This window comes from Dermacentor variabilis, chromosome 7, assembly GCF_050947875.1.
Source record: "Dermacentor variabilis isolate Ectoservices chromosome 7, ASM5094787v1, whole genome shotgun sequence".
Lineage (NCBI taxonomy): Eukaryota > Metazoa > Arthropoda > Arachnida > Ixodida > Ixodidae > Dermacentor > Dermacentor variabilis.
In genome coordinates, this window is record NC_134574.1 from 65,863,877 (window position 1) to 66,008,055 (window position 144,179).

The 144,179-nt window shown below is 45.5% G+C and overlaps 1 protein-coding gene and 1 non-coding gene across 2 annotated transcripts; one reads left to right on the plus strand and one right to left on the minus strand.

Annotated features, from left to right (window-relative positions):
* Positions 1-10,405: 10,405 nt before the first annotated feature.
* LOC142586821 (uncharacterized) lies at positions 10,406-55,687 on the minus strand. Its single transcript, XM_075697686.1, has 6 exons — positions 55,600-55,687; positions 50,216-50,459; positions 47,047-47,198; positions 24,814-24,887; positions 19,036-19,122; positions 10,406-10,633 (listed from the first exon to the last, which is right to left on the minus strand). The coding sequence occupies exons 2-6, from the start codon at positions 50,345-50,347 to the stop codon at positions 10,518-10,520; spliced, it is 561 nt and encodes a 186-aa protein (XP_075553801.1). The 5' UTR covers positions 50,348-50,459; positions 55,600-55,687; the 3' UTR covers positions 10,406-10,517.
* A 39,446-nt stretch (positions 55,688-95,133) lies between these two features.
* On the plus strand, positions 95,134-95,324 carry LOC142589094 (U2 spliceosomal RNA). The gene has a single exon (XR_012829820.1). It is a non-coding gene; the product is annotated as a U2 spliceosomal RNA (small nuclear RNA).
* The last annotated feature ends 48,855 nt before the right edge of the window (positions 95,325-144,179 follow it).

Consider the following 144,179-nt stretch of genomic DNA (forward strand, 5'->3'; position numbering starts at 1 on the left):
CGTTACACGACTGAAGCAGTATCACCCCCCCAGTGATGAAATTTAGACGCTCCGGGACGTCGCTTCTGCCGCCGGGGATTATGCTACACGCATGTGATATTTGCTTGTTTGAACGAAGCGCGTGGGCGCCATCACTCGAGAAAAGAGGACGAAGAACAAAGTGGGCTCCCGCTGTGAATCTAACCGGTCAGCGCTGCAACCGCTGTTGTAAATACAACCTGTAAACAGTTGCTCGTCGTAATGAGTCGTCCTTCGCTTAACAATCTTTACCATAATAATCTGGAATAGAATAAGGGCAACACTGCACTTTAGTCAACCAAGGGAACAGGCTAGCTTCAAGGAGGTATACTCTACAATGGATCACATCCATGTCATTAAGCAGGTTATCGAGAAATCCACAAAGTAGAATAAGCCTCTCTATATGGCTTTCATAGATTACGCAAAGGCATTTGATTCAGTAGAGACACCAGCAGTCATAGAGGCATTACGTAATCAAGGAGTACAGAACGCTTACGTAAATACCTTGGAAAATATCTACAGAGGTTCTACAGCTACCTTAATTCTACACAAGAAAAGTAGGAAGATACCTATAAATAAAGGGGTCAGACAGGGAGACAAATCTCTTCAATTCTATTCATGGCGTAATTGGAAGCAGACAGACAGACAAAGAACCTCACTAATGGACCTGAAGAAGCGCCCTAGGGTACCTTCCTTTTCAAGGAGTCACCGTAGATGTCGCGGACCGCACCCACGTTGGGGTCGGAAGATCGTGGTCCTCCGCCCTGTCGCAGGTCCTCTGGACGGCCCGTAGTTGCTCTGAGAGGTCGCCGCTCTTAAGGGTTGCCTCCCAGTCTGTTAGAGTGGTAAGCGATGAGCTGCGTAACGCAGGGCATTGCCAGATCATATGAGATAAGGAGCAGTACGCCTCCGCGCAGTCTACATTAGGCGCGAAGTGACTGAATCGGCTCATGGAGGGGAATGACCCCGTTTGAAGCATGCGAAAGACCGACAATTGTGGTGTAGTAAGTTTACGATGTGGTAGCGGAAAGGCCCGCAGAGCAAGTTGATAATGTGCCAAGATTTCATGGAAGGTGCGAAGCGAATACCTGTACAGTCCTAAGGCGCCGCCCGTGAGTCCACCGGAACAGCCGCGGTGTGTAAAACCTCGAGCACAGTCATGGGCTTACTCATTGGCGTTAACAACCTCAGAGTGCACATTGATTCTCATATGGGCCGGGAACGATTTGATGATATGAAAACCAGCAGCCCTCTCGCTGCCGAGGATGGCCGCCGCCTCCTTTGAGATCGAACCGGAGGCGAATGCTCGGGCTGCACACCTGGAGTCTGTAAAAATATTGGGACGTAGAGGGTCCTTCAGTGCTATAGCTATAGCAACCTGCTCGGCTACTGTTGCTGAAATCTTCCGCATGGATGCTGAGTTAATGAGAGTGTCATTGGACTCAACCGAAACTACAGCATAGTGGTGAAAGCGCCCATACTAGGCGGCGTCAACGAAACAGGAGTATTCAAACAATAAACTGGGAAGGCTTAGGAGTAAGGCTCGACAGCGAATATCTCAGCAATCTTCGGTTTCCCGATGACATTGTTCTATTCAGCAATAATGCAGACGAGTTACAACAAATGATTGAGGACCTTAACAGAGAGAGTGTCAGAGTGGGGTGGGAGATTAATATGCCGAAGGCAAAGATAAGGCTGAATAGCCGGGTAAAGGAACAAGAGCTCAGCATTGCCAGTCAGCCTCTAGAGTCTGTGAAGGAGTAGGCTTACCTAGGTGAATAATTCACAGGGAACCCCGATTATGAGAAGAAATTCATAGAAGAATAAAACTGGGTTGGATTGCATACGCCAGAAATTGTGAGCTCCTGACTGGAGGCTACCATTTTCATTGAAAAAGAAAGTGCAGAATCAGTGTATTTTATCAGTGCTGACATATGGGGCAGAGACTTGGAGACTGACAAAGAAGCTTGAGAACAAGTACCGCGCAAAGAGCGATGGAACGAAGGTTGCTAGGTATAACGTTAAGAGACAGAAACATAGCAGTTTGGATCAGAGACAAACGGGTATAGACGATATTCTAATTGACATGAAGAGAAAAAATAGAGCTGGGCAAGTCATGTAATGCGCCGGTTAGATAGCTCTTTGACCATTACGGTTACAGAATGGGTACTGAAAGAAAAACGAACGTCGAAAACGGCAGAAGACTAGGTGGAGCGATGAAATTAGGAAATTCGCGTGTGCTAGTCAGAATCGGTTGGCGCCGGACAGGGGCAATTGGAGATCGCAGGGAGAGGCCTTCGTCCTGCAGTGTCCAAAACAGGCTGATGATGATGATCATGATGATGATGACGATCATGATGAAGTTCCGCAAGACATCTAGCAGCCGTACTAAAAGTTTCTTTAATTGTTCAAGATGCTTTTCAAACATAAACTTCTCACTTACATTCAGTTATTGAGCTAACATACCCGTATGCTTCCTTAAAAACGACTCCTTAAGCACCCCAGCTTGGCATATTCAGGACATTTTGACGCTCCATACGTACAGTGGCGGCACAATGTCTCATTACAGTTCTAGCATTATGGAACCGCGCAACGTGAGACAACGTAATTTTCTTCTTAGCGCTATATTGTGTCACAGGTGCTTTCATGCACCTTCTACTTTTAGTTTTCTTTTATGTTATATTTATGAGTACTAATCTTCCACACATGCACTTTTTTATTAAAATTGACTTGCGAGTGAAGGGCTTGTCCTATGACTTTATGGATTTTCTCGCAGTTCAAGCTACATTCAGCACAATAAAGATATTTTTACCGCTTGCTTAGGAAACGCCTATGGTAGCTGGCGTCCCTCTATAAATATACTTCTTTTATGGCAACAGCTGCTCACTACGGTCAGTTCCTGGGACGACAAACATCGGCGCAAACGTTTTCCAACGCTAAGTAAGGGCTGAAGAAGAAATAGCGATCTAAACAAAGGCTGCTCACCTGTTTAAAGCCTCGTAGAAGCTTTTAGAAGCATGATCTAGTGCCACGATATTCTTCTGGAATTTTTCACTACGCCTAATTTACCATGATTTAATACGGACGACGTCAATCAATACAAGAGCCGCAGGTGCAAGGAAATACTTTTCCGAACAAAATAATGATTTTCAATCTCATCTACAAAATTAAATACCTTAGATGTTATTTTGCTACCATTTAACAGCCGATGAACGCTTAGAGAATGTAGTATTATCTGCCCATTCTTAGTTATTTAGGAAACTAAAAATAAATTTGTTTTTTATAACACTAACATGCATTGTGTGTCAAAGAAAGTTTATATAAAGCGACCTAGATATTTTTGCTGCATACGTCCGCGCAGTTATCCTACTTATTCCAGGAATTATCGTTGCCATAATCTAGGTACTCAACAGGATATGTCATGTGGTATTTTCGAAGGAAATCCTCGAAGATGGTTTGCACGACTTCTTCCGTGAACCATAAATGCTAACTGAAAGTATGAATAAAGGTTAAATACATATGTAAATTCAACACTCTTCTTCGGGTTCAAGTGAAGCTATAGTTTAGCTAAGCGAGTAAATAAATACAGCATATTTAATGACGATGGATATATCTGTGTTTATTTTCATCCCTAGGCACCATGTACCCACATTCAATATTTATCTATCCACCACGAAAATCACAGATACGTCCTATCTAATTTTTACGGCACAGCATGACATGGCTAAACACTATGGCCGAATGCACACCAAGTAAACAAGCCGTGTCTCAGCGCTTGCGTAAATCCTGACGATTCATGTTTCTGTGAACGTCTTTATGCCAAGTGCGCTCCTTGACCACAATCATGGATCACCAACTACCTTGTCAGTACTTGTTTAGTAAACAAGGCACATGCACAGTTATGTCACGTGCACATAGGCGATGTATGATGCGTGCAGAGGAAAGAATACCGATGACAGCCATATTCACAGTGCAGGACGACACGTATCCAGCTACATTAGGGGATTCTGTACCTCATGTGTCACATGCCAATTTCGCAGGATTGGCCAAGAACAGACAAAGCCTCACTGCACCATTCTGAATGACTCGATGAAAGGAAATTAGGTAAATCGAAAAATAATTTCAAGAAACAGCACAATACGAATAAAAGGTTCGTCTGTTTTAACTAATCTATCAGCCGACCGTATGTCTACAGGATTCATGCTCGAATTTATGCTTCTTTACGCAGAACACTGTTTCTCCTACTGGTACTACTTTGTCGGTTAGCATCAAGTTGATAAGTAAGCTCGTTTGCTGGTAGTCTCATTCGACCACATACACACATTCGTATTTACATTCAGAAATATATCCGCCGACATACCGAGCAGCCTAAAAGCGAACAGTCGCAACAGCAGTCATGCCAAACCTGGTATGATAGGCAAAGAACGGCTCAGTTTGAAACTTTCACCTGATATACGTTATCGATTCTTGACTCCGCAGCAAGTTAGTGCAGGTAAAGTCCAGTGCGCACAATTCCAGCGACCTCGTGGCCAGCAACACAACACCTTGCTTGTTGAGTCACCAGCACAGGTAGGAGTACACAGTATAACACATGGCAGAGTGAATTGTGAGTATCTATCCCTTATAGTGTGTTGCAATAGACGTGGCCCCTATGGCAGAGTAGATCTTCCAGATCCGCCCATAAAGCCGTGAGCGGTGGCGCGGGCTAAACTCCCGACGTTGGTTCTAACAGATGAACATAAATGCCCCAGAAAGTAGATACTAAAATTGGGCTGCGGAAGCCTAATAGGTAAGAGCATAGCACGCATAATGTGAATACGTAGGTTCGTATCTAAGCTGCAGCTAGTTGTTTTTCATTCACTTTAATTGCCATTCATTTATGATTTCTTTATTCAGAATAACTACAAAAAATTTGTTATATGCTGTCCTTGGTATCCCGTTTGTTATCAGTACTTGCTCCGAAGATAATGTTTGCAGCCTGCGGCTATCTCGATAGTCCATGGAGACATTGACGATGTACTCACGGCTTGGGCTTGCACGGCGCTTTCGTTGCGCAACAAATCACCTACAGGAGATGTAACGTCACAATGACGGTGAAGAATATAGTAGCAAGCACTGTATTACCGCAACTGTATTGGCAAAACTTTAATTTGCAAAACTTTAATTGGCAAAACATTAATTGGCAAAAACATTAATTGGCAAATACATTAATTGGCAAAAACATTAATTCGCAAAACTTTATTTGGCAAAACTTTAATTGGAAAAACTTTAATTGGAAAAACTTTAATCGGAAAAACTTTAATCGGAAAACTTTAATCGGAAAACTTTAATCGGAAGAACTTTATTGGCAAAACTCCATTGACAGAACTCCATTGACAGAACTCCATTGACAGAACTCCATTGACAGAACTCTATCGATAGAACTCTATTGACAGAACTCCATTGACAGCACTCCATTGACAGAACTCTATTGACAGAACTCTATTGACAGAACTCTATTGACAGAACGTTATTGACAGAACTTTATTGACAGAACTTTATTGACAGAACTTGTGCCCGTAATAGCAAGTGAGATCCAACGCACAACGATAGTGGCGAGCAATTTGGTGATCGTGGAAAATCAAGTAATAGACTCCAGTGCGTCGGCTTTTATAAATAACTCATTGAAGCTTACCGCGTACTCGCTGGTGCCCGCGTGCCTTCCAGAAAGAACTACACAATCCTCGTCGTGCACAGAATCAGATTATGCAATGTTCCATGACAACAGACAACGTCTAGAACTAACGGTGACATTCGAGAAACGTCCAATATGTACAGCCGTGCCCTGCGCCAAGCGAGGAAGTTTAATATTTTTTGGTTGTTGACAAGCGGTCGCCGGTAAAAGATAAACAAGGACACGTGTCCATGCCTCCCTCTTGAAGAACAATGTCCCGATGCTGCGAACAAACACAAGAGTGAAAAACGTACTCGTAGTAAAGAAATCACCAAAACAATGAAGAAACAAGAGTCCCGAAGTTCGTCAGCGGGCGCTATAAGGCTTAAGACGAACCACATGGACAACTTCAGGTCATGCGCGAAGCCACTGTGAATTCACATCACAGTGCACCAATACATCGCATGTTCATGTAGGGCCGGCAAATGGGGCAACAGGAAATTCTAAGTACTCGTCGGCGCGTGGGAATCCATACCTACACAAAGCAACCAGGCTGGTACTCCACGTAGCCTAGTCGAAGATTTTAATGCTGACTGTCCGTGCTCTCCTTGCTCTTGACGCTCTGGCGAGCGGACTGTCGGGCTTTTTCGACGCGCTGGAGATAGGTGGCGATGTCGAGGTTGTCTTGCTCGAGTGTCGCCGTTGGGTTCCTTCCTTAAACCAGCTTGAACGGCATGATCTGCGTTGTTTCTTAAACCTCCGTGTCGTAAGCGAAGGTTACGTAGGGAACGAACATATCTCAGACCATGTGTTCGACGTCGATCTACATAGGTGACTTGTCATCCAAGGTCTGATTCAGTAGGGCCGCTCAGTAAGGCAGCAAGGTGGTTGAGCTGCGGAGACTTGTCAGGCTGTATTGCACGATGGTTGAGCAAGCTCCCCCGTAAAAGCAGTTCCTCTGTCATTAATCAACTCTTATGGGTCACCATGTTGTGACAGAATGTCATCGACGAAGAATTTCACCACTTCGGCCGCGACCTCGATACCTTCGGCCGCGGTACTTTGGTTTCTGCATAATCGGTAACGTAGTCGCTAGCCACGACGATCCGCTTATTCACACATGTTGAGGTTGGAAATCGCCCAAGTCCACGCCGATCGACTACGATGGTCGGCAAGGTGGCGCGACTGGCTGCAGCAATCCCGCTGGTCCTATTTGTGGTGTGTTCCGTCACTGGCGGTCTCGGCCCGTCCTGACGTATAGTGTGACGTCGGCGCTTAGTCGGGACCAGTAGTACCTATCTTGTATCCGCGATAGCGTGCAGGAATATCAGAAAAACGCAGCAGTAGGGTCGTCATGTAGGGTGGGCAGGACCTCTGGATGAAGGGCCGAGGGTACCACAAGAAAATAGGTGGTGCAAAGTGGTGAGAAGTTTTTTTTTTACGGAAACGTTGTTTTGCAACGAAAATGAAGACAATGCTCGCATAAATACCCTAGGGACAAGGTCGGTGTTGCCTTCCAAGTGCTTGACTAGCCTCTTTAGCTCCGGGTATGCTCGTTCCTGTTCAGCGAAGTATTCAACGCCTATCGTTTCCAGGAAGGTGTCGCGATCCTCGTCGTCTTGCGGCGGCCGGTCAATAGGGGCACGTGATAGTCAGTAGGAATCAGAGTTCTTCCGTCCGAGCATGCAGATGGCGGTTATGTCAAATTCATGTGGTCTGACACTCCATCGTGTGAGGCGTTCTGAAGGGTCTTTTGAACTGGCCAGCCAACACAAGTTATGCTTTTGGCTTACGACTTTGAAGGGCCTGTCTTATAGGTAAAGGCAGAATTTTGTGGTAGCCCAAATGACGACAAGGCATACTTTTTTGCCGGAGAAGAATTGGCCTTCACTTTCGACAGGAACCGTCAAGTGTAAGCAATGACGCTTTCAAATCCGTATTTCCTTTGGACTAGGACGGCACCGAAGCCTAGGCTACTTGCGTCGGTGTGGAGTTTAGTGTCGGCGACTGCTGGTGGCGACTGCAGGCGTCGTTTAAGCTCCTCGAATGCTTCGCCTTGCGGCGTTTTCCACTTGAACTCGAGGACTGATTTTGTAAGTTTCTATTATAATAAAATATTAAGTATTAGAGTATTAGAAAAATAAAGTATTATAATAAAATAGACGCCATATGTCAAACAAGGAATACGTAAATCGTGCACCTTTCCTTTTTTAACGCTGTGCGCCCGGTATATCGCAGTTACGAATCGCATGCACATTCTCAGTGTGACATAGTGTGCTTGACAGAAAAGTAGCAAGCGCTTTGCTAAAGAAAAGAATAAAAACGCAAGCAAGGCCAATTACGATCAATGTGGCGCGACCAGCGATAGGCCCGAGGGGTCTAACATTGTTTTTCCGAGTCTAGCCAGGTGCATCCCGTACGCGCGATCATGAAAACATTTTGTTAAGTGTAAGCGTGATGTGTGGTCTTGATAGCCATTTCACGTGTAAATGTCAAAGATTTTCCTAAATATGCGACGTGGTAACTTAGTCCCAGCGGTGTCGGCCGCCATTCCATGGGAGCAAAATACAAAGCTATTCACGCACTTAGGTTTAGGTGTAGATTAAAAACCCTAAGGGTTAAAATAATCGACAGCCTCACACTACAATGTACCCAGCAATTAGTTGCTGCTTTTGGCACGTATACGGCTCAAATTACTTTCATAGAAAGAAATGCGCGCTAGTAGGTGGTCGACATTTGAATGGATAATGCAACGGCGCAATCGATACCCGACGAAGAAGGAAACACATTGAACACGCGCGGACCGTCAACTAGAACGATTGGTAGGGGTGGCAAACTGGCTGACCATTGTCGCCACTGTCGTAATTGCGTGCCTAGGTGGCGCCACACAAAAGTCTTGAAAATATTGGCGTCACAACTGAGCCGAGAAATATATCAAGTATAGTGCGTAAAATGCAATCTGGCAGCTGCGTAAGCAGCTCTTCAGTGTCAGTGAGGGAAAAAGAGCCAGATTATTTACATAGAAATTTGTGCCACTCACGCCCGCATGCCAATGTCGAGAGATGGTTGGTACAGAGTTGCCCAATTCTGCTCTATAGCGTGGTTGTCCGATGGTTATAAAGTGTGATTATTATACATGTGTAAATGTATAGCTTTCCGGGATTAAATCTGAGTTGAAGTGGAGTTGAAGTTTCGCGCTTGTCCAGTTTCATTCGTCCGTTGTCGTTTGCGTGGTTACATAATGCATTCAAAGACTTGTCTAGCGTCAGTTTATGTTACTTTAAATGAACGAGGCAACCGACAAAGCGTGATAAAAGTTTTAGTGCCAAATCATTTTTTCATATATGTGCATTGCGCACCGCTTAACTGCTCCAGGGACATACCCGGAGGGACATATCGAATGTTCGTGGCTTCTTCACGGTGGACGTAAAATTAGTTGCCGAGTCGCAGACAATTTAAAGCATACTTATCGAAGCACTGCTGTAAGCTATGAAATCTGTACCAACTGACGAAAACGACAATAAAATTTTTACGAATAAAAAAAGTACTGTTTGAAAATGGTAGGAACATACATGACAAAAAAAAATGGACTGGCTTGGTTTCTTATGGAAGTACTTCACTGAATGCTTGTGGGATATAGGCACCCTGATAAAAAGTAAGCATAAAGTTATTCATTGAAAAGAATGCAATGGGATCTAGGAGATGAATATATCTTGTTAACCAAGAGGCTCCTTGTGCGGTTATCTGATAACAGCATTTGGCAACAAATATTAAGCACACGTTGTTTAATATAGGGTGCTAAAGTTCAGACCATACATGGAATAACTGGTTTTAGCGCACCCATTGAAGAATGTTTTACAAAAATGGCTGTCTCAAGCTGGTTATCCAACAGCCAGGTCCGTTAGTAGCTGCGTAAGTTAACATCTCTCTTCAATATGAAGGGGCGATAGACGCACACCGTAGACTGAACGCCGATGAGGGTCCAACTCCAAGCGATACATTTTATTGACAGATATAATCCATGCAAGATATATCGAAGTAATATTTCGCGGCGACTTTAAACCGACGCTTTCGTTCTTGCAATAATTTGCTTCACAGTATAGCAATAGGGACGTCGGTTTTGTTTTGATGTATATCAATTGCTATTGATAGAATAAGATGAAAATACCTCAGCTGCCCAATTCTGCTCTATAGCGTGGTTGTTCCATAAGAAAATCGATTTCATCAAGACAAAGTCACATGCCTAACGCAACTCCTTGACGCGGGAATGGTTTTATTACAACTAATAAGATCAAAGAGCGCGATACTTTGTTAGCTGTCTGTCTGCCCCGTTATGCCGTGGTAAACGTCACTTATGTAACCACGGTCCTCACCTTCACTACCGTCTAACAAATTGGTTTATAACAAATGCTGGATGAAAATTTCGCTCCACCCACCGTCGCCGCTGTGTATCATACGCATGTCATTGTGGAATCGAAGTATCTCAAGATACAGGTAGCATGTATTGTACCCAAGACAGTTAATTAGTTGGTATCTTCTACTTGTATCGTAATTATCGAAGTATCTTTGTCCAGCCTTGATTGAGTAATTGAGAGGGTGTCTGTTGTCTCACGGTATGTGTTCCATGGCAGAACAATTGCGGAAGTGAACCGATTTTTTTCCACAACCCATATAACGTTAAATCCTGTTAATTTCGCAAGCTTGCTCGGTACACGTAAAAATAATCACAAAATAAAAATTTAATATGGTGGTATTACAATTTCGTTGTATGCAGGGATGTACAAAGCTCGTACATGGAGAGCACATGCATTTGTAGCATTACTTCACCGCCGCCACCCTGGTCGCTCTAGCAGATATCGCTGTCGTAGGCCCTGTATTCAACGGGGCATGTCGCTTGATACTCGGTGAGGCAATCATGCGGTATGTTGTCCACTACTTCTTCCGTGACCCATAATATGCAAACTGAAACAAAAGATGTGTGAAAAATCAGCCTTCGTAACGCACGTCACTGTTAATCGCTCTAGCCAGTTCTCAGCTAAATACAAAACTAAATTCCTCGGTTTCAGTTGCAAAAACGGCTGCAGTATTATGGATCGCGCCGAAGTGGAACACACCTAATTACGTTTTTCCTACTGGGGTTCTTTAGCGAGCAGCTCAACGAAAGTACACGACCAGTTAGGAACTTCTCGTCCATTTAAATGCCGTGGTCGCTGTTAGGATCAAAGCCGCGGTCTCAAGCGCCATGCGTCGGCGATACTAAGGCTTCGGGAGCACATAGCCGGTGGATGACAGACATTTAATGTATCCAACCATTTCCACATAATTCACTTGACAATATCATGAACCATTGAAAGAGATTCATTACGGCGCATTATGCTGTGGCCCTGTTTTAAGAATGAGAATCAGTAAGCTCTTCACGCAAACCATATTAATAAAGGCCTTATACACAGCCTATTCAAGATCTGTGGAAGAAGGACCTCAGCCCTGACAAAAAAACTACATTTTTCACTAAACAACGCTATGTATAAGTACGCGGGTGAACTACTTCAATAGACCAGAAGCGGTGTAAAAATAACAATTGATTCATTGGGTTGAATCCACCATAGATACAATACGTTTATTATTCCATAGTAACTGACTAAGAAATTCTTCTGCATGTACATGTAGATCGCTAAGCAATATCTTTCCAGTGCTACTCACGGAAATGTATTTCAGGGTGGAGCGCAATACGTGCGCCCCCCCCCCAATACAAAATAAAGACGATTGCAGTGCTGTGCGAGAGGCGCGTACACAAAAAAGCTTTCATTGCAAAAGCAATGCCATGGTTTCAAGATGGTTTATGAGCCGATCGCCAAACAACGTGTTCAACACATCGCAATGCACACGATCGCCTTCCACGAATCGGCACACCCTAGTGGAGTACCTCAGTAACGCAGGTTAGTAGCGCAGTAACGCAGGTTAGGTTGCTCCCTAAACGGTCCCTGTGGCTCAACTTTAACATTAATGCCCAGCATTCAAATAGCGCTGATGGCTTCCACCACAGGTAGCGGCTGTAGATATAGGTCGTGTATTATTGGATTTCAGGAAGTATAACCCGCGAACTTCCTAGTGCCACACAGCCATGGGCACTGAGCTACCGTGAATGAGCAATAAAATAACTGTGACGTTTTTTTTTCGCTTGTTCAAGGTGGCACTTCGAATTGTTTACGGTTACCCACGGCCGATTACAGCGTGAAGATGCAACGTAGATGCTACCTCGAAAGAGCCTTAGCAAATAACAACAGTTTGTAGAGGTTCGCATCTCCATTTTGTCTATACATACTTGGTATTCCACTTTTAAAGAACGCTCCATCAAAGAACGATGTGGCATTGTTGAATATTTTGTTGGCCATTGGCAAAAAAAATTCTTGTTGAAAGTAATAATTGTGGCGAGACTGGGGGTATAAATGAAATAGTCAGAATCATATTGTGTCATAAACTCACACACACTACTATTTCTTAAACACAAGCTGCAACTCCTCAGCTGCTCCATAAGGTACAAACACCAGTCTTCCAAAAAAAGAAGTTATGGACAGGAAAAATAGAGACCAACTCTGAAAATATTTCTTCTAGAATATCCTTTGCGAACACTTACATTCTTCTTTGGAAGCCTATTTGACTCAACGTCAAAGTTATTATGCAAATTGCAAAATATGCACGGGCACGCTTCGGTCACCTAAATCTCGCGGTCTTCATGACAGCAACATATAGCAGCACCTGTTGCATATTCTAACAATTTATTGGCATTTGGTAAGCAGCACGGACATGACGGAATCATCGTACAAATTTTTAAAATGAAGCTTTTTTTGCCTACGCTCACCGGTGTCGCGTGCTAGTGGGTTGGTCACTGTATCGGCGGATAAATAAATATATATATATATATCGTAAATGCACTTAGTAGTCACCAGTACTTAGGCCAACCGTCAGAGCAGGGCACGCACTCTCAGCACGAGCGGCGCCCTGCTGGCACAAGCGATGGAGAGGATGGCCCACTAAGCGTTCCTCTTCGTGGCTACAATATATATATATATATTTATATATATATATATATATATATATATATATATGTATTGTTACGGGGTTAAAAAGACTCAGACGTATATTTACAGGATATTCACAAACAATTGTAGGGGCTGACAAGATGGTAGACAGCGCGCGAAGTCCACAGCGCCGTCTTCTTCCGACCAAGATGAAAACATCTTCGTCGGCGTGTCACATGACCCCCGGCGGCTGAAGTGCCGACTCGGTGCTGGTTAAAAGGCGGGCGAATGGTACAACTTAAGACGCGCGACGTAGACCACGTCGGGCGATGCTGAGCCACGATTGGCTCAAGAGGGGCGATTTCGTACGTGACGTCAGTTACTTGAGGCAAGTCACGGTAAGGGCCAGAGTAGCGTGAAAGTAACTTCTCCGAGAGGCCAACGCGTCGGGCCGGCGACCAAAGGATAACCAGGGCGCCCGGCGTGTAATGGACGTCACGATGGTGGGCGTCATATTAGCGCCGCTGATTGTCCTGCGACTCCACAAGTCGACGTCGGGCAATATTGCGTGCGTCGTGTGCTTCCAGAGTGGCTTCACGGGCGTTCTCAGATGTGGAATTCAGACTAGCAGGCAGGATGGTGTTGAAAGATAGCGCAGGATCGCGGCCAAATACGAGGAAGAATGTAGAGAAGCCTGTGGTATCATGACGAGATGAATTATAGGCGAAAAGAACGAACGGCAGCGCAACGTCCCAGTTGCGATGGTCATCGGAGACATACATGGACAGCATGTCAGTAAGGGTGCGGTTAAGACGCTCGGTTAGGCCGTTCGTTTGTGGATGGTAAGCAGTAGCAAGTTTGTGTTTAGTCGCGCACGAGTGTAGAATGTCAATGACAACTTTAGAAAGAAAGCAGCGGCCTCCGTCGGTGAGGACCTGTCCAAGGGCGCCGTTGTGAAGGATGAAGTTCTCTAGGAGGAAGTCAGCGACATAGGTGGCACATCTTGTCGGAAGAGCTCGCGTGATTGCATATCGGGTGGCGCAGTCTGTTGCTACAGCAATCCGCTTGTTTCCCGAATCAGACGTAGGAAAAGGTCCTAAAAGATCAACACCTACACGGGAGAATGGTTCTGATGGTACGTCAAGCGGATGAAGGTGACCAGCAGGGAGTGTGGTGGGCTTTGTGCGTCGTTCACAGAGGTCAAATGTAGCGACATAACGGCAGACGTCACGGTATAGACCAGGCCAAAAGAAGCGCCGACGAACGCGGTCATAAGTCCGTGACACGCTAAGGTGACCGGTAGCCGGTGGATCATGAAGCTGGGCGACAACAGTCTGACGCAGATGCTCAGGCACAACGAAAAGTCGGGAAGGGCCGTCCGGGAGCATGTTAGAGCGGTACAATATGCCATCTTGAAGTTCAAGCATGCGATGGGAAGGATCGGGCGTCGTTGAATAAGGTCTTGTAAAGAGGCGTCCCGACATTGTTCGGCTCCAATATCGCGAAAAGCAGTCAGAGAGAGAACGGTGACGGGTATGCGGGCCGCATAAACGTCAGGAGGGTCGACAGGCTGGCGCGACAAGCAGTCCGCATCTTGATGTAACTGGCCAGTCTTGTATACAACTGAATAGTTGTATTCACGAAGGCGCAGAGCCCAGCGGCCAAGGCGCCCTGAAGGATCTTTGAGGGACGAAAGCGAACACAAAGCGTGACCATCAGTGATGACTGAATTGGCGGCAGTACGAATAGGGGCGGAATTTACCCACTGTCCAAACGAGAGCCAGGCACTCGCGCTCGGTGATAGAATAATTGCGCTCAACAGAAGAAAGAAGTCGGTTGGCGTAGGCAATAACACGTTCTCACCCTTGCTGTTTCTGTGCCAAGATCGCTCCAATACCATGGCCACTGGCATCGGTACGGACTTCTGTTGGAGCTGACGCATCAAAGTGAGCAAGAATGGCTGGGGACGTAAGCAGCTCAATCAGCTCGCTGAAAGCACCAGCTTGCTCAGGTCCCCAAATGAATGCAGCGGCTTTCTTGAGGAGCTGATTGAGAGGGCGCGCAAACTTCGCAAAATTTCGGACATACCGACGGAAGTAGGAGCAAAGGCACAAGAAGCTGCGAACATCCTTGGCACATGTTGGTAAGGGAAAGTCTTTCACTGCCCGTATTTTATCGTGATGAGGGCGTACACCAGAAGAATCGATGAGATGCCCGAGCACAGAAATTTCACGACGACCGAAGTGGCACTTGGACGAATTTAGTAGTTGTAGCCCCACCTGACAGAAAACAGATAGGATCGTCGATAGGCGTTCGAGGTGTGTCGCGAAATGCGGAGAAAGAATGACCACGTCGTCCAGGTAACAGAGGCAGATGGACACTTTGAACGAATGATGGACGCCCTCCTACATGGTTTCAAATGTGGCAGGGGCATTACATAAACCGAAAGGCATCACTTTGAACTCATACAGGCGATCGGGAGTAATGAAAGCTGTCTTCTCACGGCCCATGTCATCGACGGCAATGTGCCAGTAGCCGGAACGAAGGTCGATGGACGAAAAATATTCTGCTCCATGCAGGCGATCCAGCGCATCGTCAATGCGTGGTAGCGGATAGACGTCCCTCTTTGTTACCTTGTTGAAGTGTCAATAACCCACGCAAAATCGCCAACTGTTGTCCTTATTAACTAGTACAACAGGGGATGCCCATGGGCTGCAAGAAGGTTCGATGATGTCTCGGGAAAGCAAATTGTCAACTTCATGTTGGATGATGTTTCGCTCAGTAGGCGAGACGCGGTAGGGTCGTCAATGGATCGGGCTCGCGTCACCGGTGTTTATTCGATGTTTAACGACAGATGTTTGTCCTAAAGGGCGCTCTCCAAGATAGAATATGTCCCAGTATGAGGCAAAGCGACAACGTAGTTCATGAGCACGCTTGGGCAGAAGGTCCGGAGCAATCATTTTGGTTAGGGCATTCAAGTCTGAAGGGACACGCGGCGGAGGAAGAGTTGAACACGAGGAGCTGTTGCAAGTTAAAGCCGATATGTGGTAGTCTCTGGTCGGCGTTATTTGCGCCAGGGATATTCCGCGTGGGAGCACTTGTGTACAAAGTCCAAAGTTCACAAGTGGAAGGCAGGGCTTCTTGTCCGAAATGGTAATGATGGTGTGAGGAAAAGCGGCGCTTTGCGAGAACAGGACACCCGTATTAGTGGATACGATGTATTCACCGTCTGATACAGGTGGAACGGGGGAGACACCTATGAATGTAACGGCACGGTGAGGGAGTGGAATATGCTCTGTGGAACATAGCCGTATCGGAGCACAACCGGGAGGGTCAATGGCAGCAGGTAGAGCGAGTTGCACAACACCAGCCCAACATCCTATCAAAGCGGAATGTATAGAAAGAAAGGCAAGGCCCAGGATGAGGTTGTGAGGGCGAGTACCCTAGAACATAAAATAAAACAGAAGTATGATGTCCGGCGACACTCAAGCGAGTCGGACGCTTGGGCAGAAGGTCCGGAACAATCATTTTGGTTAGGGCATTCAAGTCTGAAGGGACACGGGGCGGAGGAAGAGTTGAACACGAGGAGCTTTTGCAAGTTAAAGCCGAAATGTGGTAGTCTCTGGTCGACTTTATTTGCGCCAGGGATATTCCGCGTGGGAGTACTTGTGTACAAAGTCCAAAGTTCACAAGTGGAAGGCAGGGCGTGTTGTCCGAAATGGTAATGACGGTGTGAGGAAAAGCGACGTTTTGCGAGAACAGGACTCCCGGATTAGGGGATACGATGTAGTCTCCGTCTGATACAGGTAGAACGGGGGAGGCACCTATGTATGTAACGGCACGGTGAGGGAGTGGAATATGCTCTGTGGAACATAGCCGTAACGGAGCACTACCGGCTGGTGTTCCGCCATCGGTGACTTCGACCACAGGTGACGGGGCAGGAGTGAGTACCTGCTTTAGACGAATCCGAAGCTGAGCATTCATCACAGATACGTGCGCGTCAGTGTCAATCAGAGCCGTAACAAGTACACCATCCACGTTCACTTTAATGAGGTTCCGATGGGTGGGCAAAGTCAGAAGAGGATTTTTGCGTCTGGTCGGTTTGGCAGAATGACCTCCAGGTGCTGCACCCTTTAGTTTTCGAGAAGGGTGCGCCTAGAGGAGCTAAGGGACGGTGATCGAAGAGATGGGGGCGATCGGAAGAAGCGGCGACGTGGCAAAGAAGAGCGGCTAAGCGGGTAGGCAGAGAACTGTCGCCAGAATTTACTGGCTGCGTTCGCGGGGGGAACCGAAGAGCAGCATGAGGACCGTGGAATGGGAGGTAGAGCCAAGTGGTCGAATTCCACGAAGGCCGGCAGTGACGTGAAACAAGGTGTATATGGCCACATGTGAAGCATATAGGATTGTCATCTGGAGTGCGCCATTCGGTCGGGTTGGGATACCGCGTTGGGGCATTCAGGCTACGGGTGCGTATGACAGTGCTGGATGGAGTGTAGTCAGGTCGAGTAACTGAGCAGGCGTTGGTCCATCCAAAGTTGGCCAATTCTTGGCGCACGACAGACTGCATCAATGAGACCGTCGCCTGGCAATTGTCGGGGCCTTGGGTTGGGGTTGTGATAGGAGATGCGTCTTCTAATTCACGTCTAATGATATGTAGGATGCCATCAGAGCGATTGGCCGTGGGCAGACTGTGGAGGTGTTCGCAGGAGGACGTAGCAGCCGTGTTGGGAAGCGGGGGGAATGGCTGGGCGATGCGGCGACTCTTAACTTCATCAAACCGCCGGCATTCGGTAATAATGGCTTGCACAGTGGAAGAATTCTTGGAAACAAGGAGTGCACGTCTGGACACGCGAAGGTAGGTCTTTTTGGGCTGCGAGCTGACGTCCAAAAAGCTTGCCAAACAGATTCTTGAGCTCCTGTTTACAAATGTCCTAGCTGGTAAGTTCCTCCTCATGGGTCTGAAACCACACGCGTGCCGTGCCTACGAGGTAAAATATCAAATTAGCGAGCATGATGGTCTGGTCCCAAAGTTTGCTGGCGCTCACCCGCTCATATAATTGAAGCCAGTCTTCAGCATCAGTGTCATCGGTGCCAGGAAAGGTTCCTAGGTGGCGGGGTTGTGATAGAATCACGGTGGGCATGGGTGCCGACGGGCCCGAAGCATCCTCGCCTTGAGCTGGCATTGTAGATGCAGCCAAGGAGCGCCCGCTGCGTACATCCGTCTTGGTAATGATCCCGCAAGCTCTACCAAAAATGTTACGGGGTTGAAAACAGTGAGACGTATATTTACAAGATATTTACAAAACATGTAGCAGCTGACAAGATGGTAGACAGCGCGCGAAGTCCAGAGCGTCGTCTTCTTCCGACCAAGCTGAAAAAATCTTCGTCAGCATGTCACACTATATATGAAGGTTACATGTGCGCTAAATAAGAGGACCCGCGCACCCACCAATTAGCACTAAAGTAGTGCAAGTGAGCACAACTCTGTTCTGCGTACCAAAAAAAAAATAATCCCTACATAAATACTGCACAAATGTCGGTTCTTCGGTATAGCTAAAGAACGTCGAGCTGTTACTGGGATAGTGTACTTTATTTACCGGAATTTTTCAATTAGTTTGTTTCCTACGATTTAGCCATTCACTACAGGTGACGAAGTGTGTGCTCCCGTTCTTGGCCACTCCCCGAAAATAGACATGCGCCACTGCAGCACAAGTTGCGTAGGATCCATGATTGTGGATAGATTGGAGTCGTATTATAAAGTGCACATGCCAGCCCGCTGGTATGATGGTCCCAGTCATTCTCCTGGCAACAAGCATCTAAACTGGCGTCGCAAACACACTGTGCATCCACCTGATTTGCAGTATGTATTTTGATATAGCTGATGAAGGCTGCAGTGCATAAAATTAAAATGGCATGACAATATGGTTCTGGTCTTTGTGGCGGATAAACAACTTGTGAATTATATTGCACTTTCCATATGATAAAAGTACACAAAATTCTAAGCGTAGCCATTACCCCTGAAGAATTTAAATTACAACTTCTGAAGCTTCGCTTCACGTAGCTCTCCCCTTCGCAGTATGAGCTGCTTTTCTTTAAAAATTTTTTTTCGCCCTTCAAGCTTTCTGCGCTAGCGCTCTTCACATTGCACATAACTAATAAACATCTGTCTGTTGCGGTGTAACATAGTAGTGGGACGTAACCACATTCTTCTACTTCGAACCAACATTTTCATATGGTATTGCTGCATGTTTTCTTTTCTCCTAGTCAGCACAACAGAATAGCTCTCAGTTACTACCGAAAGCACAACAGATAGAAAGAGGTATGACTTACAAAATTATTACTTACGGCCGTCGTTGTTGTAAGGTATTTTCGAAACCAGACAGTTTTCGTAGTTCGTGTATGTGTATTGTGCAGTGTACACCTGGTTACCTCCTGAAAGAAATACAAAAACAGTTTGTTTATTTAAAGGGGACACAGTTAGCAAAACTGCAGTTTCCTACCTGACTAGTGCCAATGGGAAGTCCTCAAAATAAGTAAGTAGGTCATTTGCCTCGCCAGGGAGAGTAAGTATAAGACGAAGGGGAGTCATCAAAATCAACATGACAGCAGCCGAGATGGCGGTAAATTGCATGTTAGGCATTCCAACAAGATTTGCGAACTTTTAGAAGGATAGCAAGCAGTCAGCAAAGAAAATCTGTAGGATGACGCAAAGGGCAGTACCCTGTTATTTCATTTTTTTAAAGTACAACGAAAAGGCGACAGGGCGATGAAAGATGGGACAATGCGCTTACTCGCAAATGAGGCATTCATTGAGAAAACGCCGCGTATATACGAATGAAAGTGACCACGCAGGTGGAGCAAAGCAGGGGTAAAAAATAAAAATATCAATACCTAACCGCAAACAAAAACCAAAGTTAAAGCCAGAAGTGTTCATGCACTAACAATCGAGAAAATCAAGTTTCTTTCAGTGTGGAAAGACAGAAGGATGGCTGACGCGAGCGTCTACTTTAGCTTTAATATAGAAGACTTTTGTTGTTTAAATATGTATAACAGGTGCTGCCAATTCTCGCGCGGTCTTGTTATTGCTTTTGAAAACTACTACTGTTTCATTAAACCCGGAATAGCACGCGCATTTTCCGCACGGGACGGCCTGATTCAACGGCCCAGATGATTTTCGCGACGCTTGATGCTTCCTCACACGTGTGTAGATAGAATGTCCTGTATTACCGTTATACACTTTGCAACTGTTACATGACATCACATATTCAATGCCTGAAATATATTCCACGAAGCCTTGTGTCAAATGGTACACTCAGAGAACTTTCTATCAACAAGGGAGTGAATACGTTTCATTATTTCTTTATGAAAACATGAAATTAGGTTTATATCGTGTAGCTTCGTGCTTTAAGCTCATGAGCGGTCCGGCGTAGGCACAGAATAACGGTACATATGTTCTCAAGATATTCTCTATGACAGTGCATTCACTCGATGGCTTTAATTATTCATTTAAATATAACAAGAACCGAGGAAATAACAGTTATTAGATGTCAAGCCTCTTACAACTTCATCTGACCTTGGAAATTTGGATCGATTAGGCTCTCACACGATTTTCTCAAACCATAGCCCAAACTAGCTTTAACAATTCTACTTGCCACTCCTGATTGCCCCCGACCTGTAACATTACTTTGGTTTGTGCTGTTGACCCTTAGCATAAATTGATTCGAGATCCACTTCTACATCAAAACTTCTGCAGTAATTTAGAAGAACTTGCTGGGCTAGTTGGTGAAGTTTTTTGTCGCAAAGATTCCCAGAGTATCGTCACGCAAAATTTCCTACTACCTGGCTCTTGTTTAAGTTTCTCAATCTGCGGAGACAGCCATGCATACCAAGGTAAGATACTGTGATTGATTTCAGAGAAGGACGCACTCTGAGCACAAAATTCGTGCCTCACCCTGAGGGAAGAGGACACATATCGGGAAATTAAGAGTAGAATGACCCATCGTGTTTGCTTAGCGGCTACGGTGCTAGGCGGCCAGGCACGTGGAAGTGGGATCCAACCTCGTCCGTGACAACCAAATTTCGATGAAGGCAAAACGCAGAAACGCCCGTGTTCAGTGTGTTGGGTGCACCCTAATGAACATCAGCTGGTTAAAATTATTCCGGAGTACCGCACTACAGAGGACCTAATATTGAGGTCGTGCTTTTGGCATGGCAAACCGAAGAATTATATTTAATTTAAGAGGAGATTAAGAAACTAGCCGGATAATTTTTATGCGCAACAAGCACATTAGGATGTGTATACAGAATCTCACTGCGACAGACACTTCGGCGGTGGTTTTAAAGAATACAAATGAAAACAGTTATTTTAAGAAACGTCACTGACACCTCTGAAAGTTCCCAAAGCCAAATAATTCTCGGCGCCTCCACGATACAGAATAATGCCACTTCTGTATACTGTCGCGAAGACGCCTACGCGGACCTACTGAGCTTCACATCCCATTAAGCACCATCCCTCACATATTGCCCGCGTCGACATCCTACCACCTTCCACTCTTTCCCAAAGGCTCCACACCACCATCTCAAAGCTTCAAAAATTTGCCGGCGCATGCAACCAGGCAACTAAATTATTTTAACTCCTATGCCTCCGGTGGCCTGCGCGCTCACCACCTTAACGGACCATTCTTTTTAAAATACAAACACAGGCTGCCTATGAATCTACGGTTTCTGTCCAGTTCTCTGAAGGCTTCCCAACATTTCCGGGCCGCAACACCCCGGCGCACCCTCTTCCTTTTTATTTTCACCTGTCGCCTCACCTCGCCCTCCCCCCCCCCCCCGCTCTCTTAACCTTGTCTACAAACTCTGGCCTTCCCCCAACGATGCCTAGAAACGGCAAATACCAGCGCTTATTTTTAGCCTCTTTCCTTACAGCCAGCCACCGCTGGCAACCACCGCATATGCCATCACCCTACGAATTCCTTAAAACTATATTGCCGATGAAGACGCGACTGCCTGTGACATAAATAGGTGTCCCTATCGAAACTTTGGCCAGCATTTCTCAGGCACTTTATCCCTGTTATAGAACTTCTATACCGCGTTATTCATGTTATAGGCACTCGAGGCTGTTATATTGATGACCGAGTATTTCAGTTGACCCACGAATATTTTACGAGGCGGTTCCTTTGTACAGTCAATGGTGACACCAGTGGCTAATAACCGCTCGAAGACACCCACGAGGGCGACGTATTTAGCCCCACTTAGTCCTGCGTTGATTGGCCTTGCTGAACGATGTAGATCGTATATAATATCGGGTCCCCCCTTTTTTTTTTACTACACATACTTTATTAAAAACCCATGAGCGTAACGACCGTTGCATTTTTGCAAAGTCTTTAGGCGAGGCGGACACACTTTGATGTGAATAACGTGCCATCTAGCAGGCTGAATAACAATTTTTCAATTACGTTTCTTTACTGGAGTCTTGAGGACACTTGTTTACACGACGGCATTGGGGCAGTCACATAATGCTGCACTCCACTTTTAGAGACGTTGAAAAGGGCATCTAATTCGAAATATTCGTCATCGATCTTGCCCGCTCCATTCAGGCAATATCCAAATTGGGAGCGCTCCTCTGCTACCTCCGACAGAAATGCTCCGTAACTAATTGTAAGAAGCATTATTATTGACATGTCGCTGAAGAGAGCCAGTAGGACACGTCACGGCAGGTGCTTGCCAGACAACACGTTCCATATCAGTAGCTGCAGAGATATCATTTTGACACATCGCGCTCTTCGTCACAGCGTGCTTCCGTCCGACATGAAAGCGGGGCTGCCATTCCTGCGCTTCCGCCGCTTTCGGCATTGCCTGAATTGAACGTGAAAATTTGTTGATTATTTCGAATGAACACTGATTTTCAAAAGTTTTATCATGTACGGGTGTAAACAAATGCGACTTCCTCGGAGTTTACAATAGAAACAACGGCCTTGAAATTCAAATTAAAAAGAACATTGACCGCCCCTCCACTACTGTGATGAAAGATGCAAGCGAAGCTCGGTATACATGGCTCTTCGTTGTCATAACGCCTCGGCTTCGCGCTCCCTCACGGGGAGGTCGGCATGTCGACGACGAGCCCTTTCTCGAGCGAGTTACCAGCGGGGTTCATGAAACGCCGCCTGTTCCTAGGCCGAACGCATGACGTGCGGCCCGCTCCGGCTGCCATTCTTTCAGCGCAGCCTGCTCTTCGACAGAACGAACCAAACACACGGTAACAACTTTTATGCTGCACGATTCTCCCATAAAGGAACCTGGGAAGTCTTCACGACTCTGTAAAGAATAAACGCCGCGAGAGTTCCTTGCTTGCTCACACCCGTTCGCAAAGTGGTTTGAACATTCCGACATTTGGCGCCTTTATTTGGCACCTTCTTTGTAATCTTGCATAACCAACTCGCCCACCAGCACGTGCCCTAAATACTCGCATCCAAGATTTGGCGTTACGTTGAAGCAACAGTTGTAATTGCATCATCCCCTCTGCCGTTCAACTTCAGAGTGACATCTAAGGCTTTTACAAGAGCCTACTTTTACCTCAGTAATCACAGACGCAGCTATGTGTGACTTCTGCAGATGAGAAGAAAAACTTGGAAGATGCTTAAGCTTTGCCTTCAAGAGTGGAACGCGATAGCATTATCGCCCCCCGTTCGCTCCGCCCAATCATTCGCTCGGCATGCTCTTCAGTCACACAAAGACTAAACGTGCGCCTGAGCAAGCGGAACGAACCAAAGAACTCGGTGTCCCGGAGGGAGATACGATCTATGCCAGCCAAACGTCGTGATCGGCACGGACAGCCGGGCCGCGACGCGCCATGAAGGCGGACGCCATCATAAGGCTGACACCTCGATGGGATCGTCCTCTATCTCGCTTGGGAGCACCACGCTCACGCATGACTCCTCGCCGGCAGCATGGCACGCATGGCAGGGTACGCTTTCCCACCAGACGCGCTATGGCGCAGCGATCACGTCAGAGGCGTCCCGCATCGGACGCTGCACCTAGGAATCGCGCTGTGACCGGAAAGAGGAGCCGCGTCGCCTGAACATGAGGGTTCGAGTGATGCACGCTGGAAGTTGGAAGGGGAGAGAGCGAGAAAATGTATTAAAGGCAAGGGTATTGGGGCATCCTCGCACCGGTCCCCGCACGTCCCCAAGGCGCTCAAACGAGACAAAGGGGAGAAGCGGGCGAGTGGCGCGCCACCTGTCGGTGCAGCACCGTACGTTGCGAGGACGGCGTCTTCTGTGTTTGCCGCAAGATGGCTCTGCGTGTGCGCCCAGCGCAGAAGAAATGTAGCGGAAACGTACTTCGCTACGCGTTTAACTATGACTTCTGTAATTTACATGCTCATAATTACCGATATAAACCGGAGCATAACTTTCAACAGCACGTTTCTAAGGCAACACCGCACTCAATAGAGGCTGTTTTGTCCAACTTTGGACCATCGAACGCATGGCTGAGTGGTAGCGCCTCCGTCTCACACTTCGGAGACCCTGGTTTGATTCCCACCCAACCCATCTTACAAGTTGTTTTTATTTGTGAATGGCCTTCCGCCATTTTTCGCCACGGCCGACGCTGCCGACGCCGACGCCGCCTCGGAATGACTGATAGTAGCGGCAGCGAAGAGAGAGTCGAACATATCCTCTGTCATTGTCCTCCCTTCAGCTCCCAGAGACAGTCGCTCGTGACAGCGTTTGAACACCTCGGTGACCGGCCGTTTTATGAGCAGAGAATGCTGCAGTGCTGGCTGATTGGACCTTCACACCATGAGGCTGTGAAGGCGCTACTGAGGTTCCTCTGGTCAAGCGACGTTCTTGAACGACTGACCCTCCTGCGTTCCTTTGTGTATGTGCGCTTCTAATTTTTTTCTTTGCCGTCTCCCAGTCTTCTCATGTGTGTGCATTTCTTAAAGATCTTTCTGTCTCCCCTTATCCCTTCTCCTGTCCAAGATACCAAACTGGATATCTATCTTCCGGTTAACCACCTTGCCTGTCTTTTGCACTTGCGTACGTGTTTGCTCGCCTGCATTTAACATTATTACCCCCCCCCCCGTTTGATCAACATTGTGGATCCAAATGTGGTACTCACCTCCTTCGACAGTGAAATTAAGCAGGTCCGGAGCGCTTCCCGGTGTGACGTTAAAGTTGACCACCTTTACGACACTGCAAAGGAGCGAAACACGCACACAGACACAATTACTGCTCTCCAAGGAGTGTACAGAAGTACAGGAGAACCCATAAATATTTGCAGGAGTAAATGCTGCGTAAATGATTCATGCCTTAAATGGCTGTTAAATCACGCTGCATGTGAATACTTTCTTTATTGTTTGTTATATCTTGATATGACCTGCTAACACATGTCTGCTAATATTACGACTGAACCAGTGATGCCTCTCTATAACTAACGCTTGCCGACTGCTAAGCCCATGGGCGCGGAATGGAATTTTGGCGGCGCCAGCCCTATTTCGATGGTGGTGAAGCGCAAACACGTCCGGGTACCCTTGTGCGCATTCTGTCCACAGTAAGGAACTCCTGGTGGTTAAAATCAATTTGGAGTCCCACACTATGGCGTGCCTCGTAACCATATTGTGGTTTTGACACGTAAAACCCCCGAATGCTTCACCGCTTCGCGACTGTTTTTGCTATGACATCTGCTCATTGTTTCCATAGGCTTACTGATTCATGTGTGTCTCCAGCATGCCTAATTGGTACTTCATGATTTGACCAGTCAAGAGAACCTGTCGCACTTTCTTCCACAGCAAAATTTTTTGTGCCTTCAACTTTTTGATATTGCTTTCGCTGACAACACGGGGCGATTGCAGACATGTGCCTAAGTAGCACTTACCGAGCGCGTTTCGGGATGGTTCGCGATAGATAGTGACCGTCGGGCGTGGGTAATGCGAAGTACACTTACGTTTCCGCACACCCGTAAATATGCGGCTACCACAGGCAGGAGTACAGCACAGAAAATTGGGCTTTGGACCAAGGCTCCGTATTCATAATTCCACGCCCGAAACTTCCCGTGGTTTTGTAGCTTCATCATTAGGCAAGCGCGCGAATATGAATGCAGCATGAATATGGTTCCTTTATTTAAAGAAACAGCTCATTGACTGTAATACCGGCCACAACAATGTATGCCCGAACCAAAAGCTTATCAGTGTAGCCAACACAACATGTAGGAAAACAAACCAAGATTTCTCATCAGGAACTGTTTCATTTGTGAGGTGACACACATGAAAATCGTGGGCAAGTAGGCCTGTTGTTAAGTGAGAACACACAAACGTAGACAAGAGGAAAAGCGACCAAGAAAGAAAATGCTGCATAAATTCACAGAATCGTCTAGTTTTGCTCAATCATTTTTAGGCTGAGCTGCTACTACGCTTTAGCTTACTTATTTAGCTAGCTTAAGCATGTCTACCCATCGCTACCAATAATCTCATATTACACTATTATAACGATTACCTTGGTTAACATGGCCAATTATGCATGTATATTGCATCAGAAGCCGGAGCGCCGTCACAACCGCGTTTATTTCTGCAGCGGTACAGTTATTTTTTCTTATTTTGCCTTTTTTGTTACAACCTTGACGAGGCGAAGAGACGTTACCAGTTTTTGTTTCTAACGCTACCAATCATTTAGTACTAAACTACTATAACAAATAATGCGTGATATTCTTGATTTTCATTTTTCTCATAATATTGACGCGGCGATAGCGAAGTAACCAATTTTTTTCTAACATTGGCTATCATCTATTTCTCTGTTAAAACGACTACGTATGTTAACTTCTTAAATTTTCTTTTTTTTTTGCTACTTTGACGCGGCGACACGACGCAACCATTTTTTGCGAGTGCCTCGCACAGACATCTCCCTACCACGCTGTGGTGCATGGTTCGAATCTGGATCAGAGGCTTTCTTTTTCTAACGCTACCAATCATATACTATTTCACTTAAAACAATTACAGGTGTTAACTTGACAAATTGGGTGTTTTACAGATATCAGGAGCCACGGGACAAGCAGATTTTGCTGGGGTACTCGTGAAGGAATTTCTATGCGTTAAAAACTTTTTTTTTCTTTAATGTTGGTGCTTCACTAGTGCACGTCGGTCTGAGCTGTAGACAACACCAGAATAATAAACGTACACCAACTATCACGATTCATTGCTCAGTCGCATGTTTGACAGGCGAGTCTGTAGCCTAACAGAAGCTGGCACGTGTGCGTGTGCTCGCTCCCCCGTGCTACGTGACGAGCCGCGCTTTCCGGACGTCTGACGGCTTGCTCGAGTTCGAGTATTCGTAATAATAATAATAATAATATTTGGGGCTTTACGTGCCAAAACCACTTTTTGATTATGAGGCACGTCGTGGTGGAGGACTCCGGAAATTTTGACCACCTGGGGTTCTTTAACGTGCACCTAGATCTAAGCACACGGGTGTTTTCGCATTTCGCCCCCATCGAAATGCGGCCGCCGTGGCCGGGATTCGATCCCGCGACCTCGTGCTCAGCAGCCCAACACCATAGCCACTGAGCAACCACGGCGGGTGGAGTATTCGTGTGATCGTGGCCTAGTATTGAGCTATACTACTGAAGAAACACCCGCGATCCCCACAACTCCACTATCTAATAACACCATGTGAGAAAACGTGTATTATGCCTAAGCATTATTTGGCAAGTAGCCCAGCATGTCACGCGAAAAGGCAATGCCTCCTATCTGCAGAAAAAATACGTAATTAGGAATATTTAGACACTGAATTGTTATATTAGTGTAAATGTGGATGGTTAGCAGCTTTATAGCGATGAGGAATGATTTATATTGCCAAAAAGCAGGTCAGAGAGAGAGCGAGCAAAGAGAGGAAAGGCAGGGAGGTGAACCAGACGAGCATCGGGTTTGCTACTTTCACTGGGGGAAGGAAAAGGAGAACAGAAAGAGGAAAGCGGGATAGAGGGAACACTATGTGTGCATGTAGTAAAGCGCCTGGAAATCAGTCAATCCTAGCAAGTGCTCCACCGATACGTTAGGCTGCCGTCATTCTGCTGTCTGAAGCTAATTCTGGTGATTTCCCATAGCTCGTGATGCACGTTGAAGTCACCAGTGAAGACCAAGTAGCAGGTGGGCGTTAGTACGTTGCAGTGCGTGGCAGTATATTGGTAAGATAAACACCAGGCTTTTTGACTTCAGTGCGAATAGAATGCTGCAGGTGAGATATGATGCTTACTCAAGGGTTCCAAGTACTGAATTGAGAGCATCCAGAACTTATATTTCACTTCGCGCTAACGGAGTATGCAGGTTATTCAAGAGCATTCGAATAGTATTCGTCAGAGACCGGAGCATCATAACCACTTGCCGCTCTTTTTCGGGCAATTTGTGAGGAACCCCGCGCTGTGCACTCTACAGCCGTGCGTAGCTGCATCACTTGACATGGCTGAGGCTGTGGCATCAGCTGTGGCATCGGCTGTGGCATCGGCTGTGGCATCGGCTGTGGCATCGGCTGTTGTTTCAGTAGTGCCGACCAAGTTGTATTTTTTTTCCGCATGACCTTGTCAGATTTAGATTGAATTGCGCAAGGCCTAGGGGGCAGAGGAGGAAATATTGCCGGATGGGGCACACTCTTCACGGAGGCATCAACGTTACTTGAAGTTCTACGGCGTCGAGAACGTCGCTTTCTAACGGCCGCAACAGCTTCCCGACGAGACGAATCGTCTCTCGGTATCTGCTTCAACATAGCCTTTTCCTTCTTCATTTGGGGCAGTCCTTCGAAGAAGCATCATGGGACTCAAGGCAATCGGTGCATTGGAGAACCGTGGCTGCACAATAGTTTCCAGCGTGGGGCTCGCTGCAGCATGAGTGAACTCGTGTTCTAGCACACGGCGCTAACGTGTCCCAGCCTCATACAATTGTGGCATTGCAGTGGCCTTGGGATGAACGGTCGCACAGGGTGTCTAAAGTAGGCTAACTTTGACGTGCAAAGGGAGAGTCTCTCCTTGAAAATAATGTGTTTGAAACACATGTGGTATGGTAACATCATCAACGGTAGGCTTCACTAGAATCGGCAAGGCAGCGCTGGAGATGAAGACGTCCACGTCGTAGATCACATCAGTACTGGAACCACTGTTCAGGGGGATGCACGAGTGGAGATTAACGCCACCTAGCTTTTTAACTTTAGTCAAATTTCACAGCACACTCTCATGTGTGACATCGATTGCAAACACATTTTTTCGTGCATTGACTCCATCGTTTGTTACCTCATTTGGCACCACCGCTTGAAGTTTCACCGAGGCAGACTGTCTGTTGAGTCACCTCAGTTTGTCGGTAGCGGTATTCTGAGTTGGTCCTACCGTTGGCGTGCTCGAAGACGTGGATGTCCTGGTGGTGTGTCTTCGTTTCGCCTTGTGGCGACGCACAAGCTTAAAGGCATCATCGGAGAAGTCTTCACTGCTGAGCGAGTAGACGCTGGTGTCATCGCCATCGGTGTCTCCCTGGAGGCGGGTCCGCTTCCTAGACGCAACCGCCGCTGAAGTCGACATTCCCGGCAGAGGCACGGGGGCGTCAGCATGCATCCGCGCCATAAACCATGCCGGCTCTTCAAAGATGTATGCAGAAGTAACGAGAAAACAGCTGAGCTAGAGGAATAGCGTCGTGGCTCGCAGACACCTTACAGAATGCATAGGGCTCCACAGAAAATGCATGGAGAAGCGTATATATATATATATATATATATATATATATATATATATATATATATATATATATATATATATATATATATATATATATATATATATATATAATAGGGGTGGGCCAATTTAGCTTAGGGCATGGACCCGTTTCAAAGTTGGGGGTGAATCAACTTTACTTTAGGGATCGGTCAACTTGATATGTGGGCTTGGGCCAAGTTGTAATTTGGGAATATGCTTATGCAAACTTGGACAACTCCAGTGGAGCTCCTGTACACTCTTGCATGTGGCTCCATATCTTTCATACCAGATTATTTACCTGCCGCGATCTCTAATAAAAGTTTGCACCCTTTGGGTTGTATATGTGCCACACAACGATAATCGTCACCGGCCTTGATGCTTTTTCTTTCTTTAACGGTGGGAGCCCGGTAATTTCCAGTAATGAACGGCATGCGCGTTATCAGCATGACATAGCATTCCGGACAGGAAAATAGCGGGCGCGGCATTTTCAAGAAAGGAAACGCATCAAGGCAGATGACGATCATTGTGTGGCAGATATACACCCCAAGGGGTGCAAACTTTTTTTAGAGTGTGGTTGCTTAGTGGCTGTAGCTGCGCTGCTAAGCACGAGTTCGCGGGTTCAAATCCCGGCTACAGCGGCCGCATTTCGATGAAGACGAAATGCAAAAAGACACCTGTAGTTAGATATAGATGTACGATAAAGAACCCCAGGCAATTCAAATTTATCCGCAGCACCCCCACTCGGGCGTGCCTCATAATTAAATCGTCGTTTTGGAACGTAAAACTACGAATTTATTTTTTAAAATCGGAATATTGGATAGCGTAGTTATGGTGCATTTGGGATTTTTCGGTAGGGCATTAAGAACAGAGCATACGAGGCTGACAAGCACAGAAAGAGAGCGAATGAAATTTGCCGCCACTTCAACCTCGACGTGAAAGTTGTCCGGCCACCGGGGACAGCAATGGCCACGACTTACTGATTAGGTACCTTGTGACTTTTACTGGAGCACCGACGCCCCAAGCCGATTTTCACTCCTGCTATAGCTTCTGTGGCGGACGAGGCCCCGAACGTGCACCCTGGCAGACTAGGGCTTCATTCTGGTTCCGGCAGATACTAACGCCGACATTGACATTGGCGCCGGGGGAGGGGGGGCAGCCATGTTGGAGAAATGGCGGATTACGGTCACTGGTACACCGGCGCTGTCTCCGACTTTGAAGTGCTGTCCATGAATGGCCAAAAATCCCAATGGGATTGAAACTGACTCGAAGGTATCGATGTTGATGGAAAATACAACAAAAGGGAGGATTAAAAACAAAAGATGCAAATTTACGGCCAGGGTACACAACCCAGGCCAAACAGGCCGACCACTGTAGCCCCAGCTATCAGTGACTGCTATCTTATCTTAACTAAAACGTCGAAAAACTGGCTGTAGATGTATTCTTCTTTGTCTAATTTCCTGTTTTCTGCATTTATCACAATACGCAAGATTCCAGCAGAACCTATCTCACGATGAATTTCGACGTTAAAGGCCAACTGCAACGGAATTTTTCATCGTGTTACAAGCCCAGTTCCACAGTTTAAGACAGATTAATTATGCGCGTAAAATGGTACAGGGTGCCTCACGAAACTCACGGTAATCGACGTTTTTGAGACCAAAACTAAAGAAAAATTATTACATGGAGTGTACAGAACCCGTACCCATCTCGCCTGCTTCTCTTTCTTCTACCTTTCACGTGTGTATCAGCGAACAGTTCGGGCACATCTGCTAGCCACAGAGTTATTATACTCGGCTAGCTCCTTCGTGTGCCATGCCAACGCAGTTGCGCACAGCCGAGGCTCTTTTAATGTGAACCTTTGTTCTCCCAGTGAAGCCGGTTTTCTGTATCTGCTTGTATACGTTCAATGAGCCGAGTCTTGATGTATTCCGTCTTCGCTCGGAAATCAAGAGTGCATTGGCGCGACCAAGCCATTGGCGCAACCATGCTAATGGCGCGGGTGTAGTTCGGCGTAAAGTAGGCACTATCCACGCAGAGCGCTGCTACGCAATGTGGACGAAATTTCCGCGCTCTGCAAATTAGTGTGGCTGGCGCTGCATAGCAGCTCTGTCCATGTCAAGCCAGAACCGCCAGAACCGCGGGAGCAGAGTGCCTCACAGGCTAGCTTGGCTTACCGACAGCATGCCGGACTACATTTCGGTTTCACTGACGCGAGCGTGCTGACACTGCGCCTTCGGCAAACAATAAAGCGTTCGCTCATCGCGCACTTGCGCTGCTGCAACTGATCACCGTGCGCTGATATGCAGAAAGCAAAATTAAGCATTTTTAGCGTCGCCGGCATCACGTACCCCTATTCGCCAGCCGCTGCCTGGCGCACTGGCAATTCCAGACTATATCCGTGCCCTTAAACTTAGCGACCCTTGGTCGACCGAGCAGGCAGCTACCGTGTTATCTAGTAAACGTAGGGAAACATCTGGAGATAGGTGTAAATAGCACGTCAAGACACCGTCGCACATTGGCCGTGCAAAAGTTTCGCCCGTTTCGTTCTAGCCTCGTCGTATTGCGGTATCGTTTGCCGCCGCGTCGCGTTCTCATTCGTGAAGAAATGCAGCATGCAGTTCCTACCGACCGTGATCATGGCGCTGTCTCAGAAGGCCTTTCGTTCGTGTACGTCGATGCATCCGATGTAGAGACGCGCGGTGTACTAGATGCACCACAGAAATTGTTCACTTCAGAATACCGCCCCTGAAAGCAACTTACAGCAACTGCCTGGCAAGCAGATCTTCCACGGGTAAGCGACTGTGCTCACTAAATGTAATCCGCGCAGCTTTGTCAGGTCCACTTTACAAGCTTCGTGAGCTATGGATGCTTCGCGTCACACTTGCCTGCTGCGGTGCGGTGCGCGCTTGTGCCCTGAAAGCTTGTACAAAAAAGGTGTGTTCTGCCTTCCTTTGCGCAGCCTTATGTAATGCGAAGCTATCGCTCGTAGTCGGGTATGTGTTCCAGAACCCCACGGCGACGCAACGCGCCGGCATTCTTCGAACTGTTCAAATCACGTGCGCAACGAGAAAGCATGCCGTGAGAGAGACACACACGTCAACTTGCCAAAGCTGAGCGAATGATATGCCTGGGCGCCTAGGTGTACCTGAAGGATAAGCAGCCGTATACTGGTCTCGGACTTAGCCCGTATCCGCATCATTACCGCATACCACCAAGTTCACGCGTCGTCTGCTTAGGTGCTATTGAAAGGCTGCTAATATGAAAATTAGACGATTGTCAGCTCTACGGCATTGCAAAAATTACTTTAATAGTATGTATTATGCGGTTATAGCCAGTTTAGTACAATGTGATTGTCGTGGCAATTGACCTTGATTGCACTTATCGTTGAAACAATGAAGCAGTCCACCGTACAGACAACGCCAAAACGCGTATGCAGACGCAGTCCTCCTTATTACTTTCCACTGCACACGCTGTGCCAACTCCACGCGGCAGACCGCGGGTTCAATGCGGCCAAGCACCGGAGAAACCTTAAAGGATATTTTCTTTTGTTATTGAAGAGTGGCGCACACACAGCAGCATGCACCAGTATTACACAAGTCGGCGTCAAATCATGCTACACATACAGCAAGGCAGTCATACAAAGAACTTTAACGAGCTCCTGAGAAGCGCCACACTTAGAGGGGCCGCGCGGGCCGATATAGAGAAAGATAAATTGATTTACAGAAAGGCAGAGAGGTCCGCCTGAGCTATAACTTGCTCTGGCCTGCTAAACTGTACAGGGGAAAAGGGACAGAGAGGAAACAGGCTGATCAATGATGATGACATCAGGGGGAGGAGGTGCGCGTATACAAGTTCACATGGTTATCGCATCTTTGAAGCCGTGCGTCCAGACCAGTAGCATCCAGAAAGGTTGTATCGGCACTTGTAATCACGATTGCGCTGTTTGCATTAGGCCAAGGAACTAAAATACCGGTTCCTGTCTTAGTTGCGCGTACGCGATAGAAACGGAAAATATATGATAGTGCTTCTAGTAACTGATAGTATTCACAATTTGGGCTAGTATCACTGCAATCTATCAGTTGTGTATAACGCTGGGTGAATGCGACACGAAGGCGAATCTGATGCACCATGCCTGTGTTTGGCTTCTTTTTAGCTGGTAAAGCATATAAAATTTAATTTCTGGGTCATATTTATGCGCACAAATGCCCTACTCCGTTGCGTAATACACAAATGTACGTAGAAGCACTAGACGCAACCACATCGAAGACAAAGGCGTCAAATGTGTCACACATGTGTCAAATGGCATCAAAGTGGCTCACGAAAGAGCGTTACACACTCCTGCCACACACCCAGTGACGTAAATTGGTACGACAGCTCGTTTCGAGCTCTTTTTCCTCAGTACAGCAGGCCGATGTTATAACGGAGGGACGATAGTCAACCTACCCAGTGACAGTAGTTGGCAAGCAATATTGACGCGCGCGCGCACAGACATACGCACACACGCACACTCGGGGAGACAGATAAACAAATATATAGAGAAATAGACGATACTCTACTTATTAGACCACAGGCTGCCGACCCACTGACAGAAGTTGGTGGGAAAACGTTTAGAGAGAGCAACAGAGAGTTAGTGACAGTGCACCAGGACTTTATGAATTATCCCAGAAATAATAATCTTATGCTTTAAGGAGTTGAAATGCTATTCCCCAGTCCGAAACTTGAAATGTTAACGGGATGAGCAAGGTTCGATACTTGCGCATATTCCGAGAGCTGAGGACACAGGATTCGAACCCAACCATATGACCAATTTGTAATATTGGGTATGTGGCGCTGAGTAGATGTATGCCTCGCTCCGACGAACCACTTTCACGCTTACGTCAGTCACAGAGGATACTAGACTACGTATGTACCGCTCTTCTAATAATCTGACTGGCGCAGTCTTTCAGCACTGGGCGTCTTTAACTTGTTCTGTGCTGCTTTTCAATGAACATATTCGGTGCCAACTCCGGTCACTAGGTATATGCCAGTAGGTTTGCCACCATCACATCATTACGCATCAGTAGCAGCCCGTTTTTATGTCCCATGAAAGGCCTCTCCCAGCGATCTCCAATTACCCATCTCTTGCGCTAACTGAGTGGGTATGCACCACTCTTTGGAAAGTAGGCACGTGCCACTGAGATGCGCCGCACTTGCGGGAAGAAAAGACCCTTTTCATTTCTCCGGTGCTCGACGGAATAGAAACTGCCCCAAATGCGGACTTTGCAGCGGTGGCTCTAGATGCCGCATCATGTGTATTAGTAAGCTCAGGACAGGAGCCCGGGTGTAGGTTCCCAAGGCGAATATACTCTTAGAAAACCGTTAAACGCTATCCCGTTCTGCGCATAATCACACGCCTATTACGCAGGCCCCTCAGGGACAGCAACCAGACGCAACCAGCAAGGTACGCCACATACGCACTTGGTATGTGTCGCTTTTCAATGTACCTCTCGCCAGGATAGGATGGATAGCCACGTTGCTCATCTTTATAGAAGCTAAAACGTCACTGCTAAACAGATGGGAAGGACAGAACCTCAAGCGAAGGCTTCGAAAAAAGATCGCGGAGCTAACAAAACAAAGCAAGGTACGCCACATATGCACTTGGTATGTGTCGCTTTTCAATGTACCTCTCGCCAGGATAGGATGAATAGCCACCTTGCTCATCTTTATAGCAGCTAAAACGTGACTGTTAAACAGATGGAAAGGACAGAAGCTCAATCCAAGGCTCCGAAAAAAGATCGCGGAGCTAACAAAACAAAGCAACGTACGCCACATATGCACTTGGTATGTGCCGCTTTTCAATGTACCTCTCGCCAGGATAGGATGGATAGCCACATTGCTCAACTTTATAGAAGCTAAAACATCACTGCTAAACATATGGGAAGGACAGAAGCTCAACCTAAGGCTCCGAAAAAAGATCGCGGGGCTAACAAAACAAAGCAAGGTACGCCACATATGCACTTGGTATGTGCCGCTTTTCAATGCACCTCTCGCCAGGATAGGATGAATAGCCACCTTGCTCAACTTTATAGAAGCTAAAACGTCACTGCTAAACAGATGGGAAGGACAGAATCTCAACCGAAGGCTTCGAAAAAAGATCGCGGAGCTAACAAAATAAAGTAAGGTACGCCACATATGCACTTGGTATGTGCCGCTTTTCAATGTGCCTCTCGCCAGGATAGGATGGATAGCCACCTTGCTCAACTTTATAAAAGCTAAAACGTGACTGCTAAACAAATGGGAAGGACAGAACCTCAACCGAAGGCTTCGAAAAAAGATCGCGGAGCTAACAAAACAAAGCAAGGTACGCCACATATGCACTTGGTATGTGTCGCTTTTCAATGTACCTCTCGCCAGGATAGGATGAATAGCCACCTTGCTCATCTTTATAGCAGCTAAAACATGACTGTTAAACAGATGGAAAGGACAGAAGCTCAATCCAAGGCTCCGAAAAAAGATCGCGGAGCTAACAAAACAAAGCAACGTACGCCACATATGCACTTGGTATGTGCCGCTTTTCAATGTACCTCTCGCCAGGATAGGATGGATAGCCACATTGCTCAACTTTATAGAAGCTAAAACGTCACTGCTAAACATATGGGAAGGACAGAAGCTCAACCTAAGGCTCCGAAAAAAGATCGCGGAGCTAACAAAACAAAGCAAGGTACGCCACATATGCACTTGGTATGTGCCGCTTTTCAATGCACCTCTCGCCAGGATAGGATGAATAGCCACCTTGCTCAACTTTATAGAAGCTAAAACGTCACTGCTAAACAGATGGGAAGGACAGAATCTCAACCGAAGGCTTCGAAAAAAGATCGCGGAGCTAACAAAATAAAGTAAGGTACGCCACATATGCACTTGGTATGTGCCGCTTTTCAATGTGCCTCTCGCCAGGATAGGATGGATAGCCACCTTGCTCAACTTTATAAAAGCTAAAACGTGACTGCTAAACAGATGGGAAGGACAGAACCTCAACCGAAGGCTTCGAAAAAAGATCGCGGAGCTAACAAAATAAAGTAAGGTACGCCACATATGCACTTGGTATGTGCCGCTTTTCAATGTGCCTCTCGCCAGGATAGGATGGATAGCCACCTTGCTCAACTTTATAGAAGCTAAAACGTCACTGCTAAACAGATGGGAAGGACAGAACCTCAACCGAAGGCTTCGAAAAAAGATCGCGGAGCTAACAAAATAAAGTAAGGTACGCCACATATGCACTTGGTATGTGCCGCTTTTCAATGTACCTCTCGCCAGGATAGGATGGATAGCCACATTGCTCAACTTTATAGAAGCTAAAACGTGACTGCTAAACAGATGGGAAGGACAGAACCTCAACCGAAGGCTTCGAAAAAAGATCGCGGAGCTAACTAAACAAAGCAAGGTACGCCACATATGACTTGGTATGTGCCGCTTTTCAATGTACCTCTCGCCAGGATAGGATGAATGGCCACCTTGCTCAACTTTAGAGAAGCTAAAACGTCACTGCTAAACAGATGGGAAGGACAGAACCTCAACCGAAGGCTTCGAAAAAAGATCGCGGAGCTAACAAAATAAAGTAAGGTACGCCACATATGCACTTGGTATGTGCCGCTTTTCAATGTGCCTCTCGCCAGGATAGGATGGATAGCCACCTTGCTCAACTTTATAGAAGCTAAAACGTCACTGCTAAACAGATGGGAAGGACAGAACCTCAACCGAAGGCTTCGAAAAAAGATCGCGGAGCTAACAAAATAAAGTAAGGTACGCCACATATGCACTTGCTATGTGCCGCTTTTCAATGTACCTCTCGCCAGGATAGGATGAATAGCCACCTTGCTCAACTTTATAGAAGCTAAAACGTCACTGCTAAACAGATGGGAAGGACAGAACCTCAACCTAAGGCTCCGAAAAAAGATCGCGGAGCTAACAAAACAAAGCAAGGTACGCCACATATGCACTTGGTATGTGCCGCTTTTCAATGTACCTCTCGCCAGGATAGGATGAATAGCCACCTTGCTCATCTTTATAGAAGCTAAAACGTGACTGCTAAACAGATGGAAAGGACAGAACCTCAACCTAAGGCTCCGAAAAAAGATCGCGGAGCTAACTAAACAAAGCAAGGTACGCAACATATGCACTTGGTATGTGCCGCTTTTCAATGTGCCTGTCGCCAGGATAGGATGGATAGCCACCTTGCTCAACTTTATAGAAGCTAAAACGTCACTGCTAAACAGATGGGAAGGACAGAACCTCAACCGAAGGCTTCGAAAAAAGATCGCGGAGCTAACAAAATAAAGTAAGGTACGCCACATATGCACTTGGTATGTGCCGCTTTTCAATGTGCCGCTCGCCAGGATAAGATGGATAGCCACCTTGCTCAACTTTATAGAAGCTAAAACGTCACTGCTAAACAGATGGGAAGGACAGAACCTCAACCGAAGGCTTCGAAAAAAGATCGCGGAGCTAACAAAATAAAGTAAGGTACGCCACATATGCACTTGGTATGTGCCGCTTTTCAATGTACCTCTCGCCAGGATAGGATGGATAGCCACATTGCTCAACTTTATAGAAGCTAAAACGTGACTGCTAAACAGATGGGAAGGACAGAACCTCAACCGAAGGCTTCGAAAAAAGATCGCGGAGCTAACAAAATAAAGGAAGGTACGCCACATATGCACTTGGTATGTGTCGCTTTTCAATGTACCTCTCGCCAGGATAGGATGAATAGCCACCTTGCTCATCTTTATAGCAGCTAAAACGTGACTGTTAAACAGATGGAAAGGACAGAAGCTCAATCCAAGGCTCCGAAAAAAGATCGCGGAGCTAACAAAACAAAGCAACGTACGCCACATATGCACTTGGTATGTGCCGCTTTTCAATGTACCTCTCGCCAGGATAGGATGGATAGCCACATTGCTCAACTTTATAGAAGCTAAAACGTCACTGCTAAACATATGGGAAGGACAGAAGCTCAACGTAAGGCTCCGAAAAAAGATCGCGGAGCTAACAAAACAAAGCAAGGTACGCCACATATGCACTTGGTATGTGCCGCTTTTCAATGCACCTCTCGCCAGGATAGGATGAATAGCCACCTTGCTCAACTTTATAGAAGCTAAAACGTCACTGCTAAACAGATGGGAAGGACAGAATCTCAACCGAAGGCTTCGAAAAAAGATCGCGGAGCTAACAAAATAAAGTAAGGTACGCCACATATGCACTTGGTATGTGCCGCTTTTCAATGTGCCTCTCGCCAGGATAGGATGGATAGCCACCTTGCTCAACTTTATAAAAGCTAAAACGTGACTGCTAAACAGATGGGAAGGACAGAACCTCAACCGAAGGCTTCGAAAAAAGATCGCGGAGCTAACAAAATAAAGTAAGGTACGCCACATATGCACTTGGTATGTGCCGCTTTTCAATGTGCCTCTCGCCAGGATAGGATGGATAGCCACCTTACTCAACTTTATAGAAGCTAAAACGTCACTGCTAAACAGATGGGAAGGACAGAACCTCAACCGAAGGCTTCGAAAAAAGATCGCGGAGCTAACAAAATAAAGTAAGGTACGCCACATATGCACTTGGTATGTGCCGCTTTTCAATGTGCCGCTCGCCAGGATAAGATGGATAGCCACCTTGCTCAACTTTATAGAAGCTAAAACGTCACTGCTAAACAGATGGGAAGGACAGAACCTCAACCGAAAGCTTCGAAAAAAGATCGCGGAGCTAACAAAACAAAGCAAGGTACGCCACATATGCACTTGGTATGTGTCGCTTTTCAATGTACCTCTCGCCAGGATAGGATGAATAGCCACCTTGCTCATCTTTATAGCAGCTAAAACGTGACTGTTAAACAGATGGAAAGGACAGAAGCTCAATCCAAGGCTCCGAAAAAAGATCGTGGAGCTAACAAAACAAAGCAACGTACGCCACATATGCACTTGGTATGTGCCGCTTTTCAATGTACCTCTCGCCAGGATAGGATGGATAGCCACATTGCTCAACTTTATAGAAGCTAAAACGTCACTGCTAAACATATGGGAAGGACAGAAGCTCAACCTAAGGCTCCGAAAAAAGATCGCGGAGCTAACAAAACAAAGCAAGGTACGCCACATATGCACTTGGTATGTGCCGCTTTTCAATGCACCTCTCGCCAGGATAGGATGAATAGCCACCTTGCTCAACTTTATAGAAGCTAAAACGTCACTGCTAAACAGATGGGAAGGACAGAATCTCAACCGAAGGCTTCGAAAAAAGATCGCGGAGCTAACAAAATAAAGTAAGGTACGCCACATATGCACTTGGTATGTGCCGCTTTTCAATGTGCCTCTCGCCAGGATAGGATGGATAGCCACCTTGCTCAACTTTATAAAAGCTAAAACGTGACTGCTAAACAGATGGGAAGGGCAGAACCTCAACCGAAGGCTTCGAAAAAAGATCGCGGAGCTAACAAAACAAAGCAAGGTACGCCACATATGCACTTGGTATGTGTCGCTTTTCAATGTACCTCTCGCCAGGATAGGATGAATAGCCACCTTGCTCATCTTTATAGCAGCTAAAACTTGACTGTTAAACAGATGGAAAGGACAGAAGCTCAATCCAAGGCTCCGAAAAAAGATCGCGGAGCTAACAAAACAAAGCAACGTACCCCACATATGCACTTGGTATGTGCCGCTTTTCAATGTACCTCTCGCCAGGATAGGATGGATAGCCACATTGCTCAACTTTATAGAAGCTAAAACGTCACTGCTAAACATATGGGAAGGACAGAAGCTCAACCTAAGGCTCTGAAAAAAGATCGCGGAGCTAACAAAACAAAGCAAGGTACGCCACATATGCACTTGGTATGTGCCGCTTTTCAATGCACCTCTCGCCAGGATAGGATGAATAGCCACCTTGCTCAACTTTATAGAAGCTAAAACGTCACTGCTAAACAGATGGGAAGGACAGAATCTCAACCGAAGGCTTCGAAAAAAGATCGCGGAGCTAACAAAATAAAGTAAGGTACGCCACATATGCACTTGGTATGTGCCGCTTTTCAATGTGCCTCTCGCCAGGATAGGATGGATAGCCACCTTGCTCAACTTTATAAAAGCTAAAACGTGACTGCTAAACAGATGGGAAGGACAGAACCTCAACCGAAGGCTTCGAAAAAAGATCGCGGAGCTAACAAAATAAAGTAAGGTACGCCACATATGCACTTGGTATGTGCCGCTTTTCAATGTGCCTCTCGCCAGGATAGGATGGATAGCCACCTTGCTCAACTTTATAGAAGCTAAAACGTCACTGCTAAACAGATGGGAAGGACAGAACCTCAACCGAAGGCTTCGAAAAAAGATCGCGGAGCTAACAAAATAAAGTAAGGTACGCCACATATGCACTTGGTATGTGCCGCTTTTCAATGTACCTCTCGCCAGGATAGGATGGATAGCCACATTGCTCAACTTTATAGAAGCTATAACGTGAATGCTAAACAGATGAGAAGGACAGAACCTCAACCGAAGGCTTCGAAAAAAGATCGCGGAGCTAACTAAACAAAGCAAGGTACGCCACATATGACTTGGTATGTGCCGCTTTTCAATGTACCTCTCGCCAGGATAGGATGAATGGCCACCTTGCTCAACATTATAGAAGCTAAAACGTCACTGCTAAACAGATGGGAAGGACAGAACCTCAACCGAAGGCTTCGAAAAAAGATCGCGGAGCTAACAAAATAAAGTAAGGTACGCCACATATGCACTTGGTATGTGCCGCTTTTCAATGTGCCTCTCGCCAGGATAGGATGGATAGCCACCTTGCTCAACTTTATAGAAGCTAAAACGTCACTGCTAAACAGATGGGAAGGACAGAACCTCAACCGAAGGCTTCGAAAAAAGATCGCGGAGCTAACAAAATAAAGTAAGGTACGCCACATATGCACTTGCTATGTGCCGCTTTTCAATGTACCTCTCGCCAGGATATGATGAATAGCCACCTTGCTCAACTTTATAGAAGCTAAAACGTCACTGCTAAACAGATGGGAAGGACAGAACCTCGACCTAAGGCTCCGAAAAAAGATCGCGGAGCTAACAAAACAAAGCAAGGTACGCCACATATGCACTTGGTATGTGCCGCTTTTCAATGTACCTCTCGCCAGGATAGGATGAATAGCCACCTTGCTCATCTTTATAGAAGCTAAAACGTGACTGCTAAACAGATGGAAAGGACAGAACCTCAACCTAAGGCTCCGAAAAAAGATCGCGGAGCTAACTAAACAAAGCAAGGTACGCAACATATGCACTTGGTATGTGCCGCTTTTCAATGTGCCTGTCGCCAGGATAGGATGGATAGCCACCTTGCTCAACTTTATAGAAGCTAAAACGTCACTGCTAAACACATGGGAAGGACAGAACCTCAACCGAAGGCTTCGAAAAAAGATCGCGGAGCTAACAAAATAAAGTAAGGTACGCCACATATACACTTGGTATGTGCCGCTTTTCAATGTGCCGCTCGCCAGGATAAGATGGATAGCCACCTTGCTCAACTTTATAGAAGCTAAAACGTCACTGCTAAACAGATGGGAAGGACAGAACATCAACCGAAGGCTTCGAAAAAAGATCGCGGAGCTAACAAAATAAAGTAAGGTACGCCACATATGCACTTGGTATGTGCCGCTTTTCAATGTACCTCTCGCCAGGATAGGATGGATAGCCACATTGCTCAACTTTATAGAAGCTAAAACGTGACTGCTAAACAGATGGGAAGGACAGAACCTCAACCGAAGGCTTCGAAAAAAGATCGCGGAGCTAACAAAATAAAGCAAGGTACGCCACATATGCACTTGGTATGTGCCGCTTTTCATTGTACCTCTCGCCCGGATAGGATGAATAGCCACTTTGCTAATTTTTATAGAAGCTAAAACGTCACTGTGAAACAAATTGGAAGGACAGAACCTCTACCGAAGGCTCGGAAAAAAGATCGCGGAGCTCAACAAAACTATGGAAGATCACTGCCAAACCCTGAGCAGACCACAGTGGGATGAGGTCTGCAATCCCGCGGATGGCCAGATGAGAGTTGGAGCTAAACGGAACCTACTCAAGCATCTGCTCGATGATACAAACACCAAGTTAAACCAAAGACAAGTGAGAGCGTAGGCTCTACACGAGGCATCACAATCAGAGGAAGTAAAGACCATCCTCGAAAGGCTCGCTCGCAAATATCTGCCGCTGGGCAACTGGAGCGACAAAGACTATCCGCCCTACAAAGGCTCACCTTGCCCCGAGCTAGATAACCCCTTTAAGTCATGCGAAGTAAGGGAAGCCCTCCAGAATCTAAATGGCAGGTCGGCCCCTGGTCCTGATGGCATGCCCAAACGGGCCCTCAGAGACCTGAACGATGGCTCCATAGAATGGTGGACAGAGATCAATGGAATATGGTAACGAGCGGATGTCCAGGAATCCTGGAAAATGGCCTCGGCCATCCTTATTCTAAAGCCTGGAAGACCCTCCCCCGAGTCTCTCAAACCTCAGACCCATTTCACTCACGTCCTGCGTGGGGAAGCTGGCGGAACACGTCATACACAATCGTATTTCCGGGCACATCGAGAAGCAATGGTTGTTTCTCGACCTGCTTTGAAATGCACTCCAGGGTTCTCGAGTTTCGGCACACGCCGACTACTTTCCACGAAATTACTAAGCAATATCACCTGGGTTGGAGGACTTATCCTCCCTCTCATACCAAACTGGCTAGACCTCTGGTGTCCACTTTACGCATGCTTCAGACTATGTCCTATCCAAACCTGGCCTTTTTTCACACGATCACTCTAAAGGCTTTAGCTCTACTTGCCCCGACTGTGGGGCTGTTAGCAAATCGCACACATGCTCTGGTGATGCCCCTCGTTACAGGGACCCAATCGCATCACGGAACAATAATAGAGCTCTGCCATCCAGAGCTCACAACATTCACTGCAAGTTTGGGCTGTCCAGAGAGCCCACGATGCGGCGGTAACGCTCGGCCTACCATTCCCCACGTGGGAGCTCTGTCCTAGAGCAAAGCTTCTCGGGACCTGGTAAATAAAGTCCTTTGTGTCCCTAACTTGAGTCACGTAGTATGGGCCACTGGGTGTGCATCCTGCAAGGTAAGAATTCCGAGCGTTCACGCACTCCGGCGCGCCACGTTTTCAACCGAAGCCACGCGAGGACTTTTTCTGAACCGCTACTAGATGGCCCACGCTATCTAGAAAGAAGTGCAATTGGGGGAGCCGAGCGGTTGTATTATGAGTTTCGATGCGTTTGTACGCACCTGCGCGCAGTGCAGTTCGGAGGCGACGCGCGGGCACCGCCAGATGGCTGAAAGTGTTCATAGAGAATGGGTTGCCTCGATAGCATGCTCGGCTTATACCAAGTACGGTGGCGCTACTGTCAACGTACCCTGATAGGGAAGCGTGGCATAGGGGTGCCGCTGCAATAGACGCACAATAAATAATGCGCTTCGACTATGCAATTAGGTGAAGCATTTGTATTGGTTCAATGCTAAACGCAGTACCGTTGAGAGCCATAGGGAGATGGGTGCTGCTGCATTTCTTCATTCATCTTTTAAGCAAATATTTTGCCGCATGCAATTCCTGGTGAAAAGAATTAGACGGAGGCGTACAGCTTCCAATCTCTCAAGTTCGGCCGCATTTATTCATGCCTACATCTAAACCCTTTCTTCGTTCCTTGCCATTTTCTCGTCTTAGCATAAGATGGGCACAGCACCATTTTTAGTGTGTTAGCATTTCTCAAGTATTTCACGCGCTTTTCGGCAGTTATGTTGCTATCTATGTACGGTTCTGGCTATCCGTTTTCGGCCTATCTGGGTCGTTACATAGTCAGTGGCCGAATGGGTAGCACATAGGTCTGCTGTGCTGAGGTAACAAGGCTTGAAATCAAGCATAGGGCCAACTCGTTTCACTGAGCATGTGGAAATGTGCACATATGCGTCGCTCTTCAACGAACCTCTTTTAGGCCAAGATGGGTCGCTATAGACGCGTAAATGGCTACGTACTGGTGTAGAAAGAAACTCTTTGAAGCCGACATGAAGTATTATGTATGTGCCACTCTGTCTGTGGTGGTTTCCACTGAACCTCTTGGATGACAACTTGGGTCGCTGGTTATTTGACCATAGGGTAGGCGCCGTGCTTATCGTATCGGATGCCACACGCGGTCATATGAGCGGTGTGAGTAGATGGTACAGCGTGTGCAGTAACAAATGCGAGAGGGAAGTCCAGTTCCTGTATGACGAGTTTCTCAACGCTCGCACACACCAGAGTGATGCATTTCGGAGTCCTTGTGCTGGCTTCGCGGTGGCAGCTATATATGGCCCCGAGTGTTCTCAGGCGCGAAAGTGGGGTCCCGCCGCAGTACATGCCTCATGTATAACTCATTTTGGCGGTGCCAATGCACATTGTTGCTATGCTGATTCGATGCCAACGTATTACGGCCGGCAGTCATCTTAGGAAGAGCGGAGTTTCAGTTTCTTTATTGAAGAGATGCGAAACAATGCGATAGCTGTCTTGTCTACCCAAGTGGCACTGAAGCATGCGATCTCAGGTGACTTTTAATGAAAAGCCGTATTTGCCTCTTCCCCCCCCCCTTTTCGAGTACCGGGCCATGGGTGTGGCTGTGTTGCTAATGATACAACTGAGGGCAGCTAGGTTTACGACACTGGGTATATGTCGGGTACTGGCTGCTCTCTTGCACTGTTGCTGTCTAGGGTATAAGATGGACCGATATAAAATATAGCTCAAATCGAGGGGACCCCACGCGGCAGACTAAAGCACCGATGTGAGCTCAAGTAGGTTTGTCACGTCATCACTGTCGTTGTTTCGCCGTCAGTTCAGCGCCTGCATTCCCAGCGTCGTCGACACGTTTCGTCGACATTCCTTCATTACCAGGCCACCGTGAGTTTACCGTCGTTCCTACGGTGCCGTCGTCACTTGATCACAGTTTTCCCACCATCGTCATGTTGTGGCATTATTTCCTTGTCGCCATTCGTGCATCACATGGCGTTTTCTTACGCCATTGTAATGGTCTTCGCCTCGCCGAGCAGTCGTCATTCCGCCGTAATTATTCAGTCGTATTTATGCAGCTCTCCTCCTTCCAACAACGTCAAGCCACGATCCTGAAGCCGTCATGGAGCCAACGCCATTCTTCTGTCGTCGTCACTGTCTTCTACAAACAATCGTCATTTCCCCGTTGACACAATACCATGGTTGGGACGCCTTCATCCTTACCTTATCTTCGCACCATTATCATGTTGTCGTGAGACCGTCGTAATCAAACGGTCCTCGGCATGCCGTAATCGTCATACATCGGTTGCCAGTCCGTCATGGCTCCATCATAATCATTCCGTCATCGTCCTTAGACAATTGACATATGATTACCGTCATACCGTCGTCACGATATTACTCCAATACCGTCGGAATCACTGCAAATAATTGTGTCCAACTTGACCACACACTCTGGCTTCTGTCATTTCGCATAAGTACCAGAAGCCCGTTACCTACCAGGGGCTTGAAGTAAAGAATAAGTCGGTAATTGAGATGTAGACATGAAGTCGACAGCATGACCAAATCATTTTCAGTAGTGGATAAAAGCCTGAATAACAAGCAAGCAAGGAAGCAGCCCCCTATGCGACCAAAGCGTGGTTTGAGCGTCGAGGCGAAGGTTGCCTGAAAGAAAGGCAGCGAGTACTACAAAAATATATTGGCCTTGCTACGAACCATGGCGCAGAAAGCGAATAGTTTGCCTCGGAAACGATAAAGGGAGCAACGACGAGCGGCGGCCGTGAACAACAGGAATGTGACATACGCTGAAGTTAGAAGTGCTGCGCAGAACGACGAAGTTTGGTGGGCATGAGCACCGAGAAGCGTGAAGAACATTACATTATTACGCAAGAATCGCTGAAGGAAAGGATCGACGCATCTCAGCTTTGAAGTGTTCCCTCCACAGTGTCAGTGGCTTGTCCGAGGCACTTGCGTCATTCCTGCAGCACGTTCCCGCCATGAGCCCCCCCCCCCCCCCGCCTTCAATTAGGTTAACATATTTGCTTTACATTTGTGCTATCAAGAAAAGCTCCGCTTATCACTGGCTGTCATGTTAACATGGGATCCACCACTTTTATTTTCAGCAAGTCAAAATAAATATTAGATACCGGGTGTACTTGATAAATTTATTTATTTACCCTCAGGGCCCAATGGACATTACAGAGGGGGTGGGTATATGGGTGCTGGTGAGTACATGGGTAACTGTTGGGTGTGACTACCCTGAACTTTACAGTGGCTTTTGAGGGAAGCCGTATTGGAGGGCTCCGGAATACTTTCGACCACCTGGGGCTGTTTAACGTGAATCCAATGCACGACAAACTTCCATTTTGGCATTCCGCTTCCATTTCATTCCGCTTCCGCACCTCGTGCTTGAAGTCGTGACTAGGATCACACGACCTCATTATCAGTAGTGCAGCAACGCCAGTGCGAATGCGCAAACGTTGCGGTGGCCCGAAATAAACTCACGACGGGTACATCGGAGGTGATAGTTGCTTCAATACCACTATGTTTGCTTTTGTATTTATTGCTTTTACTGTATTCACGGTACGTACGTTCGGTGGTCAATCGGGCTCTTCAGGTACCAGGAGTAGGTGCCCTCTTTCTTAGTTTCGTCGATACTCGTCAACGAAGCGGTCATGCATCGGTAAGCTGGATCAGAGCTGGATGTATATGCTGCAGCCATGTACGGTACGGAAGCCACCATCTGCATGAAGGTAGTTGTCCGTCAAATTTTCAAGATACAAGAGCATTTTCTGGTATGCTTATTTCGTTAACTCTAGCAAGAGACATACGATGAAGCCCGTTGACGCCGTGCCACTTCCTTCGTCTGCGTAGCCGTCTTAATCAGTTACATTTTTTTTTATGTTCCTTGCGCTATTACGTATCAAAAGCCGAATTCAGGAAGCTTTTTCTTCATATTGGCTGTTAGCCATTGAACAGCCACCTGCTCTAATAAGTCCTGTGTCACAATTGGCTGCGACCTATTCCTACGAGCATTCTAGCTGACGATATTTTTGTAATTACGAGCCTAATTTTCGATATGTACACATAAAATTTATGAGAAAAAAAAAGAATGACTTTTTGCGCTAACCTTACATGCATCTATTAGTAAGTACCACTTCCAGGTCGCATACCAGGCATGACGGCGCATGTTCAGAGCGAGCTGAAGTTGTCCCGATGCGCTGTACAGTTATCAGTCCGAAACGTTACTGTATATAAAAAACCATGTAGTCAAACTTTTGCGCAGTGTTGCCCCATGAGTCAAGCTTCTTGATGGAAGTGTTCATGCTATTTCTGCGTAAGGCAAGCTTATTGATGCTGACTTCTCAAACAAGTTTAGATAAGAAACGAGTGCGTAGTTTTTCGGACGCGAAGTCAACGCCATGGTGACACGCCACAATACAAATAAAAAACTACTAACAGCAGGGTGTACAATACAAGGTACTTAGGCATCGAATAGACGGGAGCTTACATTGAAATTCCATTTCTAGAAGGATTTGAATGAACTATTATACGACTGAGAGCCGCTACATGAGGCAGATGGATTGCTGCGACGAGGCTCTGGAGCCTTTACCGAGTATTCCAAGTGGGCCCTTTCCTGTAGATTTTATTCCTTTCATATATGCTTTAATATATTGACATAGGTTAATATATTAGATTGACTTATTGCTCTAACGGTCATATTCTTAAAAGTTCTTTATCTCTGCACTTTTTGCCATGAATATCATTTTGTGCAATGCGCCAATGGCTTCATTAAATTCGCTTATCTAGGGGTAAAATACCTCGAAAAGAAAACATTCAACTTGCCGAAATCGTTCTAAATGCCTTAAGATATAGTGTTGAGCTCATTCAAATAATTCAGGATCAGTACGGCTTTTATAAGTGGGAGGTCAGATTCTGTATTCCTCGATCGCCGAATAAAGAAAACCACGAAGTAAGCGGTCATCAGCTTATAGCTCTGCAGCGCACCACAACACATTGCATCCACGTTTGTAATTGCGCTAGCTGAGGCCTTCCATTAAACACACTCGTATAGTGATGTCGGCAGATGAGTGAGCAGTTTTAATTTTATTATACTGAATATTTCTTCCACAGCGCCGTTCCATACCACTTCACGCCATCTCGGCTTTTTGCGTAAAGTACAGTTGTTGATAGACCACCCCCTCAGATGAAGTGCACGCATTGTAAGAGTCTCCAGCAAGTCGTGCCTTTGAATGCGTAAAAAAGCGTTTATGGCAAGATTTTAAATTTGCTTAAATAAAGCAAATTGACTCGTCAAGCCGGCCCTGCGAAAGTATGTCCAACGAAGCTGTTCAAAACCACCACTACAACTGGTGACGGCGGGACGCGGGGGGGGGGGGGGGGGGTGGCGCAATGCTTTACTGCTTTAGAGTAATGGCAGTAACAGTAATTTAGTGTAGCGGGATTAATGGTCATGTTGAAAGCATGCCGCCGCTGGTCCTACTGGAGTTCTTTTTTCAGTCTGCCGCTCCTAGTATTCACGCTTTTGCCCCCCCCCCCTAGAGTCATAACTTTGCGTTGCCTACCCATAGCGGTGCTGCAGCAATGAAATCAGTTGCTGGGGTGGTGTTCTTTTATATACGAAAGGCTAGAAACGTAACTCCCCACGTCGCAAGCTGCCGTCGCCGCAGCAGCTTGCGCAACAGTAATCATCACTGGGAAACGTGTGCGCAGAGAGCTACTGGCTTCGAATTGTTATCAGGTGCGCCTTGTCAATTATGGGGTTCGGATGCTTGTTTGCACTGATTCTTTATGAAGCGAATGATGTTCTATGCGCGGTTCCAGATAATTAATGCGCGGTTAGCTTCACTTTGGCAAGAGCTTGAAGCCTGCTTGACCTCCGCCGCCGGTCCGCCTGGTATTGCACAACCTTCTGGATCGGCCCACATTTTTCCCCACGGACATCGACACTAAAAATGCCGACCAACGAGAAGCTAACAGCTTCTCTGTAAAGGACAGCTCAACAGCGGTTGACGTTAAATCTTGAGCACGTTGGTGTACTATGTGGTTTGTTTAGACTGTGCTACTTGTGGTATCAGCACCACCTCCGCGATTGCCCCGTAGTTTTCTTTGAGTAAACCACACTTCCGGTTCCGGTTGGAGGTGCGCACCATTTAAATGAGCACATGTGGGTTTTCTTTCAGCATTCATTGCGCTAATTAGGCACTATTACGGTCAGAACCACAGACCGCACAACAATAAATTCAGCTGTAGTCACCGAAGAAGTCAAGAATACTGGAGCTGTGGCTACACGCATCGTCTGCACCAAAAAGATGTCTTTATTTATATATAATGGCTTCAAGAACAGCCACAGTGCATTTCTTGAAGCGCACCGGGCTAAGTTGTGGTTTGTACTCATCCTGTGCATTTTCCCGCGTGTACGCAGTGCAGAATTCCTTTTTCTTTCTGTTCGTTTTCCTAGTCTTCGATAGCAAAACGGATGTTCGTTTGTGTGACCAGCCTCTGTTTCGTCACCATGATTTCTCTGTTTCTCTCTCCTAGCAGGGTGAAGAGAAAGACGCTGCATTATTTAGAGCCTGCCTAGCCGAGAACGCAAAACGAACGTTGTAAGGCACTCAGGAATGTTACTAAATCATTCATAGAGTATGGGGCTTGCACGATTTATTTTGTCGTGACGGTAGTGCCTGGACGTCTGGAATGTGTTGACATGCGTCTCGAGAAGTGTGGCAGTAAGCTTACCTTTATTACTCTGTAGGCGTCGACGGGAACATGGGTGCTTTTGGTTTTTTTCCAAAAATGGCAGTTGGCCATTTCAGCAACTAGCAAGCACAGGCAGATCTTCGGTAAAACCTTGCTGACGAGCATCGACATGATTTCAAGCGTGCGTAGTACTGTGCAGGTGTGTCGGTGCCACCTTGTTTACTGGCCAGAGTGTGACCGGCGTGTTTCAGCCACAGGACGTCACGGACCGCTCGCTCCTTTCCTGAAAGGTTAATAAGAGTACTTAAAAAACGCTGATTTAACAACGTCAAACAGGAAACTGTCAGTGGAATGGTGATGCGTGAAGTCATCACAGGCACAACATTCACCGGAAGCGAACAAGGCGCGTTTTTATGTGGTTATTTGTCATTTTCGGTTTCCGGCATGCAGAACCCAAAAGTGCCAAGAAGAAAAGTCTCCTTGCTGCACGTGGCTCGGCACATAAAGTACAGAAGGGGAACAGAAACAAACATGATGTATGTATGGTATAAAGGTTATAAACAGGAATGAAGTTCCTCAGAAAGGCGGGCCTTTCTGAGGCACCTTATCCCCGTTTATAACCTTTATACCACAGTGTGCTATTCCATCTGTCAGCCCCTTTTTTATTTTGGATGATGTATATAGAACACTTTAACATGCGGTTTTATCCATAACACATGCGAATGCATCACATAGCTAACGCATCATCAACATTTTGAATGCATCATCAATGCCTAATTCTATGCATATAAAGCAAGTTCATGAAGAGAAGTGAAGTAAAGATGATGTCTGGTGTACATTTTGACATTACGTTTTATGCACCAATCCTACGAATGCATCACCTAGCATCAAATAACTATGCAGCAACAGTCTACGACACTATGAAACATAAATACCTAATACAGTTAAAATGTGGCCAATGCTCATTCTTTGTTCATAATTTAGAAAAATATAATGCGTTCCAATTACAGCAGAACCCATTTCACGAAGGCACTGTCGACAGTAATGCAATTAGCATCGAAGCAATGCAGTGGCACAACGTAGCAGCCACTGCGATTTTACTTTCTCTCTCACGTGCAACACATTTCAGCAAAATCCGCACAGTGGTTATCTCAGCAAAGCGTTTATGCGTTTTACACGTGTTTTAATAGGCCGCATGGAGGCTGGGCCCGAGCTAAATCTCCCTCTTATGCCCGGGCAGGGTTCCCGAAATCCACTTTCTTCGGCCGTGTACGAAACCGGAGAAATGCCTCATGCTTGAGGCGTCTGCTGCAGCCGGGTTGCTTTCTCACGTTTTCCTGTGGGCGTGCTGCACCATCTAGCAGTGCTGCCCCATCTAGCAGTGCTGCCCCATCTAGCAGTGCTGCACCATCTAGCAGTGCTGCACCACCTAGCGGTGCTGCACCATCTAGCAGTGCAGTCCACGGAAAAACTAGGATGTGCGTTGCGCGCAAAGGTTGGCAACTGCAGTTGCAATCTTTGACTTTGGGACCCTCGTCTGTATATGGTATCTTACCAATGCATTGTATTTAAAGAATAAAAAACTGAAACTGTTCCCTCGCGGGACGCATAGGTAGCGGCATATATACAGCGATGCAGGTTGGCGTGGCGGAGGTCCATCGAAGAGCGGCATATCTCTAGTGCAATTGTGGCGCAGCTCTCTAAACCATTCAGCCGCTGTGCTTAAGGAACCCCTGTTACGTTCGTTGGGCAGCGGTTAGTCGGAAATATTTTAAAGGGTCTTTTTTTTTGTTGGAGAGCTCGGAGAACAGTTAGCAATCCAGATAGCCACAGAGCTAAAGTGGGATGATGTAGCCCATAATCCTAATTACAATAAAACACACATGCAGAACAAATCCGCTGTAAAGGTTTGGTGACCTGTAACAGTGGTGTCACACAAATTTTGAACACTTTCACGAGTGTCGATTCTTATAAAGCAAACTTGTGCTCTACAAATTGATTGTAAACAATTACATAAATGGAACGACGATTGCGATAGTTTCGTAATTGAAAATTTCGTTCACTCTGTAAGGCTCAGTTACGTTCAATTACTTTTTATTAACCAATTACTTATAGCAAGTTACTTTATTCATAAAATAAACAAGCAGGAAATGTATTTTAAGCACTTAAAAATGGAGAGATTGAAAACGCTCCTAGAAATCAGGTGAGGATAAGAACAAGTATCTCAGTTACCTCCTTTCCACAATTAGCCTCCTGCGGCTACGCCCTGGTCACCGGAGGATAGCCGGCTAGCCGATTGGCACACGTGTCTTGGAAGCGCTTTTACTCGGCCTTCATAGGCGGCTCATGCTGGAACTTCTACTTAGAGAAGTCAGACTTCTGATATGAAGAGCAGCGCATGCCCGTTAGACTTACATATTTCTTACTGTAGGATGCAACTTATTTTGCAAATTTTACACATGAACAGTATGTGTAAGGCTCAATAATATGCAACTTTCATAAATGCTATACCTATTTTGAAGTGTTTTCTAGGAACGGGAGCAACGGCAGGTGTCCGTTACCGTTCCTAGTTTAATTCTAAAGCTCTGACGCGTGAAGGGCGCCGGTGCTCAAGTTGTACCAGTAGTCGGCCCACGAACTAAAACGGGCTTCTATAGGTCGACAAGCATAATAAATTTGGATGCTGATGCCAAAACTTCAACAGTGAAGTATTTTTCAGTCTTTATTAGGTGATTTATGCCTCCCGTACCATCAACAACAAAGCGCTACGCTTTATGGAGGCCCCAGACGCGGCATTGAGAAACCACTACCTTCTGTTCAAGGCGTTCTTGCCTTACAACACCGTTCATCCCTGCAGCTCCCATGTTGAGCGAGTTTTCAATGTCACTGCCATCACTAGAAAACGAGAGCAGCTAACCAACGAAAATTGTGAAAATAATTGTTAGTGACGATGAACAACATCAGAATGGCAGCTATGGATGCGCAAAAAGAGCAAGACCAACTCGTTGCATTTATTGTGAGAATTGTAGTCGCCGTTCATGTTCTTCATCGCATATATTGATGATCATGGCCAGCGTCATTCGCTTCTGCGCGCCGCACTGCTCAATAAAGCAGCCGACGTACAACTGCTGCATCGCAAGTGGTGGAGGCTGCTCTCGATCCATTGGTCCTCGGCGACTTCGAGTTTATCCTGAGCTTTGTTAAGGTGGCCGCTTACTGCGACTTTCCACCGCCACGCCCCAGGAAGTGGCACCATGAGCTTCCGGCGTCACCCTCTTGGCCCAACCGGCCGCTCCCCCATGGACCGTCAGCACTCGACAGCGCAACCCAACCATGGTGGCTGGCCTTCGTGGTGACGGTGGTAAAGACTGACTGGACAACAATGGCCGTGTGAGTGAGTTTAACCACTGGGATAATTTTAACAAGCTTTGACGCGTCCCCTTCGCCTTCACTGACGTTGCCAACACTTGGCTTCTTATCCAGACAGCACGTTGCCCGAACGGGTGACGTTCCCACACCAGCTGAGGCAGATTTTCGGCACGACAAATATACACTACGAGATGACCAGGAAAATCTTCGTGAACGCATGCAATTTCCCCTGGAATCTTAGAGTTCTTATATCGAAGGCATCCTCGTCCTTCGTGTCCGTGTTGACACCACCTTAAGGGAATCATTCCTAAATGGTATTTCCCACCATGAGTGAATCGCATCGTTGTCGCCGTGTTGACGGTACCATGAGGGAATCCATCCTGAAGTGTTCGTCCCATCCTAAAGGGTATTTGGCACGTTCCGTTCAGCCCACTGGCGATTAAGCATCTGAGAATCTGACGATTTCATCGGGACTTGGAAACATCTGGAGGCACTGCACGGCAGGCCAAACGTTTACTTCCTAACGCATCTGACATGTCCGTCCTCGGATATGTACCTGCGTATGCTAATTTGGGCTCTCATAACCGAAGATCTCCAAGCGCAGGGCCTGTTCGGTCCTTCCATTATTCAACCTCAATCTTGGGTTCTTGGCCTGCGCGACAACATCCGAACGGAGCCGTCCACGGTAAGCTGCACTGCGAGCTGTGCCCCTCCAACACCGTCGGCCTCGTATACCCAGGTTGTTGCTCTGCAAGCAGCCTTCGTTCAGACAACGCCTCCTGCCCCTGCTCACAACCAGCTGGCGTCGTGGCACGCCGTGCCCCTGGATTTCACACTACCTGGCGTTCGCTCAGCCTAATTTCTCATTGCGGCATTCGCGGGCATATATCTCGGTTTTCTCGAAAACGCGTCCACGGTGAATGGCATGGCTAGGTTGTTGATGAAAGCGACCCGTTGCTTCCTCTGAGTCAGCAGTAGCGCCGGCCTGCAGCATGCTCCTTTGCCTCCCAATTCTATTGTTGCAATCTATTGTTGATATTTAGAAAGTTAATTACCGCAAGTTCGCTAATTACGGCCGCAATTGCGGTAATCTCTCTGCATCTAGAGGCTGATAATCCGTACACTCGAATGGTGGACATAACTTTACCGAGATTTCTACCGTCCAATATTTCAAAAATTTGGTGCAGCTAAATAGGGACACCCTGTATAGGTAATAATATTATTACTATTATTATTGTTATTATTCAAACGCACAGATAACAAATACAGTTCTAGACCGTGTGATTATTTATTATTCTTATATTAAATAGTCACGTCTGCTAGTACCGCCGCATGGCAAACAGGAATTCTACAATATTTCCAACTTCACTGAACTACGTAATTAAGAAAACAAGATGAAACTGAGAGTCGTCTCACCGGCCAATTGTCATACATTTTGTTTTGCGATAGTTTTGATAAAACGACAGGTGTAGCCGTTGTCTGTGACCAAACTCCCTCCCTACACAGCCATGTATTGACAGGAGGCGGGGATTCTGTAACCTACACAGCTGCACTGTGATCTAACTAATTATGACTAGCAAACAAAACTCGGCGTAAGGACAGAGGTGTTTTAGCGGCTAATTTTAGTATAATGCGTTTCGGGGCATTATTTTTTTTTTTGCAAAACTAGAGTTATGGTCGCATTCTGTAACCATACTCCCCCCGCAGACATCCATATATTGACAGCAGACGGTGAATTCTGTAGCGTTTACAACTTCACTGTTACCCAGCTAATCAATACAAGGAAATGAAACTCGCGTCATGACAGAGCCGTCGTAGCGGGCAGTTTAAGTATAATTCTTTTCAAGATTGCTTAGATCAGATTAAGTGCTACAGAGCCTTCACGAGAAACGGGAGACGGAGACTACGACACGGACGGACATCGGCCACAGCCGAAGCGTAGCTATATACAGCTTCGCTGCAAAATGATCAACGCCATAGTTTCGTGGGCGAAGTAATAGCAACAGGAAACGGTCATCGGAGCAAATGGAATAAGCATATTTAAGGTAACATACCTGTGTGAAAAGAAGGCAGTGCAGGGTCGTTTATAAGTTGCTGCTGCCCCGCCCACTGAAGAAAGAACGCGCTGCCGGCGCCTTTAAACCCGAAAGTGCAGGCGTCACACGGCTGCGCAGCTCGGAACTTGGAAGATCGTTCGTGACGTCACCAAGGTGAGCGTCATGCCCATTTTCTGTCGGCAGCATTCCGACATACAGTGCGACGAGCGAGCCGAGATAACAATCCACCGGTGATACAAGTGGTGTTTTTTTTTTTCACAAATGATTTGAATTGTGCGCGTGCACTATAGCAGTCGAAGGTGTGGCATCATGAACTTAGCAAAACGCATCTGCGCGGAACCCTCGCTCAAGACCGAACCACCAAGGCAGACGAGACGCTGCGTGGAAAGAAGACGGGCGAGCATCGTGTATACGTGGCCGCTGCCTCGCCCACTGCGCGATCGGCGAGACCACAAGGCGCACGAAACTGTCAGCCTTCGGCGCAACTGCACTTTGTCCCCATGGCAGATCGCCTACAATGTAAAGCCCTTGCGGCCCCGCTCAGCCGCATCATACGCTGCTGCCGCCACAGAAGAGCGGCTCCCCTTCGGCGCACACCCGTTGCCTTGTGCGCTCGACATCGAGCCACTATTCAAGGTTCAGCCATAGAGTAACATAGTCAACGACAAGAATGGACACTCCAGTCATTTCGCAGCTGAGCTATGAAGCTTCGCCGATTCCGCTAGGTGGCAGAGCACATCAATAAAAATGCGGCCGTGGCTGCGGCTGCGGCTAGCAGCTTGATAGGCGGCACGACCACTGGGCACGACCCAACACGTGCAAAACCTAGTCAGGCCGCGGCGCGGAGCTCTTTCTGTAAAATGCACCTGAGGATCGTTCTTGGGCTCTTCTGCCAGCATCCGCTTCATCGCCGTTTCATGGTAAGGCCACAGCAAGTTCTTTTGTGCGTTGTTAGCGACTTATTCTCTCCGCATTTCGTTATGTCACTGTTAGCCGCATGAGCGAGTGACGGCGGCCTTGCAGCCATGAACAGCTGCTGCCCATTTACTAGGCTGATTTTCATTTCGCATTCTTTTTTTTTATGCGCTGCAATGAGCGGTGATGCTAGCGATAACAGCGACTCAGCAGCGTCCGAGCTGCGAGCCACGTTCGACACAATGACGAAGTTAGAAAATAAAATGGTTCGTAAACAATTGCGGCCTATGAACACAGGCCTTTCAGGGCAGAGATTTATGTTACGCGCAGCGACTGCTGAAAAAGTATGCTGCTCTACTTTTGCAAAAGAAGTGTATCTTTCTAAAGCGGTACACGTGCAATAGTTGCAGCATGGCAATAATGCGCGCTCTCTCAATCTCTGTAGCATGCTATGTGCGCTCGAGCATAGTTGGCTGTTCCGCGTTGGACTGAATATACGTGTTTTCATGTTTTAATTATGTATGGAGTCGTTACCGTAGAAAGTTCCTCGTTTCTTAGCATTTTTAACAGTGCTTCCTTAAGCGAAAAATGCGCATTACATGAAGGAACGCAGCATCTCCATTATAAAGCTTTGCAATGCGAAGTGTGGCAAGTCAGTTGTTTCAATCTTATCTGTCTGGGCCAACGAAGTGCGTTGCAACGGACAAATAGCCCTCTTCCTATAGGGAAATTAAATTAGGCATGCAACAGGTAGCGTTTTGAGCCCACTTTCGATTATTATCTATGTAAACAATATTGCTTAAATTGAGAGTGATGCATCCATTGTACTATGAGCTGGTGATATGTGCCTGTTCGTTAGGATCATGGCCAGAGACAATCCATTATAGAGATCTTACAGCATCCTTTGGAATTTCTCGGGTTGGTCTCATAATAAGGCTTTAACAATTATTAGCTCCAAATCAAAGCTATATAATTAAAGGCGAGAGGCAGCCAGTCCTATTTAAATCAAGAATTGTTTTTGGATGGTGCGCCCGTGGAAACTTCGACCAAATACAAAGTACTAGGCGTTAGGCTTTCAGAAACTATGAACTGACCATGTCACACTGAACTATTTATGAAATCACTGTACTCTTCCGCAGGTGTATTCTCCAGTTGCCGCTATTTTCTTTCCGGAGAAAAAAAAACTGGAGCTATAATATGCGCTGTCTGGATCGCATCTGAAATATCTTGCGCTTGTGGGCTACCACCACGAAACGTAATCTTCATGCACTTCTTCAACTTCAAAAATCAGGATTTAGACATGTGGCCAATGTACAGCCACGTCCACGTCTGTGTAGAGCGCGCGAGCAGACGGCCTTGCTCTGCAGGGCGACACCATGCGGCAGTAGCGGGACCTGACGCACTGCGCCCAGGAGCATGCGCGGCCTAATATACATGCAGACCTGCATTGCACGAGCGGTAACGTTGAAGAGGGTCGTTGTTTAACCGAATATGCGCGCTTCCTCAGGGCGCTCTCGGTATCTCCATGCCAAAAGATTATGCGTTTCAGCTCATTATACGCGCCCGACTCTCGCAACAAACTATGCGCGCTTTCTGGCCGTTCCGATTAGGCGGTGATACTAAAGAATGATAACGCCTACAACGGCGTAAAAAGAAAATCGAGGCGTTAATTTTTAATGCCGTCTTCTGCCTGCCCTTGACGCTTATAGATAATGTGTTATTTTGTATTTTGGCTCAACATTATTTATTACAGGACGTGGTGTGTTCAGCCATTGCCGAAGAAAAGCTTCAGCAAGGGGGAACCTCAGGAAGGAGGCAAAGTTTCGATCACAAGGCCCCTTGTGGAAACGTTGTCCGTAGGCCTCGATTTTCTTCAAGGCGAATCGTACCCCAGCTATGTAGACACTGCCAGCTTGTGCCATCGTTTTCTCAGACGTGATAGCCATGGTAGTACTTGTTCGTGCAGGATTTCTGCAGCGAAGCACCATGCCCCTCACATCGCGCAAACATGTTGTGAGAAAGCCAGCCGAGCGGATCCTGTGAAACGCTAATCGCAGTTAAGCAAGGCTGTCCAGAGTGCGGGCCAACCCCACTCCGTGGTCCAGACGCAGACGCAGCGTTGCTGCTGCGTGTGCAGCGCACGCTGCGTCTCAACGCCAGAAGTGCCCAGACGCGGCGTGGCGGGAACGGAAGGCCGACGCGAAGTAACCACGCCGACTGAACACTGCGGCGGAAAAACGCGAGGCGGACGCACGTCGTGCTCGCCATGAGCATGCCGCAGTACGGAAACGTGATGCCGAAGCAAGGCGACGACACCGACCAGGCCCTGTAGCTCCATCCGACGCTGCTTTCGGGCAATCGCGTTCTTTCTGTCGCGCCGTGTGTCGGCGCACGTCATACCACGCGTGATTACTTAGCCAGTCTGTTTACTGCAACACATACAGTCTATACGGCTACGAGCCTTACTTCGTGTAATATCCTCAAATATTGCTATCGCCTTCATTGTGTCGTCCTGACAGCAAAACTGTAATCAATAAAAAAATGACTCAATAAAGTTATCCACTAGCCGGATTCGAGCAACGTACCTCTAGCAAAGAAGCCGGAGAAAGTGACCATTACGCGACTGCCGCTTCCTCCCCATAACGGCATGTCGAATATTCGGACTGTAGTTTTGACGTGTTAGATCCTTAATTTTATTTAAAATATTCACCACGCCATCGTACGTCAAAATGTAGGCCGGGCTCGAATGTAGCTCAATAAAAGAAACGAATACGACGCTCGTCCTACTCCCGTCACCCGAGCAATGAAGCGCTAATGTGCAGTGCCACCGCCCCTACCTCACCCCGAATTCGCCGAGTCATGGTCTTCAAGTGGAGGTTCAATCGCCTTCCAATTTTTTGTTGAATTTTCACTCGTTTCAGTCAGGATTCGTAGAATGTAACTGCATGCTGATATCGCTATTAGCGCTCACTCATACGTTTATGAATAACTGACGCAAAGTTCTGTTTAGGTGTTTCGAAATGGAGGAACAGCTCTTTATAGGAACAGCGGACAAGCATGTGTCTTAAATTTCGGCAACATACGTATGAGCAGAGGTAGACAAAATTTATTTGCGCTTCTGAAGGCTCTCTTTTCGCAAGCGCCATTACAGTGATTGACCAATATATGCCAATATTTCTTGAAGAGCTTCTTGCGCTCACACTGGTGTAGATATCCGACTGCGAATTATCCGAATACCCACTCCCACAATACATCTACTGAGGGCAGGTAGTGATCGCGGATCCGGATCATCAGAGCGAAATATTCAGAAGAATAAGAATGGGCTGGGGTGCGTTTGGCAGGCATTCTCAGATCATGAACAGCACATTGCCATTATCCCTCAAAGGAAAAGGGCATAACCGCTGTTTCTTACCAGTACTCACCTACGGGGCAGAAACCTGGAGGCTTACGAAGAGGGTTCTACTTAAATTGAGGACGACGCAACAAGCTATGGAAAGACGAATGATGGGTGTAACGTTAAGGGATAAGAAAAGATGAGATTCGGTAAGGGAACAAACGCGAGTTATTGACATCTTCGTGGAAATCAAGAAAAAGAAATGGGCATGGCCACGACATGTAATAAGGAGGGAAGACAACCGATGGTCATTAAGGGTTACGGACTGGATTTCAAGAGAAGGGAAGCGTAGAAGGGGACGGCAGAAAGTTAGGTGGTCGGAGGAGATTAAGAAGTTTGCAAGGACAACATGGCCGCAATCAGCCCATGACCGAGGTAGTTGGAGGAGTATGGCAGAGGCCTTTGCCCTGCAGTGGGTGTAGCCAGTATGATGATGATGATGAAATATAAGCCTACTAGGATTTATGTAATCCTTCTCTTGCATACCAGCTGTTGCACTAAAACTTTGCCGAAACACCGTGTACTTCCCAGCATTCATGACGCATGTGACGCTGTCTTTAGCGGACTGTGGGATATAACGCCTGTGGTACAACATATTCCTAATAGATAGGCGATGATCTGTGGAGGCTTATTATTCAGCTTCAGCAACATTCCACTTAACAGCAATCATTCATCATCATCATCAGTCTATTTTCTGTTCACTGTAGGACGAAGGCCTCTCCCTGCGATCTCCAATCACTACTGTCCTGCGCCCACTGATTCCAACTAGCGCTAGCGAATTTGTTAATTTTTTCACCCTACGTATTCTTCTGCCGTCCTCGACTGCGCTTCACTTAGCTTGGCACCCATTTCATGACCCTAATTGTCCACCGGTTATTTAACCTACTCATTACATAGCCGATGCAGCTCCATTATTTTTCCTTAATGTCAATTACAAGACCGCTTATTACCGCCTATACTCTCTGATGATCCACAGCGCTCTCTTACTGTGTCTTAACGTTACGCCTAGCATGGTTCGTTCGATCGCTCTTTACGCGGTCCTTAACTTGTTCTCAAGCTTCTTTGTCAACCTGCAAGTTCTGCCCCATATGTCGTCATCGATAGAATGCATTGATTGTAGACCTTTCTTTTCAGTGATAATGCTAAGCTTCCAGTCAGGATCTGACAATGTCTGCCGTATGCGCTCCAGCCCATTTTTATTCTTCTCGTCATTTTCTTCTCCTAATCCGCGTCCCCTCTGAGCAATTGACCTTTCTTAAGCGTACCCCTCCAAAGACTCCAAAGGCTGACTGGCGATCCTGAACTCTTGTTGCCTAGCACGGCTATTGACCTTTGTACCTGCGGATTACTCTTCAACCCCCACTGTTACGCTCTTCCTGTTAAGGTCCTCAATCATTTGTTGTAACTCATCTCCAGTGTTGCTGCACAGGGTAATGTCATCTGCAAATAGATGGTTGCTGAGATATTTGCCGTTGATACTCACTCCTAAGGTTTCCCAGTTTAATAGATTGAATAGCTTGAATACTTTTTCCAAGCACGCAGTGAGTAGCATTGGAGAGATTGTGTCTACTTGTCTGACCCCTTTCTTTATATAGATCTTCCTACTTTTCTTGTTGAGAATTGAGCTAGCTGTGGAATTTCTGTAGTTTCTTCCAAGATATTTGCGCAAGCGTCCCGTACTCTATGAATGCCTAATGCCTCTATAACTGCTGGTATCTCTACTAAATCAAATGCCTTTTCTTAATCTATAAAAGCCATATGGACATGCTGATTGTACTCTGCAGATTTCTCGATTACCTGATTGATTGAGTACATGGATGTAATCCATTGCAGAGTATCCCTTCCTGAAAGCAACCTGATCTCTTGGTTGACTGCGGTCTCGTGTTGCCCCTATAATTTTGGATAAGATCTGGGTAAATATTTTATATAATACTGGAAGTGAGCTAATGCGCCTATTGTTTTTCAATTCTTTAACGGCTCCCTTTTGATGGATTAGTATAGTGTTGGCATTTTTCATTTCTCTGGCACCCTTGAAGTCGATAGACAATTCGTGTAAAAGGCAGCCAGTCTTTCAAGCATTATGTCTCCATCATCTTTGAATAAATCGAGTGTTATTTCATCCTCTCCTGCCGGCTTTTCCCGTTTCATTTCTTGCAAGACCCTTCTGACTTCATCGCTACTTATAGAAGAAACTTCTATAACCTGTTCATTACTGCTTCGAATGGAGGTATCGTGGCTGCTGTCGGTACCATACAGGTCATTATAGAATTCTTCAGCTGCTTTTACTTTCTTCGAGATTGCTCGTGATACTTCCCTGCTTGAAGAGTGAACGCCCTACGGTAAACAAGAAGCAGTGAACATTTAGTAATGCACTTACCTCTGATTTACAAGAAACGAGGTATTCACCGCAGTCGCAAATGCAATTCAAGAATCAATATTCTTGTCTTCGGTACGGGTAGAGGTAGCAATTGCACTCATCAAAATTTTCAGTGGTTTAACTATGAATAGCGAGAGCTAGCTCCCGCCTTTCTGTGCTACTACAACAACGCGATAGGTGCGAACGAGACACGGACAAAGGCCAGAACCAACATCTTTGCATACATAGTTTGGGAAGCTTCAATACCAGTCTCTGCCTGAAACGCAATAGGTCATTGCCCACAGCAAGTGGGGCAAATGCGAAGGAGGAAGTTGTGCAACTCGGCATTACTGGACAGTAAGAGGTTTGTCTTTTCTGATCTCTTTTTTAGTGAGCTCCGAGCCACTTGCTAGGTCATTGAACTTAATAGAAATATCTGCGCACGCAGCATTTCGACAGGCACCCCGCGGAATCTTTGCGCTATGTACGACGTAAAGTGAAACATAATGAGGTTTTAGGAATATAAACAGAGCTGATGCAACCTCTCTCAAACGATATCGCGACGTGACGCAAAAGCCCATTGCAACGTCAACTGGTTGTCTTGTGCGTGAGCTACTCTTTCGATACAGCAAGTGTGTTTATTTACGCTTGGAAACAAATGTTATATGATGACTATCACGTCCCAGCCGGAGAATTTCTGTGCAAAACGACCGCAGTGTAACTGCGGGGACGAAATTAGATTCTTCTGTGCCCATTTCCTGTATCAACAATCAACGGTGCCCGGCATCCCGGAAAGTGCATAGTACCCCACATACCTAGATGCAGTTCTTTTTTAAATCCTGTCTTCCGTAAAAGTCCACAAAATAGTGCTGATAATCAGCCGAGACTCGGGCCCATGCGCTGCCATAAGGAATCAACTGCAGCTATCGAGCTTAGTATCATAGGGTTCCTTTAGTAGAACCATATGTAAATACTTCGGTGCGATTTCTTCAACGAGAACCCGTTGCACGAGGTAGGCACTTAATTATTTCGGAAAATATATTTGGGTACCTTACAGCATAGGGTAAATAATTCAATTCTTTATGCATGTATTGACAAATATTGAGAATTAAGTATCGCGGATTACAAGTGCAACACGTTTCCAGAATGGATCGTTAACATCCCTGAACCCAGCAATCTTCCCCCCAAATATCTCAATTCTGTGCGCTGCTTTCTTGATTACTCGGCAGGATGAGCGCGTGGCGAACTATAATTTTTTTGATAGAACTGATAAAAGTAATATTGTTACATGGATAACTATGCTGTTTCAATGTATATAAACTGCACGGCACCGCACTTTTAGCACATAGATGGTGTTGCTCTTAACAAAATATCTATGTGTCAAGCGTGTATATGAAATCGTATGACGCGCAAGCAATAACTCACAAAATCAATCTTTTTATTTGTCAATAATTCTAAGTTTCAACATTGACTTTATCAATTGCAAATTACCTGGTGGCCTGGCGTCCTGTCCCGTTGCCGTTTCTACATTCTTCTGAGCCCCAACAAAGACGCACTTGGATAGTGAGCTACTTTCCTACACACACAGTACCTTTTAGAGGCAGCTATTATTGCCACCCTCTCACTTTCGAACTCGAAAAACAATTTCAGAACGCTTAAGGTTCGCCTTTGAGAGTGGAGCGCGTTAGCATTCAAAGATTTCGGACTGCTCCTCACGCTTCCAGGCAACTACAGCTTACATAACCGGACCGTTTACCGGGAAATGCTGGCGGTGAACGCTATACCCCCAGACTAGGACGAAACTTTATTTGCAGAAAGGACTTCGTTTCCCCTAAAACGCAGTAACGCCGTGTGGTCGGGCCCCTATTCCAAGGCACCGCTGGCCCTCGCCATCCTTTCTGCCCTCCGGACCAGCCTGAGCTGTTTCCCGAAGGTGGAACTTGATAGCAATGCCTCCCACGTCACTCTCCTGTTATTCTCTTCTTGCTCTTCGGTGTGAGCCGTACATTTCCATGCGATGTGGTAGAGTGTCGGTGTGCTCCCGCTCCGCGGGCATATATGCTTGCAAGCTTTCGGGTAGTCCAATGTGTGGAGGTTTATATACATGTCTGTTTGGAGCCTGCGTAACGTCACTGAGTCCACAGCTCAGAGGTTCCTATTCGGCGCTGGGTAGAGCCTTCTCAATTCCCTGTAGTATTGCAAGATTGCTTTATAACTTGGATCGATGGGTGGCGTGTGGCAATTAGTGAAGCCTCGCGCCGCCTCATCTACATGGAGGCTCTCAGTAACACCCTTTGTGTCCTGGGGCCCATGTTATTGTTTGGGTAAACCTGGCGTTGAGTTCTCTTATAATTCGGTTAGTATCGTGTCTGCTTTCGCGCCGATTTGTCCCTCTGTTAGTTCCTACATGCGGTCTGAGAATCTGTGGTTATTGTCATTGGAGTATTGCGCTCTATGCCTTCTCTTATAGCTAAGGCGACGGATGCCGCTTCGGCTTCTATAAAGGCTGCTCGGGAAACCGAAGCACATGCCGTGATTTTACATACTGAAATAATTTTGCGCCAAAAAACAACACACACAAGAAAGACAACGACACCACGGGTGTGTGTGTTGTTTTTCTGGCGCAAAATCATTTCAGTATGCAAGATCACCAACTAGCGCAGCAGTTAACTCTTCTAACGTGATTTTACCTTTACGGTTTATGGCAACTGACACCATATTATTTGCGTTGGCCCGATATCATGAAGCATCCGTGAATCTTGCAGTGTCCAAGTACTTTGTCGTATTGTCTATGTATTGTGCTCTAGCCTTTCTCCTTCCTGCGAGTAATATCGGGTCATGTTTTGTGGTATTGGTGATACCCCATACAAATTTGTAATATGGCAGGGTAGACCCTTGGCGTTTTGGTATACTTGTATGCATTCTCCAAAGCCGAATCTTTGATGGAGAGCTATGCGGGCTGTCGTTTGCGCCAATCGACTCCCCTGCGCTAACAGTTGGGCCTCACCCAGCTCATGAAATGCATTATGGAGGGCGAGGGCTAGAACCTTCTCATTTGAAGTGTAGCGGGGCAGCCTCAGGTCTGTCTTATGTGCATCCTTATTACTTAATCAGCCATTTCTTCTTCCCCATTCATGGTATCGTAACGTAGGGCATACATTAGTCCGCTAATGACCAGGCCTTTCACCAGTCTGAGGGTGTCTTGTTCCCCCCAGATTGGGTGAGGGCACAAACGCGTGGTAATGACGTCTTAGTTGAAATCAAGAAAAAGAAATGGGGGCATGGGCAGGGCGTTTAATAAGGAGGGAAGATAACCGATGGTCATTAAGGGTTGTGGACTGGGTTCCAATAGAAGGGAAGCGTAGCAGGGGTGGAAGAAAGTTAGGTTTGGAAGAAGAAGAGAAAAAAGTTTGGAGGGACAACATGGCCACAATTAGCACATGACCGGGGTAGTTGGAGAAGTGTGGGAGAGACCTTTGCCCTGCAGTTGGCATAACCAGGCTAATGATGATGATGATGATGTTTCCCCATCCCTGTCTGATTATGAGCCACACGGGCTATCATCCGGTAAATTTGTTGGGTTGTTTTCCTGATCGGTTTAAAGTGTGGAGACATCTGACATTCGATTGCACCCACATCCCCAACACTCTTATTATTGACCTCTCATGAATAATTGTCCCTTCCAGCATGATCTCGAGTTTGAGTCTCGGATCAATTCTTTGTTTGTTCGTTTTTTGTAGGGCGAATGAGTTCTGATTTCTCCGCCGAGCACTGGAGTCCTCTTTGTTGGGTATAGTTTTCTATTATATTGGCTGCCCCTTGAAGCTTCTCCTTCTCTCCCAAGTTGCCCTTGGTTATCCATATCGTTATAGCATCCATGTATAGGGAATGTTGATGTCGGTAATTTTGTTGGAGTTCTTTAGCTAGTCCAATCATGGCTTCTTTGAACGGGCATGACACCGCAACGACAGTGGTAACAAAAATCGCTTTCTTGAGGCAGGTTTTTCGTCCTGTGGTTCGCATTGGGGGTCGCTTCGGTTGAGCTTCCGCGGCAGCCACAGGTTTCTGGCTTATCACCAAAGCGAACCCACCCAGAAGGTACCTATGGCCCCGAAGAATTCTTCGCAGGTCACTTCACACAAGTCGTTCCTTGCCGCAGTCCGGTTTTTCGTCTGGAAACATCGAGCAACTATGTGCGAGGGACAGCCGCATCGACTACATAGTGCACCACCCGACTGGGGCGAGTTGGGGCACGCCACCGCCATGACCGTGGACACAGAAATCCCCTTGACGCAGGTTTTCGTCCTGTGGTCAGTATTGTCGCTTCGGCTGAGTTTCCACCACAGCCACACGTTTCTGGCTTATCACCAAAGCGCACGTGTATTGATGCTACCCATGGCCCTGAACGATTCTTCGAAAGTCAGCTCACACAACGTTCGTTGCCACAGTCCGGTTTTTCCTCCGGTAACATCGAGGAACTATGTGCGAGGGGCAGCCGCATCGACTACATATTGCACCACCGGACTGGGGCGAGTTGGGGCACGCCACCGCAACGACAGTGGTCATGAAAATCGCCTTCTTGACGCAGGTCCGTTGGCTTCCGAACGCGGCTTGTGTCCCCTCTGGAAACTGCTGTTTTCTGGCAGTGTAGTGCCCCCCTTGTGTTATTGGAACTGGTTGTGGGCTATTGTGTGGAATGTTATCTCTATACATCAATGCTAAAACAATTATTCTGCCCCTATTGCTCTCGGCAGATGTAGAATTAAACCCAGGACCAAATGACGTTTCACCGCCGTCCAATAAAACTATTGCAAAGGCCATAACTCGCGTAGAGACATCCCGAAGCTCTGTTATGTGCGAACTTTCTTTAATCCGAGAATCACAAAATAACATTGACCATCAAGAAATTGCTCAAGCTTTTGACAGTGTAGAACATGTCGTTTTAATAAAAGCACTTAAGAATGCAGGCTTACCAAGGAATTTTATAGCGCCGATGTATGCATTCTTAAGCGGCACAAAATTTTACTGCTCTCACTACGGATTTTCATGTTTAAAGTATAATAAAGTTAGAAGCCTCCCCCAAGCTTAGGTCCTATCACCAGTGATGTTTAATCTCTTATTCGGCTCTGTCCTACCTGAACAGGAAGTGCAGATCCGTGTTTACGCCAATGACGTCGCAAATTTTTCTGCATCATTGGAAACACGAACGCTCTACCAAGTGACACAATGCGATATGAGTAACCTTGAAAAGTGGCTTAATGTCAGCAAAGGTTCGATCCTTGTTTTTACCGAAACCATCCCTGTAAACATTTCGCTGCTGTACCGACATGAGGTTATCCAACCAGTGGAGTCACTTAAATATTTGGGAGTTGCGTACAACCACCAAACGAACTGTAGCCCACACATAGAACGCATTGCATCCACGGAGCACGTGGAGCAGACAAGCTCTGTAGAAAACAGTCGCCACGGAATGCGCAGGGATGTCCTTGTAATGAATTATTGCATGCTTGTTTACCAACGAGTGAGTTCGGCTGCATTTTGTTCTTGGGCAGACCTGCTTAATGAATTCAGCTTCGTGTCATTTTAGAACCAGACGCATTGCGTTTGTGTCTTTGTTTCCCTCAGTTTCTGGCGATTAATATCTTATATTAAGAAACGCGCGTGCATTCTGTACTCTTTGGGTTTCACATCCTATCAGTGCAAACCAATTCCAAAGATATGCGCATCCCCACAGTGGTGATCTTATTACGCTTTCACAAATAAATCGGACTCAATTCTTTATAATCAGTGCCCTCTCTTTTACGGTGCCATAAAGTTGTTTTTGTACAAACACTATCAGAAACTTTTACAAGTTCACCTTTGCACGATAGACGTGTTAAGCACCTGTGCCCCAACAGCTACGACTGAATTCGATGATATATTCTCCAAATAATATTAAACATTTGCCCTATGAATTCGTAAATGCTCATTTAGAAGATCATCTTGCACAACCAGAAATAAAACTGTGAAAGCGACTGATGCTTCCAACTGTAAAGAGAAGGCAGGTTTGGACGTTGTATGGGAGTCTCTTAATCGCTCCTTTTAATCCGGCTATCTCCTTCACACCTACTTTTCAGGCTGACATATTTGCAATTCTTATACCTCTACATAAGTTTCATCTTTGCCAGCACGCGTAATTTTCACAGATTGTCTCCCTGCTTATATTTCCCTAACTTCTATTATATAAAACGCTTTGCAAGCATTAATTTTTTTCGTCGCAAGATACCTGCGCCTCGTATGTTTGATGGAGGTAGGTGCCGGGACACAAAGGGCTAATACTAAATGAATCTGCTGATGATCTCTAAGTCGTATACCCGGTAGTCCCTCTTTTACCATTATCTCATTTTGTAACAGCGGTGCGATTGAGAAAAATTGCCATTGAGGATAACTTTGACAAATGCACCATGTCCGCCGCTATTTTTTTTCCTGGAAGAATAGATGATGCTTCACTGAAAGGCTGAAGTGTCGGTTATCAGACTTCGTTGTCAAGTCCCTTACTAACCATTTACCGTCACACGTCTGGTCTGGCAAAATAACCATTATGTCATTGTTGCAATGAAAGTGTATCTCTAGAACATTTCGTTTTAGCATTTCGACGTTTTAAGGTTCCAGGAAAAAGATTATTGCAGCAACAACTATGCAAATTTCACTTCACATTGAATCGATCGCTTCTGTCTTTCAGTGATGCCGAGCTGTATTTTAGCCAAAGGAACATTTATTATTTACTTCGCAATTTTCTGGATCAGACGAAGAGAATCCAATGCTAAAATTTTCCGTTTTAGTTTTCTTTTGAAGATGTAATTTTGTGCACTGCATAATGTAGCTACAATACAGTTAAAAGCTATATGACAGAAATTTAAGTCACAAAATTTCAAGTCACAGGTTTTTATTGTTATCTTATTCCTCAAAACTATTATTTTTCGTTTAGCTTGCACCGCCCGATTCATGGCCGATAATTTGGGACCCTCATCAACAATACATAACAGATAAATTAGAGCGCATTCTGCGAATGGCGGTTAGGTTTATTTTTTCTGATTATGACAAAACGCACTCAGTAACCTCCATGCTCACCATGGCTGGTCTCACTACGGTGGCTGTGCGCAGGAAAATCGCACGTGGTATGTTTTTATATCAACTCTATCACAATAAGCTAAACCTCAATTCCAGTTTGTATTTGAAGCCTCCAGGAAGGGTTTCACCACGAACGAACCACAATTACGCTATAATGCCTTATGCTCTAAGAGTTGATGTCTTTAAGCACTTTTTCATTCTCAAGACAATTGTTGAGTGGAATAACTTGAATTCTGGCGTGTTTCCGAGCAATAACATGGCTGTCTCTTTTGAAGAAAACTTGACTGCGTTCTTTGCGTGAACTTTGTGCTCTGTATTCCCACCCTGTAAGAGCCCAGCAGGGCTCACAGTATTGGAAATAATAAAATAACAAATAATAATACCGCACAGTTGGTTAAGTCAGGTCATTAGGGAACAATAGTAACTACTATACACCGCTTTTCACTCGTAGTACTGTAGTGCGAGGCGCAGTTCCACCGGGTCAAGCACGTCATGTCTTGCGACTAACACGTTTTAATGAATAATGAAACCCGCTTTCTCAAGATGGTGCCCTATGACGGCTGAAAGACGTGTTCGTCGCCCAAATCTGCAACGCATGTCTTGTCGTATGGTCTTATTTTGCCTTGCTGGCTTACGAAGGCTTCGCATACACTGAAGCTCATAGTACGAGGGATCTGCATAACAATTTCTTTTAATCTGTAACTCGCCTACACATCCTCGGCTGGGCATTCCAGTGCTCCTCAACCTACAGATGAAACATGGAAAGCTATATTTTGCAGAGGTTGTACCGAGCTGATAGTAGAAGCAATGTTTGAACTCTGCACTACGAAGCAATACAGTGGACGAGGACATGAAAAACCTTCACTGTTTATGCTTCTCCCGTCGTTGCCAATAAACAATTCATAGTCTTTATAGCTTGTGTTCTAGTGTCCTAGTGCATGACGTTCATGTCCGTACTATTGTTCGCAATGCATTGTTCTAGCCTGTCAAAACTAACTGGCCAAACACGACATATCATGAAGGGATCGTGACGTAAGTGGCGCTAATGCCCATGGGTTAAAGTGTGGTGATCCGTGCTCAGGCAGGCCGGTTTTTGGGGTTCAGGTTACCCATCATTCCGCGGTCATAATGAATAATAATTGCTGACGTGGGCGCTCACGGTTCGACACAACCTGGACCGTCATAGGCTAGCCTCAAGTTTGTCTTGATGGCATCATGCCGAAGGATGACGTGAATTGCACAAGCGAAGCATGGGTCAGCGATACGATAGTTTGATAAGCTAGTAGACTCTAGGCGCAGAACTATGAGGCAGCGCTGAGAGCAGCTCTTCCCCTTCCCAATCAGTTTCTTTCTCTGGGGGCGCTGGATGGAGTATTCTGTATAGTTTTGTGCATAACAACGCGCATTGGCGGGTTATGCACTGCAACTTGTATCGTTCTAGCAAGGATCCTGCTACAGTGAAAAGACAAGCCTACTGACAACTCGCAACTCTATTTTGCAATCCCACGATATTTGTGACAGGTGCCACAGGCCTAGAAACAAAAAAATGATATATTTTTAAAACCGACACAATAAAAATACTTCGTTTGAGCTATCATTATTGTCAGAAAATATGTCTATGGCCACAATAGAGCGCCAGAAATGAAGCAGCTGTTACTATTTCATACCAATGACAGTAATAGTGAATTCTATATGTGACTGCAGGATATAGAAGGCAATAACAACTAAGAGGAGCACGTTACCATTGTAGGAAACGAAGCAGTGTGCTGATTCACGACACGTAGCTGAAACATATTTGATAACGTACCCCAGTTTACAATGTCTGAGGTCAATCACCACTAGTAAATCGCAGACCATCACTGTGAAACTTAGCGAACAAGAGTGTGAACCGTGCAAAGTGAGCGCGCCCCATGTGTCGTTATCGTCTTATCGATCCAGGAGTCACACCCAAAGATAACCTCTTGCTACGGGGTTTATAGCTAAGTTACACCGTACAAGAATATGCTTTAGAACACTGTAGCCCAGTAAGGAAGCCACAAGTTGCTGAGGAAGCGATGCAGGCGTCTTCCTTGGCAAATTCCCCTCTACGATGCCCAGGCGTAGTTTGGAAGACGTTGGCGTTGCAGAGCGTGATTTTCGAATCTTCTTTCAAACGAGCCGATGTATGGTGGTTCAAGAGTACAATGTCTTCGTCACATTCATAGTCGTCGCGCTATGAAATCCATGTGAGGTCAGTCTGGAGAGGTTGAGTCAGTTGAATTGAGACTCAGTGGAATCCACGTGCACGCGAGAAAGTATGGTCGTTGCCGCTGAAATGAGGAATTGCGCTAGTAAATTCGAATCTATAAGCAGTATGTAAAAGCTGACGGAGAGTATAACAGGGGCTGTTTGAATTGACAGCGTATGTGAAGGGCCTATAAAGTGAGTATGCGCAAAGTGAAGACATCTAAGTAGCCGTGGAAGTGCTTCAAATAGAGTTATAGACCCAGCAACTCCTGGCTGAATGTGACCTAGCGCTTCCCTGCGGTGTCATCTTATGAACGCCTGTCATGCGCCGGCGACGAACTGTCGCCCGCGCAAATCCGCATTACAGATCATGAGAAAAGTGGGAGTCTCATTTATAAAATTGGATAAGAGCGTCAACCTGGCGAATGCTGCGTTGATGTCTTTGAAAGCTTGAGTGTCAATATTATGGCGACCAGAGCATCCATAATTGAGAAATTGAGGCAAATGCAGGACAATATTAGACTCCTCAGGGACATTCAAGTAGATGCCCAATGACAAAAGCACTCCTCAGTGAAATTCTGTCGTTAGTATTCCACCACGCGTTACAGAAAACATCCTTGTATTTTATTATAAGACGAAATAAAATTCTACTTTGCAAGTCTATGTTATTTTTAGAAAAAGAACTCCTTGAAATCACCATTGACAACAACACGGGCGGTCGAAAGGTTTCGTTTTCGCTGGACTCCGCACCGCCCACGCCATCGCGTTCAAGTAGTTTGGTTATGGCGTATTGCTGCGCTTGTTTTTCTGGCTCGGGAGACTCGCACAAACTGCATGTAGCAGAGAATGCAAATTCCATGTCACGTCGCGGGATGCCCGAACGGTTTACGCCACTTGACCAAAAAGCAGTTGCAGTGGCGAATTGACCGCTCTGTCTTGGCTCGCTACCGCCATCTGTCGGGCGCCGTTTTACTCACCGACGGCAGCAAAGGGTGATGATTCGGACCCTTCAGATGCCATTTTCTCGCAAACTAAGCCTTTTCTTGGCACGACACAAAAGTTGCGAGGTTTCAGGAACTGTCCATTTGGCAGCAGCAGTGGCGGCGAACGGACACTCGTCTAATCGAGGATTTTCTACTGTCGTTACAGTGCGCAGTCGTCACATCGTGTAGAAGTTATCAGCTGCCCGGATCTCCACTACACCGCACACTGCACGTGTGCAGATTGGATTTCGAGCACAACAAGGCCCGCCCCACCTACTGATCCTGCTGCCGGTATCTGCTCACCGGAGATAGCCACGTCACGACAACGGAAGGGAAAGGCGCCACCGTCGTCTACAAATACGGGCGTCACTGCAATGACCTCCTCATTTGGCAGCAGCAGTGGCGGCGAACGGACACTCGTCTAATCGAGGATTTTCTACTGTCGTTACAGGTTGGTGATTGCCGTCCCTGTTTTAGTTAGCCGACTAAGGATAGTCTGCCACTGCTGCTGCCCGTTGTTTTAGTTTTTCTGTCTATATTGTTCACTTGTTACCGCATCACTTGAACCAACCTCCCTCGAGTACGCTCGTCAGAATGTCTAATTCTGTTTGTGATGAATGTGACGTGGCCATTAAGGCAAATGATGAGTATCTGCTTTGCTGCGAATGCTCGGGACATTTTCACATCAGTCATAATTGTTCGGGAATAACCAAGAAAAAATTTCGGTCCAATGATGTTGAATTTAGGAAGTCCTGGCGCTGCCCTTCGTGCCGCAGTAGTAAGGCCAGCTCCGCCGTTTGTAAGGGGCAGGATGCCTCGATCGCCACCATGCTCCTGGAAATTAACAAAAAACTTGATGAGCTGCTCCCACTCAAGCAAACTGTTAGTGTAATCGAGGCATCAGTAAAGCTGCTATCGGAAAAGTACGATGATGTCCTTGTGAACCTTGCCAAGCATGATGGCGAAATAAAGACGCTCGCTTCCAAAGTGACTAAAATTGAGGCATCGTGCGCAAGCATTGAAGTGCAGGCCTTCCGCGCCGCGGTTAACGACCTGGAATATCATAGTCGTAAGCTTAACCTCGAAATTCATGGCATCAAGCAAGAGAAAGACGAATCGCTCATGGACAAGCTAAACGTCATAGCGTCTAAACTGGAACTAGCTCCGCTAACTGAGGAAACTGTCTCCGCCATCCATAGACTAAAATCAAGAAACACGACCCCGGGCATAATCATTCGCTTTACTCGCCAGTCAACTAAAGACAAATGGCTTGCCAAAAAGAAACAGCTTCCAGGTATTGTGCCTGATGCATTCATGCTGGAAAATCTGACGACACAGGACCGAATGCTTCTGAAGACGGCGAAGGAATGGGCGCATGTCAATAAATTCCGCTTCGCATGGTACCGTAATGGCAAAGTCCTCGTGAGGAAAGAAGAGGGTCAGAATGCTTGCCTAATAAAGTGCGCGGCAGACCTTGATAGGCTGGTCTTTTAGGTCCAAGCAACACTTTTTCCTTCTTTCATATCATAATGGCATCCTTATGTGAACCTTACGTTTTTCCTTCCGAATTAAAGACGTTCATAGGACCTGGGCACAAAGGATCTGTTCGTTGTATTCATGTAAACTGTCAGTCGGCGAAAAACAAAACAGCTGAACTTGACGCCATGTTTAGCAGCCTGGATCTGAAGTTTGATTTTATTATGCTGTCAGAGACGTGGTACCACCATAGCTCGTTTCCCTGGCAGCTCCCGAACTATGATTGTTTTATTCGATCCAGAACTGCTTCACGTGGCGGTGGTGTCTGCATGCTAGTGCGAAACAGCCTCAACGTGAAGTGTGTTGAGGAATTTTCTTGCGTCACTAATGATTATGAAGTGCTGTCAATCCTTCACGCGTGTACAATTTACTCTGTATTTTATCGTCCACCGAATGGAAATTCCGATTGTTTTTTGCTATTCCTTCAAAGGCTTCTTGAACACACTTCCGATTTCCAGTATAATATCATCATTGGTGGTGACTTTAATATTGATCTTTGTGTTAACACTGTCCTGAGGCGTGACTTTGAGCTATTGTTGCACTCTTTTGCCTGCCGTAATGTCATACGTTCCCCTACTAGAGTCGCTTCTGATACTTCAACATGCCTTGATTTGTTCATCACGAATTGCGGTCAGGCTGATATCAAATCTGGTGTTCTTTCATACCACATCAGCGACCACATGCCAATTTTTCTTAGCTGGAAACGTAAATCAAAAAATAAAAATAAATGTATTCCTATATTTCAAACCATCACCAGCGATAACCTTGACCGTTTTCGAGAAGAACTGTGTAAAGTTGACTGGAGTTGTGTTTATTATTCTCAATGTGCTGACACCGCGTATGAGCTGTTCATTGACACCTTTAGCAAGTGCTATCAGAAACATTTTCCGTTCCGTCCACGAAAGCCTCGCGCTTCCCGAATTCGCAAACCGTGGGTCACGAATGACCTATTTATAAAAATTAAAGAGAAAAATAGGCTCTTTAACCAGTTTATTATTTCCAAAGATCCTGGTGATTTGAAAACATTTAGGTCCTTCCGTAACCGGCTTACAAAACAGCTACGTACTGCTCGTACCTCATATTTTGAACATAACTTTTTAAGATGCCAAAATGATGGCCGTAAGATCTGGCATAAGTTAAACATATTAACAAACAGAGAACCGTATCATACACCCGAGATGCACATTGTCATTAACGGTGAGGAAATCTGTAGTGATGAGCTTCCTGGTTGTTTTAATGATCATTTCACCAGTACATGTCACCAAACTGCCAGCCTGAGTGCCTGTCAATTTATAGATACTCATTGCACGGAATCAATATTTTTGAACCCTACTAATGAACATGAAATAACACTGCTTTTCCGTAACCTGAGTAATAGTAGTGCCTGTGATGTTGATGGCCTGCAAATCAGGCCTGTCAGCTACGTGCTTGATATTATTTCACCTGTTCTTGCTCATATCTACAATATCTGTCTCTCACAAGGCCAATTCCCAAAAAGAATGCAGGTGGCAAAGGTGCTTCCGATTTTTAAAAAAGGTGATAAAACACTTATTTCGAACTACAGACCCATCTCCATACTTCCGATTTTTTCCAAAGGACTAGAGAAGATAATATTTTGTAGGTTATCCTGTTTTCTTGACAAACATAACTTATTAACCCCACATCAACACGCTTTCCGCAGGTTCATGTCGACTGAACTAGCACTCCTTAAGCAGAAAGAACTAATCCTTGGAAATTTTGAGGCACGTTTATTAACGTTAGGCGTTTTTGTCGACCTATCTAAAGCCTTCGATTCTATTGATCATAAACTTCTGGTTCATAAACTAACTTATTATGGCATCCGTGGCATTGCTCTCAGCTTACTTGAATCTTACTTGAATCACAGAAAGCAATTTGTGCATGTAAATGGATTATCATCCAGTGTCCTTCCTGTTCATGTGGGTGTCCCACAAGGAAGCATCTTAGGCCCTCTCTTGTTCAATATTTTCGTAAATGACTTTATTAACATTGATTCCGCCACAACGTACATTATGTATGCCGATGACACCACACTTCTTTTTTCATCCAAATGTCTGGATGACCTGGTCTTACGTGCTAACAGCGTGCTCTCGAAAGTACACCAGTGGTCCCTTGAAAATGGTCTCACAATCAACTCCGCAAAAACCAAAGCCTTGCTCTTTCATCCAAGAAATATGAATGTCGTGCTACCTGGAGATATTGTCCTTAACTCCAGTACTATTGAAGTTGTCCAATCAATCAAATGTCTGGGTGTTCACTTTGATCATGATATGACATGGCGCTCTCATGTAGATTTTCTCATAGGCAAACTGTCACAGGTTTTGGGTGTTGTCTATTCCTTTAGATACCTCCCGCAATCCGTTAAATTGCTGATTTACAACTCACTTTTTTTCAGTCATCTAAATTACGGCTGCCTCGTATGGGGGACAACTTCAGCCACAAATATTCAAAAGCTGTTTGTTATCCAGAAGAAATTTCTTCGTGTCATTTGTAATAAGCCTCGTGATTTTCATTCCGCTCCTCTTTTCAGCGCGCTTAAAACCCTTAAATTGCCTGCCCTAATAAACCTGCGCTTGTTGACAACCTACAGAAGATATGAGAAAAATATTGGTGCCCTCAGCTCTCTCGCTAATCTCACAAAACGAGAAACCCCCTACACAACTCGAGCTCCTGAGACTTGGTGTGTTCCTCAACTTCGTACTAATTATGGCCAGCAAATGTTATGCTACTGGCTGCCCAGTCTACTCAATGATCTTACCAGGTGCAATATCGATGTGTTGACTTGTTCCGCGAAAAATCTGCGTGATATGTTCCTCCAATCTTGACTGTGTACCGTTGTACTTAGTGATCTTTTGCCCTTAGTGCTTTTGCTCTTCTCTCTTTTCTTTCCTTCTCTTTTTTTCCCCTTACCGTTTCCCACCTGCCCTGCTGCTGCCATTGTAAACGGAACCTGGGGCCAGTCAAGCTGCTTCTCCGCAGCTTTTTTCCCCTTGTTTTTCCGCCACAACCATGTACCTCCTTGCTTGTGGAAACAAATAAATAAAAAAAAACATTTAAACAAATGGCATCGACTTAGTATTTGCCTTCAGTGTCCCCTTAGTAGCCTGGCAAGAGAACGATAATTTATAGTTGGCAGACAACCTATCTGATCTGTGCAAGACTACGTTTGTCTAAGCCAGTTACTCACCGGAGACCCTGGTCATGAGAAGGATATTTACTCTATAAAAATTTGCTGGAGCGCTTACACTGGGCTTGCGAAGTCATCACCGGTAGCTTACCGCTATGTTTCAAATGCAAAATGCGCCTTCATTACATTCTTCTGCTACTAGCATGTGGGACAGAAAGAGGTTTACAATGGAGATTGAGAACTTATCGTGAGCACAGCGCGCAATATGAGATGTTTTCTGAGTAATGGCTAATAATGAAAAGTTTCTGACTCGAATTTTGATATTGTTTTCACACCTTACATTCATAAGTTCCTATAGCGGAATTATCTCACATAACGGCGTTAGGTCCTTTCGCATTCGTCACACTATGTCCAGGCGTATCCATGCTATGCGACAGCACTATAATGCAAATGTGCCCCTTTCACATGTTCGCTAATTATGCGCCTAATGTTCGTGTACGAATACTTTTGCCCAGACAACACCCTTTCGGACTGCACCTAAATATTTCAGGTTACTTCAAAAAGGTTCCTTAAAGGGACACTAAATTTAAAAATGATTTCTTCTGCATCAGCAAATTACCATTCTGCAACACCAAAAACACCACTCTTACAACGATAAGACGTTTAGTAAGCCAGAAAAAGCGCAAGAGCGAAATACGAGTGGCGACGCCTACTTATGTTCCCGCACCTGGGGGCTGTGACGTCTTGGATTTTGATGCCAGTTTCTAGGGCCTACTTAATATATATAGAGGTACAGATTGATTACATTGTGTTCTAAAGGAACCAAATATTAAACATGGCAAGTTTCGGAAACCTTTATTCAGCCAACGCGGCCAAAATGCGAAAACATACTGTGGAATCCCTGACGTCACGCTAACGTACGGCGCTGGGGTTTCGGCGCGAAATTCAAATAGTACTGATATTTGGACCTTAATTTTCTCATTTAATAATCTAACTACCTTTTTGAAGTGACTCCCTGCAGGGTTCTCAAGCAATGCTTCAGTAGATTAAACAGATTTATTGTTTCGCTTTAGTGTCCCTTTAAGTTGGAACGCGTAGCTCAATTGAAAACTAAATTGCAGAAGTACAATGTCTTTATACGTGAAAAATTGCAAAACATATGCCTGTATTACCGATTTGTACCGTTCAGACCGTATTTATCTCGATGGTTTTCTTTGCGATATTTCATTTTTCGTCGCGCTGACTGCGAAGCTTATGAAATAAAAGTTAGGATCTTGTGAATGTCCCTAAGATACACTATTCATTTAAAATTTTATGTTTAGAGGGGGGAATTATTATAGTATTGTCACTGAGCAGTGCTCATCTAAAGACACGGAAGAATAATTCGAGCTCTTTTGATCGGTTTACCCTTCTGCAATGCCAAGAAATCTACCCGTACCGCGACCAGAGAATAACTAAAGCAGAAACGTCGCACACCATAGTGAAGCCGCTTTGAATTTTCCGCACAAGCTTGCCATGACATCATGCATTCTCGTGTTGCCGGCTAAGGCCTATTTAAGTTTAAAAGAGCTAACTGAACTTAATTACTTTCAGCAGAATTTACTTATTTATTTATTTATTTACTTATTTACAGTACCCTCAGGGCCCAGAAGGGCATTACAGAGGGGGTGGGTACAATAATAATAACAAAAAATGCAACACGTTCAAACAATTATTAGTATTTAGGTGATCAACTCAAAACAAAATCAGTGGTTCATAAAGGTTCATAAACATAAAGGTGGTTCCACTCGGCACTGGTGTTTGGCAGAAATGAATCAGAGAAAACATTTGTGCGACAGAAAGGAAGGAACATTTTAAACCGATAATTAGGACGCGACGAGATGTACGAAGGCTCTGAAATGAATTCTTGTTTAAGCGAATTATTTTAGCAAAAGATTATTTGAAAAAGGCAGAGGCGGGAAATTTTTCTTCGAAGCTGCAAATTTATAAGGCCAAGGTTTGACTTCATTAAAGAAACGCTAGCTGTGCGGGAATAATTTGACAGGATGAAGCGTGCTGACGTGTTCTGGACTGACTGAATGGTATCTGCTAATGTTTTTTGACCAGGGTCCCAGACAGATGATGCATACTCTAGCTTCGGTCTAATTAGTGTTTTCTAGAGCAGTAACTTCAAATGTGGTGTGTCTTCTGAAAAATTCCTGCGAATGTAGCCAAGAGATCTGTTTGCATTGTTCGGTATATGTTCGATGTGCGCATGCCACGAAAGGTTACTGTTTAGCTGGATTCCAAGATATATATAGGAAGTCACGTGCTCAAGGTTGGTTTCATTGATAACATGGCCGAAAGGAGTTGGTGAGTTTGAGCGACGCGAGAAAGACACAATTTTGCATTTAGTCGCATTTAAGAACATTAGATACTCTGCTATTGCTGGCCCAGATGAACCTAAAGATGAAAGAAAAGTACATACAAATTTCTACACGGCACTAACGTAGTAGGGGCTCGGTTTCGACGCCGATATAAAACAAATACAACATTGACCATCCTTTATTTTTTTCATAAACAACTGATTACTGCTAAATGACTACAAGTAGTGCCTTGAAGAAATGCCTTAATAATTTTAAACATACTTAGTGTTTCTCTCTAGGGTCCCTTAAAGAAAAGTTACACGTGAAGCAGCTAAAAATTTCGTTCATTCGCCGTTGTTGGATTCATTATTCGCAGACGTCGCTGTCGTAAGCCCTGTATTCTATCGGGCACGTCACATGATAGGGGTCAAGGCAGCTTTCAGGAATGTTATCAACAACATCCATAGCTACCCACAGTATGCAAACTGAAAAAGAGAGAAAGAAATATTAGTACGGTTTCAATAATGGTATCTGGTTCAATTGTGATCGGCAAATCACGAAATGTGGGAACTTGTGCAACGTAGGCTATCGAAATTTAAACGAGAACGCTCGCCTACTAATTTGAATACTAATTCACCGCAATTACAGCGCGTATGTTGCGGCAACAGCCATTTGAGACACATCGTCAGTAGGACAACTTACAGTTGAGGCTTATGCAACAAGCACACACACACAAAAAAAATATTTACACTGAAAAATTCGCAGTTTGACCATTTGAGCAGCACCTACCTCAGAGACAGCGAAACTGCATAAGCGAGCTCTCACAAACTTTGGAAGTGTGCACTGGTTTCCCTGAGCCATAGCCCTCGCGCTCTCCCAAACAGAGGTTAAAGTCATAGTGACCGACTCCCAAGAGGCGTGCCGCAACTTTGCTAGCGGCAGATATAATACGACTACGTTCCAGATCATCAATCAAAAGCCACCAACGAGATCAGTCATGATCATCTGGGTGCCAGCTCATCACGGCATTCCTGGCAACGAGGTCGCCAACCACGTGGCTCGAGATATGACCCACCGAGCCGACGCCAGGGAAACTGAACCCGAGCGCATGCTCGCTCTAGTCTCGTACCAAGACATCAGACAACACTACACGCTAACATACAGAAAATATACACCCCCACGCAATTCACTACCTAGAGGGCAAGAGCGATTCCAATCAGCTCTACATGTTAATACATTCCCCAACCAACCAGAAATCACCTCATAGCCCCTACACAATTATATCCGCAATGCCGTTTCAGTGCAGAGCCTGGGTCCCTCAGGTACATAGTAGGAAGTTGCAGAGCGGCACCATTAAATCCTCCGAGCCCTTACCACACCAACGAGCTTTGGGAGAGAGCCTTGGCCAGCTCCGACCTCGAGGATCAGCAATGTCTGATTGCGAGGGCCCAGGACATGGCCCGAGCTCAAGGCATTCTGGAATGAGGACGTCTCTCATAAGCTGCATTCACCTAATAAAAATGTTTATTCTCTCTCTCTCTCTCTTTCTCTCTCTCTGGTTTCCCTGAAATCTCCTAAACAGTTTCCAAACGCTTTACAGTATCCGGTGCAATCCCTTTTGCTGTTACCTTAGCTAGTTAAATGCTTCCCCATATTTGAGCCAAACACTTCTACATTCTCCTTTACATGCCATAATTCTTCCTCTTTAGTACTGTGGCGGCTGTCCTGACGCCGGTGTCGGGCTGAGCGTTCCGATGGCCTGATAGGCCTTCATTGTTGGATGTTCTAATAGCTCGTTACCCACACGGCTGTCCGGCCGTGCGTTCTCACCGATGTGCTGGTCATACCACCGCTTGCCGTTGCTCACCCTGCGTTGATATCTGTTCTTTCATTGGCATTCGATACGAACCACGCCGTCATCGTCGCTTTTCACCGCCGATGCCGCACGAAAACAGTTCCAGAACCCCCTCAAAACTTGCCGCCACTAAAGTCATGAACGAGCATCTAGCAAACAACTTAAAAAAGAAACAGCAAAAGCAGTTTCTTGGGCCTTCTATACATTCGCAAAATAAGTGAAGCTCGGTCGAACCTGCTATCGAAGCATATTGCAAAGGATATCGGATGGCTTTATTTACAAAATGATAGATGGTTAGCGTATCGCAAGGGACAGCGCGGTCATATGAGGTCGACAGGCTGCGGCTAGCTCCTCGCGCCCTTCTCTACTTTCTCTCCTTTCGGCTGCGCCGTGCAGCGTGACAAATTCTCCGGGAATGACGAACCTCCCCGAACCAGTTACACAGCCCTATGGTGGAGCAGTTTGAGTCGGGCGACGTGCATGAGTTGTGTTTTACGTGGCCGCCGGCTGTGCGAAGTTACTATTGAGATGGCGTATGTCACGTCACTCAAACATTTCAGCATGACGCATGGGGCGGTGTATTGTTACACAAATTTCGTGCACAGGCCCTTTTGCCGTACAAGCGTCCAAAGCGAAACATAATCCAAGGGTAAATGTGACGAGCATATGTCGAGCATCGTACCGAGCCTTGGCACCATCTTGACAGCAAAGGCTCCTGAAGCGCACCAGCCTAGACGCGCTTTTTCGGTACGACATAAAGTCCGGCCTATTGAAGAGTCATCTTGCGGGAACCACAGAAGGATGGTGCCGTTCAAGCTTTGGTTGTCTTGAGCATAGAGAAGAAAGGTGCATAGTCTGTGATTTAATGCTAGGCAGTATTGCAAGCGTACGTAAGAAATGGTAAAATAGAATCCCAATTTTCGTGTCCTGGGGAGACGTACATGTCAAGCTTGCTAGCCAGGGTCAATTCATACGCTATGCGAGGCCATTTGTTTGCGGGTGGTAAGGCGTCGTGCGTCGGTAACCAATTTGACCGATGTAGCAGTTCTTCAACGACGTCTGCACTAAACTGCCGTACACAATCACGAACCACAACGTGTGGATCAACGTGACAGAGAATGACGGAGTACCGCAGGCAAGACAAAACGTCGGCTGCTGTAGCGGAAGCGAGCACTGCCGTCTCAGTATGCTGGGCAACATAGGCCTTATCAATTTGAGAGCAACTTTTTCAAATGGCAAGGTCGGTGGCTTAACAGGACGCTTGCACCCGCAGGACGCGTCGTTGACTGCTTATGGTGTTGGCAAGTGGCACAGCTGGTAAAGTACTACTTCGCCGTCTTCCAGAACTTCGGCCAATAGAAACGCTGGCACAGTCGGTGGAGTATCCGAGCAAGACCAAAGTGGCTTGACGCAATGTCATTGCGCGTGCTGAGAAGGATAATAGGCCACAATGTCTGGGGAACCACGAGAAGAAGTGGAGCGCCATTAGCAGAATAATTCTTATACAATAAATCGTCAAAAATAATGTATGGTGAGCCATGTCCTGATGACCGAGTAGCGTCAAGAATAGTTCTAAAGGAAGGGTCATACTGTTGCACAGGCTTGAAGGTGGTGGCATCAGGGAGCTCTGTGGAGATAGCAACGAGGTATTCATGGCAGTCATCGTCCGTACCTCAACTGCTTCCTGACGGTGGCCCACATAAACACAACATCCTCAGTAAATGCTCAGTGGCGCCTACGCTGGCCCGCTGGCCCTTATAACTTGCGATGTGTCCCTGAGCCCGGCAGCTGTAGCACACAGGTGGGCTGCGATATTCTTTGAGGTTGGGCACAGATTTCTAAGGCGTATTGTAGACGGGAGGCCTACGTCAAGGATGTCTGTCCTTTCAACGTCCAAACTAATTTATTTTGGCTGGATCATGGTGCTCTAACCATGTGTGTTCTCTTATACGGGGCTGTCGCTCTAGGCAGGTGGTGGCCAAGCCGCCGGTGAGTGCAAGCAGCGCTCATCAACGAAGCATCCGTGGAATACGCAGTTGGCATAATTTCCTTGAAAATGAGTGATTTGATCTCCGATAACGCGTCTTAATTAAACAGCAAGGTCATTATAGGCAGATACGCCCACACTAGCTATTTTGGTTACGTTGTCAAGTCGACCAACCTTCGGAAGAATGCGGCGTGCTTTAAGAGTTTCAGCCTTATGGCAATGATGCGTTAAGTCGGACGGGGTAGTGAGGTCTTCCTTAGAAATGAAAAAATAGTGGAACACCTTCGCCAATTCCCTTGTGTAGTTGTCCGACCTTCTCCTCGTCCGACGTCCTTGCGTTCACAATTCAGCAAAGCTTCAAGTTGACTCAATGAAGAGAGTACACATCCCTCCCGCTAATTGTGCTTGCCGGGAAAGTGTCTTCTCAGCCTTTTTCTTTTGCGAAAGCGAATCACCTAAGCATTTCGTCAGCTCTTTGACGAGGCTGTCCCAAGTTGTGAGCGAGCCCTCGTTATTGTCGAACCATATAAGGGGAGTACAGGCTAGTAAAAAAACAACGTTCGAGAGCAGCGCAGATACGATCCATTCATTGTGGCGGCTCACTTTCTGGTAGTGTCTCAACCAGTCTTCGACGTGCTCATTCGTTTAACCTGGAAATGTGCGTGTTTTTCGATCAGGTGTCCAGTAACCAGCTTGCCTTGGACGGATGCTTTCTTCGGCGGTTATTTCACGAACGTCGCCTCGTCCGAATCGCTCATGTCAGCGTCTCCCGGCAGTGGCGCGGCCAACCGCTTGCTGCATCGAAAGGGTGTTAGAGCTAGGTCGTTCAGTGTGACGTACCCACAGCCTCCACCAAAATTGTAACGGATAGGATGGTTTTAATTGGAAAATGATAGATGGCAAGCGTTGCGCAAGGGACCGGGCGGTGATGCAAGGGCATCATGTAGCGACGAGCTCCTCACGCACTCCTCTGCTTTCTATTCCTTCTGCGGCGCCGCGCAGCGTGACAATATTTCTTGCCTTGTAATCACTCGGGCTCAATTTCCAGAAAGCTTTTCTCCGTCGAGGTTGCCCAGCCGCGGGTTTTGATCTGAGTCTGGGTAATTCTGAGAGACTCGAGTCATTATTTTCTGACGTAAGCCCCTTACTGCCTTATGCCCCTACCTTAAACGTGACAGCTCATGGAGCGAAGGAACTTGAACGGAGGGAAGCAGTGAATATAGTTAACGGCATTTTTTTCGTTGAATTCTTTTTGATTCATAGTATACGCTACTCACAACCCGCCGACAGTGCTGATAACGTGGGCAGAGTGCCACACCGACAACTGACGAAGTGTAAGGAGGAAAACGACTGGAATAGAATGCTTACATTAGCCAGACAGAAACATCGCACAGAGCAATTTAAAGGAAGGCGCTTGACGTCCCGTTAGGCGGCATAGAAAAGAACGTGTAAAGCAAGTATCGAGGCTAAAGAGGACAAATCGATCGGCATGTTTGTTCAAATGACAGTCACGTATTTGGTCTTCTTTCACGTTTATTATTCACTCAATTTATATCTTAATCACATCGCATCTCATGAGCAATTACGAAGATGGCAATGTTCTCTACTTGACCATCAGGCAGTATAGGATACGCTCGTCGTATTCTTCAGTACTCTGGACAACCATGCATGTTTGTTGGGCGACTCTCTTCCACTCAACATGCCCCAATCCCTACTCGATATCCTGCAGCTACTGCCGGTTGTGATATGAACCACGTAGTTGGGTGACAACTGGGCCTAGGACCATCGGCCGTTTTTCTTGGCATGGCTGGCAAGTGTTTAACACGCACCGGCACACTCATCGGCCCGTCGAACTCACCTGTCTCGGCGAGCTTGCGTTTCCTCTCTTCAGCGTTGACAGCTGTCTGTCGACGCAGCGAGGTGTTAACGTTAAGGCTTATTCGCACTAGGCCAACATGACACCGACGGTGACGAGATACCAAGACACCGACGCCAACCATCGACCGACTAGTGGACAGATTGTGGGGCTGAGTAGCGCTCTGTCACACTAGGCCGGCAATGCCGCCGACACCACTGACGATGCGAGTCGTAGCAGTGTGACAGGCTTTTGTGACGCTGACGCAGGCAAAACCAGTCTGTTGATCGTCGTCCTTGGTTCCTCGCGCTGACAACGCGATTTCCCAAGCAGCTACGCTTGTATACATGCTCAATCGCGCTCAAAATTTATGGAAACATGGTTTAGTTGAATGATCGGCAGTACGAGTCAACTGGCTGCAGTCAAGGACACTGCACGCGTTGGGCACCGACGCGCCGAAACGCGAAGGGCGTCGGCAGTAGCTTTGCCTCTTCCTTCAGTACGTTGCCTTGTTGGTGGTGCTACAATTTCTTGCTGTGATGCGGAAAATGGTCAGAACATGTAGATACGAGACGTATGCGTATCCAGCGTCTCTAACTTTCAGTGCCTGCGAGAGCTATTTGCCGCATCAGGTTTTCGTACACTCCGTGCGTCTTCCTTTGTTGCAGCAACGCCTCCTGCAGCCACGGAGACACCCAGCAAGTCCTTGGCTTTTTATTTCCTGCCGTTCTTCAAGGGCGTCTAAACACAATAGCGTTGCCGTAGTGTTGGCCGCGATTTGAACTAGGTCCACTCTCGTTGCGAACAAGGTAACAACGTTGCGAGAAATGTACAAATAAGGCACCGCATGTAGCCTGAAGTCTGCATCGCTGAACGTCGCGCAAGTGGTACAAGCTGCAGACTTCGTCCCGACACGACCTCTCCGCCGACGTGCCCCCGACACAGCCGTCAGCGGACCGTCGGCAGACTGCAGGCATCGATACAGTGCGACAGAGTCGTCGGCACGAAGTAAAAATCGCGGTCGCCGACAGTTGGCGGACCGAAATCGGCGTCGTTTTTTTGTTGTGAAGCGGCGCCACGGCAGTGGAGCCGAGGTGAGCCGGGACGACAAGAAATAGGTATGGACCATCAGGAACTAAACTACGACGATCTGACGTGTGATTTTGGAGTACAAGAATGTACAGTGGGATGTTTCACTTTGGGAACGCGAGGGAGGCGCAAGTGTATGAATGCTATAGTGCACACGACGCTACCGGTCCTCAGTGCGCCTAGACTGTCCGAATCCCCGATCGCGTTCAAGATAGGGCTCGCGCGGCCGCGCCATGTCCGATAGCCGCCGGAGTAGAACGCCCTCCCCACTTCCCTCTCCTCCCTTCGGTGACTCATGCGCGACGGAAAGCGGCACGCTTATACCCTTGCACACGGGATATTGAGCCGCCATCGTCGGCTTATCGTCGTAGGCTTTCGCAAGCACATACAGCATACGGCGCGCATAGATGACGTTATCACGAGACGAACCCAGTACGCGCGTACCACCCAGAGTACCCGTAGCGACTGCAAGAGCAGGTCAACGCAGGGCGCTTCTACGTACCCTCCTCCTTCGCAACAATTCCCTCAACCACACCTAGTCTTTCCTATAGTTTTGACCGTGCGGTCGTTGGGCTAGCGTTGCGCCGATTCCGTGGCGACTGGTGTCTGTATGGATTTACGTAGCAGCAGATTCGTCGATGTGAGCCAACACTGGTGGTCATGTCACTTGTTCAATCAGTTGTGAGAAGGAGCACGCTTCTACTGGATCACAGTAAAAATTCGCGTCGTCTTTAAGAATACTCTTTAGGAACCGTGCTATTCTCGCAAAGTCTTTCACAAACCACCCGAAATAAGAAAAAACGGCCAAAAAAGGGACGCACGTCCTGAGTAGAATGAAGTGTCGAAAACTTGGCAACGGTGCTAACTTTGGCAGGGTCAGGCCGTATACCAGTAGCATACAAAATATGGCCAAATATATCTACCTATCATTCGGCGGCCGAAGTGTCATTTGGCCAAGTTAAGTTGAAGACACAAAACGCGAAGGACGCGCAACATAGCCGAGAGACTCTGTGGGTGACTTGAGAACGTAGCCTAGAAAATGACGGCGTCATCGAGTTAGCACAGCCAAGTAGACCACTTGAAACCGCCAAGAATGAAGTGCATAATTCGTTCGAATGTAACTGGGACATTCTACAAGCCAAATGGCATAACCTTGAAATGGTAGAGCCCATTAGGTGTTATACAGGCGGTCTTCTCGCTTCCTCAGCGGCGATTTGCCAATAGGCGGACCGAAGGTCTATAGAAGCAATGTATTGTGTGCTGATACTTGTTTCGGGTCAAAATCTTCCGCAAACGCGTGGGAGCTAAGCTTTCAGTGCGGCTGCGTGCAGCGTCCAAAACGTAAATAGTAGCTTTATTGTACTCATAGCAATCGTAGTATGCTAAGAGCACACGGCTATTGAAAGGACACATTAGGGTAAAAATTCAGCACAGTGTATACGGTAGGGCGTGGCAAAAATATTACATTCGTCTTTAAAGAAACTGTAGCGTACTAGATGTCATCAAGTGTCCTTGATGCAGTGCCTCAAGCGTCAAGAATCAGGTGTCAATTTACTCAGATATCACAGATAAAAGCTTAGCCAGCTGCACTACCTTGCAGTTGCATTAAAGCAGAAAACCCTGAAGCTCCGTTTAAGAAGATGGTGCTGCAAGATCCTTGTGCAAAATTATCTCCATAGTGCATTTGTGTTGCCTGAAATGAGGTTGTGCTAAAGACGACGCGCATACCGGAATTCAGAGCTGGCAAGACGGCTACAGCGTTTTCGGAACGAGCCAACGCAAACGACTCACAATCGCAGCCGTGTTGGTGCCCGCTGCCACCCGCGCCATTCCCGCAGCCCTCCCACCATTATCATCATTACAAAAAAACGTGACGACTGCCTACAGGCGCTAGACATTATGGCCTATAGTGAGAGGAAAATTGTGAAGGTAGATCCTTCGCGGCAGCAATTGGATGGGGGGCTCCTAGCGTTATGTGCATTTGCTGAAGTTCTAAAGCACAATTTTCAATAGTGTTTTCTTTTTGTTCACTTATCATCAAAACGCGATTTATTACTCTTTAGGAACATAACTCTTGCTACGACAAATATAACTTACGATTGTCACCGTAGTATGGAATGATTGTTACAACGCAATTTTCGTAGTCAGTGTAGTTGAAGTACGCAGTGTAGAGGCCACACTGGTCTGAAAAAGCAACAATAATGACATGTTGTAACCTCCCGCAATAAAAACTGCAATGAAAAAGTTCGGCAGCATGTCATATTACTGTATCATATGAAGGCGAAAGCCTGCTGCACACGTGGTACTGCATCAAGTCAGACTTGCAGCCCATAACGAGCCGCAGTGTGAAATAAACGTATGGCGCTGAAGGTCGACCTCCTCATCGACACACTCGAGCACTTAACGCACTACTTAAAGGTTCTTTCGTTCTCTCTTTCTTCCCGTCTTTCTTTCATTCGTTCTTTTTTCTATTTCGTTCCTTCTTTCGTTTCTGCATTAATATTCACTCATCGCACCTTCGCTTCCTTACGCGGATATAAGCCATTCCTGACGATGACATTTTTTGTATCCCTCGTCTTTTGCGTCACTGAACTAGACGCCGTTTTTTTTCTGGCATGAGCCATTACAACGAGGCCCTTAAGGCTTTCGCCTTAACAATTCATATACGTCAGTCACCACAACAGAACCGAGGGAAGACCAGGCAGAGCTTATGCAAAAATTACTTGAGGTTACTTGAGCTCGAAACAACTTGCCAGCCACAAAGAAAAGCGCTTCGCGACGGCAACGGCTTATTGATCGTTTGGCTTGAGTAATTTATAACTGACACAAAATGCTTTTTCATGCATATATTATGCTATGACTGCTTCTTAGCATAAGCACACACATTAGTGTAACGCAGTAAATTTATTTCTCCCTCAATTTCTCTAGATGAAATCTTTGGTTCGAGTTAAAACACTTTGCATTCGGAGCAATAGTGCTTCTTTTTACCGAGAAGCTCATGCACAAATATTGATCCTTCTATTGTGGAAGTGACGGAAGTTGGCAAACATGAATGCTATTCAACATTAGTTTACGCCACTGTCATAGACGGAGGACGAAACGTTTCCTCGCGTGACTACCTACGCCACCGTACACAGATCGCGATAGACGGTGGTCGCGTCTAGGCGAGAAAATGAAGCGTAATACTATTAATAATAACCATCATTAGCCTATCTTATGCCTACTGCAGGGCGAAGGCCTCTCCCTGTGATCTCCAGTTATCCCTGTCCTGCGACAACCGATTCCAACTAGCGCCCGCGAGTTCCCTAGTTTCATCGCTCCACCTACCCTTCTGCCATCCTCGACCACGCTTCCCTTTTCTTGACACCCTATCTGTAACCACAAGGGAACACCGGTTATTTGGCCCACCTATTACATGACTTGCCCAGCTCCATATTCTTATCCTCAGAATGAATGTCGGCTATAATTATAATCAGAATGTCGGCTATACCCATGTGCTCTCTGATCCAGACCGCTCTCTTTTGGTCTCTTAACGTTGTGCAACGCATTCTTCGTTCCGCCGTTCTTTGCGCGGTCCTTAGCTTGTTCTCAAGCTTGAAAGAAAAAACCAGTCACAAGTGACAAAGGGCACGAAGGTATGTGCACACCACAACGACTGGACTATCCACTGAGCCTATTAGAAACGGCATAGTCCCAGCAAGGCCAGCACAGCATGCGCAACAGCAGCATCACTAATCACAGAACATTGAAAAGACATGATGTCACATCTATCGAGACCGACTTAAAGCAAATTCTTTTTCATGTAAGGGCTCCGAGGTTGTACTAATGCAGACGTCATCTAATAACCTGATGTAGTGCGCTTTCAGGATTTCTCGCTCTTCTTTGCCCTTGCCTCCACCGAGAATCGTTACATTGCTGAACAATGGGTAACAGCCACATTCATTGCAATGGCGAGGCAAGTTTGCACCGTCATAGTATCCCAGGGAGGAGTGGTGCTCACGCAGCCGGTCATTAATACATAGGCCAGTTTGTCCTATGTAAACTTTCTCGCATGTGAGAGGGAACTAATACACCACCCGGGCAACACATGCGATGAACCGGTTTTCGTGTTGCGTTGTGCAAACGTGGTTCCTTGCCCTGCCTGGAGAATTGAGAGAGTAGTCCAGTCATTGTGGTGTGAACGTCTCCTCTTGTCCTTTGTCGCTTGTGAGTGGTTTTGTCTTTCAACTATGTACCAACTTGCGCCGATGTCAACCCTTCTTCTGAAGCTTCTTTGTCAGTCTCCAGGTTTCTGGCCCATATATCAGCACCGGTAAAATCCACTGATTGTACACCATCCTTTTCGATGATAATGTCCTGTCCCCAGTCGGGAGCTGACAAAGTCTGCAATATGAGCTTCAACCCTTTTTTCTTCTCTAAATTTCGTTGTCATGATCAGGGTTCCCTGTGAGTAATTCAGCTAGGTAAACGTACTCCTTCCCAGACTCTAGAGAATGGGGATACTTAACTCTCGTTCTCTTGCCCGGCTATTCATCATTATCTTTGTCTTCTGCATAATTCAACCCCGCTGTTACACTCTCTCTGTTAAGGTCCTCAATTGTGTGTTTTAACTCGTCTCCAGTGTTTAGAGAAAATATACAATAGTGCCCTTTGTGTCAAACGTCAATAAAATTATGCAGAAAACCTTCTACATATCTATCTATCTATCTATCTATCTATCTATCTATCTATCTATCTATCTATCTATCTATCTATCTATCTATCTATCTATCTATCTATCTATATATCTATCTATCTATGTATCTATATATCTATCTATCTATATATCTATATATCTATCTATCTATATATCTATCTAACTATATATCAATCTATCTATCTATATATCAATCTATATATATATATGTATCTATATATATAATATACTGATGGTCTCGCTACCATTCAGACCCGCTCGACATTGTAAGCACTTCAACTATTCACTGGGATAACGTTTTCACTCATAATACAGTTGGATTGTGCTCTGAAAATTATTCCTCTATTTAAAATAAAGACCAGCAGCTGTCCGTGCAAGACTGCAAGCAGTACACGTTCTGTATTTTATTGCTCCACATAATGGAAGTGCACATATTGTTAAACGTCCATGTAAATAAATTCTCATTTTGAGCGGTGCAGCTGCTCTCAGGAAAATTCGACAGCAAGTTACACTCCTGTAACACGTGAAGGCGAAAGCCGGCTGCACACGTGGTAATGCATTAGGTTATACGATTGGAGGGGTCAGGCTCCTCGCAATACATAACGCGCCTCAGTCGTAAGTAAACGTACAGCGCTATTGGTCGACATCCTCAGCGACACGTACGAACACCTAATGCTCTACCTAAGGGTTTCTTCGTCTCTCTTTCGTTCTGTCTTTCTTCCGGACTTTATCGTGTTTCGTGATTTGTTCTTTTTTCTTTGTTCTTTCATTCGTTCTTCCTTTCTTTAGTTTGTGCATTCATATTCACCCATAGCCATGGCATCTTTTCTTGCTTACGGGTGTATGAGCCGTGACTGATGATCAAATTTTTTTGCATCACTGATTTTTTTCCATCCCTGAACGGCGTCGTGTCGTCCAAATGGGACGCTGCCCGAAGCAGCCCCAATCTTGAAGCACAGCTATGGGCTGTTCATCTGGCCCGCCACGCAGCATAGAGGCTCGGCATTTCTGTACCTAGGCAGGAGCGGCCTGCTACGTGCTGACGCTCGTTTAGAAGGACCAGAAACAATTTTACCACGCCTTACCACTCGCCGTTCTTCTCGGGTATGAGGCACTGGAACGAGCAAGTTAACGTTTTCGCCTTATTACGCTCTTCACATGTGCACAGCTTCAACTATACAAACTGAAAGTAAAGTTCTGGAAAATAGCCAACTTCCCTCACTCACCAGAGAGCAGTATGTGAGTACTCACCATTGTCTAGAAGAAAATCTACCTGATCTTGAGTCTCTCCAGGCGATATCTCGAAGGTGGACTCCTTTATAACACTGGAAAGAGCAGAGAGGTAGAGACCGAATAAATATGAAATATTTTCGTCCTATATTAAGGGTTGCAGCGACATTGTAGACGTTCAGGTATAGGCAAAATTATTTGAAAACAACTCAACTTCTCCGAAGTAAGTAGACCAAAAACACATCTGCTGAAAAATGTGCGTACATAATCCAAGTTAATGTTCGCAAATGTCCACGACATCCCTGAATCTTGAAGTATCCCGTTGAAGATATCCGCATGGAGTGACTAATAATTACACAAACGTTTTCACTGGTTGTATATTTTGTCAACTGAGTTTAGTTAGAGAGAGAGAGAAATTATGTGGGAAAAGCAGAGAGATTAGTCGCAGGAGTACACTGGGGTGAGTTGGTACGACAGTCAAATAAAAGAAACTACTTCAAAATGCATTTATCATTGTGTGATTTATTTCAATAAATTAAGGCTTTCTGCGTAACTGATGAGCTGTGGCGCATCGTCACCCGCCCCACGTGAGAAGTTTCCTTGTTTGGTCGCAGCACTGAAGAGAAGCAACTAATATGGCTAGGTCACGATACTTGCTTTTCGCTTTAGACTGAACACTCGCACAAGGAGTTAAGACGACATAAAGCCATTTTTACATAACATAACACCGCAAACACTGCACGGGCCGAGTGGACAACAAGAATGATGCAGTTATCATTCCCGTGAAATATTTCAAGGTGCAAGACATCGGCATGGTGCGCAAATTTAGCGTTTACGTGTTTTGTAGGTCATGAACAAGATTATTTATTGTAAAGAGCTCTTCACTGTTAAAGAGAACACCAAAATTCACAAAACCACTTCCATCACTTCCACGAGCGATCGCAATCTCCAGACACACGGATCCGATAAGATTTAATGGATGGATATCAATTTATGAAACATCAGTGCAGGCAAGTTACTGTTAAATGATGGGCAGCTATGGACGCTCAGATTCTAGTTAGGTGTAGCCTTTAACAATGAAATAAGCTGTACGGGAATGTGCTGACGCAATTAAGAAGCGTAAGGAAGCCATAAATGGCAAACAAATTCGGCAAACATCATAAAAACATACCTTGGATCTAGGGAAGCGATCCAAAAATAGAGACAAGGATGAAGTAAACAAGATAATTTTTTTCATAATCATTTGGAAACATTTCCAAAATCAATAAAAGCGAATACTGGTCTTGCGGTTTGTGCAAGGTGTGCGCGTTTTACGTAAGTACTAGCAAGAATGTATAGGCCTCTATAGGCATTGTCAAAAAAGTACGAGTAGTATTATGGCAACTACGAAAAAATGTGCATCAAGAATTAAAAAAATAAAAATTGGCAGACCCCGCGCATACGTCGGAGCAATCTTTGATTTTTGCACAATAAATATATGTAAATCTGCGAAAGAAACTATCAGTCAATGAAATAATTCTTCAAAAGGACTTTAAAGGGAATTCCTTTATATACTTCGCTGTAATGTGCTTCCTAACTCTATGACAATTTAATGTGTGACTCAAGCTAGTCAACCTATAAACTGGTGCAGATTAGCACTACAATAGCATTCAATGTGGTTACCAAAGAGTGTGCGGTGTAGCCTGTCGTCGGCTATTGCTCCACCTTCGCGCCGTCGCCGCCACCTGTTATCTGGGTATCGTTGGCGCAAACGCAAGTCAGGCCTGGATGGTAATACTGGTGTCGCACGCTCTCTCTCTACCGCGAGTTGGCCCGATCCGCATCTATAAAATCACGATCTGTGCATCATGATCGAGCTTCTTGTTCGCGATTGTGTGCTGATGACCATGTATGTAGAAGAGTTGCAGGCCAGCAAACGATGATAGCCTTACCGCAAGAAGGTAATGACAAAGAAAACTATATTTTCCAAGAAAAGTGGTTTTCTATTACGATTTCTGCAGCTCATTAGACAAATTTGATAAGTCCTTTAGACACACTAACGACAACTGGTGCGCTTGACCTCGGCCAAACTCAATCCTAATCGTTGGACCGTGCAGCAGCGATCACTCTTGATTACCTACAGGAAACCCGATCCCGATGGGGCTCCATCTTGATCAAACTTGACCATCAAACTCCGGTATCGGAAAGTCTAGAAAGACGCCGGACAAGCTCAATGCATTTGCCAAAAAAAAAAACGACGAATTCAAGTGCATGAACCTTGACGCTCCGCTCAATCGCCTCTGCTGCGGAGCCAATGCAGAATTTTCCTTTCCGCTGCTGACGTGGGCAGCGAGTGCCCAAACACTAGCGTTATCCGCAAATGCGTGCATACCGTACCGTGGTTATTTGTTGCTGCGTACAGGTGCCTGATCGAAACAAACAGTGCCCATCCGCCTACAAACGCTGAAGGTTTTGCTTCACTCTCAGCTCGTGCAAGCATTAAGGTACGACGCCTGCACCGCCACAGACAGCACTTCTCATAACGCCGTTGTTCAGAGATTCTGTGCTAGAAACTATTTCTCCACCCTTTTGAAAAACCCCGAGCCGTTCCGCTCTGTGAAGGTGAACGATCAGTGACGGTGTGTAGGAGGCGTCACCGACGTTTATATCTTTTTTATATACCTTCGCGTATACGACGGTACCATCGCCCCGAGAAGCCAGATGCATGCAGATACGCGTGACGTTTCGACGGGACCTCCACCACGGGAGAAAGGAAGGCAAAGAAACTAGATGCGCAAGCGCTTGCAGCGCCAACAAAAAGAGGGCGGTGCGAACGTCGACATGGCCGACGCGAACCATCGTTTATTATTTGTTCTTATCAGCTTATTATCTGGTATGGGTTGTATTTGGGCCCAAGATACGAAACCTATTTTTGCAAGTTGGCGGAGGGCCTGAGGCCTGCTTAACTTCCACCACTGGTCGGCCCAATATTAAACTATCTTCGGGATCGACCCATGGTTTTTGCTCGCGCAAAAAATACACGGGAATCTAGCCATAAACAGCTTCGCTGTAAAACTATTTTCATCAGCAAAGAAGAAGAGCTCTGTGTGCGAGCGATTGATGCGTGACGACAACGACGATGTGCACGGGCGACAGAAATAGAGCAGTAAGGCCAGCTAGGTCGAGGCACTGGAACCGTGGTAGCCCAAGTGTCATGATTGTGTCTGCCGCACTTGCACCTCGGCTACATCAACCTCCTGCCATTGCAACCTGAGTGCCACCTCGTGCTTGGGCCATCATCGGTTGCTGCGTCTTGCTCCGGCCTTCTATTCTAGAATGGATAGAGTGTGAGAAGGAAAGCGGAGGAAGCCACCTTGAAGCGCCACCGGATGGCGCTCACGTCCGCACATCGCCGAGACGGTGGCAGCGGCCGTTCGAGGGCAAGAAATAAGGCGTCCAGGTATAAGAACTTTGCCTCAATTAACTTCTTAACACCAAATGTCGTAGGTTCTATTTCCGCATAAACTCCAGGTTTCGAGTCCAACCGCAGGGCGTAGGTTCGACTGCCTGATTCGCTCTATCTCAATTCTCTTTTTTTTTTTGCATGATGAGCGCCATCGTAGCCAGTTGCGGAAGAAGACGACGCCGAACGCGCGATAAGTGGTACGAGCGTGTGTCTGCGCGAGGCATGCTCACATGACTTTCTATACCCCACGCCGCGTTTTACAGACCCCCGTATGCATGAGCCACTTCAGGCTTTTACCTTAAAAAGGACCAAAAAGCTCGCGTTAGCGCATAGTGTTCGCCGCAAGTGTTTTCCGGTAAGCACCGCGGTTGCATAAGCTCGAGTTGCCGGAAGCGGCAACTGTGTGGAGGGTCTATATATAGCGCCGCGCGTCGCGGCTCTGCCATTCGCTACGGTAATCGGTGCGATGCCTCAACATATCGAGAAATCTAAGCACGTATAGAACTGGGCTCTAGTTTTGCATCAGGCAGTGTCCTTATCGTTCATCAATTTTTATTTTTCACGTGTTCTTTGCATGCTTCTCAAATTGCGTCGATGTGCTCGTGCGTGTGTATGCGTCAATGAGCATTTTCAACAGTACAAAGGTGCGACCTTAAACTATCAAAACAGAGCCTTTGCTGGCGTATGATATCTTCAGCCGCGCAAGTCCATGCCTTTGACTTGGCGAGCCACCTTTGTGTTACTATATCGCCAGGTCCACATTCATGGCTAAGCCTTCATCATTCCATACTGACAACAAATATCAAGAAGACCGGCAAGCTAACGAACGAATTTTGCTGCCGAAGTGAGATGAAGGGAAGCGATAGCCTTCAACACCAGTCCTTACTGCTGCAGGTGACAGAGAGAGCAGAAATTGCTAGGCGTTTCCTGCGAAGCGGGTAGTCTGCGTAGACAAGCTGTACACCGTCATATCGGACCATATGTAGTTTCTGTTTCGTCCTGATATCGAAATTCTTTTAGAGGCGTAGCGATAAAAGCATCTGCGCTTAAACCAACAACCTGATAAAGTAAAAATGTTCACTATATATGTGCTATCTCCAAACAAAAGAAGAGAGAATGGTCCTTCGGCTGTGGCCATAGGTACTTAGGTCGTAGAAGCCATGGAAAGAAAAGCAATAACACGTCGTCTGTAGGCGCTCAAAAAGCACTGAAAGTAATACAAAGGTCCAGCGCTTGGCTGAAGCCGACTTAGGACACTATCCTGATGAGAAGTGCCACCGAAGGTGTTTCTGGTGTCGTACCTACACTATACGAGATGAGAGCCAGGCAAACTATGTGCGTTCGACAGCGCCCAAAGCAAGTATCAGGTGGATTTTTCTTGGTATTTATTGTCCGTTCCACTCAAGCCGGTGTATTCATCTTAGTGTGGTATCTATGGACCTACTCACCGAGAACGCCCATGCTTGTGCGTGCGACGCTCGTGTTAGCAGCGATGCCAATGCACTGCTCTCGCAGCCGATCCAGGCGAATAATGGGAGCGTGACGACGCATCCCACTGGCCTCGTCGCTTTTGCGGTCGAACCGACGGCGGGTGTCTAGAGTTCTGTAAACCTCCATGCGCGAGTCGCGCGAGCGTATCGATACTCTGGTATCAACGACAGTGGCGGTTGCGCCACCTCCCGCGGTGGCGCCGATGGTGCTACCTTGCCTCGAACTCCCCTATAATTCACACCGCGAGAAAATTTGTGTCATAGAATATCATCTAGCTCAATATATTACATTGGTAGAGTCGGTAATCATGTCAAATGCAGCTGGTAAACTAATTCTTGCCATTCTATTTGACTCAAAACGAAAGATTGTCCAAATACAGGGCAGCAGTTAAGCAACAGTTTTACATATGCCAACTTGTCAGCCTAGTGCACTAGCGTTGCTGTAATATTCTTTGAAACGTGCAGCGCAACCGATTCCTTGTCGTTGGATAGCTTCGGCTTGCCATTCTTTTACCGTGGTACCACTCCCAAGTTTCTTACGTGTGATGATCGACGGGGCTTTTGAAGTACCAAACGTAGGTGGCCTCCTTTGCTTCTTCATTCAAGTAGGTTAGCGTGCTGGTGAGACACCGGAATTCCGCGTCGTCGCTTGACGTGTACGCCATGGCAGCGTGGGGGAACGCGGCCATTGCCTGCGTTCACAAAAAGCAGCAAATTTCAAGGTTACCACACGTATGCAGTCTAGCGTTGTCCATGGAGAGCGCGCATCGGCACAGCGATACTGGAGCATTTTTATGAGGGCGTGGCAGTGCAATTCTTATTGTTGTCTCGGACTGCGAATATCCTGCATACGGCTACCCTAGGTTTGAAAATTGTTTTCCTGGCCTTGCTTGCACCCCAAAAATTGCTATCCTTCCTCAAGTCGTGGGACAGGAAACTGCCTTAAGGGCCGAAAGAATCTGTGAGAGATGCTGCAAGTAAAGAGCAAAAAGCGGTGAGAGACGGAGGGTACAACACATGCGTTAAAAGAAGCTGACAAATATATAACTAACAAACAGTAAAAAACAAAACATTATCGTGTTAAACTTACGTTTCTAACATGTCGAAACCACGATATGATTACAAGGCACACCCCAGCGGGGCCTACCAGAACAATTTTGACCTTCTGGGGTTTTTTAACGTGCATTCAATGCACGGCACATGGGCGTTTTTTTTATTATTATGGCCCATGGGAATGCGGCAGCCATGGCCAGGTAGGGTACGCAAGTCCTGAAGCTCAGCTGTACAACGGCATTACTGTGCAACGGCACTGTACAAGCTCTACAAGCTCAGCTGTACAACGGCACTGGGGTGGTTGTTTGAAGATTAGCTAATATCGTTTAATAAAACAGCGGCACACAAAACATAAACTTATTTGAAAACGTACATGATCCATTTTCGCATTGGCCCTCCAAGATTAGTGGAATAATTTGAGGGTCATGCCCACTTCTCCTGTCTCTCGGGAGACGTCACGAAAGTCACGTACACTCCCCATCTCAAGATAATGTGTGTACATTTATTTTTCACGATTAGGCCAACATAAGTAAAAGCATTCCTTTTGATTCTACGCCTTTGTCAACATTATCCTTCCGCTACAGGTATAAATGTTGTCGCACCACGCCTACATCGCCTATCTCCCCCGCGACGTCACCAAGCAGCGGGAACTCAACATGTACATGGGATGTCTACGCAGTAAACATGTATTGTGATTCAAAGATGTAAACGTCAGCTTCATGTAGAATAGCCGGAGATTAGGGGCAGTGGGGGTGCGTTTAGAAATAGATAAAAGAAGGCTGTCCGGCGATTTTAGTGGCATTTCTTAGGCGGCGCTGCCGGTAAGTATTGATTGTTTGCGTTTCATAAAATCTTTGCGCAGCAATATAACGTTGTCGAGGCCCTTCGGCACTTATACGACAACGCTTTGCCAACTCCTTATTACTGAACATCCGTTTTGGCAGCATCTCTTACACCCTGCTACACGCCTCCACAATTACCTAGGAGCCACTGCAAGGTTAGCAAGAGAAAATGCACCAATCGGAGACGTGGGTACCGGTATCCAAATCCGGTTTACTACTTTCACTGTGCTAGCTCGGCCCCACCGAAGCTCTCGCCTCTTTAGCGCACTCCTGGCTTCTTGTCCACCATTTATTTTGGCAATTTCTATCAAGGTAGTTGATGCTTCGAAAGCAAAGAAAAGTGATGGCCTTCCATAAACGAGCAGAGCACTTGATTTGGCATTTAAAATGATGCTGAAGGGTACGTTGTTGCGCTTACGTAAGTTTGACATCAGTAAATTGGAATAAAAAAAGAATCTGTAGTTTTACGTTATAGGGCACATGGGTCTTTTGCAAAGTTTTTAATATAATACTAACACATCGACAGTCGAGTTATGTATGCGCCGGTAACATTAATGTTTATTTACCTTTGGCGTCAATTTACACGTCTTATTTGTCGTGCATGCAGACGGCATGGAAAGTGGCTGTGATAATGTTCGCGATGGTAGACAACCAGGAATTTCGTCGCTCGTCAAATGCTGGCTCAGACAACTGGGCGCATCTATACCTGTAGGGCAGTGGGACTCATTGTGACGACTATGAGCACCAAATCAGCAGACAGTAACTTGCCGATGCTTGCTGCTCCACGGGATCTAGGGCAAGACTGCGACAAGTAATCTGGAATCGCACCGGTTCCCAAGCGCTTCTCCGAAGAAATATACTGCTTCTGCTCCGTACATGTCATGAGTAGATACGTCCTTCTCCCCTGAACCAGCCCTGAGTTTTATAACGATCTTCATAAGGCGATAGCAAACCATTTTCCTGCGAGGCAAGGGAGCTGCATTTCTTTTTCTCTGTATTAATCGGAGGCTCCGTAAATAATCCCATTTGTTAGCAACCATCAGAGCCTGTTTCCACCGTTGCTGCTACAAGAAACGCTGGCATTCTCTGGCGCGGTATGACTGGTGCGCCTGCCGTGGTAGGCCCGTGGCTATGGCGTTGGGCTGCTGCAGTCGAAGTCGCAGGTCTGATCCTGGCCATGCTGGTTTTATTTCCATTATGTCGAAATGCAAAAAAAAAATCACTCGTGGACTTCGATATTTGTGCAGGCTCGAAAACTCCAGGAGGTCAAAATTTATGTTAAGACTCCATCTATTGCGTGCGTAACAATCATATCGTGATTCTGGCACATGAACCCCAAGGATTTACTTTTAATAACATACGGAGCGTGAATAAAGTTGTGGGATTATCGTGTTCTCTCGACCCCGAGCAACGCAGTATCTACCGGGGTGCAATGCTTAGAAAACACGCAATATATAAGCGGAGCTAATGTTTCAAGATCGATAGTATCGCTAAAATTAAAATATCTTTGAAGTGTGGGCACGCCCGCCGAACTAAAGTGGTATAGTCCAGATTGGCACAATTGTCCAGTAAAAGCAAGAATCGCACGTTTATGCAGCCGTATTAGACAGAATTTTAATTCCCTGCTGATGCATTGGTCTGAAGTTTTTTGCTTCAGAGCGTATAACCATACCCCTAATTCGAGTCCTGCGCCAAGGCCACCCGGCACGGTGATTCAGCGACTCCAGCGCTCTAGTAGTGAGTACGAGCACGTTAGTTCAACTCCCAGCTGTGACGGCCACATCCAGATGATAGTGGCATAAAAAACATTCGTGTACTGTGCGTGGGTGTAACATACCCGCTAGGTCGTGACAATTATGAAGAAGACCTGCTCTGCGCCATTTGGCATAGTTCACTCTGCGGCTCCGAGACAATAAGCACCACAATATTTTAAATTTTTTTGCGAAGTGCCCAATTGCAAGAGAAACTTTACGACATAATATAAAACATCATGCGCCAGGATCGGGCCAGTGAGGAAGATGGACGTGAATCTTTGAAAACCAGGAAAAGCGCACTCGCAAAGTTTGTAATTGAATCACTCCACGCAATCTTAATTCTTCGTGGTTACAGTGCATTTCATTTTCGTCCATCTTCTAGCACAACTATGTATTTCTTTTCTTGTTCATGTCGCGGTCTCTTTTCTATTAGAGCCACGAATTCCATTATTCGATCTGTCGCTCCATGTTCTATCTTCGTGAGTGATCTACAAGGGTGCAGTGCTAAAGTCATCATCATCAGCCTGTTTTATGTCCACTGCAGCACGAAGGCCTCTACCTGCAATCTCCAATTACCCCTTTCCTGTGTCAACCGATTACAACTAGCGACATGTTGCAACAGCACTGCTTCTTGGCCTAGTTCGTGCTTGCTAAAAGACATGTTTTTTGCCGGAAGGTAAATCACACACAAGAGGAAGACACATAAACACAACACAGGCGTGTGTGTGGTTCGCGGACGTGTTGTCTTTATGTGTCTTCGTTTTGTGTGCGTTTTAACTTGCGACCAAAAATGCCTTCCAACTACCGCCCGTGAATATCCTAATTTTATCGCTCCACCTAATCTTCAGTCGTCGTCGATTGCTTTTTCCTTCTCTTGGTACCCACTTTGTAACCATAATGGTCCAACGGTTTTCTAACCTGCGCACTACATGACCTGCCCAGCTCCATTTTTTTCTCTTGATGTCAATAAGAATATCGTCTATACCCGTTTGCTCCCTAATCCAAACCACTCTCTTTGTGTCTCTTAATATTATGCCTAGCAATCTTCGTTTCATCCCTCTTTGCGCGGTCCTTAACTTGTTCTCAAGCTTCTCTGTCAGGCTCCAAGTTTCTGCCCCATAGGTCATCACTGGTAAACTGCACTCATTGTGCACCTTCCTTTTCAATGATAATGGTAAGCTTCCAGTCATGAGCTGGCAATATCTGCCGTATGCGATCCAACCTACTTTTATTCTGGGGATTTCCCTCTCATGATCAGGGTTCCCTGTGATTAATTGACCTAGGAAACCTACTCCTTCACAGACTCTAGAGGCGGACTGGCCGTCGTGAACTCTTGTTCCTATGCCCATCTATTTATGATTATCTTTGTCTTCTGCATATTAATCTTCAACCGCACTCATACACTCGCTCTGTTTAGGTCCTGAATCGTTTGTTGTAACTCGTCTGCATTGTTGCTGAATAGAACAATGCCATCGGCCAACCGAAGGTTGCTGAGATATTCGCCGTCGATCTTTACTCATAAGCCTTCCCAGTTTAATAGCTTGAATACTTCTTTGAAGCGCGCAATGCATAGCATTTGAAAGATTGTGCCTCCCTGTCTGACCCCTTTCTTTATAGGTATCTTCCTGCTTGTCTTCTGTACAATTAAGGTAGCTGTAGGACCTCGGTAGATACTTTACAAGATATTTACGTAAGCGTTCTGTACTTCTTGATTACCTAATGCCGCTATCACTGTTCGTATCTCTACTGAATCAAACGCCTTTTCGCGATCTATAAAAGCCATATATAGAGGCTTATTATACTATGTGGATTTCTTGATAACCTGAATAATGTAATGAATGTGATCCCTTGTAGAGTATCCCTACCTGAAGCCAGCTTGTTCCTTTGGTTGACTAAAGTCCAGTGTTGCCTGTATTGTATTGGATATTATTTTGGTAAATATTCTATACAACAGTGGGAGTAAGCTAATGGGCCTATATTATTTCAATTCTTTAACGTCTCCTTTTTAGTGGATTAGCATGATGTTTGCATTCTTCCAGTGTTCTGGGGCCCTTGCAGTCGATAGACACTTCATATAAATAGCCGCCAGTTTTTCAAGCATTATGTCTCCTCCATCTTTGATTAAACCGGCTATTATTCCATCTTCTCCTGCCGCTTTTCCTCGTTTCATGACTTGCAAGGCCCTTCTGACATCATCGCTAGCTATAGGTGAAATTTCTGCATTCTGTTCATTATTGTTTATAATTGAGGTATCCTTACTCCTCTTGGTAGTGTACACGTCAATATACAATTCTTCCGCTGCTTTTACTGTATCTTCGAGATTGCTGATGATATTACCCTGCTTATCTTTCAGTGCATTCACCTTCGTTTCTCTTATGCCAAGTTTCCTTCTCACTGATTGCAGGCTCCGTCTATTTTTACAGCTTCTTCAATCTTTCTCACGTTAGAGTTTCGAATATCAATTATTTCCACCTTGTTAATCATTTTCGACAGTTCCGAGAATTATATCTTATCTCTTTAGTTGGACTCTTTCATTTTTGTCGTTTCTTCTTTGTTACTTGGCAGAGCGTGCCTACTGGTTGCCTTGGTGCCTTACTCTCGCTTCAATTGCAGTCGCTGAAGCCAGCCATTTGCGGTTTCATTCATTAGCTGTATGTCATCATCATCTCTCCGTTCTAAGGCTGCATATTTGTTTGCAAGTATCAGCTCGATTTCGTCTCATTTTACACTTAGTGCATCTAGGTTGACCTGTTTCTTCTTGACCAATTTTGGTCTTTCTGTCTTCAAAATGAGGTGAATCCTAGCACTAACTAACCCGTGATCACTGAACCGTGATCCCCGTGATCACTTCGACATGCTGCATTAAACAGGTATCAGCAGAACGATGAAGTTAATTTCATTTTTTGTTTCACCATTAGGGCTTTCCAGGTCCAATTTTTGTTGGTACGCTTCCTGAAAAAGGCATTCATTATTCGAAGCTTATTCCTTTCGGCGAACTCTACCACCATCTTTCCTCTAGCGTTCCTAGAATCGACGCCGCAGTCGCCACTTGCTTGTTCACCAGCCTGCTTTCCCCCCACTTTTGCATTCATACCGCCCATTACTACAGTATAGTGAGTATCCACTTTTGTCGTCGCTAATTCAACATCTTCATAAAACTGATCTACTTCCTCATCATCGTGACTCAATGTTGGAGCGTAGGCTTGTACTACCTTTAATCTATACCTCTTATTAAGTTTGATTACAACTACAGCGACCCTCTCATTATTGCTGTAGTATTCGTCAATCTTGCCCGCTATGTCCTTATGGATTAGGAATCCTTCCCCGTATTGCTTCTTATCTAGGAGACCTCTATAGCAGAGGACATGCCCGTTATTCAGCAATATAATAGCCTCACCACTTCTAATCTTACTAAGTCCCATGAAATCCCAAACAATGTCTGATAGTTCCTCAAAGAGTCCTGCTAAGCTAGCCTCACTTGAGATGGTTCGGGTATTAAACGTTGCCAGGCTCAGTTTTCATTGGCGGCCTGTCCGGACCCAGAGATTCTTAGCACCCTCGACTATGCTACAGGTCTGACCGCCGCCTTGGTCAGGTGTTCCGCAGCTGCTGGGGACTGAGGGCCATTGGGTAATTGAGTGAGCCATAAGGGAGGGGGTGGCCGAATACTGCACCAGGGAGGCCAATTCCTGTTGTGGTGAGGGAGTGTCTTATTGAAGCTTAGTGGGCCTTCCTATTTTGGCTGTACCTGGATTAGTGTAGCACCACTCACTCTCGGCATCTTTTGCCGGTGATAGGCGTCACTCCAAGCCTGCAGATGTAGTGCACTTGCAGATGTTGTGCACTAGTGCTAAAGTACATGCGTGTTGTGCACAACTGGCGGCGAGCTTCATAACGGTGATGCAAAATCCAAATATTAGTAATCGCCAAGGCATATGTATTCCTGTGATCCGGTTATGACGCTGTGATGCAGCAATATATATAAATATACCCATGACAATAATTCCTTCTTTGTAAGCCCAGCATTTGATAGAGAAATATGTAAAGTGATAACCGGGCGAATAACCACAGGTCTGAGCCTAGTCGCCCACCTGCAAATGGGGATGTACAAAGGGCAACAATGATAAAGCGGAATCTAGAAGGCAGATTCAATGTGCAAAGCCAGAAAAAGTAGACTTAAGTATCCCATTCCAAAAATTGTGGTGTAAAGGTTATAAACAGGGAGGAGGTGCCTCAGAAAGGCTGGCCAACGTTTCGATAGAAGGACCTGCCGTCGTCAAAGACGGCCTGGTCATCCTCGGCATGTTAGTTTTGACGGGTTATCAGAGACGTCACGTGCGGTTGTTGTCGGTGGCGGCTGGTTGCAAAGCGAGACACTTCAAAGAGAATGCGCGCTGTCGCCTGATTTCCGTGAGCGTGGTTCCTAAGACGACGGAACAAGAGCGGGAGAGTGGGAAGGCGGAGAGAAAGAAAACTGAGAAAATAAGAGACCAAGAGAGAAGAAAAGAACAAGAAAAAAAAGAAGGACATAGGAACGTGTTGGGGAAACGAGAGGTTAGGGAGCATTGAGGGTGTCGTGGGCGGTATGTTCTTGTGACTTTAGAAGAACCGGACAGGCGGTCAGTGCGCGAGTAACAAAAAAGACCCAAAAATACATCAATTCAAGAATGACTTCACTAGCGTAGCAGCAATGCGTCGGGTAATCTTGAAGGAGCTAAGATGGCGACAGGGAGGCTGGGGTGCAATGCATGGGGTAGTTGGGAAGCAGTGGCATGGTCTTTCAAGACACCTTAGCCCCAGTAGCTCAATGTAGGTGTCGTCATGGCGGTATACAGAAGTGGTGACACGCAATGTGTCTGAGGCGCCGAAAAGGTATCGTGGCATCTTGGACTCTGGAATGTGTTGGTGGAAAAACCGAAACCGGAATAACAAATAGGAGGGTGACGTGATTAAAAGCGGGCGGGGGCAGGTAGGTGTATATGGTAAAATGGGTCGTACAGTTGTCACAAACGTAAAAACATGAACAAGTATATTAAATTGAGTAGTAAGCATAGGAAAACTGGAATTGGAGGAAGAAATGAGGTTAAAACATTATGGTTACCTGGTGGCAGAATGGGTTTTGTGCATTGGTTGATGACATGAGAATTTCAGATATAAGTTACAGTTTATAAAGATTCTAAGTTCCCACGTGCCGAATTTATTCCGGCCTGGTGTAGGCATTCAAAATTGCGTATTAGGTATGATTCCGTATATTTCCGCGGGCGAGGTAAACGGAAATTGGTTTGTAATATATAGAGCCTTGCTTTGTCGAACATGGGACCATGTTCATTGATGTGGCTGTCTACTGCTTTAGGCAAATCGTATTGTGTACCTGCGCGGTGACCATTGAGTCTTGTATGAATTGTTTGTGCAGTCTCACATATGGATTTTTTGCTACGAGCGACACATTTTAGAGAGTAGACTACGTTGCTTGATGTGCAGGTGGAACTCTAAGTTACCTTGTGTTAGTAATTCGACGTGGTCCTGTTTAGTGTAGTAGTAGATTGAATATGTTTGGATGTAGAGCACCTGGGGCTATTACAGGGACCTGTTCCTAACTTAGTCTTTCTCCTTAGTTTGCCAGGTACAGGAATATCCTCAAAATTAATGTTGCGTCTGTAGGCTGCTCTGGGCGGTTTGCGAAATATGTTGAGTTTCTGGTTGCTGGTGAGATTTGGGTAGTATTTACCGAGGGTGTTTTTCACGTTTGGGAGTGCGTTGGAAAATTTAGTACTAATGAGAGGTATTGTTGTTCTTGTAATCCAAGGGAGGCGCTTGAGGACCTCGGCTCGATCAACTTCAGTTGCGTGGGTGTAGGCTTTTGAAGGGCACTGTTTGGGTGGTTTCTGTTTGATAGGGTTTCTTTAAGATGATCAAGTCTTTCTATGTAGTCTTGATTTTCAACGCAAATGCAACATAGTCATGTGGCTTGGCCTTTAAAGATGCCTTGTTTGCAATGTCTGGGATGGTGGCTCATATATTCTAGGTACTACTGTTTGCCGAAACGGCTCCTATACAGCGCTATCTTTAGTGTCTCATTGTATATATATATATATATATATATTGTTATGTACAGAAAGTTTGTGCGCTCCATTGAAGATTCTGATTTAAATGGCATTGTTGGATGAAACTAATTTATAAATGCTACATATTTATCTAGACTGTCTCTACCATATCCCGATATTGTAAATATGTCGTCTATGTCGTTGGTATGTGTGGGGCTTGTCAGTGCAGCGCGACAGCAAATCTGTTTCTTGAATCCCCATCAAATTGTTCGCGTAGATTGGTGCCGAAGGCGTACCCATACTTGTGTCATGTATTTGTAGGTAGTAACTCACCTCAAATTCGAAGTAGTTATGTGTTCGGAGTAACTCGAGGAGTAGACTTCAATAGGATGTAGACTTCAATAAGCTGTCGTGCATTGTGTTTAGACAGCATTTATTGTATCTAAGATAAGCCATCGGGGATTGCAATGTGGATGTAAAGGGCTGTGACGTCTAGTGGGGCCAGAATTATGTTTTGGAGTAGTGTGCCTATTGTTTTAATGTCCGCCATAATTCTCAGTAGGGGGGCGGGCGTATCTTCTACAAATGATGGAACAGTTTTTGAAAAGTCAGCAAGGAAGTGGTTAAGGAATGTGGAGATGCTATCTGTCGGGATGTTGTTGTTTAATGCTATCAGATGCCCTGGGATATTAGCGGTGTATACTTCAGTGACTGCAATTTAATGAACTTTCGAAAGGAGGTAGAAGCGCCCGGCAGTTTTGTTGCTTGGTATAAGAAATTTGTATTCAGACAGTGTTATTAATCTATCAGCCAAAATCGCTTACAGCATGTTGGCAATTGTCAGTGCGTAGAATAATGTCGAATCGTTATCAAGTTTACGTTAATGTTCTGGCTTGTTTAGTTGTCCGTAAGCCTCGTGTTTGTATTTTTCTGCTGGCGAAATAAATACAGTTCCACTTTTGTCTGCTTCCCTCGTAACAATGTCATTCCTACAACTGAGATTTGAAATGACACTACTCTCCCACGCAGTTATGTTTTTAGGTCACTTATATGTCTTCGATTGACTTAATTTCTTTACTGACAGTTTTACGATATAGGTCAAGTTCTATCGGCTGTTCTGGTTCGGGATTTTAAGTGGATTGGGCTCTCAATGGTGTTGTCCCGATGTTGTCTGCGAAAAAGTGTCTAATAACCATTCGTCGGGAAAATTCTGAAAGGACCTTGTGAAGCTCGAATTCATTTGTTGTGTTGTTCTTGCGACAAAACGCCTAGGCCCATGCTGCACTGCCTATTTCTTTGTTACTTAATCTTTTGGAAATGTCTACAACATTAGACTGGTTTAATTTTATGGAAGCTTCCACCACGCCTGGTATTTCTAGACTCGAGGTCCCTCTTGTTGGTGTGAGGTGGCTATTTGCCTGGAAGGTTTTTGATGAAAATGTGCTTTGTTCCTTTGTTTTTGTACCACTTTCGTAGACTGCTTTTCGTCGTAATGCTCTAAACCTTTCTTCTCATCCGGTGTCAGAGTTATGTTCTGAAGTCGGTGTTCTGAAGTGAAAGCGAGGCATTCTTCAATGTTGTTTGCCAGTTTGCACGATAGCCTGGTGGGAGCGTTCCTAGCGCTAGTATAGCGTTTAGTGTATACCTTTAGAGATTTTAGTCTCTATGCAGACTGTGTACGTTTTTAGATGGGCGGTGCCGCTCGCACGTTCTTGGTAAGTTTTCTAGCCAGTGAGAATTCGCTGCTTTGTGCAAGAGAATAATTATTGACTGGCGATGGCTGTCATTTAATGCATTTTTGCGGGTTGATCTGCATGCGGTGTGCTAAGGTTTGAGAGGTTTCTTCCCGCATACCTCGCTTAATTGCAGCTTGATTTCTGATTGACGCTGGGCATCTGCAAGCAGGCGTGTGGGTTTCTGTGTGAACATTTGGGTAGTGGATTTTCTGTTGCCTGCTACAGTCATGTCTGTTTACACTGCCGTTGATGTCGTTGTTGGAGTGTGTCTTGTGGCTCGTTTTACGTCCCGCTGTCTGTGTTTCCAGTGTTCATACGGACCACTCATTCAGACGTTGGCCTGCCCACTTCGCTGAATTACACCGCTGAACACACCAGCATCAGTGTTACGCGAGCTCATGGAAGCTTTCATTGTAGGAGAGCCTTGCTGGGGGCCTTGGCCACCTAAAGATATGCGTTCTTCTGTCACATCAGGTGGCGGTGGCTGCGCTGCGGGAGCCTCTTGTTGAGGATGTGAAAGAGTAGATGGTCCATCCGATGAGCCATGGGGCCACACTGGTGACTGGAATCTGGATTGCCTTTCTAAAGTTTCGAATCAATTCATTGACCACAGCCTTCGGTGAAAACCGGTTGGTACTGTTCCTCGGTTGAGAGCAGATGCTGCATTTTCCTGCGCAGCTTGGTTTTGTCTTCCGTGACCACATTTTATGACTACGATTCTACTGCTGCTGTACTTGTGCCTTTGTTTTCCACCGCGGTCCTCGCGAAATCGTATGACGTCCCCTTTCTTCAAGATAGCGAGAAAAGAACCTCACTCTGGTTGGTTTCGCTTGCATACTTCTTGAGGACCATTCGCTGCAAAGTCCAACAACCGTGTTTTTAGGCGGTGGCCGATGGGGCGCTCACTCGGGCACGTTCCATCTTCAAGAGTAGCTCTCTAGTTTAACATGGTTAACCAAAATCACTCTTTTCGATTTTGATGTATTTTGTAGTAAGCGCTTATCAATTTGCACATCTTTCTCTGCCAGGTCAATTGACCGGCGGAATCGTGGGCGGGATGTTGTGGGATGAAATGTAAAGACATTGGTAAATTGGCTGAGTTCGCGGAAAGGGAGTTGGGGACCAGCCTCAGTGAGACTCCAATGACATGCCACGTCTGCTAAACATGCTGCTGAACACAAATTGCCGGGCATTACTGTTTCGCAGTCGTTCAGATTTTAGGAAGTTTCAGAATGTATCATACGCAACAAGGTAGCGCTGCCCACTGAAATGTCAGAAGTCTGCTCCCGCACGATCGCACGGTCGTGCTGGTGCTTCAAGAGGCAAAAAGAGCATGACCTGACTAAAGCTTCTACATCACTGGCCAAACCAGGGCTGAACTCCAGCGCCCGTGCTCTGGCACTTGTTGCACTTGATGACGCCCAAGTCACCTTCGCGAATCCGCTGCAGCATTTTCCGCCTCAATGCTAATGGAATCACCACTTTGGTGCCCTTAAACAGCAGTTAATTTATCTCAGACAGCTCTGCTTCAAACGCGTAGAAGGGGCCTTCTTTTGGATTAACTGCCTTCAAAGATTCCGCAACGTTTCGCAGCTACAGGTCATCTGGTGTAGCTTTGACCAATTGATGGGCTGCCTGCAAGCTGACGCGGCTGTGTTGGATGATAAAAGCGTGAATGTATCTGGCCCAGCACAGTCTTGAGATATCCCGTTACGCGGGAATCCCTTCAAGAGGGTGTGCGAAATTAAATATCTTTTCCATCAAAAACCGTTGCAGCCTTGGTGGCGCGTTTTCAATTGCTTTGGCAGAGATACAGACGAGTGGCTTATGATCAGTTTCTGCAATGACCCGACAACCATGTGTGAATTCACTAAATTTCACAAAGGCTCTTTCACAGCTCTTCCGTTTCAATCTGTGAGTAGCGTCCCTCAGTTTCCCACAGTACTCTGAGGCGTACGCTACCGGTCACCGTCCGTGAATATGGTTTTGCAGTAAACTGCTCCCAGCCATGTCATGATGCATCCGTTGACAACTGTGCATCTCTTGATCTGCCAAAATATGGCCAGGAGTAGTGCTTTATGCAGAAGTTGCTTGGGTTCCCGCCATTCTTGCTTGAAAGCATTTTACACCTGATATATACTGTCATTTTTAAACAGTGAGCGCAGTAATGCAGTCCTTGCAGACAAGTTTTGGGTGTACTTCGAAAAGAATTTATCAAGCCTTGAAATGTGGGAACAGCTGTTTTGCCTTTTAGCGGGAGAAAATCTCTCACCATCGCCACAAGCTTGTCACGTGGCCTTATGCCGTTTCTTAATAATGATGTTACCCACGACTACAATTTCTGAGAGCACGGACTGACACTTTTCAAGATTCAACATTGTCGCTCTTCACGTGAGCTAAAACAGTACGCAATCGCTCACCATGCTCTTGCTTAGTGCGTCCTCCCACGAATATGCCATCCCCATATACTTTTGTTCCCGCTAGGTCATCAAACATCTCACTGATGGTTTACTGAAATGCGTCAGGCGCCGAACTAATTCCGAAGGGCAACCGCGAGTACTGTACTGACCGAATGGCGTTGCGACTGTACATATCTTTGAAGTGGCCTCATCCAGCAGAATCTGTTGGAATCCAGAATTTGCGTCGAGTTTCGAAAAAGTAAGACGCGTCAGGCAATTGCACCTGAACTTCATCACATTTGGCCAGTTGGAAATGTTCAGGTTTCAAGTTAACACTGATGTGTCGAAGATCGAGAAACACTTTGGTTACTCATTCTATTATAGGCACCATGACAAGATCACTCACCCAATCAGTTGGTTCTTGAAGATGTCGCATAATCCCCACTGTAACTAGGCGGTACAGTTCCTCTTTACCCGCCGTGGTTGTTCAGTGGCTATGGTGTTAGGCTGCTGAGCACGAGGTCGCGGGATCGAATCCCGGCCATGGCGGCCACATTTTGATGAGGGCGAAATGCGAAAAAACACCCGTGTACTTAGATTTAGTTGCACGTTAAAGAACCCCAGGTGGTCGAAATTCCCACAGTCCTCCACTACGGCGTGCCTCATAATCAGAAAGTGGTTTTGGCACGTAAAACCCCATAATTTAATTTGCTTAACAGTTCCTCTAGTAATGGGTCTCTCAGTGGAAGAGGCACGCGTCTCGCTCCCTGCACTACGGGTTGTGCTCACTCACGCAGCAGCATTTTGTACTGTCATATTTCACACATCCATGTCCTTGAAACACCTCCAGAAATTTCGTCAGGAATGCTGCCATTAGCGATTGTGCTGTCGAAGCTTGCAATACCCTGTTCATGATACCAAGTTGTTGACAAGCGTGAAGGCCAAGTATTGCACTGTTGTGTTTCTTGATGACAAAGACTTTGTAGAGTGCCTTGTGTTCCTTCCTAATAGTGCTCACGTTTACTGTATCCACGTGTTTACTGCTGCTACCATTGTAACCCCGCAGGATTGCCGTGCTTGAGTTAATCATCGCAGTTATTAGGTTCCGACGAAGCCAATTTAGAGCAAGTAGAGTCGCTTGAGCTACCGTATCGACTTTGACGTGTGCAACTTTACCTGCGAGCCGCGGAGGTTAGATCCAGAACCGAAAAGCCCCAGCTCGCGTCTTGACATCCACTATTTCAAACTCCTCGACGACGGCTAGCTGCGCGTTCTCTTCCTTAGAAACTTCTCGCACTTGCCAACAGAGGTCACGAAATTATTCTCTTGCCACAGTTGCAGCATGTCTTTCCAAATATTGGGCATGGGTTGTTGTGGCGTGGTAGCTTGCAGCTGCTGCACAACTCGCTCACGCTCTTGCTCACAGGCAGACGCTGGCGTCCCTTGTCAATCCCACACGAGGCGCTGAAGTTCGTACCTCGAGGCGCACTTTGTCGTTCTTGTCAATCCTCGCCACTGTATTTCGCATTTCATCGAACCCTTCAACTTCATTTCGCGTCTCTTGCTGCATTTTGGCCACAGTTCTTTGCGTTTCCTTGAACATTTCATCCTGTTTCTTGGCCACTTCTCACGCTAGAAACATGCGAACCGCTTGTGCCAACGACAGATCTTGCTTCCGGAGCATTCACTGACGCAGTTTGCGGTCGGTGACGCCACAGACAATATGGCCCTGCAGGAGTGTGTCCTCTAGCGAGGAAAAATTCGCGAACAATTTGCCTTCCCTCTTCAACGTGCATGCGAAAAGGTAGCCTTCGCAGGTTTCGTTCTTTCTCAGCATGCGGTAATCTTCAAACTTTTTGACGATTGCGTCATACGTAGCTTCCGACCTGTCTTTAAATGTGTTCTACACATTCGGAGCTTCATGGCTAGCAACATGGAGAAGCAGGGCTGTCTTCTGAGTATCTGTGCGTCCCTCGCCACTTTGTGTCGCCTTGAGGAACAACTCAAATCGTTGGAGAAATCACCTCCAGTTCTACGCATTGTTGCCCGATAGTACGAGCGCAGCGAGAGGCTTCAGAAACTCCGTTCTGCGGGCTTGCCTTGTGTCCCGACTGCCGAAAAAAAAATCGCCACACCACTTCTCACACCATGCACCGACGCACGCAAAATGGCGAATGATCTTTATCGCCTTCCACGTCCGGGCTCGCATGAAACCACGGTTGCCAGCCGATAGCGGTGGATGCAGCTATGTGCAACTATATGTATACGATGCAATTACTCCTCTCTGCAAATGACAGAGGAACGGGAGGATGAGAAGCTGCGCAGCGCCTGGACATGACAGCGCGGGCTGCACCAGCGGCCAGCGAAAAATCACGACTTGATTATATGGGATCTGCGTTATATACGTTAACTACAAGGCGCCCGAGTGCTCTCTTAAGTTTCTATATGACATGCTGGTATTAAAACAAAATTGAAACAAACGAGATTGCTTCAACAGTGTATGTACACCTCATTTATAGTCAAATTGGCTGGAGGGAAATTTCGTTGTAGTTTTCCTTTAAACTTCTTCGACATCAGAAAGTTCAGCATTCTTATGGCGTTCCGCTTTGATGTGAGAAGTCATGGTCCGATAATAGCAAATGTAATGTATTCGTTAACAAAGACAATGTTCATTTGTGCACGTTTGTATACGTCCGTGGTTGTTTAGAGTTGGAGCTCAACCACGGGTGTCCATTTTCTGATTGTGCTCTGGTTTTGTTGATATGAGAGCCCTCCACGCACAATAAAGTAGGCCGGTGGCCCAATAAAACTAGTTGCAAGTTAGCGATCGTGTCTGTTTTTGTGTTTGTGTCTTCATCCCATTCGCCGTCATACAATGAAGTATGAGCCAACTATGACACATCACAATCTTACTCCGTGTCCCTCTGAGACCGTCCACCCCGCCAACTGAAGAGGTTGCAAGCAACAGGAACTGTTTTAAAGCGATCGAAATATTCCAAAAGATGTTTTCATAGCATAATTGTTATCAAAATTTAAGGGTATTACGTCTTCACACGCCATCGTGGCTAAGCGGCGTGTGAACGACTTCCGCAAATCGTTCCCACTGTCGCCATTCCCGGTCGCAGCAGGCACATTTTTATGCGATTGTGATGCGAAAATACTCGTGCTTACATTTAGGCACGCGTCAAAGATCCACAAGTGGTCAAAAATTAATCCGAAGTTTCACACTACGGCCTGCTTCAAAGTGAGGTCGTTGGTTTGACAAGTAAAACGCCACAATTAATGGAATTTTTCTTTTCGATTACGTGTTCTCGGTATCTCTGTAGTAGTGCGCTTCACGTTTTCAGAGCTTGAAAAAGGGAAAGAAATAAAAGCGTGCCCTATCAACGATGTGAACGCCAATATTGGTGATGTCCGATTTTAAAAGGTGCAGCATTGGATCTGCTACTGTTTATCGCAATTTTTTTCTCTTTGTTTGCCGTAATAACACATTGTCTTTTTTAACACAGTGTGGCGTGTTGTGCAAACTCCATGGCTATAGCGATAGAAAGTTTGAACGATTGGTAAATCGCCTAGAGAGGCAGCACATATTTACAACTGTCACCTACGTAATAAAGACTGTCACGCGCCACAAGGCCGAAGTTAAAACCACGCCATCGTCGTTTCATGACCTGCACAAAGCCCCGGGGTGACCGTCGTGCGACAATATTTTGTGAGCAGTACGGTAGGCTTTGCTCTGTGTTTGGAACGTCGGAGTAATGCAAGATTCGACGATTTGGTTCTCTATCAACGGCATGGTAAGACAGTTCACGCCATGTCGACCCAATATTTTCCCAAGAAGAAAGCGGTGCTATGAATAGGAGCGAAATTGGGCTGTGGCGCTCCCTGCGCGCTTTCAAAACAACTTATATTGATTTCTTGTTGCCTACTTCTGTTACTCATCCTGTATTGCACGATTAACTGAAAGCTTTTAGTGCCCTGTTTAGCGCAGCTGTAAACAATGTTGTCGAAGACGTCAAGGGCTACTCGCGCTTACCTTGAAGGCATCCACTGGGTCATTCACTTCCTCATGTTTCGATTTGAAGTGGCTGTGAGCCATGGAAGTGAGAAGCAACCAAGTTGAGATAGTGCTGATGTATCTCATTTTAGGTTGAGTGCTGTTATTCTAGGAAGCTAAAGCTACACTCTGTCGATGTGCCAGAAGCCCTAATCACGGACCCTCAGCTAACTTGATGCCTGTGCACTATCGACGAGAACGGAGAACCTCCGACAACAAAAAACCGTCGCAGGTGTTGTTTAATGGCTCCAATCAAGAACGGCCAAACGCTCTTTCCGGCCACAATTGAAGTCCGGAAGAGAAAAATTACACAAAGCACATGGGCGCTTGAATGATGGGCCCCGCGGACGCGATAATGCGATTATGCCTATTGCATTTCCACCTCTTTTCCTGCCGTATCAGAGGTGCGAGACTCACATTATTGCAACGGACGCATGCTCCAGAATAACAGATCCATTACATGCGCACTTTCCAGATCATATAGGGTGTAAGTGGCTTGGCGGAAGCTTAACCTGGTCGGGATAGACTTAATGCAGGAGACAAGGAACCACGTCACTTTTCTTGGCCTCCTTAAAGAAATGAAAAGATGTCTCGTCGAACGTGAGGCTGCACTTAACGTCACTTACGGTATAACTCGTAGAAATAAGGATACCATGAGCGTTGTAGTTCATCGTGAGTCTGTTTAGTTCCAGATAAAAGTGCTGTGAAAAGCCTCTCGCACACGATAAGCGTTGAGGTTAGCGATGGGACCGGTGTCATATATATCAGCCAATTTGATGTTTTTATTATGCAGGGCTGCTATGCAGGATGGGCCGAGTTTCTCGTTCACCCGACTTTTACCCGAGTTTGCTCGACGTAGTCAGTGAACGGAGATAGTGTGAAACGCGCGAAAGCGGCAGGCAAAAGAATGTGTGGACAAAAAGCCGCGTATGACAACATGAGCGTATACCCAGCGCGGCATGCTGCTTCCACGTTTCAAGCGCAGACGGCTGCACAACGAAACGCGCCAGCACCGCGTATTGTTATCAACGGATTATCGCAACTTAGCAATACCGTGACTGTCCCGCTGTCTGTCTGCACGCTTGCCGTGAGCCGCTTGCCACGCCTTTCCCGGGCGCGTCGAGGGCGTGCCTCCTCTTTCGGCAGCTATCTTTCTATCCTCCATCGAATGCGAATAGAGTACATGCGGCGCATTCTCGCACCTACACTTTCACTCAAACGAATACATTAAAATACAACAAATAAAGTAACAAACATTCTTATTTCTATAAATATCTGTTTTTCGCTTTGAATGCTATAAATTTCTGATGACCAACGGAGATGTGGCAAATTATTAAATTTTGCACTTCTTGCCGCGAGTGCTGACAGTGAGGCGAAAGCTTAGAAGCGGATACATTGAAGAAGTTCGCACGCACGAGGCAGTTCATACGGTGAGAAGTCGCCTAGGGGCGCTGCAGTACTATTCTCAGTAAAGTCAGTCATCACCACTCTTTCTCTATTAGGGGAATAGAAACGCAGCGCCGCGGCATCGCTGTTCATCGCAGGGGCTTCACTAGGCTATTAAGGCCCCCTAGATTTAGTATAACCAACTCTAGAGGAAAAGCTGGGCCGGAAAAGTGGGAACCTCTAGGTCGCCGCCCTGTTGCTACTGATCAATGTGGCCAGCGCAGTTGCTATTGAAAGAGCTGAAAGCAAGTACAAGCTACCTTATGCTTTGTCATTTAAAAACGCATATCTGATGGCTTTATGAAGGATGATGCGTTCATATTAAATTTACAGAAAGCGCTTGCTAAGTACGTGGCTTATGTAAATTATGATGTACGCACTCATGGAATAAAGGATGACGCGAGTTTCGATTTCGAATCCCTTTTGTTTGTGTTTTTGTGTGCCTGGTAGTTTCGTTTGGTACAGTTTAGGTTTGACGTGTGATCGCGCGACATCGTTTGACGCGATGGTACCTTCGTGTCTTTTGTGCAAGACGAAAGCCCTGAAAGGCTCTAGCATCTCTCTTCACATGTGAGTAAACGAGTTTATCTTCTTGATGAATACCACGCGAGTAGACAGCTCTATTGATGTATCGCAATCGTTTATATTTGAGAAGCATCGCAGTACAGCACTTTTTTCTTTCCTGTCGCTTTGTCTGCGAAGTACAAAAAAAAGACAATGAACATGCTGAGCGGCGTTTTTATTTGCAGGTTTCCTTTCAGTAATAGGGAATTGCTGAACAGGTGGATCACTGCAGCCGGTGTTGTACTTGCTAAGCTAAAAGGAAGTCATCGAATCTGTTCACTGCACTTTGAAGCATCATGCTTCTATAAAGGCCATAGTAGAAAGACATTGAAGCCTGATGCTGTGCCCAGTATTTCTGTGCCAGGAAGCAATCAACAGGCGAGTACCTAATATCGATGAGATCGAGTGCATGAACCCATGTATTAACGGCGTAGGCATTTTATTAACTGTGCAATATTTTCAACTCTTTCTTGTATGACATTTCACGTGAAATATGTTGTTCTGTCACAAAGGTGTGCAGCGAACCATTTGCTTGATCGACTCCGGCACTGTGGCACCGTTGACTTGCCATTCATGCCCAGTCTTTTGCATGTGCATCCATAAACTGGCACATCATATATCACTACGAGCATCTTCAAATTGTATTTTTTAGACAACATGCACATACGCAATACTGACAAACTAAAATACCACTAAATCAATAGCTGGGGCACAAATTTTGGATGGGCAGACTCACAGCTAAAATAAGTAGATCACGCAGGCAAATCCAGCTCCTTTCCCTTAGATCAGTCTACAAGGGGTATGAAGAAAGACTTTCCTCGCACACCAATTATTTTCCTGTCAAAGCAAGTGGACCCACCACATTAGTGTGTCAATATATGTGTTTTGCATCATACTAAAATTTGCTTTAATTTACCAAGTGGGATGAATTATTTTGTGGCTCATTCAGTGTAATCCAACTGCACGCTGCATTCATCAATCTTCTCTTGGATCTTTGCAAATGTTGAACGAAATATATTTCCCTGTTGTTATGGAGTTGACATACAGTGACAAGCCCTTCTGTGTGCGCCAAAGGTAAAATTTGAGCTCTAAATTAAAGACGTTTGTAGTCAGAAACCATAAGCAAAAACGGTGAATGTACAGTATCGGAGGTGCATGGTACTGAAATTACGAGAAGTATCCAATGATCGCGTTTAAAGAAAGAATGGTATTTCAATTAAAATTCAAGACTCTATAATGGAGGTCAAGCAAGTCATTTAGGTAGACTACATTGAGATTATGCGAGTGATGGGAATGTGCACAATGAGTCAGGAAATTTGTTTTTCTTCGAAATGAAAGTTGATGACTGTTGTGACATGAAGTCAATTTAACATCATGGGTGCTGCGTGATAAATTCAGAAAGAAACCAAAAATAAGCCGCGCATAAAAAATAACAATTTAATGACGCTCTCTCCACACTAGGGTGAACAAAGATATAGATCACATCTGTACATATCAGACACCTTGTGAACCAATAAAGGAAGAATTCAGTGTAAAGCTATAGCATGTGCCACATGGATGAGGGAGGCCATGCACGAATAGTGATGCAGAGAAGGATAATTGTTAATACTTTTGGCTACCACTTCAAGTGCTTCCACCAAGTGTTACAGTGCTGCACACAGCCATACCAAGGATCTCACTGCAGCACCTGCAGGCAAAATGCAAAAATCAGTTAGAGTGCTGGTGTATTCTTGAAAACCTTTAGGCAAGAACAGTGCAAGCATACTTAAAAACTGCATTTATTTCCACAGTTCCCCATTTTTATGCCCTTTTCTTCTCACTTAGACGATACCTACACCTCGCCACCACAGCTCCCTTCCGGACAGTCCACCAACAAGGACACCGCGCAGGCACATACAGGTAAGATGCAAGAAGCAATGGCACTGGCGATGACATTCACCCAATTTCCTTCTTTTGCTTATGCTTAGGCAGCAAGCACACCTCAAGCAACCGCCTTGGCTGCGGCTGTGTCACCCATGTCATCAAGGAAGCGCTTGAGGGTAAGCCACAGGCAATGAAAACAACCACTTCTCCATGTAAGCGATATTTCTGGCAGATGACTGCTATACCTCGCCGCGGCAGCTCCCTTGTAGAACGTCCACCAACAAGGACGCCGCACAGGCACATGCAGGTAAGAAGCAACAAGCAATGGCACTGGGGCTGACAGTGCTCGCTTTTTTTAATCTATTATGCTGCAACTATATGTGAAAATTTCACAGAACCTGCAGATAGGCTGCCGTTGATAATACTGTAGCTTTATGCAGTACTCTCATTACAACACATTCTCTGATGTGTAGTATTTATCCTTGTAACAGCAATTTAGCCTGTAATATTAGCTGTATAGTTCAAACACAATGTTAGATGTCCTATATCCGAACTGTTGCACCTATACCTATACTGGTGAAACCTCTTTCATTACAGAAAGAGGTTTCAGGAGGATGCAGCATCTTCTCAGCAGCTCTGAGGGAGGTATGATCACATGTATTCCACTTTGCAACCACCAAGGACAAAGCTTCTGGACACAAGCAAGACACTGTCTGAAACTAGACGAAAGCTGAAAAGAACAAAACATAACCTTAAAAAGAAGAGAGAGAAAATAGCGACCCTTAAGGGACTTATCAGTGAGATGAAAGGAAAGCAACTGATCTCTTCTGAAGGGGAGCTGGTACTGGAGTCATTTGGTGAGCTACCGAAGGAACTAATTAAAAATTGGAGCACCAACATCAGCCGAGCACGAGGTCGAAGGCGCTACAGTGAAAAACTTCGCAAGTTTGCAACAACGTTGTACTACCATTCACCCAGTGCCTACAATTACGTCTCAAGCATATTCTGCATGCCTAGCAAACAGACAATCCGTACATGGCTGATTGTAGTTGATGCTTGACCAGGGTTTACCCACGAAACCCTTGAACACTTGAAAATATCCTTCGAAGAAACGAGTGTGTGTGCGATGGTAGATGGCATGAGCACAAGAAAAAAGTGTGATGTTGACACTGCAAATGGCCGGCTGATAGGCTACGTTGACTTGGGCAATGGCCAGACCCCGATTGATACAGATGACACAAGCCTAGCTGGAGACGCACTTGTTTTGATAGCAGTGGGAGTTGCTTCCCCGTGGAAAATGCCATTTGCTTACTTTCGGAATAACAGACTCAGTGGAGAAGTGCTAAATAACGTTATTCTTGAGGCCGTTGTTCAGCTCACCGAATGTTCACTCGATGTAGTTGCCATCGTTTGTGATTACTTTGCTGCAAATGTTGTAATGGCAAAACTGCTGGGCTGCCGTGTCCATGAGACCAGCAGTAACTCCTTCAAGACATCCTTCACCCACCCTGTGGAGCCGTCAAAAGAAGTGTCAATTCTATTTGATGCAGCACATGGCCTCAAACTGCTCAGAAATCTTCTTGGAGACAAGAAAGTTCTGCAAAGCGCCAAATACGGGGTATGAATAATGTATCTGGTGAACTATTGTGAAGTCTAACATATAAATTCTTTTATACAGAAAATTGAATGGGGCAACATTGAAAAACTTCAAGACCTTCAAGAAGCTGAAGGCCTTCGGGCAGCCAACAAGCTCAGAAGGGCCCATATTGAATATTAACAGCAGATAATGAAGGTCCAGTTGGCTGCACGAACATTCAGTTGCTCGGTCAGCAGAAGCCTGGAGCTGGCATGACAACTAAACTTGTAGCAGTTTAAGGGGTCTGAGGGAACATCAAAGTTGGTTGCTGATGTCGATCGGTGAGTCATAATGCTAACCTATGCTACATTCAACTAACAATCTGCCTTTTCCAGATTATTTGATATCCCGAACTCCCAGAGACAAAGAGCATTGGGCTTCAAAGCTCCACTTCGAGCAACACCAATTCACCACCGAAAAAAAAACTATGCTAGATCTTTCCACCCATATGATGGCCTTGCGACTACCATCTAGACACCTAGCCTGTACATCCGGGAGACGAATGTCAATAATCAGTTGGGCATTCACCTCAAAGAGTGTAACTGAACTTGCAGACAGGCTTTTCAAGTCGGCACTGTGTAGGTAAGTCTGCACCTTCCAATTTTCCCTGAAGTAAATGGTCAGTACACAATCAGACATATGTTAGGAAATGAAATGTCACATATGTACACTATATATGCAGCAAGAACAAAGCACAGTTGATTAAATTTGGCTGCTCAAGTCATTGCGCTTGGTGACGCCACACCTGCAACCATAGGATTGATATAGTGCACCTGTTACCGCAATTTGTTAGGGATGGACGATTGATCAAATGACCTTCTAATTAATGGATTAATACTTTATGGACAAAATTTTAATTTCAATTAATCAGTCAAGCTCACACAACCAAAATCAAGCAAGCGCTGGCATTGACGTCCTCTCTCTCAACAGCAAAGAAAGATACTTGCCCCCATGACAGATTAGTCATACAGCTAGCCCTTCATCACTGGCATCTGCTGCCTAGCATAACAGCATCAGAAAAAAACTGAATAGAACAGAACAGCTGTGAGATATAGCCCCTGTTATTGCTGCAACATAAGTTATAATTTCCAGGTTATATTCATTTTATATAGTATAGGTCATGTATGTGAACTGTGACAATTAAGTACACATGGAAATTAAATTACTTTCAATGTGCAATAAAATTGTGATATTCTCTTTCTTGCAGCTACATTTGCACATACCGCCTGAGCCAAGATCACCTGGAAATGTTTTTTAGTTGTGTGCGCCATCGAGGAGGGTGGAACAATGATCCTTCTGCCATGCAGTTTCGATATGCTTGTCGCAGCCTGCTCATTCGTGCCGATGTAACGCCAGTGAAAACGGCAAATGTCGCTCCAGACCTTGAGGGCCTCATGACAGTGCCACATCAGAGGATGCAGCGGAGCCGGGACGATGAGATTGACGAACCCCTTCACCAGAGGCATCGATTATTCTTTAGGTAGCTGACCATGACTATGGAAACCTCAGCTATGGCCTTACAAATTTCAGTAGTGAGGTTGTGCAGTATGTTGGAGGCTTCATTGTCAGAGCAGTGGCAAAACGTGTAACATGCTCTACTTGCACTAATTTACTTGTCAACGACACCATCACTAGGGTACTGATCAGAAATAATGGGGGATTGGTCATGCCATCTGCTCTGGTGCACCATGTTCTTCACACTGCTGAACATGTCTTTCATAATAATTTGGCCAACGTTAGAAAAATGACAATACAGCAGCTGGTCCTACTATCATTCCGCCGGTTTTGTGACACGCATGAAAGGGCCTTATGAAGCCTTGAACATTACAGAGACAACTCTGAACATGTAATTGGATTAAGCTTATGCTAAGGACATACTGCATACTTCGCCTCAGAGAGCAGGCAAAAAGGGTGACAGAACACTCAAGGGGTACTTATGTGCGAGCACTGCTCACAAAGCAAATACTGTTCCAGCACCAGTAGATGCTATGCTCAGATACTACTAATAGTAACTTCAATGCAACTATAATCCGTTTTATACACAGCAGATAAAGTTCTGGAAGCTGCGCAAGTAGTGCAGCCATTGAAGTCTCGTTCTGCACGTTTGAAAGTAGCTCTGGATCTGCAATACTTTTCTAAATAATATTCTTCTTCATATGCTGCAATTGCAACTTGTTGAGATAAATTCATGCCAAATTCTGTATTATTTGTGAACCCTCTGTAGACATTTTCTAAGATATTTACGTAAGCGTCCTGTACTCCTTGATTACGCAATGCCTTGATGACGGCTGGTATCTCTACTGAATTAAATGCCTATTCGTAGTCTATGAAAGCCACATAGAGAGGCTGATTGTACTCTGCAGATTGCTCGATTACCTCATTGATGAGATGGATGTGATCCATTGTAGAGTATCCCTTCCTGAAACCAGCCTGTTCCCTTGGTTCACTGAAGACCAGTGTTGCCCTTATCCTATTGAAGATTATCTTGACGAATATTTTGTATATTACTGGAAGTAGGCGAATGGGCCTACTATTTTTCCATTCTTTAACTCCATTTCAGCTTATGACAACTGCAAATTCAGGGAGCCTGCGTCTGTCTCCTTATGATAATTATTTCATGGAAGAGATAACCCAGCAAGAGGAAAATAAAAATTGAAGATGCCACAAATTTCTTGCGTAACTTAAAAAGCAACTTTTTATCACTACTGTCCCTTTTTAAAGCATTACAGACCTCATTGAAACACTTGGCATATGACAAGCTAATGGTTGCTGCTGGTTTTTCGAGTAAGTGAGACTGAGAAAAATGGGGAAAATACATTAAGGAGCAACTTGAAGGAACGTCTGTAAATGTGCGTGTGAATAAAATCTATACATAATGAAAGTGTGAGAAAGCACCAGTGTAAAATTTTAAGGTAATGTGCATTGACTTCATAACTTAGAACTACAAATTTCAGTTCTAAAAGGGGAAAAGAAGAACCTTCAGTTGCATTTGCTTGTGAAAAGTACTGCACTGGTAATATAAAAAAGTACAAAATGCGCATGCTATTTTTCAGACTTACTGATGTGTATTATATGATTTCATCGTGCCTGATTTTTTACACTATATACGGTTTATGCGAGTGACCAGCACACCTACGACGTGATTTTTAGAGCAAGGTCGAAGTTCTTAGTATTTGCATTCACTATGCTTTTATTCAACTTTTCTCAGCGGAATGGGGAAAAAGAGCTTAGATTACGAATAAAAAATGGATGGGTACTCGCTTCGCTGTCTCTTATCATCTACAAAATTATGTTGTCTGTGCACTTTTACGGAAACACTAAACCTTATGGAGGAAGAAAAACAGCAACCTCAACAGATAATAATATTGAAGAACTTTTAAGAAATCCATAGCGTCCATGCTAAAAGTTGAGCTTGTTGGTCCTGTAACATGGAAAGCACTTCAGCGCATAAGTCGCGAATGCAGAAGGAGACAAAGGATACCATCCAGCGATATACCAATAAAAAATATGTGGTTTTATATGTCAATCATTTTTTTCTCGCCTGGTTCATGCTTATTAGCTTATTAGCCTGTACAAGTGTGACCTTTTTCAGCGGCAAGCTAATAGAGGGAACTGTGACATATTCAAATCCCGTTGTTGAGAAAAAGTTTGCTCTAATTGTTTTCTACATTACTTTGTCAGTGTGGTGTGAGAAAACTGTGAATCCAACAGATGTGCAGTGAGAATCATGGTGATGATTACAGAAAGTATGCCGTTCCAATAGTAGCTGGCATTATTGTTGTGCTCTCACAACGTAATGTATACACACCTGCTCATCAGCCAAAATGCACTTTTTTGCAAGTTGGGGAACTTCAATAAAATACACCCTCCGCAGAGGCAACAGGAAGCCCCTGTTCTCTCATACCAAAGACATAGGTGGTGCAGCAAGCAACCGAATGAAAAGAAATAGGACAATGCATTCCTTTTTGCCCACCTGTGCCTTGCCCTTATATTCTGGCATGGTTTCTATGTACAAGGCATACGACTTACTTTTCTAAGCGGTATAATATATGCCATTCAAATTGCCCTCTGATGAAGCATTCTTAAAGCATTGAAATGGCCTTGCTGGTCTGGGTGATGTATCGAGTGCAGTCACACAAATTATACACTCCCATTTAGCTTGGTGCATATTGGTTCAACTGCTATATTCAACGAATATGGTCACAAAGATATTATGTAAAGGAAATCTTTTAACAACGAAGCAAAAGTTTACATAATGTTAACACAAAACAGACTATGGTGAATGGAATGAGAATAATGGTGTGCAACAGTTCTTTTTTTACAGCGGCTAATCTCGTTGATTATAAATATACTGTATTTGATATATCTTTACTTCTTCAACGAGATGTTGGCGAGGAACTACTTAGTATTATCATATGCTTAGTTATTCATTTTTGCATGTTATATAAAGCATGTTACTTCTTTTATTTGTTCTACTTTACTATCATATTTATTTCGAACATACACTAAGCAATTTCGAATTATTATTATCATGTGTAGTGTTGCTGTAGTATATTTGCATGTTGTTCTACAACATAAATGATACGATACAAGTTATTCTGTAGTTGTGCTATACTACGCGTCCAGCTGAAGTGCAAGCACCATATGTTTGGTTGGCTAGCAGATTCTTGTTGTACACATGCTGATAATGAACTTGATAATAATCCTGATGGCAAATGGGACATTGATAGATTGCTTTTTTAACAATTAGGGTACATATATAGAGTATATGTTATACTTTGCAGCACAGAGCATATTTTCGAGCTTCCCTGTGTGTTTTTCACCTTTATTTATGTATCTGTTGCATAGCCCTCAAAGTCGCAATTTATGTTGGAACAGCTGCATTACGCACCGAATTAAGCTTGTGATATCCACATGTACAAAAGGCCAATGCTTTCCGGAGAAACAAAGAAATGATGTTTTACCTACATTTCTAAGTGTCGCAGGGAAAAAAATTCGATCTCGTCATGGAATTGTGTTCATTATGGTAATGTGTATGGCAGTTATTTTCATATTGACAAGGTGACAATTTCAACAGTTCAATCCGTCATGGGAAGGGATTATGTGCACATATTTATAAAGAAAACGGGGGGGGGGGGGTCGGATAGATATATTTCTGCTCTTGGCGACATAAACATAAACAATCTGCGCAGGGAGTTCTTTAAAAGGTGCCTGGAAACTTTCTTGAGCCAGTCTTTGACGTTCATCAGTTGATGCTACAGCTTACGGGCGGGAGCGTGCGCCATGTATGCGTCAAACGTCCGCAGAACCCGTGCCGAGCCTCGCGCGACGAAGCGCCATGCGCGACGGAGCGCCGTTGCGTGCGCGCCGTTTTACGGACTGATCAAAACTACAGAGCACCCGCAGGCGGAAAGTTCTCGGCGCATTTTGAACAGGTCAGAGACACTGTAATTTTCGCTAGAGAAAATCGTACGTGTTCTTTATATCAAGGAAGAGTTTTGTACCAACCCATTCCTGGAGACAGAGAGCGATCAGGGCCCGCAAGATGGCAGTCACACTGTAAAGAATTGACCGGCTCTACAAGCAATGTTTCGTTGGCGTTTGCCTTTAGCGGGGCGATACGAATTCGGAGGACTCGGATACCGAGTTGAATTTTCGAGGAGAAATTATTGTGTTTGCTGCAATAAAACCTGAAGCCATGAACGAGTAGAACTAGGTGACCAAACACCGTCTTATTTACCTTAGATTGGCTCGTGCATGGGCTAAATAGTTCCGCAGTAATTCGCTCATAAAAAAAAACTTTCATTGTCGCTTGAGGTTCGGTTTAAAACTTCCCTTTCATTCTTCGCAGGAAAATTGGTACTCGCTGGCGAGGAGCTATCGCAAGGGCGATAAGCAGGCAGCAACCCTTTATTCCAGCCGTAAGCGGGTACAGACTCTCGCTGTACCATTATAGTTAGTCTTTTCGGAGCAATAATGCATGCTTAGTACGTACTTGTAATGCCACTTGCCAGTGGCGAAAAAATTAAGAAAACTTGCTCCAGAAAATCCTCTGAAAAAGCGCAAACAATCACATCATTTGCTACTGCTCTGGATATTTCTGAAGGCTCAAACGAGGAGTGAACACACAACAGAGAAAATCCACGGCCACTTTGGCGTCTGTATGTGACTTGCTTTTTGCTAAAATCAAGCATGAACGGCACGTGTGGGGAGACTCAGCTGACGACGTTCTTTCAGTGAGATGAGCCTCGCGTATGCTATCACGCGAACCAAATAAGAAAACTCAGGAAACTGCCAAACTACAACATAAATAAAAGCGCGGTCGTTAGCACCACCGAACATCCCGTTTCTATTAGAATACAGCGCTTAGGCGTGCGTTCCTGCGGCGAGCGTCGGCGTTAACTGTAACCATCGAGTTTCATACAATAATTACATGAGGGAACACCGGGGCTGCTATCGTTGAGCCACCATTGGAATGATGGGAAGTGCATGGATTTCTTTGATCTTCGTTCCTTTGTATTCATACGTTTTTGTGGATTCGTTTATCACGCTTTGGTTGCCTCGCTCGTGGTAAATTTCGGAGCAATCTATATTTCTTTAAATGCAGAAGACGGTGCGTACGAGCACAATCACTATTATACTCGCGGACAGCTTTCTGTGGCAGTGAAGGGAAAGCTACGGAGGCAAAGCGCGCACAAGGTGAGCGCTCCTGGAAAGAGTCCCGTGTTTTCATGCACGTTAGTTTAAGCTCCAGAAAGGAAAATGTAAATGCATTATTAGCAGCAGTTAGATCGGGCAAAACGCACCAATGAACAAAAGTTTACTCATTTTGCGGCTTTTCCCTTCCGCGTCCGTGCAAACGCGAGACCGTCGCGCGTGGCAGCTGCGTCATTATGTGTCTGTTCCGAGCAACTAAAACACTGTCAAACTGGACTACTTGGCGCGGTAACACATTTACAGAAGCTCCGCCCCCGTAGTTTCGCCTCATTGCAACAGAAAGTTGCTCGCCAGTGTGTCTGTAACTTTTCAGCTTGTCGAGGTGGCCAAATCAAAATGCGGCAAGGGCAAGACAGTGGCTTGCCCGCAATAAATTCATAACGGTGTTACATGTCGCTTGTGGATGCATGCGTCCGTGGCGTAGTATATTCAATATGGGGCTTTCTTGCTAGTGTTCCTGTGTTCTAATTGTGCCGTCGGACAATTTCAATAATCTTCTTTAATTACTTATTACGCAGGACGTTGCTCAAAATGAAGAGTTTACAAAGTGACGAAGCCGCTTGAAGACAGAAGGACAAAGTAAGCAAATTCTTGTATGCCCTATAGTTATCATGCCGGTTCAACAGAATCCATTGCAGCTCCCGTGGGCACTATGGCCAGAGTTCCCTGTAGTAATTATTGTGTGAAACTCTATCGTTGTAAGCGAGCGAACAAGCACATCGAAAGATGGGAACGAATGCAGCGTGCTGCGTGGGATGGAAAAAGTGGTGAGAGCGAAGAGGTGCGGGAAGTGGAGAAGGGCATGGCGAAAGGGTGGGGAGAAAAGTGGGGTATTTGGGACGACCAGGCATGCGTCGAGCGCGGAAAGAAGGCGCTCGCGTATGCTGCTGCGGACCCACTGCCCATGGGCTACTTCTGCCTTCAGGGCCGACGCCGCTAGTGAATGCGCTCCGCGCAAGCCACGCGCTGCCGTGTTCACGCTTTCCTTCTGGACAACGAGCGAGGAAACCAGTGGAAATGCTTCGTCTGCCGCTGCTGCCAAACGGGCGTAGCAGTGGCTCAGTGCCGCGACCGGGAGCACTCTGTCGCTCAGAATGAAAGGCTCATCGTACATTATATCGCCATTTCAGAATACCGCAACAGCTGCGCTCAGAATTCGCATCATCATCATCATCATCAGTATATATATATATATATATATATATATATATATATATATATATATATATGACCAAGGCCGGACCCCGGCCGAAACATCAATAAACCACTTCATGCGCGCGTCTACTTCTCTGTGAATATTTACCCGGACCCAGAACTGCTATTTTCCTGGTATATATATATATATATATATATATATATATATATATATATATATATATATATATATATATATATATATATATATATATATATGTGTGTGTGTGTGTATAGAGAGAGAGAGAGAGGAAGAAACGAAAGTGCACAAATACGAAACTTGCATCTTTAATGTTTTTAACGTTTGGACCTTGGCACGGCCTTCTTCAGAATAAACTGAGGAAGGCCGTGCCACGGCCGGAGCGTTCAAAACATTAAAGATGCAATTTGCGTTTGTGTGCACCTTCGTTTCATCAACTATATGTGTGTGTGTGTGTGTGTGTGTGTGTGTGTGTGTGTGTGTGTGTGTGTGTGTGTGTGTGTGTGTGTGTGTGTGTGTGTGTGTGTGTGTGTGTGTGTCTGTGTGCGTGTGTGTGTAAGCGCTGGTATAATGCGAACTAGCCGCTGCCACGCCATACCTGCGGTGTAGAAGGCTAAGAAAGCATCTCTTAAAAAAGAAACAACACTTTACCATCAACCCTGTTAATAGGACTAGAAGCACTCAAAAACGTTATATGTCAGTTTTCACAGTTTCACAGCAGTCAGTTTTACAGCTTCTATAAAAATACCAAATCCCTCGCAAACTCCATATATTGCGGCAATTTGGGGATTACTGGGTAAAACATACAGGAAGGTTCTGCAATGTCTGGAATAATTAGGAGTGTAAATAAAATTGTTAAACCCGAGATTTCCGCCCCTTCGGAAGTTTTTTTTGAAACGAAAAAAAAAATTCCGTCGTCCCTGTGAGGAGCTTGAAAGGCAGAAATTTTGTAATTTTGGGAAATGGGGCCTCTCCATGGGTGACGTTTATTGAAAGTTTCAAGTGTCAATGGTAATTATGAGCCTTGAAAATAATTACTCAATGCTTGACTTCTTCCAATTTTTATACTTTACGCATGGCATGTGGTTCTATTCTCCGGCCTCCTTGTATGCTATTTGAGGCACAGCGCACGTATTTCGACAATGTTGGAAGCATGTTAACGAAAGATAAATATTTCATCTGCGTACTTGAGGTACAGTCTGCGTAAAGTTATTCAATCAAGCGTTGCAGAATGTTCTCCTTCCACGAATGGCTATATTCGAATTAGAGCTTCAAATTTCAATTAAAACTTAGAGAATGTTAACTGTAATGCGCTGCAAATTGTTTCTGCTTTAAATAAAGACGCTGCAAATAATTACTGAACCCTTGATTCCTTTTTTCTTATTTTCAGAAGTCGTGGCACGTACCAACTTCTGGTGTAGCTGTTTGTCGCCGACTTCCTTGATGCTTGCTTCTGGTGATTGGTAGTTGGCGTTGACGTCAATGGAATGGTAACTTCATTACGACGACGGAATGATCACGCAGGAACCACGACCGCCTGACAAGCGCGGCATGATGATTATGAAGTGAATCTAGTAGCATGATTGTGGCTTCATCCCGATGACTGTATGATTACGAAGTCGTCGCGACAGCATGTGAAAAAAGAGTGATGGTGAAGGTGTGATCAGACACCAGAATTATTCGGATGCCGACGGAATTGGTGATTGACACTTTTTGCAGGAATTTCCTCCCCATCGGAGATAAAAGCGTGGCCCCTTACATTCAAGGTGGAGCCTCTTGCCCGATGACCTCTACAATGCTCCAATTCTTAGAGATTAGGTCACAATGCTTGCGGGTGCAAATCAAACCGCTGTTGCCGGACAAGCGGTTGAGATCACACAAAAAGCGACTGCAATGCTCTAGGCTAGCGATGCTGCTTATGTGGCGGAAGATAATTCATCCCGCTAACTATTCAAATAGCTCTCCTCAGGGCCAATTATTACGGGCACCGGAAGTAATAGGCAATTTAAGTTGCTACAGGAGGGAGGCTATCAAAAGCGTGAAAGAAAGGACGCAATGACATGCTGGAGTTAAAGCTAGACAGCCAGCCCTAACTCACATATCTTTCACTGCAGACAGCAGTAAAGAAAGCAGTGGCTAATGATTTCGAGCGATTGGCAGTGAGTCTTGGTGATCCTATTTCCCAAGGTATTGATGCACAAAAAGCTAATGTTGTGCAAACTACTCGACTAGATGCTGTATCATCACAGTTGACAGGTTCTGACTTACAGACTGGTGAGGATAAGACACAAATGACGATGTCTAGTTATTCCGAGGCTCGAAATTCCCCTCATGTTACCATTGCGACAGACATTTCGGATATTCGATATTTGGAAATAGTTTATACACAGAACACCACTCGGGCACAGAAAATAACTTTTTCCACCATCAATATGGAATTGATCTCATCTTCTCATACTAATACCATGAAAAGCCAGACAAACTTCTACTTAAAAGAAAATAATGTAAAGAAGGCATTTCCGGCCGAGGCGCACTCCTCAAGATAGGTTTGTTGAGTGTTGTTCAGTGGAACTGCCATTCTATCTTTTCAGCTTTAGTAGACTTATGTTGTCCTATTATCTGGCCTAATCATGATATAATCACCTTATCAGATACATGGTTAAGAGCACAACACAATTTCAACTTAAAATATTACACATCATTTCGTCTAGACCATCCTACTAAAGCTGGAGGTTTATTAGTATTCCTTTCAATTAAAATTGGTCATTAGGCTAAAATTTTATTGCAAGTTGCGGCTCTGTAGAGCGAAATTCTAGCCACAGAAAAACCTACCTGGAGGCAACTCCATTAGCATTGTAGATGCGCACTTTCTTTCTGGTGTACAGGGCACGCACGCCCTTCATAAAGAATTTTCCAGTTGTACAGATGCCATAGTATGCGTTGGCAATTTGAATTGGGGGGGCTTCTTAGGACATATTCTTGTGGAACCATAATATGGGATTAGTCATTGGATAACAGCGTTTCTAGTGCCAGTTCAGATTGGTTACTTTTGTGCATGGCCGAATGCTACTGTAGACCTCATATTGTGTAGCTCAGCCCTCTCAGTTGTTGGCCAACTATTGATAGTGTTGCAAGTTGTGATCACTTCATAATATGTTTCGATGGCAGACGCTCTACAATCTGAAAAGGTGAACAGAAAAATTTTTGATTGATTACGATACGCTTAAAAAGTACTCCCGGAGTGTTCTCATGTCTCTCTCTGATGAATAATGTAGTGCACAAAAAGCAATATATTTATTTATTATTTATTTATTTACAGCACGTCTACGTCGCGATAATGTCAATACGTAGGTGACTGCAACACACAATCAGTACGAGCAGGAACGCATTTTGCACGAATATACCCATATCCGTGATAACCACTTTTCTCATAATAATAAACAGTTATTCATTAAATTAAGAGCACATAGTTGCTATTCAGGAGTGACACCACTACATGAAAAATAATAATTCATTATTATATACAGGGTGTCCCGACTATCATTCGACAAGATTTAAAGATATGCAAATGCCACGTAGCTACACGCAACCAAAGTATTGTTTGTCGTCGCTTGGAATACTGATATTATTTTTTGCATTCTACTTAATTGCATATGAATTCTTATTTATTAATCAACTTCTCAAATATTATGATTAGATGAAAAGTGTCAAATAGAAAATTGTAGAGCAACATGAAAAACTCCCGATGCAGCTTTCTGTTGCTCAATAGAAGCTGCATAAGGTGTTTTTCTGCGCGTGATTGAAGCCCACGTATACACGCAGTGCCCTGAGCTGGCAGTCACGCGGCAATTTTGCATGTATTCGCAGGCGTCTTTCACGCCCGAAAAAACACTTTTTTTGTATCATGTATTGAGCAATAGAAAACTGCATCGGGATTGACGACTGGGCGTGTTGGTATAGCATATTACAGGGTGGATTGCGCAGCATTTTGACGAGACAAACAGAAAAGAAGCACACACCACAGAGCGCTCGGTGTTCTGTGGTGTGTGTTTCTTTTCTGTGTGTCTCGTCAAAATGTTGCGAAATCCAACCTCTGCATCGGGAGTTTTTCATTACGCCCTACAATTTTATCATTGACACTTTTCATCGGATTATGATATTTGAGAAGTTAACTAAAAAATTACGACTAATTAAGTAATTAGGGAGGCTACAACAAGGACTAACGTTACCTTGGTTCTGTGCAGCTACGTGGCATTTGCATATCTGTAACTCTTAGTGCATGATGGTTGGGACGCTATAGTCACGAAATATTAGAAATTTCTTCATTTCTCTTATTGATTTGTTAAGAAAAGAGTTGTGAAATGTTTTTATTCTGTATTTTGAGGCTGGAATTTTTTTTTTTTTGCCACAGTGGGTGTATATGTAATCTGGTGCCAGAAGATAGTCGTAGCGATTAGTACCTGTCTGACTGCGCGAACGTAGAACATCCTATCCTAAAGCGGCTTCCATTTCTGAAAAGCTTGTGTACGAGCTATAGTCAGTACATACCAACCTTACTGCTTCATTCTGTAGTTTTTCGAGTCTATTAATGACATAATCTTGATACATAAATGCGCAAATTTGGATAATCTTCTTAAAAAAAACATGCGCAATTGCACCTCTTATTATTTCAATCCATGTTCAATTTTTCACACCTATTTGCAGTTTTATCTAAAGCCGTTTGCAAAGAAATTATTTCATATTCAGTAGTAATTTCTCAGAATATCACAAAGTCGTTGGCAAATAGTATTGTGGGTAGTGCAATGTTCGAGGAAAGGGTATGTATGGAGTTTAAAAACAACGGTCTTAGTACGCTTCCTTGTGGAACGCCCGCAGTCACAGTGATTGTGACTTCGGCCCTGCTTAACGTCTAAGAGCTTATGGGACACACTATTGAAAGCTTTTTTGAAAACCAATAAAAACCACGTCTACCTTACTGTTGTCGTCAGTGGCTTCGGATATGAAATGCTGGAATTCTATTCGTTGTGTCTTGCAGGAATAACCGTTTAGGAATCCATGGTGAGAGGGTGTAAAGAACACCTTGAAATGAAGGAATGCAAATATGTAACTGTGTAAAATGTGCTCGAATATTTCGCTGCATATCGACGTTAGTGAGATGGGCCAATACTTTTCTGTGAGTTTTCTACCCCTGATTTGAAAACGGGGGTCACGCTTGCCGTCTTCCAATCTCTGGGAGTGATGCCTGTTTCAAGATAAGGCTTGTAGATTATCGTTGTGCGGAGCAATGATGCTATGGCACTTTTTTGGACTAGAGGATATATTACATCTGGTCCAGTGGCTGTTGCCGCATCTAAATGGCTTAGTAAAGAATCGATGCCGCTGACATCGACTTCAGTGTCTGGCAATCATACTGATGTGATGGGTGCCACTTAAAAGTGAAGTCTGCCCAGCAGGTCCTTGCGAAAACTTGGATCTAAAATACTGGTTGAAGCGTTCCGCCCTCAGGTAGTCTGACGTCACGGTCAGACTTTATATATTTAGCAAATCGTTAAAATATTTGCCATTCTTAAAAATGAGAGTGACGGATATGCAATTGACATTATTTGACAAATAACACTGATCTTAAATTCTTCATCATCATCATCATCATCATCATCATCATCATCATCATCATCCTGTTTTATGTCCACTGCAGGACGATCTATGTCCCTGCGATCTCCGAATACCCCTGTCCTGCGCCAACCGATTCCAAGTAGCGCCCGCGAATTTCCTAATTTCATCGCTCCACCTACTCTTCGGTTGTCTTCGATTGCGTTGCCCTTCTCTTGGCACCTAGTTTGTAACCCTACTCGTCCAACGGTTATCTAACCTGCGCATTACATGACCTGCCCAGGTCCATTTTTTCTCTCGATGTTAATTAGAATATCGCCTATAGCTGTTTGCTTTAGGATATCTTAATTGAAAGAATATTGAATTACCGTCTTGTGAAATATGTTGAGGACAAAAATTTTCTCAGCCATATCAAATAGTACTCAGGCCAGGACATTCAATTTGGGCCCACTTGGATTTAGAAAATGCAATAAATTAGTACGTCCCCAAAGGCACGTTGCTGCTTTTGTTACCATAGATATTTTAAAAACTTAGGACAGTGTAGAACATAATATTTCCCTACAAATAGTATGAAATCCGAAGTGGCCAAATTATATTGTGGCGTGGATAGTCGAATTTTGAAACGGCAAGCAATTTTACTCTTTTTTCGGCGGCTCCTCGTCAAGCACTTACAAGCAGCGTATATATATATCTTTATATATATATATATATATATATATATATATATATAAAGATATATATATATATATATACATATATATATATATATATATATATATATATATATATATATATATATATATATATATATATATATATATATATATATATATATATATATATATATATAAGTAGGGGACAGAGCGTTCTTCGCATCAGAAATAATCACGCACTATATAACCGCTAGCAGACGTACTTGACCGGCATTGGGAAACCGTTAGGAAATATTACGCACTACATAAATGTTAAGTGTTCAGCTTTTCTTTTTTTTCTGCACACAATCTCGTGAACATTTCACTCATCTACTCCCTCAAACACATACCACAAGTATCAAGTCAAGTATCTGCGAGAAATTTATTACTTCTCTCTTAGTTGGCGTGGCAATGTTGATTATATAGCTGAAAAAGGAGTGTGGGCAGTTTGAATAATACGCTAACTTTGAAACACGTGAGCAGGAATTATAAGATACTTGCTCATTACGATTAAAGAAGCATACATGCCCTCTTTTAGAACTTGGATGTTTTTTTGTATCGGCAGCATCTTATAAATTTTGTCCTTTTGGAACATGAAGCTCTCCGGCTGAGCTGTGAATTACCAAAATTTGTTGGTAATAAGGGGCTGCACCAGAAAATAAGGTTACCATCTATGTTGTGCAGATTTCGTTCGCTAACGGTTCAGATAATCGTAAAATGTACGAAGGACCAATCAGAAGGTTAAAAGCCATTGTATTTCTCAGCCGGCGTAATGTTTTGCAGTTCATTGGCCACAATTTTATACGCGGCAGGTAGTCTTCGTAAACAACCTGTTTGAACCTTAGTGAGAGATTAGTGAGACGCATCAGTGAGATACGAATTATTCGCCACGCCCAAGAATAACAAGATGTAATTTTTCGTAATGTCTATCCGCCTAATGCTAAATATATTTCATACAGCGTTTTAGATCGGTTGTTACACCATCATTTGACAGGTCCAGCGATAAATACTCTCATTGCCACAGATGCATCAAAATGTGAAGAAAATTCGGGTATTCCTCAGTTTCCTCCAGCTCTTCAGTTGTCTTTCTCTCTTTTTCATTCTGATTTCATCCAAGTATTACTGTGTGAATTCCTGGCAGTAATATTAGCCCTCAGAAATATATGTGCCACACACTTATCAGTAGTCCTAATATCTTATTTTTTCTTCTGATCTTCATCAATCTCTCCTGATAGTGAATCTTACATCTTACATACATTCCATTCTCTTGTACCTGCCCCTTTAAAATAATAGGAACTTTTTTGCTTGCCAAGACATAATTAAGGGATTACTTATGAATGAAATGACAGACAGGCTGGCGAGAGCGGGTCTCAGTGGTCCAATTCTCTCGGTACATCCAGACTTAACAGTGTTACTACAGCTATATTAAGGTCATAAGCTATCATACCTTACTTTTTAAAGCAAGCTATAACTATTTTCGCAGAGTATCGATACTTACAATTCCCTTGGGGTAGAAATTTCTCTCATACTCATAATATTGAGGGACCCTTCACTTGATTACGGTATCGAATACCTTTCTTAAAATTTTACTTACCAAAGGCTGGTCTGGCGCCCTACTAGCCGTGTCCCTTTGGCAGCGAATATGATATAATTCATCATTTGTTATTCTGTAGATGAATTACGCACGAACGTAAAACAACTCAGAAACAACCTCTAGAACAGTTGGTGTAAATTTTACGTTTCCTAAAATTCTTTCACTGGGAACTTGATCTCTTCACGTTATTAATAAGGATACTTGTTCAGACGTTGAAGGAGGAGGAGGAAATAACTTTATTGAGTCCTGAAGGACCCCTCCCCAGCCGCTCTTGGTTTAGCGGTCGGCAGGGGCCGCGGGCCGCACCCACGTTGGGACGGGAAGCCCGTGAGCCTCCGCCCTTTCGTGAGCCCTCCGGACTGCCCGGAGCTGGGTCTGGTGGTCGTCGCTTCGCAGGGCGTTCACCCAATCTTCTTCTTTACTGAACACGGTTCCACGTAACGAAGAGCATTGCCAGAGCATGTGCGCTAGCGAGCAGTATGATTCGCCACAATCCGGACATTGCGGCTCTACCTCCGGTGAATAAAGGCTCAGTCTGCCTCTCGAGGGAAACGCCCCTATCTGAAGCATTCTGAATATCGGTGACTGTGGTCTAGTGAGCTTAGAGTGGGAGAGCGGCAAGATCCTCCTCCACAGCTGATAGTGCGCTGTTATTTCGTTGAAGGTGAGCAGCGGGTCTTGGTGCTCCCCTACCTCCTCGCCGCTTCGCTCGCCACGATCGCTGCGGTGCGTAAGTCCTCACGCGCGGCCGTGCGCCAGCTCGTTGGCGTTGGGAAAGTCAGGATGCACGTCTGTCCCCATGTGGGCCGGAAACCATTTGACGATGTGATGACCCGCGCCTCCCTTGTTGCCGAGGACGGCCGCCGCTTCCCGCGATATCGAGCCCGAGGCGAATGCTCTGGCCGCCGATCGCGAATCTGTGTACACGTGAGGGCGTTCGGGGTCCCTCATTGCCATGGCTATTGCCAGCTGCTCGGCCACTTCGGACGTTACCTCCTTAACCGATGGCGCGTTAATGATCGTCCCATGCCAGCGTATCGAGACGGCCGCGTACCGGCCGCTGCGTCTGTACTGGGCCACGTCTTCAAATGCCGCCAGTCCCGGGCAGTTGGCGGCCGGTTTCAGCAGTGCTCGGGCCCTCGTCTTTCGGCGCCGCTCGTTGAATTGCGGGTGGACGTTCCTCGGAAGCGGTTCTACCTTGAAAGTGCCTCTGACCGCCGCGCTGAGCGCGACCGAGCGCGTTGCACTCTGCCTCTGCATTTATGTGTGCTTCTTCTAGGATGCATTTGCCCGCCCTGGTGGTCGACAGCCGCACGACCTGTGCCTTGGCCTGTGCTTCGATGATTACTGCTAGCGAATTGTGGACCCCTAACCGATCGAGACGTTGAAGAGTTTATGGTACTTGCAAAAAGCTTATAAGTAAACGTATAATTATTAGCCTATTTTCTGATTTCTTATTCTCTCTTAACTATCTTAGTTGGGTTCACGCAATTGCTAATCGCCTCCTAATTTCACCGCCATACTGGTCAATTCCCAATGGTGGGTATGAGCCAGTGACAGAGGACAAACAAACAAACAAACAAACGGAATGATATTTGAGTGACGGCGATCATACGGCGCCGACTGAGTGACGACGACAAAGTTAGTGACAACGACAGATGGACGCAGGCGGAACAGTGACAATGGAACTACGACTACGGAATGGCTACAACTACATAACTATGAAAGTATGCTGATTAATGGCCCACTACGAAGTCGTTCCGACGGCATGTGCAGAAGGAGTTACGACGGACTAACACCGGAGTGGCGACAACTGAGCGACGACGATAGAATTACGCTGCGAAACGATGACGATGACAGAGTGATGGCGAAACGGTGGCGGTGATGGAAAGATGACGATGTAGCCACGAATGCTTGAGGACGACGGCTTGACCACGACAAGATGACGACAGCAGCATAACGTTGACGGCATGGGGACAGCTGCATGATTAATCAGGGCTGGCGGCTGCAGGACAATTTGAGGATGGAAGAATGAAAACAGTGTGACGACGACGAAGTGAAGAAAATGACATCTGAATAACGGTATCACAATGTCTAATAGCGCAATAAAACCTGTTCGGGCTCGCGCCATCAAACCTTTTTGCATCGTGTGGGGATATAGAATCACTGGACCATTTGCTGCTCCGTTGGCGAAAATATAATTCGGTGAGACCTACTTAGAGCAGCCCCAATCGGGTATGTTCCTTCCTCTATCGGTGATTAATGTTTTTTTTTGTGTAAGCACCCTTGGTACAGCGCGAAAGGAAATGTGAGATTGTGCATGAGTACATGATTGTTTCAGACTCTATGCTAAAAACCTTTTCCTCATCATTAACATTAGACCACATTTTTTTCATAATCAAGCTGCCTTGTGAAAAAATTGGCATGGACGCTTGTCAAAAAATAAAAAAATAAATATAAAAGAAGCAGTATTTACAATCTATATTTATCAAAGTACTGTGTACGGATAATCAAGATCACTTCAAGAATCTTAGATGCACTCCAAGCGAGTATACGCCAAGAATGCATTCACAAGCGCTTACAAATTTATTGGGGCACTTGTTTAGTGTTGGAAATTTAGCCACTGAATTGGTAGTCGCCATTCAAATTTCTTCCCTTGGTAAGCCCAATTTCGTGAAAGCATTGCACAAATTCTTCGAGAAGTCACGCAGCGTGCAGGTATGAGCAAGCGCTGCACTTTTCTAGTCCGTGAGCTCCGGCTTATCCACATTATTCTACGTTCTCAGAGCGTTGAGACGAGCGTCGATGTCCCAAGCGCGTTGAGGCGCGACGTCCTCTTCGCTTTCTTTTGGCTCCTCTTGAACGCGTGTAAGGCTCACTGCGTGCTGCGCTCGTAATATCTTCATTCTTTATCGGGCTTCGCCGAGATACGTCAGGGCGTCGGTGGCGCTTCACAACGCTTGCCTCGTCTTGGCGGTCGAACGTCCCGATGAGTGCGGCACGGGCTGTAGCATTGGGGCCGTGGCTGTAGGGCGAATCCAAGTTAGAATTGACGCTTGCACCTCGCCTGTCCCATCTGCGGTCCAGGTGCAGCACGGGCTCTGTCCATGGGCGCATGGCAGTCTCCCCGTCAGTCATGTCGCCCTTCCCTTGGCGGGCCCTCACGATCGTCACCAGAGCCCCAATCGCGCCGCCAAGGAGCACGCCCGCGACCACTATTGCCAAGAGGAAGAGCAGGCTGTAGCGCTGACGTTTGCTACCACTGACGTCATAGGGTCGAGTGGCGAAGATGTACCTGGTGGATTTGAACTGCCACTCAGGGTCCGGCCCCATGCGCCACGTAGGAGAGCCGTACGGAGTCGGGGTCATAAGAGGGCCCATCGGGGCGCCAGAGGGGAGCAGCAGTTGGCCTTGTGACGCCATGAAGAACGGGGAGATCTGGGTTGCCTGTAACCTGCAGAAGCTCGCACGGCTCACAAAAATCGCCTGTGATTTCTTTTTCTTCTTCCACCTTGTTCCACTGGAAAGCTATGTGTTTGAGAAACAGTGTGAAAACTAAACGGCGGCAAAAGTAAAAGGAAGCGACAAAAAGAAAAGTGGCAACGAAATAATGTGAGTAAACAAAGGGAGAGCTGTTTACAGCAATAGTATGAACTCGTTTAGGAAGAAATGTAAACACAAGTTTGTACGAGTAGATAGACATTATGAAGAAGATGATGTAACTTGCAAATCGGAATCCCCGCGAGTGGGTAAGCGCCAAACTCATCAAGGACATCATCATCATCATCAGAAAGAGAGGCACTACGTCTGTGCTTAGGCCTTCCAAAGTACGTTGAAAATGCCGTATTAAACCTGGAAGCAATAATCCCACCCATATTATGCGGATTTCACCTTCTGACCGTTCAGACCTTCTTAAGGCTATATGAATCACCCTTAAACCGTCCTCAAAATGCCGGTTCTTCGCTGATGATTGTATTGTGTACCACAACATTCAATCACCCCATGATCAGACTGCTATACAGGATTAGCTTAATGCAATCGATAATAGGTGTCAATCCTGGCGTATGAACTTAAATGCCTCGAAATGTACTCAAATGATGATTACAAGAAAGAAAGCACCATCAATTTGTACATATAAAATCAATAATGTAGCAATTAGGACGGTTGACAAACTTAAGTATCTGGGTGTAGTTATTGACTCGAAGTTAACCTGGAACGCTCATGTCCAATACGTCGTTTCGGCGTCGCTATGGAAGCTATGGATAATTAAACACCGGCTCAAACATTGCACTAGTAGGACTAAACTCGCTGCCTACACGACACTCATTAGACCACTGCTTGAATATGCCGATGCTGTCTGGGATCCCCACACAAAGACCGGTGTCAACAACATTGAAAGCGTGCAAAAGAAAGCCCTTAGATTTATTTATAATATTTATAATAGACGAGTCTCGATCACTGATCTCAGAACACGGTCTGGCCTCCCATCGCTAGAATTTCGGCGTAGACTGCATCGCCTACAAACTTTGTTTAATATCGTTAATAAACAAACAAAAGTGGGTCCCGACATATACATCAATTTTAATAAATCAAGAGAAACCAGACGCAAGCACAGCAAAACGATTGTGATGCCACCGACTAAAACTACTGCTTATCGCTTGTCGTTTTTTCCTCGAACTATAGCAGAGTGGAATGCTCTACCGCAAGAAGTCGCTTGTATGCCCTCGGTTGAATCATTTGTGTCTGCCGTACAATCTTTGCAATGAAGCGTGTTGGTTTTAGAATCGCAATTTTCCTATTTATGTAAATTTTGTACATGCTGCCTTTCCCGATGCAATAGTCTGTATATTTAAGCATTTTTTATGGTTCCTTGTAACCCATGTTTTTGTTATTTTGACTTGCAGTGCCGACTTTGTATACACTCACTCCTGCCTGGACTGCCAAGAGGCAGTTGGCAGTATCTAATAAATACATAAATAAATAAATAAATAAATAAATAAATAAATAAATAAATAAATAAATAAATAAATAAATAAATAAATAAATAAATAAATTATTTTCATCTCCGATCCAGAATTATTTTTTCCTGTTCATTGGCCCAGGTTTCATAGACCGCAGATTATATTTGTGCAAACATCACTTGAACCACTAAATGTGCAAATTCTTGATGTGCTTCCTAATAATACGCATTCAAATTACCCAGAGATCAGGTTCGATGACATTTTCCCAAACCACGCGAAACTACTCCCTTACGGCATTTTAAACACCATGTTGCAAAACAACCTAAGCACCCTAGATACAAACATTATCATTGCAACAGATGCCTCACATTGCGAGGAAAGAGCTGGCATTGGAATATTTTGTCCTGCACTTGACTGGTCTTGTTCTTTAAGATTGCCTGATTGTGTGCCTTTTTTTCTGGCTGAGTTGTTAGCAGTAATCCGAGCTTTACGTAAATTAGATCAAATGATTACAACAGCTGCTATTCTTACGGACTCCCTTTCTGTATGCTCTTGCCTTACCGCTACTAATGAGTCACCCATGCTAAAACTCTTCCACTTACTAGTTCCTGCCCATGTGCAATGTGTTCATTTGATTTGGGTGCCCGGTCATAAAGGTTCGTTTTTTAACGAACCTGCCGATTCACTGGCAAATGCATCACTATCCCGCCCTGTTCTTCCTATTCTACCAGTGACAGCACAGATCACGGCGGCAAGCTTTCGATTGCGATCAATTAGACTAGCCTTATCAAACCCAAATTTGACAGCTTCTCCAGAATATAAACACCTGGCATTTCCCTGGCATAGCGAATCTTGTTACACAAAGATGCTTGAGGTCTGCCTCACCAAATTACATTGCCGCATTCCCTCCCTAAATTTCTATTTACACAGGTCGTGTTTGGTTCCCTCCCCACTCTGTTCTTTTTGTGATGAGGAGGAGACGATGCAGCACTTTCTTCTATCTTGCCGCCGTTTTACTGCGTTAAGAAAAAAATTGTTGGCGATACCTTTTCGAAGAATTGGCCTGGACTTGAGAGAACCTGCAATTCTTTCGTTCGGGGCGTCCACTTTGGAATCCAGCCACAGGGATGCATGCTTCACTGTCCAAACATTCCTCACAGAATCTATACGAATGTCCAGCTAAATTTTTATTTCTTTTGTTTTTTTTTACTTTTAAATTAATTATTACTCATTACCACAAATGTTAGCCATTGGCTGATTGTCCATGTCGGTGCAAATGACTTCAATTAGAGCGTTTAGGCGAAAACGATGATTCAGCTTCATGCCACCGAGAAGTTGGCGCAGTAGTTCAGGTGGTGTCCAGAAAAGGAAGATGCGCTCATGAATTGGCTGGGTGCACGCACGGTTCTTTTTTCACCCGTGCTTGAATTTAAGCATCTCCGACGCATCACATTACGTAAACTATATCGTTACATATTTCTTGTACCGGAAATACTCGTGTCATTTCCCTGAATACTACAGTGTTGCGGAACCCACTGGAATGAAATGGATTGCTGGCGACGTTTTCTAGGTGGTGAAGGTAGCCCATGTCTCAAGTTAAAGGATGATGCTTCCGAGTCCTGTTCATGTTGCGAGCGTTTCGTAGACCTTCCGCTGAATTTGTAAATATAGACCAATTACTCGGTGGCTGCGGCAGTATCAAACGAACAGCTTTCTTGATTTCATAAAATTATTCTGTAATACATGCCGTTGCTCTCTAAAGGCAGTACGAGAACAGTTGACCTCTTCACAGAAAGAAAACGCCAGAAGAACAGCTCTGATGAGTCGAAGTGGGGCATGTCTGATAATACTGATATTTGAGCAACGCACTTGAATATGAGACGTCCACGTGCACCTGCTTCAATCTGACACGCGCTCGTGCTCTGGCTGCAGTGAGGGGTGAGCTAGACCCAGTGTAAAAAATAAAAGCAACGATGACATCTTGTTTTTGTTTTTTACTCTGCTTCTCGTTCACGCCTCGCTGCCGTCAGATCACGTGCGCATCTCAAAGGACACTACAAAAGGCGAGTCGTTCAGCAAAGAAACAGTAGTTTCAGCCCAGCATTCATGTATGTTCTTTTTTATGTATGTTTTAAAGTGCTAAGGTTAAGTGCGCTGCTTCAATATTATGGCTGACCAACTAGCCTATCGGTATTTCTAGAGTAATATAGGAATATATAGCAAAAGCCAGCTTAGAGGATACCGACTTCAGGCATGTTCTTTCTCGTATTGCTCCCCGGTGTAGGTAACACGACTTGATGAAGCGTGTTGCGTTTCGCCTGCGACACGTGGTTTTGCCGGCGCGACTGCGGCGGGGCGGCAGACATTTTGGCCCGATCGTCGTCGCCGCAACACTCATCGCCAGGTGTTTCCAGGCGCGTCTGCGGCGATGCGACCGCCTAGGGATCTCGTTCCAGTCATTGTGCCCGAAACAGGCGATGCCAAAGCAGGGATCTCATTCCAGTTATTGGGCCCGAAACAGGCGATGCCAAAGCAGGGATCTCGTTCCAGTCATTGTGCCCGAAACAGGCGATGCCAAAGCAGGGACCATCTTCTCGTTACAGTCATTGTGTCCGACCGGCAGCGCCACGACAGGGTGCTACGAGATCGTGCGCAGCGCCACGACGGGGTGCTACGAGATCGTGCGCAGCGCCACGACAGTGTGCGTCACCATTAGCCCATTGTACATTCACGTGCTCGTCTTTTGAGGGGTTCCTTCTTGCCCTCAACTGCGAGAGT

Coding starts and splice junctions, on each gene's coding strand:
- LOC142586821 (XM_075697686.1), bottom strand. CDS start 50,347: ATGTCGATGCTCGTCAGCAAGGTTTTACCGAAGATCTGCCTGTGCTTG. Junction 47,199..50,215: donor ACGCCTACAGAGTAATAAAG/GTAAGCTTACTG, acceptor ACCTTCATGCAG/ATGGTGGCTTCCGTACCGTA. Junction 24,888..47,046: donor AGCCCGATTGACCACCGAAC/GTACGTACCGTG, acceptor GCTCCTTTGCAG/TGTCGTAAAGGTGGTCAACT.